Source organism: Taudactylus pleione, unplaced genomic scaffold (genome assembly GCF_031769625.1).
Source record: "Taudactylus pleione unplaced genomic scaffold, aTauple2 ptg000162l, whole genome shotgun sequence".
In the NCBI taxonomy this organism is placed as follows: Eukaryota; Metazoa; Chordata; class Amphibia; order Anura; family Myobatrachidae; genus Taudactylus; species Taudactylus pleione.
Window position 1 is genome coordinate 5913805 of NW_028284564.1, and position 144179 is coordinate 6057983.

At 39.4% G+C, this 144179-nt stretch overlaps 1 protein-coding gene across 4 annotated transcripts; it reads right to left on the minus strand.

Annotated features, from left to right (window-relative positions):
* Window positions 1–8791: 8791 nt before the first annotated feature.
* Window positions 8792–107560, minus strand: ZNF608 (zinc finger protein 608). Of its 4 annotated transcripts, none has more exons than XM_088475100.1 (11): window positions 107401–107560; window positions 105423–105684; window positions 103813–104900; window positions 67349–67604; window positions 21085–21172; window positions 18454–20881; window positions 15909–16320; window positions 14501–14676; window positions 13126–13279; window positions 11910–11991; window positions 8792–9944 (listed from the first exon to the last, which is right to left on the minus strand). In XM_088475100.1, the coding sequence occupies exons 3-11, from the start codon at window positions 104677–104679 to the stop codon at window positions 9938–9940; spliced, it is 4470 nt and encodes a 1489-aa protein (XP_088331226.1). In that variant the 5' UTR covers window positions 104680–104900; window positions 105423–105684; window positions 107401–107560; the 3' UTR covers window positions 8792–9937. The 4 variants fall into 4 exon arrangements, with proteins under 4 accessions (XP_088331226.1, XP_088331225.1, XP_088331229.1 ...); XM_088475099.1 differs by lacking the exon at window positions 107401–107560 and adding an exon at window positions 107279–107374; XM_088475103.1 differs by lacking the exons at window positions 11910–11991; window positions 107401–107560 and having other exon boundaries at window positions 105423–105937.
* Window positions 107561–144179: the final 36619 nt, after the last annotated feature.

Here is a 144179-nt window from a genome sequence, read left to right on the forward strand (position 1 = left end):
AAACATTTCACAGTATATAATATCGTTATATATTAAATGAATGTATTCTTAAAAGGATGAATACTTATATTTCCATCAATATTTGATATGAATAAGTGAGGTCTGTGATTGATGAACGTTTTTTGTTCTTTCTGAGAAATCATTTGTGGATACTTAGAGGGAACTAAAAAAGGCATACATGGTAACCAGTGTGCAAATTATATGGGTACTTAATGTATGTATGCTTCATATATGTATGAGAACATCCTTGTGATCTTAGATTAAGATAGGAATAATATACAGATTGGTGATACATTTACACATAGAACACGCATATCTGGGTGTATTGAATTATTTTTAACATACTTTGAGGGTCTAGATTTGAAAAGAAGTTAATGTTCTTATGGAAACAGGGTCTTGCAAACTTGTAAGGAATTTTATATCTGCAATATAAGAAATTAGTATTAAGAGATGGACATTGGGATCTATAATATTGGTTTCAAGCAATGTAGAATATAGGGATTTAGGCCCTGATTCAGAGCCGGTTGCTATTTGCGCTCGCTCGTCCAGAAAATAGGGGTGGCTATTCAAATGAACCGTTCGCTGTTTGCGGTCTGTTCATGCCTCTAGGTCTGAACGAGCGAACAAAACTTGCGGTCGTTTTTTGGGAAACTACGCCCCCTGGCCGCTCGCATCCGACGTCATGTCCGCTATTTATTAGATTAATCGAGTACATCGAACAGGGTATGAACTGCTCGCTATTCTTGTGGTTGGTTTTTGCTACCACAATTTTGCGAGCAGTTCTGGCTAAAAAAAACCCAGTGACGTGGTCAATGACGCTGCTGTTTTAAATATGCACACCCATAAAACGCCCGTTTTGACCTTTAAGCATGCCTGCGTTCTGATTTCCACTCCCCGTTTTCAAGCACCATCCCCTGTTACCACCCACATACGCCTCATCCTGTCACTCAAATTAGCAGGCATTCGCTATTTTGCGAGCACATGAATTTCGGCTGCACTGACTGGTTCGCGCATGCGTATAACAATCCATACGCATGCGCAGTTTGGCAAACATCGCTCGGAGCGAACGAGCTGCTTACGAGTGGCTCTGAATGAGGGCCTTAGTTTTGCAGAATGTGGTATTCTAATACAGTTGTAACATCTATTAGAGGGTAATTGTCATGACCATGGCTGTGAGGGGTCGGGGTCAGTGGCACTTACCTGTCTGGATGCTCTGGCGGGGTCCTTCTGATGGGGGTGCAGGCACATGGAGGTCCGCGCTGCATGCTACAGGGGTCTGGAGGCATAGTGTCCTGGCTACTAGTGTGAGTATTGCACACCTTGGCAGTGCTGCAGCACGAAATGGGCGCTGCCATCTTGGATGTGGTCAGGTGACTCCTTTCAGCCAAAGCAGTCGGAGCATTCCTGGGAGTCCCTAGCAACCAATCCTGCACTTCCGCTGGGTATTTAAGGGCTGATCTGCAGTCCTTTCATTGCCAGTGCAATGTTGTTCCCAGCCTAGCTGGGTGTTAGTTCTCTGAGCTCCCTGCTATTCCTTGTTCCTGCTCAGTCTCACATACACTATACTGCTCCAGGTTCCAGCCTCCCAGACACTCTGCATACCAGCGGTACTACTTCCTACTACCAGCACCAGAGAGAGCCTTGCTTACGCTATCCTGACAGTCTGTGATCCTCCTGGACATCCCAGTTACTTGTTGGGTGTATCCGCAGTCCGCTCTGGGTGAATCTCGACTCCAGCATCCATTCTTCATCAGTGGGCCATTCATGAGCAACACACATCTCAGACCAGCTTCCTTTCAATATCAGACGTCTGCTCCTATAAACTACCCTGAACCAACCCCGGGTTCACCTCTACAAGTAGTTAACCCTCTTGTGACAGTTATAACATAGATGACAAACACTTTGTGTATAGGTAGAAAAATGAAGAATAAAATAAATGTGTGAACCTCGAATAGAATCATCATTATATGAACATCTCATCATGATTATTACTTATATTCACTGTAATCGTATTGACCAAAAGCAGACTAGTAAGTTTAGAGCAGGATTAATTTATTGTAAAGATCTAATGAATGCCCCTAGTTAGGATTAGTAAGGAGGTTCATATTTAGGGGATAGAAAGATTGGTCACCTCCATGGAGTGGGGTTTGAACAGCTATTAAGAGATTTAAGGGTTGGAGGTTCAATTCCCAGTTGGGAAAGTACTGCTACATATTTATATTTTTAAATACCGTAGATGTCTATGTGAAATAGTACTTACACTTATATATATATATATATATAGCCTAATAAATTGCACATAGGTCAATAAATAAATAGGGTGTATGGTAAATATAACTCCATAAATACTCCAACCCAAAAGAAATTCAGAAACTCTCTTATCCAAAATAAACAGTTGGGGCAAAAGTTTACAAAGATATTTCCTGCCACAGGGTGTTAGCAGGCCAAGTAATATTGCAAATATAGCACATAATACTCATGTGTGTCATTGTGTCCACAAGCACACCACAAAAATAATAATACTTAGGTGCCTTCCTGGAATCCAGTGGTCCAAAATATATCAAGCAGAGAAGGCAGCACTCCCTGAATTTTACAAATATAAGTTAGTCCATACAGTTGTTCCAAATTCCAAATGTTTCAGATGCAATATATATATATATATATATATATATATACATACATACATACACACAGGTTGAGTCTCCCATATTCAAAATGCTTGGGACCAAGGGTATTCTGGATATCGGAGTATTCCATATTTTGGAATAATTGAATACCATAGTGAATTGTTTTTGGAAAAGGGCCCCAATCTAAACACAGAATGCATTTGTGATTCATATACGCCTTATACACACAGCCTGAAGTTAATTTTATATATTTTCAATCATTTTGTGGCTCAAAGTTTGTGTAGATACATTAAATTAATTTATATGTAATATACACCTTATACACACTGCATATAGGTCATTTTATACTTTATTTTTCAATAATGTGTCTTAAACAAAGTTTGTGTACATTGAACCATCAAAAATCAAAGGTTTCACTATCTCAGTCATGATAAAAATATTAAGTATTCCAGAATATTTGGATATGGGAAACTCAACCTATGTGTGTATATATATATATATATATATATATATATATATATATATATAAATATAAATATACACACACACATATATACATACATACACACACATACATATATATGTACAGTTTCAGCCCGGCACCCCCCTCCAATATCCACAGACAGCTTGCTCCTGGTGCCCTCCACTGGGGTACAAATCCCCCACAATATAGAAATTAAGAAATGGCGGCACTCAGATTTTGAAGAAGTAGTGAAAAAATTAGTGCTTTTAATCATATATATATATATTTTTTTTTTGAGAGAGAGAGAGAACTACTTTGGCAACTTCAACAGTCTCTATTCTTCTGGTGAAAATTTCCCCTAGATTGTGGAACGTGGCTATTGGGGTTAGCTTCCATTAAGCCACAAGAGCATAAGGTTAGGCACCGATGTTGGCCAAAAAGGAGTGGTTCATAGTTGGCATTCTGATTAACTTCAAAGATGTTCAATAGCATTTATGTCAGGGCATTGTACAGAACAGCAAAGTTCTTCCACGCTATACAGTACCATTTCTGATTGACCTCACTTTGTGTGTATAGGGAATTGTTATATTGAAACAGTAAGGTGTTTTCCCTGCATTATTACTAAAAAGTTGGAGGCACAAAATTCTCAAGTTCACTGAACAAGAGAGACAAAGCACCTTCAAAATTTGGAGGTAGCATTCTGTGAAGTTGTGTGGCTTACGCTTTATGACTGAGCTACTGTTGTACCTAGATGCTGTCACTTCACAACAGCTCTGGAAGGGAAACATTTTGATGAACTGTGTTGTTGGGAAGGTTACATACTATCAGAGTGCCACATTGTTTATCACAGAGCTCTTCAGTATGACTCGTTCTACTGCTATGCTTTCATATCAATAGGATTTGGGGCCAATGAAAGCGCAGTATAAAATCTCACTTATATGAGCTCCACAAACCACCTTCAGTTTCATGAATAGAAAGCTTATTGGAGCGTACACACGGTCAGATTTGTCAGACTTGTCAGATTAACGACTGAACGATTAAACGATTTGGACGATTTGACCAAAGTTTTGAACGATTTGAACGATTGAACGATTTTTGACTGCATTAAAATGAATGGAATCGTCCAAGTCTGACTGCAAACCCATCAGATGTCAGATATCGTTATCTGACAAACGGGAACGCGCATCGTTGATCGTCCATCGTTCAGGCATGTCAGATATGAACGATTTTCCTTCAGATATGAACGACTGAACGATTTTTAAATCGTTATCGTCCATATCTGAAGAAAAAATCTGATCGTGTGTATGCACCATATGAGAAAGGCTCTTGAAAATTCCACTGGCTGAGCCTGCAATCAGTGGTTGAGTTCTCCTACTCAGACTGTTATACTTATTGTGGCATTTGCCTGATCTGGGGAGTACAGCGAGTGAAATTTCCTTCTGCAATTTATCTGATACACTTTGACCCAAAACTAGATTAATTTTGGGTACCATTAACTTTTAAAAGCGGAGAGCATTTTTTTTAGTTTTCCATGTCTTTTTATATGTATGGGAATTATAGACTGATTAATGCTGTGAATGGTAGTTAATTTGGTCCTTTCTGTTTTTCTGTGGAGTGTAGTATAGAGTGGTTGTAAAATTTTTAGGAATCCTTTAGAACTTTTTGTATTTCTGAGTAAATGTGACCTTCAATATGTTCAGATCTTCATCTAAGTCATACTTATTTGTATCCAATAATTCAAAGAAGACACAAAATATTTTTTTTTCATTTAGTGATGCAAATGATCAACATAAAATGTATTCATCATAGCTCTGTTGGTGTGTGAAGGCGACTTGTGCAAATGCACAGGAACATGATCCTGCACACACGCACAATTTGACAAGCAGACCAGGCTTTTAGAGAATTAATCGGCTGCAGCCCCTAGAAGCTGTATAGGTTTGCCACTATAGCAGACGAGGAGCTTCCCATTGGAAGAGCTCTTTCTGCTAAATGCAGTCTGGACTAAAAGTCCTAGGGGGAGAAAACACCTCCCATGGGACTGCCTGTCTGGCTGTGATTAGCAGGAAGCTCTTCCAATGGGAATTCCCTGCCACTGCTGGGAAGTTCCTGTGGGTGGTGGGTATCACTGGGGGGTTGCTGTCCTTGATAATATTTCCCACTGATTATTACTGTCCTCCAGAGTGGCCATCCAACAAAAATCACTCCAAGAGCTTGGTATATAATATTACAAATACATCACAAAGAACCCCAGGGTAATGGAAAAAATATTTACATGGCATTCATGTAGTGGCTAATGCCATTGTTCATGAGTCCACCATCAGCTAAAAACTGAATAGATAATAGTGTACATGGGAAGATAGCAAGGAGAAAGCCACTACTCTCTAGGTAGAATATTAATGCAGAAGTTTGCCCCAGACTATGTGAATGAGCCAAAATGCTACGGGAAGAATGTTCGGTGGATGGAGAAATCTGAAAACATATTTGTTATCTTAAATAGGAAATATTATGTTTGAAAAAAAACAAACTCTGCATTCCAACAGAGGAACATCATACACACCATAAACACAGTGATAACAGGATCATGGTTTGGGGCCGTTTTCCTGCCACAGGATGAGGATGGCTTGCTATCATTGCTAAAACTATGACTTCTGGATTGTACTAATAAATTCTACAGGAGAATATCAGAAAATCTGTACGTGAATTTAATCTCAACAGAATTGGTACACAGAAGTCAATCTAAAAAAAGTGGTTAACGAATTCTTGTGGAACGGCTCTGTCAAAAACTTTGATCCAATAGGAATGTTCAGGAAGGGAAAGCAAGAAAGCACACCAACATCTATGAGTTGAAGAAGTTCCAAAATGAGGAATGAGACATATGTCAAAGCTTATGTATGGAATTAATCAACTATTATGGTAAATGTTTGATTGAAATCATTGCTGCTCAAAAGGATAACAGTAGTTACTGAATCCTAGAGGCTCATGTACTATGTTCTGACAAATAAATGTAATGTTGGATCATTTTGATCAATGAACAAATACACAGAAGGATATACTATTAATTTATTGGGTTCTCTTTACCTAGATATCGGACTTACTGTAGATGAAGATCTTAACACTTAACATCACATTAATGCTCAAAATTATATAAAAACTAATGGATTCATAAACTTTTTATAAGCACTGTAGGTCTCCAATACCCAATATACAGTAAATAGTCAAATGAAGAGTCAAAATAAAGAGAATGCAGTGTACATATGACAAATTCAATGGAAAAGGTCAGTTGCTAAATCTCCAAAATTTTAATGTTTTCTCAACTGCACTGTAAACATTCACAAATTGTAGCCACTTTCTCGAATTCATCACCTCACAATTCAACAAGTTAAATAAATGTAAGAATTTCTAGCCTATTTAACTAAAATTCAAATGATACAATCATTTTAATACTACATTCAACTAAATCTACTTGAATTTATATATCATAATAAGACTGCAAGCACAACATTATTAATGGTTTAAACTGTTTATAATGCAGTAAAGCGTTACGATTGGTAATAACAGAGTTAATATCACCAGTCACATGATGAAAAGGTTTTAAAAGCTTGGTATGTTAAAGCAATATATAACAATTATAATACTTAATGACAGGACAAGATTCATTATTTTTTTTTTTTTTTTTAGAAATACTTTTTGATTTACACAGCCATAGCAAGCAAAACCTGTAAAACAAATCATTAATGATTGATTCATTGACATGTGTGTCTCAAATCAGAAAAAGCTAGGTGTTAAAAGGCTATAAACCTTTATATCTTGCAGACAGCTAGTGTAAGTTTGGCAACGTCCTTTATCCATTATTAATTTTATCTGTGCACAGTTTAACCTTCAAAGCCACTCTGACATTCTCAGATCCTGAAAACGAAATTGTTGTTAAAAATAGTGAAAACAGAGGACCTGATTATCCAGGGATGTAACAAAGGAAAGATATCAACTCTCACTCAAAAGTGAAAAAAAAAGTTAGGAATATTCTGATGCAAATAGCACTTGGCTTGCATTGTATATTGTGAGAAAGGAGACCATGTTGAGGAGCACTAATAAAAGAGTGAATTGCTAAAACATGCATATAGTTAAAGTGCGTGTAAGGCTTGCAAAATTAACTCTCCAATATACAACTGACATAACAAATGTGTTTTTTTTTATTAAAGAGGATCAAGATTCTGTGTAATCTACTGCCCACAGAACTGAGAGGCATTTGTGGTGCTCCTTTAAATTAAACCAGTGCAAAGCCAGAGCTTGTGAGATTGGCTTTCAAGCCTCCAAGGTTACAAAAATAACCTGCAAAAGGCTAGAGATTATTGGATTTATAGGCAGGGTCTAGGCATTGTTGTAAAAAGCAGCCTGAGGAATTGTGTCATGCAATTTAACTTTATTTTTCCCTTTAGTAGATTGAACAGTGTGATGGGAGTTGTTGCTTTAACCATCAGTAATTGAGGGTGCAGGAATTGCTTAACCCCACATAAATTGTTAACAAAGCCGCAGTGGATTGTCCAGTGGAAGCTGGATACACACCTACACAATCCTCGGCCCGATCAATATCGGGTGATCTGGCCGGTGATTGTAGAGGTGTGTAAGCTGTATCTTTGGAGGAGCTCAACAGCCGGTCGCATCTTATGTGCCGTACACACTGAGCCAGAGGTTCCCAAACGCAGTCCTCAAGGCATCCCAATGCTTCAGGTTTTAGAGATTTCCATGGTTGAGTACAGGTGGTTAAATCAAATTGACTGAGGTACTAATTAAGTCACCTGTGGTCAAGCATGGATATCCTTAAAACCTGGACTGGTAGGGTGCCTTGAGGACTGAGTTTGGGATACTCTGCACTGTGCTAGGTCAGCACAGCATGTACAGTGCTCTGTGGCAGCTAACAAGGGGTCACCCTGGGAACACATTGCACGGCTGTTTGGGAGAGTTTAACCTGATCTGCAGCTGATCGAAAAGGTGTGTACCAAGCATAAGAGGGAACCCTGCCTTTTCTTACATAGGCAACTTTAGTTTTTGGGTTCAGTTCTTTACTGGTGAATTATTGTATTACAGTGGTTAATTAGCATAGTAGAGTAGTTTCAAATTAACCTGGTTAAGTGACTCATCAGAAGTTGTGTATACTTGCAATAAACCATGCAATGTGATAGCCATTAGGTTAAGTTAGGAAAATTATAATAAAATATAAATAAATTAAAAAGAAAAAAATATATTATATTATATTTTATATATATATATATATATATATATATATGTTTAGACATAAATGAGAGCAGTGCGTTCTTATTGCTAACATGCTGCATCAGAGCAGGTCTAATGAATTATACAATTGAAATCTTGATACTAGCCTCTTTTATACCTGTGTGAAGATCAACGTGATCCACTTCCAGATCAGTCACAGAGGAGTTAAGCAGTAATAAGTATTTAGTCAGAGGTAAGGGCACAGCTGGCATTCTCATTACACAAATATTTTATCCATAACTATGGCAAACAGACGTATGAATTAGGTCTGCTAAGTGCAGGAGTTCCAGGGACAAATGGAGCAGCCTTTGGATTTGGAGATTATGCGAATGTGTACATCATTCTGTCATGCGGTATAAATATTTACTAGCACAGAAAACTAAAGACTGTAGCAACAATTAAAGTAACAAAACCACAATGGACAAGAACATACAAAAACAACTTCTTTTATTCTGATCCAAATGATTTAAGGCAGGTATAAAAAGAAAGCATTCAATATACATTTTACATAAAATAAACTAGATTACAGCATAAAACAAGTAACCAGGCAATGGCATTATATTCTCTTTTCTAAAACTGGATAATTGTAAACATTAAAAAAGACTGCAGGACTATTCAAGTAATAGAACAATCACAGATGCCTTGTGGTATGCAGGTTTTCAGGTTATTTGTCATTCAAGATTAAAAGACACATTTTATTATTCACAGATGTTCATTATTTACTTATTTTTAAATTTATACACTATGTACAGTAGTTTCATTTTATTTATTTACTTTTTACTGTGGTACTGGCAACCCTATGCCTTCCATATGTATATTGTCACAATACACAATTACAATAAAACAATTATTACAGTAACATTTTACACTGATGCATCATAATGGGAGCCACCAAATAGACATCTACGTTGTACCAAAGTGTCGTCAATACAGCCTGCCTCTTATAGCCTATGGCAAATATGATTAGTTTCTGCAAATTTCAGGCACATGGATACATAAGATTATTTACATTTTTAGGGGAAAAAAATCAACAGCCATTTGTAGTAAACACTATTCAACATGACAAATACATTTTAAATGGGTGGGGTGCAGATTAGCAGCAGACCCTACAAGTATGCGAGCCTGGTTACCGATACAAAAAAGTAAAGAATATATATATATATTTAAATATATATTTGTGTGCATGTTAATATACAAACATAAAGATGTGTACAGCTATATATATATATATATATATATTATACATATATATCTATGTATATAATATATATATATATATATATATATATATATACACACACAGTATATATATATATATATAAATATATACACACAGTATATATATGCACAAATATATACATACACAAAGGCGCTGTACTTGCACACATACATCTAATTACAGGTACATGTTACTCTGTTATTTAAAAAAATCTGGAATTTACAAAGAAAAAAGCTAATGAAATGACTTTGCCTGCCACTTAGGCATTCTTATATAAACACCATGGAACTGATGTCTGTAATAAATCACTCTCCCATGTGATCCAGTCACATGATTTAATGTACATTTTCAATGTATTCATTCCCTGAAAAAAAAAAAAAAAATCAACTTTAGTTACATTAAAATCTTAGACTCAATACACATTTGCAACATAGCGTATATAAAATATACTACTGAATCTGTAGAAAGCTTTATAGCCACATCACAAAGTCTTTATCAACAGCCCATAACTTGAGTTAAATTATACAGAAAGTATTTGAAGGTTGAAAAATACATTATCTGCAGTCTAATGGATGCTCTTTACCCAGTCATAGCTGCAGGCAGATAAAGTTCCACGGTTGGAACTGTTCCCACCCTATACACAATGTGTGCAGTGTAACCTGTCATTTCTTGTAAATCCAAGTGACAATGTTCTAAGACCGTACGGGATCAAACAGTTCAGGGGAGTTCAAATTGTTTCATCCGTCATTTCAGAAGACAAAGTCAGTGATGGTTTTAAGTTATCAAGGGAACGTTCTTTTTCCAATGCTATTATAGCATTTGAATAAACCCTAAAAGTGTGAACTTATTTGGCATATGGCACTGCCCTTCTGTATTGATCTATACTGATTCACATATAATTTGATACACGTGTGTAACACTATAAAGCAAGTTATGAGATTATTCTGTGTTTTTCCCTATAGGACCCAGTTCAAATCAGGTCTGTGCTACATTAAAGGGTTGATATCCTTATTCATCTCACTCAACCCATGCAGACCCTTTCAGCTAGAGAGTCTCATATAGGACTTGTGTTACTTGCTGGACTTCTCTTCTGCTAGAATCGTACAGCATGGAGAGATGAGAGCTACAAATGCAAGTGAATTTAGATTACCCTAGCTGTTAAAAGAGCTAGGGTGGAAGTATGCAGTAAACGTAAATCCTGAATTAACTTTTCATGGGTCATTAATTAGAAGCCACATTCAAATAAACCTTTTGACTCTCACACCAACTAGTGACATCTCTATATTCTTCACATTGTCAGATGGCTGGACATAAGGACGGAACTTAACCAAATAGATGGGGTGCTAGTCTGATAGTGGACAACTTCTATAAACAGGGTAAAATTCTGCCCTGTTCTAGCCCCACCACTTAACCTGCTAGGTCATGACGAAGGGGTGGGACCAGGAAGAAGGTGGGTTCCCAAAGCATCCTAAGGACTTTTCAGGTGGCTCTCTAGGCTGCAAAGTGCCAATTCAGGCCCCGATCAAGCCAAATGCCGTTGCCTTGAGGAAATGAGAGTGCTGCAACCTAGGCCCTGGGTGGTGGCTAGTCCATGCCCAGTCATGGCCTTGTCTGTAACCTTTATTGTCCTCTAATCTCCAATACCATTAATTTATGTTGCAGAGTGGAGGGGAGTCTCAGTGTAAGGTTCTGCATTATTTTTGCATAGTACTCTAATTGCATTTTTCTCTAGACAATGCTCATTACTACAGTTATGATTAAACCAGTTTACAATATACTGAGCAAAACACCATCATTCTGTACATTTGTGATCTTACAAGTGTTCACAAACTACAGTTAGGGAACTTTTAAGCATTTCTTTCCACCATATCTAAAATTACTACAGCAGAAAATATTTTTGTTTCAAATGAAATAAAAATAATAAAAGGCTTAGAATGGTCTCCTTTTATTAGTTAAGTAGCTGCAGAGCAACATAAAAAGATGTCCTTGAAAGGGATCACTGGTTATGTTTTACTTGACAAAGCTCACTGCTGCTGAATAAAAGCTTACATTGGTATTCCAAAAAAGGAAAGAGTTTGATCTTAGGAAAAAAAAAATCTAATCAATTGTGCTCATTTGCATTTCTTCTGTGTCTGGATGTCTACAGTTGACTTTAAAAAAATATAGAGGACAAGCAGCCTCACTGGAGATTTTCTCTTTTGGTTTGTAAAATAACCAATACTGAAAAGTTCCACTACCCCATCAGAAATCTGTGTGTAGATAGAAGAAAGAGAGAGAAAGAGGGAGAGAGAGAAACACAGTACCATTTACTAAGATACACTCTATTTACCTTCTTTGTGTAGGAAACATACCGGATGCAGATGCCTGAGCAGCCACCTGCTGAGTGGCAACAAGGGTAGCAGAGGTCAACCCTAGAGGAAAAGCCCCGTGTGAGTACATTCACTTGAATGCAGTGCACATGCATCACAAACTCTGTTCCCTTAACTTTCTACATATAATAGTCACACAATCAACAAAAGTATTGAGTTTTATGGGGCTGGTGAGGGAATTCACAGATGCAATGTACAACTATTTCCTGGGGATGTGACATTTACTTTTTTATCACTGACAGAAAAATTAAAGTGCGGGTAAGTGTTCTTTATAATATAAATAAATTGTAGTCTATAATTGAAATCTTTTTTTATAATCCTAGAATTTTTTGCGAAGACTTCCATAAAGATTATAAGACTAGCGATTTATCTTATACTCACATTATTTGTTTTCTCTGAAGCAGTAAATGGACATAATATTTTTAAATTACTTCCAATGTATGAATAATCTTTCAGGATGAAAAGACTGAAAAACTGAAAAGTAGACGACGTTCTGAGTACTATGTGTTGTGTCACCAGGTACTCCAGTTTCCTACCACTATTCAAACAGATATTGACGGTTTGGCTTTTGACAAAACATGTATGTGGTAGGGAATTTAGAGTATAAATTCCAACCGGTAAGGAGGACTAATGGCAAATGATTCATTCTTCTCTTGAAAGTATAAGAATATGTACTCTTCAAAAGTCTATTGTGTGTCAGTGATGGAATTAATGCATATTTTAATTTGCTGTACTAGTTATCATGTGCCGCACAGTATTTGAAGGTTTCTTTGTGAACAAAGAAAGGCATTGCTAAATTATGTCTTAAAACCATAAATATCACACAGCCAAGATAATGCAGTACAGATGCTGCTGGATGTCCCCAAGTCATTAAACTGGCAATTTACTCTGTTTTGTGCACTATTGCTGACATGCATACAAATGATTAGACGTTCTATAAGCTTGCTTTGTCTTGCGAATAAACAATAAGAAAGCGATAACCTTTCAGAATGGAGCAAATATCAGCTTGTTGCATTCAAAGAGATGATTCAGAAATCACTCAGTATTAGATTCTGGTCAAATAAAGCACTAAGCAGAAATAATTGCAATACTGAATCATTAAAAATAGTTAACCAACCAGTACCTAAAAGCAATGATCTGTGCATAAATACATTCAGTAGAAAATAGAATACTAACCTTGAAATGGGTCATACTGTCCAGGTATCAGAGGATATCCCATCCCAACATGAGTATGGTGATGTGTATGCAGATGTCGCTGGCTAAACGGGGAGTGACGATCTCGCTCTCTTTCAGTTTCTCGCTCACGTTCAGTTGTAGCTTTTTCTGCCAGCTATAAATCCAATACAATAAATATTTTACCATAAAAGTTAGTATTCTCAGAGAAACCTCAAAAAGCTCCCCCTTACATAAAGTCTAGGGTCTTATCTCAAACATGTTGAAAAACAACACAAATATTTTACGCACAGCTAATATTAAATAGTCGTTATGGCGGAGAGCTAGGCTATTTCATATACTCATAGAATGACCCTGTGATAAATGCATAACTTTTACAGATATCAAATTGTGGCATTGTGAAAATGAATTACTATAGTTTAATAAATTTGTTAATGGAAATTATTGACAAAATATAGTTCAATGAGCTGTTGGAGAAGTTCTTCAAGCTGTGTTCCATTTAAATAACTATTTTAAATTTTTTTATTTTAAATAGTGTTTAAAATAACAAAGTATATCACCACTTTTTAAATTTAGGGGTGATAGACAAGTAATAGTGATAACAGTAAATAATGGGTGATTATCTCATTTCACTACAGTAAACAGTTCCTTCAGGAAATTTTAAAAACTCTGTGTGATGCGCGTGCATCACACAGTGATTTAAAAATTCCAGAAGGAACAGTTTATTGTTGTGAATTTTTTTTTCCATAGATTTCATAGTCTAATTAATTCAGTAATCACTCAAAAAATTTATCAAGTTGTTAAAAAAAATACACAGTGAAGAATATGGAGATTCCAGACCCATTTAGAAAGCAGAAATTATCAGCTCCCTGGTGCTTTTAGACTAGAGAGTAAGGTGTCAAAAAAATGCATGCTTTGTAAATGGCAATGGGTTTTCCTAGTTCACCAGTGCTATTTATTTACTTAATATTTGTACAAATCATTCATGAATAGCATATCTGTTTGCTGAAGGAGAATTTTTGAAGTTCAGACAAATTTCAGAGTCTAAAAAAATCGATTCACTCATGAAATACATACTGTCATAGTTCAAATTTTAGTACAAGGCAAAAATAATTTTTTTACAGAATGCAAAGATGGAAAAATAGATATTTGTGTATATTATGTTTTATGTTTCCAAAGAAAAACCTTCAAGGACATCTGTTAAAGTGTCAAGCCAAAGATTCACCGCACATTCCCATTAAAGAGGAAATGCAATTGAGGAAGATTCCATTGAAAACTGATACTCAAATAAATTACAAAAATTTGTCAGTGCTAAGGGGACAACACAAACTTTATCGACATCACAAAGTAGTAAAACAGAAAAAAAAAGAAAACTCACAGCAGGAGACTTGGTGCGGTACTGATTGGCATGTTGTTGCAGTAAATCTAGTGCTTTAGATTCAGAAGATGATTTTGAATTAATGCTGGGGCTTGTGCTGGCTTTCTCAGATTCATCTCTTCCGGACACCTTTCCATAAACAGAGTAATGAGGAAAGCCTGGAGATAGGTAAGCTCCTATTCCCACCCCAAAAAAAAAAAAAAAAAAAAAAAATGAAGTTTATTCTTTACAATAGTATATTTACAATAGAATTAAACGAGTTTAACTTTTATAGCTCAGCTACTCAAACAATTCACAGTGATGGTTTTATTTGTCAAAATTGTCCTACATGATAAAGGTGTGGAAGTTATTTGTGACTCCATGGCAACCACGATATCCATGAAAAGAATAATATAAAAAAAATAACTAAACAAGGAAACAATATGTTATATTCAAGAAATTTGCATACAGTGATGTTACAGCAGCAATCCCACATGTAATTTTTCTTTAAGTAGCAAGATAAATACCTTTTAAGCTTGTATGTGATAGTTATTTTTATTAGCTATTCTCCTACACATCTATCTCTTCTTCATTGTCTTTCAGGAGGGAAAACAAGTTTGGCTAGCAAAGAGTCACAGCTTTAAGCATGTGGTGACAGGTGGTGGGACAATAAAGGAAAGGATGTCACAGCTGTGAGTGGCATGCCAAAGGTTCTCTGCTCACTACTACATTATGTGCCCGGTGACTGTTGTTGCCACAGTAGTCGCTGACTGTATAAAATCTGAAGAATTATTGATTTTTAATAGTAGTCTGAAGACACAAACAAAGAGAAAAAGGTAATTACCAAGCTGCTTCTTATAGCCTGCCATTTTTTTCATGGGATTGTTGCTTTGAATGCAATTTTTTTCTTAATACATATATTGACTGATGAAAAAAACACATCAGTCTAGACAAATATTGTTGTAATGTTCTACCCAACGGCCCATTTATTTTAATCTGGAAGGTCACTAGGTCATTTTGGTATTTTTAGCTTGTTAAACCACATATGCTGTAACCAAAAACAACACTAGCTGTGGTGCAAAATAAAACTCAGCTGCGCTAAGTTATGATTTAAAATCCCAAACTATTTTTATACATGGATATATAACATTATTTTACACTAGATTAATACGTATTCTTCAAACGTTTTTGCTAAATAGGTTGTACATTGTATAAATCACTGATCATTTTAGATATTTTGATTTTTAAGAAATATAATTGATAGCAAACATTATAAGCAAAGAAAAAATCTACCTTACAATTGGTCTTGTTTGGGAATAGAACGCTCTATTTTTCTAAAATATAGCCCCTCCCGCTACTACTATCATTACAATGGGATTCAGTTACGTCACAGATGTATAAAAGTTAGGCTAAGCCTATAAAGCCTCACCTGGATAACTATGCATTAATACTGGAGACACAGCCCGATATGCTGGATGATTTGGGTCATACATCTGTGTATACGGGTAGGCATGCAAATATTGAATATATGATTGATGCTGACTCATAGGTGAGGAAACTGCAACTCTTGCATTCCTTGAATCCTTCCAATTTACAGGTGTTTTCCGGTCATCATTTTTATTCTTGTTTTCTTCTACTAACTGAGTGTCTGTGCGCTTGATGACCTCTTTGGCCTCCTCTTTGGTGACAGATAATGCAACTGGTAATACAGTCTCTTTATTAGGAGTTTTCCTTGAGCTTTCCTCTTTCACTTTTTTCTCTCTATCCATTTCTTCTGATTTTTGCTGCTCAAGATACTTGGACTGGTAAATATATTGATGCCATGATCGTGAATCAGAGTCCTTAAAAAGAGAAGATGTGTTTAAATTAGACTGGATATCCACTGTAGATTAGTATGCAGCATATAGTATATGGCACACACCCCTGAGGGCAATATATGAAACTTCAAAATATATACAGTTCTGGTCAACATTATTGGCATCCTAAAATTTTAAGTGCATGATGTACAGTACAATATTTCCTGAACAAAAACAAAGCAGTGAAAAATCTTTAGTCTATAGTCACTCATGTTTGGCACAGTCGGCTACAGCTAATGGTAAAGCAATAGCAAAATGAAAAAGCAATAGAAGAAAAAAACTATAGGAATTGAAAGATTGCCATGACACAATTATTGGTACCGTTTTGAGCAATTCAAATCAATTTGGAAACAAAAAAGAGCTATGGTAGATTAGACTCAAGTGTGATAAATTAGAAATTAGACTCATCTGTGATAAATTGCCAGTGCTCACATGACTTGAGTTAACCAATGATTGGTAATTTTAATGTTTAAAAAGGCCTTTTTTATTCCCTGTTACTTTGTCACAATGGTGAAGACAAAAGAGCTGCCCGAGAGCTTCAGAAGTGCTATTATCACCAAAACAATCCATTTCAACAGTGCAATGTTATTAAGACATTTGCTACACATGGAACTGTGAAGAACCTCCCTGGACATGTGGGAAAGAGGAACCTGATGACAGAAGTTACTGAAGGTTGATATGAACTGTGGAAATACACCACGTAAACCACCAAAGAGCTGAAGGTTCTGGAGTGATAATTTCAATTTGTACCATATGCCACACACTAAACCAAGAAAGGCTTTATGGGCACAGGCCTAGGAGTTTACCACTACTGAAAAAAATACATAAAAAAGGAATGACTGATTTTTGCCAAAACATACCATAGGCAAACTACGATCCTGCTGGGCAAATGTTCTGTTGACAGTTAAATCCAAAACCAAAATAGAACTCTTTGGAAATGCAGACCAGCAGTTTGTTTAAAAATGGTAAAATAAAGCTATTCAGAAGAACACCCTACTTAAGGTTAAACATGATTATGATCCATAATGTTATGGGGAAGCCTTGCTGTCTCTGGTACTGGAGGTCTTCACGTATTGAAGGAATTATGAAATCAGAGGATTAGCATGGAGTTAAATATGCTACAAAGTGTAAGAAAACGAAGTCTGGATCAAAATCATGGGTCCTCCAGCATGATAAAGACCCAAAACACACACCCAAAAGCACAAAAGAATGGTTGAAAAAAAAGAAGCGTTTTAAACTGACCAGTAATGAGTCCTGGGGCAAAATTTATTAAGCGACGGGTTATAAAACCCCGGTGGTTTGGTGGTGGTTTTGCTAACCGCAGATTTACTAAGGCCAAAACCGCCATCAAAAATAATTTTAGAATTGTTCTAAATTAGAAACCGCCGCCAAACCCCTGGGGTTTAGAACCCGCCGCTTAGTAAATTGAATATTTTTGAAAAGGGCTGAAATCTGCCATTGGGAAAATGAATCCTGCAAACATTCAAGAGCTTGCAGTGGAAGAATGGGTGAAACTACCAGCAGACCGCTGCAAGAAGCATATGGATGACTACAAGAAACTTTTGGAGGCAGCCATTATTGCCAAAGGGTGTGCAACCAAAGCCTTAAATACTGTCAATGTCATATTTTTTTATTTTGTCTTTGACATTATTACATGCAAGTTGAAAAGGATTTTTTTTGGTCATAACTTTGGATATATAATTAAAATAATCTGATACAGTATTGGTACTTTTCCATTTATTTCTGAAGATATTGTAAATATTGTACTTACAATTCAAAGCTGTCAAGTACTGAACTTTTTACTTCACGTTACTATTACAGAAGACATAGTTCAGTGGTTAAGTGGACTGAATAAGTACTATAGACTTGCTTCAAGTCACACTATCTTCTAAGTTTACACGTGAACATACTGTATAGTTGCAACAAAAACTTATTTATGCGCTGATAACAACACTTTTTTATAGTTAAAAAAAATAAAAAAAGCAGAAAAAGGTTTACACTTTAGTCAACCTCAATATGTCCAGCATACACAATGCATCATAAAAGACAGCAAGAGTGTTAATGTTTAACACTGCTTTATACACAATCATCTTAATAATTCTCACATTTCCATCTTACCTGTTTAAATCTTGCAGTGGGATCCACTCCAGTCTGTTTCATTGAGTCCATTACTGATTTCATTTCCACAGCCTCTTTTATTAACTGATGATTCTCCATTTGTTTTGCCGTAAAGCTATCACACTGCACTTGCTGATGATTCGGCAACAGCTGGGTTTTCACCGTATCTTCTGTTTTATTGACAATACCCATTTTCGTATTCATCTTACTTGGCTCTGGAGTGGATGGTGCTTTTGAAATTGTGGCGGTTGGTATATTTTTAAGTTTGCTATCTTCTTTCCCTAGTTCCTTCATTGAATTGTCCAATTTCCTTTCACATTCTCTTCCAGTTTGTGCCATTTTTTGCTCAGCTACTTTCTGGTCTTCATAATACTTCTCATACTGTTGTCTGTAGGCAGGGTTTGAGGCAATTAAAGACTTTTGATCCATATAGAGACCATATGTATACTGTCCATAGTAAAGTGACTGGGCTAGTGCAGGATGTCGCTGAGTGATAACAGATTGATGTTGAGCTGGAAAACTATTGGAGTTTACTTCATTCTTTTTACAATCCAAATTTTCAGTTTTATCTTTCTTCTCTAATTCTTCCTCGGCTTCTTTTTTGCTTTTCCCACCCTGTGAGGTGTTACCATTACAATTTACAGGAGTGTTGATCTGTCCAGGGTTCACATAGGTTGGTGAATAATAAGGGTCATAACCATGGTAATATGGAGAATGAGATTCTTTCACTTGAGATGATTGTGACATGGGTGTAGAGTGGCCCTTTACAATATTGTCTTTATTACATATAATATCTGAGGGAGAGCTAGCCTTTGACCTCATACCCTCTGATCTGCTGTCAGAGCCTCCGTCATCAGCAGCATCTGAAATATCAGAGTATGCTGGACTGTTTGTTTTAGTAGCAGAAGTCTCTCCACCATTGTGTGTCAAAACATGCAATGGTGAAATAGAAGATTGTCCATTTATCACAGTGCTGCATTCAACCCTAGAGGCACTTCCTATAGATGGGCTTGGTGCATTGTCTGTAAATGTATATACCTTATCTGCCTCAGCTTTGATACTAGCCATTCTGCTTTCTGGCGTTTCTGACAGTCCATTAGTTAATGATTCACACTTAAGATTGTCTTTTAAAAAATGCCCAGCTAAATCCTTCCCAGACCCTTTTAAATCCTCTACTTTACACCCTTTGTCTGCTTTAGGGCTTACATCGTCTTTACTTTCCTTCTCCTTTAACTTCCTTTTCTCCTTTTTCTTTTTGTCCTTGAGTGATGTGAGAGAAGGATTTACAGTGCTTGGCTCTCCCATAATTGTAGGCTTTGGTTGAATAGGTTTTAAAGGGGGGCTCTTTGGTGTTGACTGACCAATAGTAGTTGTTAAAGAGGGTAATCCTGATATTGTGCCTGTTGTAGTGTTTGTAAAAGCTGCACTAGGTATAGCTATTAACTGAGGTGGGGTGGGAGCTGGAGCTGGAGCAATTGGCCGAGTGGCTTTGAGTTTAGAAAGATTTTTATCAACCTTACAGTTGTTCATTTTTTTACCCTTTTCATTTTTCTTATCAATTATACCTTCTGCTTCCAGTTTTGGCATTTCTACTGTTAGACTACCATCTAATACTGCACAGTTGTCCAGTGTAACTGACATGTTAGAAATCACAGGAAGGCTATTAAGTTCCACATTCAGATTTTTCTTTTTTCCAGAAGTTTTGCCAGTTTTTGAATTAATAAGTTGATTTGGACAACTGTTTACCAATTCTCTTTTCCCCTTTGGCGTCCCAGGGGTACTCTGTGAACCAGGAGACATGGGGGCTTTCATTTGATCCGAACTTGTGCTTGATTCATTGCATTCAAGTGCTACATTGCTTAGTGCTTCCTCACAGTCCGAAACTTTGTCCTCGCTGTCTTGTTCAAAATCCAGTTTGTTTTCTGAATCCAAATGTGCGTGTGCCTGGTGATACCGTAGTCCATTGATGTGCTTGTACTTTTTGTTGCAGTTTGGATGTGGACAGTCTATTAAGACTGGAGAAGAGCAGCCTTGGTCCAAAAAAGCACCATCGTTTTTTCCCTGTGGGGTTGTTGGCATGCTTCGAGAGTTAGTTCGAACTCTTTTCCCTGATTTAATGTCCTCTGAGCTGGAGTTCAGATCTAGCTCCATTGGTGGCCTATTTTTTCTTTTACCAACAGGTGAAGGACTTGCTTTAACATCCTCCATGGCACAGTTTGGTGGTGTACGGCGCCCACTTGAGTTAATATTTCCACGTCTTCCTTTCCCATTTGCCCCACCTCTGTTTTTGTTTTGAAGTCCTCTTAATTCTGTAAAATTTGTATCACTGCCTGGAGCAACTGCTGTTGCTGTTCCTGTTGACCTTGCCCTCTTTCCTCTGCCACGACCGCCACGCATTTCAAGGTCACTTGTAGGTGAATCACAAAACCTGTGCAAAAAAGTCAGTATTTTAGTAATGCAGTGACCTTTATTCTGTATAAGATAATATTGAACAGAAATTGCATAGTGCAACGGAATATGCTGGTAATAAATAAATTGTTGGTAACAGAAAATAAAAATAAAATAATAATAAGTTTTAGTATAGTTAGCACTTTATTTCTGGGCTACTAAGCATTTACTGGATTAGCTTACCTTGGGGGAGCCCAGTCATGTTTTGTGCAATCCAATAAAGTACCAACGTATGTTTTATTTCGCCATGTGACATTCACAACCAAGACACCTGCAAGCAGAAGAAAAATTCTATTTAGTTTTTGTATTTTTGGCAGTTTATGAGCACATACAGAGATTCAGTTGCATATATTCTTAATAGCTGTGGTTGGCTTGCTTCCTTTATTTTTGGTTTTAGTGGCCTCCCACAGGAAATTGTGTATATGTATGCACAATCAAGATAAAAATGACAGCAGGAAATTGTTTTTGCCATATCCTACTGTTGAATACTACCTTTTAACATTACTATTATTATGCATAATTGCTTTCACTTTACAGCCAAACAGCAAAATGTAAGTACCAGCATAAATAGGAAAAAAAACATGATCTCTTGCTCTTAGCACAGAAGGGGGAAGGATTTTTTTTTGTTAGGGTATTTTAGCCCACACAGAAATCAAATTGCTCTCTTGATACACTATAATGGGTGTGTGATTAAATTACATCATTGCGCAAAAAGGATATAAACACTTACTTGCATTTCTTTCTAAACTTGTAACAAAAGTAAAAAGTGTTATGCTCTTAATGCATGTTACAAGGAGATTCTTTCCCCATACATTTGAAAAATGGTAAAATGTTTCTCTTGTGGACACAAGTCCCCTTTTTTCATTTTCATGCTCTAATTCTTCTGAAGTTCTTAACAAATATTGATCAAGTTCTGTACTGGCCCTTATAAATATTTTGTATTGTTGTAACTAGGGATGAGTGGGATCAGAGAACCAAACCCACCCGAATTTCAGGGATCCGGGCCAAGCTCGATAACCCTGCCTGCCCCTCACCCGAGGCGAAACCTCACGATCCCGCTGTTGGGTCGCAAGGTTTTGTATTGAGCAGGCTTAACACTGATTGGCTGAGAGAGCTGTCTGTCACGGCTCTCAGCCGATCAGCGTTAAGCCCATTTAATATGCACACAGGAAGCAAAAAGAAGATGGCGCCCGCCATCCCTCGCTGCCTGACACCGCCAACACTCTCGCTGCCGTCACCCCCACTGGCAGCATCCCCAGGTGCTGAGGACACAGTCAGCAACCCCACAATGCCGACACTCCCACACTGAGAACAATACCAGCACCTCTGCAGTGCCGACACTGTCAGCACACATGCACTGAGGACACCGCAGGCACCCTGCATTCTGCCGACACCCTGCATAGAGAACACCACTGCACTGCCAACACAGTCAGCAAACCTGCACTAAAGACACCACTGGCACTGCCGACATCGCCGGTACCCTTCACTCAGGACACTGCCAGCACTGCTGCACTGTCATTCCATGTACTGAGGATACCGTCAGCAACCCCTGCGCTGCCGACACAGACAGCAAACCTGCACTGAAGACACAGCTGGCACCTCCCCTCTGCTGACACAGTAAGTGCACTATTGGTGTATCCAACCCACACTGTATAACACACTATATCCATATTGGAAATTGGAAGCTGAACTGCCACATGTTAGGGCCGCCCACTGTATCACTTAGCTTAGTCAGCCAGCTAGCTGGATGCAACCTTTTGGCCTTAACTAGATAAAAAAAATAATATAGTGAGGTGGTCAAAATTGATTGGAAATGACTGGAAATAAATGTTATTGAGATTAATATTGCTGTAGGAACAAAAACAAGCCCATTTTATGCGATTTTAGTTGTTTTTATGATATTTTAAGAAAAAATCCAGATCAAAAACCAAAAAACAAAACACCAAGGAAAAAAATGCAAAACCGGATTCAGATCCAAAACCAGGGGAGGTCCAGATCCAAAACCAAAACACGAGGGTCGGCGCACATCTCTAGTTGTAACTAGTTTTTTATTATTTGGAAGATTTTATTTTTTAAATGAATTTATGTTTAGCTATATGCCCACATCTTAGCACATGTTGCTTAAGGATATAGGACCTCATTCAGAGTTGGTCGAAGCGGCCGCACGGTCGTACGCCACCGATGTTTGCTATACTACGCATGCGTAAAGTTCGCAATGCGCGTGCGCTAACTAGCCGCTACGATCAGAAATTTCTCTCTCCTTGAACACAGCCAGGTCGGTAGTTTGAGTGACAGATTGAGGCGTTTGTGGGTGGTAACAGGGGAAGGTGCTTGAAAATGGGGGAGTGGAGATCCGAACGCAGGCGTGCCTGATTATGCGAACGGCGTTTTATGGGAGTGCATACGGATTATGGGAGTGCATAATTAACAAAGTAGCGTCATGGCACATGTGACCTGGGAGGTTTTTACACTGACATGATCGTAGAGCTTAAGAGAGGGTATGGTCAACATTAAACTCCCGATGGTCTCGATTAATCCTTATATGCCCGGAGATGACGTGCAATGCGTACGAGAAGGGGGCGTATTTTTTTGTCTTCCGACCGCTTCCTCCCCTTGGTCGGCCAACTACCGATCTGAACTTAGGGACGCAACTTGCGAGGGAATCATTTGCATATCCGGCCCCTTTTTCCGTACGACTGTGCGGCCGCTTCGACCGACTCTGAATGAGGTCCATAGTTAGGAAGCATGTTTACACATGAATTTTTATCTTTCTTTTCTAATTTGGCTGAATGAGTTGGTTTTACCTTTAAACTAATTGCCATCCTAAATCTAGTAACTCTCGTCGGAATCATGTGGGCTCCCACAATTGCAGGCTATTACATTTGGACCAGAGTATGTGTTTTCGTTAAAGTGTCCTCATTCACCTAGCATGTTTGCACCATATGGCACAAGACAATGGATGTGACTTAGACGCTCAGCCACGGTTGCAGGGGCGTATCTATGGGTGCAGGGTGTGCGGGACACATGGGTCCCTGGGTCCATGGGGGTCCCGCACCGCACACCCTGCACCAATACTATTACTTACCTTTCCGGAGTCCCACGTTGGCGCTGTAAAAACGGCTGGAAAGTGGCCACCGCGGCCATTTTCTCGTCATTTACGCAAGCGCAGTACAGGGAAAATGTCCGCCGCGCCCATTTTCCATGTGACCTGCGCATACTCTATATACTCTGGGCGCACTCTAGTGCACTCTGGGTGCACACAGCTCAGTGCGCTGCTGGACAGAGAGGAGGGGGCACGTGTCGGAGGTTGCACACGGGCCCCTTCCTCTCTAGAAACGCCCCTGCATGGTTGGTAGCGTTTCATACTTTTTCCGAATTTTGTGTTATATTCTCGTCATCACTCACAGTGTGATAGGGAAACTAGATTAGTACCTTTGTCACAAAAAAAAAAACAGGATTTTGGTACTTACCGATAAATCCCTTTATCCGATTCCACAGGGGACACTGGAGGACTTCAAGACAGTGGGGTATAGACGGTACTGAGTGGAGCTAGCACTTTAAATTTAAATGAAGTGTGACTAGCTCTTCCCCTCCATACCCCCCTATAGGCCAGTATTAGAACAGAGCCCGAGGAGAGCAGAGAAAAAAGATTGACAGAAGAGGAGGAGGCGAAAGTACACATAACAACTGAAAGGTGAAAACAAAGCAAAATAGAAAGAAACAAGAGACGACAAACATGTCTCTAACATTCATAACATCACCCTAGAAAACAAACATGTCGCCAACAGGCAGAAACAGGTGTGGCAGGAAGAACAGCGCAGGGTGGGCGTCCAGTGTTCCCTGTGGAATCGGAGAAAGGGATTTATCGGTAAGTACCAAAATCCTGTTTTCTCCTTCATCCACTAGGGGACACTGGAGGACTTCAAGACAGTGGGGACGTCCCAGAGCTCCCATCACGGGTGGGAAAGCGCTGAGAACCCTGCAAAACAGACCGACCATATTGCGCTGCAGAAGTCGCAAAGGTATCAAATCTGTAAAACCGAACAAAAGTATGCCATCCTGACCAAGTAGCTGCCCGGCATAGAGATTCCATAGAAACGCCTCGAGCAGCCGCCCACGAGGCACCCACTGAGCGAGTGGAAGGTGCGGTAATGGAAGATGGAGGTTCTCTAGACGAGGCCAAATACGCCTGTCATATGGTCAGACGAATCCATCGAGCCAGTGTCTGTTTGGAAGCTGGCCAACCCGGACGAGCAGCATCATACAAACAAAGAGTATCTGTCTTGCGAACGGCTGCCATCCTGTCTACATATATGCGAAGAGCTCTAACCACATCCAAGGATCTAGAAGAAGGAGAATCCTGTGGAAGAACCGGAACCACAATAGGTTGATTGATGTGGACAGCTGAAACCACCTTAGGCAGAAAATCCATTCTGGTGCGTAGCTCAGCTCTATCCTCATGTAATACCAAATATGGTGGACGACATGATAAAGCTCCCAGCTCCGACACCCTCCTGGCGGAAGCTAGAGCCAGCAGAAGTATCATCTTCCATGAAAGATACTTCAATTCCACCGACTCCAAAGGCTCAAACAGCGAAGACTGCAAGAAAGACAGGACGAAGTCCAAGTCCCATGGAGCAGTAGGAGGAACAAAGGGCGGTTGTAATCTAACCACACCCTGCAGAAAAGTTTGCACGTCTGGTAATAAGGCCAATTTCTTTCGGAAGAAAACCGAGAGTGCTGAAATTTGTACCTTCAGAGATCCCAACCGAAGGCCTGCTGAGAAACCTGCTTGCAGAAAAAAGCAGAAATCTGGGAAGACTGAACTCCGTAGAAGGCAGAACTCTACGTTCGCACCAGGTTACATATGCCTTCCAAATTCGATGGTAGAGCCAGGAAGGAAGTTACTTCCAAGCATTAAGCATCATAGGAATCACCTTGGAAGGTATCCCTTTACTTCTTAAGATGGCCCTTTCAACAACCAGGCCATCAAACGTAGCTGCCTTAAGTTTGGATAAAGTAAAGGACCCTGAAGGAGCAGATCCTCTCTGAGTGGTAAGGGCCACGGATTGTCTACCAACAGGAGCTGAATGTTGGAGTACCAAGCTCTGCGAGGCCAGTCCGGAGCTATCAGCAGGACCTTGGCCTGTTCCCTCTTGATGCGTTGAAGGATTCGAGGGAGAAGGGGAAATGGAGGAAACAGATAAATGAATTGGAACCGCCATGGTGTTGACAGTGCATCCACAGCCACCGCTTGTGGATCCCTTGTTCAAGAGCAATAAAGGGGCAGTTGATAGTTCTGCCTGGATGCCATGCGGTTGACCTGCGGAAGACCCCACCGCTGGACCAGCTGCTGAAACACCTGTGGATGTAGAGCCCATTCCCCTGGATGTACATCCTGATGACTGAGGTAATCTGCCTCCCAATTTTTGACGCCCGGAACGAAGATTGCCGAAATCGACCTTGCGTAGCTTTCCGCCCAGATCAGAATCCTGCTGACTTCCTTCATGGCCGCACGACTTCTGGTGCCTCCTTGTCTGTTTATGTATGCCACTGCTGTGGCATTGTCGGACTGGACCCTGACTGCTCGGACCCTCAGAAAGTGAGCTGCTGTGTGTAATGCATAGAAAACTGCTCTTAACTCCAATATGTTGATTGGAAGACTCGATTCCTGTGCTGTCCAGCATCCCTGGAAGTGATGCTCCAGAATTACTGCCCCCCAGCCTCTTAGACTCGCATCCGTGGTAAGAAGCGTCCAATCCCACTCTCCGAATCTCTTTCCCTCCGCAAGGTGAACTGAGTTTAGCCACCACAGTAGGGAAATCCGAGTCTTGGGTTGTAACCTGACTCTTTTGTGAAGGAACAGGTGGGATCCCGACCATTGTGATAGGAGATCTAGCTGAAAAGGTCTGGAGTGAAAACGACCGTACTGGACAGCCTCGGAGGCTGCCATCATCTTCCCCAGAAGTCGGATACATGCATGAACCGAAACCTGCCGACGTCGAAGGACCAACCTCCAGTAGCCTGAGATATCCATTTATCTAGTTCTGCCCCGAATAGTACATGTCCAGTGAAAGGAAGTGCTTCCACAGCCTTTTTGGATTCCGCGTCAGCCTGCCAAGTTTTGCGCCACAGCGCCCGCCGTGCTGAAATTGCCAGAGCTGAAGTTTTGGAGGCAATAGAACAAACATCCTTAGACGCTTCTCCAAGGTAAGCTGCCACTTCACCTATATGTTCTGCTAATGGAATAAGTTCCTCCATAGGTAGCTGATCTTTCATTCCATCCGCCAATTGCTTAGCCCAAATTTCGATAGCCTTGTTAGTCCAGCAGCTAACTATCGCTGGACGAAGAGTCACCCCTGCAGCGGTGTAAATGGACTTAAGAGTGCTCTCCAGTCTCCAATCGGACATGTCCTTTAAAGATGTGACTCCAGGAACAGGGAGCGTAGTCTTTTTTGACAATCGCGATACAGATGAATCTACCATAGGGGGAGTTTCACAAGCCTTTCTGCTGGAAAAGGGTAAAAAGATAATAAACGCCGGGACATCTGAAACTTTTTATCTGGATGTTCCCAGGCTGTCGTTAGAATGGAATCCAGCTCTTCCGATATAGGGAAAGCCGTAGCTTGTCTTTGTTTCTTAAGAAAGAAAGACTGTTTTGCCGGACCTGAGTCCTCTTCCTGTATGTGCAATACCTGTCGTATTGCAGCAATCAAGGCTTCTATACCCTCTGATACCTGTTCAGGATCAGACTCCAGAGGCTCTTTAGGTGAATCTGGGGCATATTCACCCTCTTCTAATTCGGGCATATCCTCCTCCTCCTCTGGTCCATCCCAATGGAGAACTGAGGGTAAGTGTCTTTTTTTAGAGACCTGCGGAGTGGACGCCATTGTCATGGCTTTGGAAATCTCCTCCATAGTAACAGCTAGGGATCTCGCCCAAGCTGGTTCCTCTGTAGCAGCTGACCTGTAAGCCTCTCTTTCTCTGCGAGAAGCCTCCAGTTCAGCCGAGAGAGAGGACATAATGGATGTAACCTGCGTCCAAGACGGTGGTTCTGACATCTCTGCAGATTGCTGATCCCTATAACAACCGTCACACAATCTGGAGGTAGATGACTGTCCCTGTGTAAATTTTACTACACACTTTTTGCAGGTAAATAACTTTTGCGAAGCCTTAGACCTGCCAGTCATGCTACATACAGACCCCACACAAACCACAAGAGGTTAAGTGACAGGGTAAGAAAAACAGAATATACTGGGGTACAGAGAGTTTGGAGAAAGTCACACTTGTCCACAACAGCACTCCTAGCAGAGCCAGAATGTGAGGCAAAGGCTTAATTATTATTATGCTCCAAAATGCTCACTTTACATCAGCCTAAACCCCTGCTGTGATACATACAGGTCCGTAGGCTGTCCAGCGCTGCCGCTCCCTGTAATGGACCCAAGCCAGCAGTCTACAGAGAAATGCTGGGGCTGATGGGAGGCAGGAGAGGGAAGTCGGAGCTAAGCTCCGCCCCCTGCATTCTAGCTCCGTACTGTAAACGGGCGTTTAACCCAGTACATTATTTATATATACTGCCTCTGCAGTATTATGCTGAGCTGCCTAATGCAGGGACAATGCCGGCTACCCTGCTTGTCAGTGAGCCGGAGCGCACAGGAAGCCACCTCATAGTCTTAAGCTGGCTGCCCTGCTAATCAGGGAGCCAGCTGTTCATAGACCGAGAGAGAGAGAGAGACGCGCTGGCTGTACTGCCGTCGGCGCGCTCTCTGGTGGTCTGTGATGCTGCCTGTTACCCATAAGCTGGCTTCCCGGCTAATCAGGGAGCCAGCTGTACATAGAGAGACGTGCTGGCGGCTGAGCTACCGTCGGCGCGCTCTGTGGGGGGTCTGAGAAGCCGCCTCTGACCGCTAAGCTGGCTTCCCTGCTAATCAGGGAGCCATCTGTACTTGGAGAGAGAGACGCGATGGCTGTACTGCCGTCGGCGCGCTCTCTGGGAGGTCCTGTGAGCCCGCCTCTGTCAGCGCTAAGCTGGCTGCCCTGCTAATCAGGGAGCCAGCTGTACTTATAAATAACACGCTGGTGGCTGTGCCGCCGGCACGGATCTGACTGTGGGGCTGCCTAATGCATCAATAAGCTGGCTGTCCTGCTAATCAGGGAGCCAGCTGTACTCACAGGGAGACATGCTGAGGAGGTTCCTGCTGCTGCCGGTGCGGCTCTGACTGTGGGGGGTCCGCGATGCGCGCTGCATGCAGCGACATGTGGCCCCCCCTGAAGACTGAGGTCTCAGGTGTCGGGGACCCCAGGCGAAGTGCATGCACTTGCGAGTGGGTCCCCTCTGGCAGCGTCCTGCATAGCAGACAGGCAGTTGCAGCTACTGCCTGTCTGTCCTCAGTTTGACAAGAGGTTAAGTGACTATTATTAAAAACTATCCTAGCCCTAAGAGCAGGAGAGATCTTTTCAGTGACCTGCTCCCACTCGGGCACAAACTAATACCAATACTGGCCTATAGGGGGGTATAGAGGGGAGGAGCTAGTCACACTTCATTTAAATTTAAAGTGCCAGCTCCACTCAGCACCATCTATACCCCACTGTCTTGAAGTCCTCCAGTGTCCCCTAGTGGATGAAGGAGAAATTGGTAGAACATATCAGATTAAACATAATGATATGCAACATGAGCAATAGCAGAACTAGTTTCGGAGACCCCCTGCGCATACTTCCGGAGTGTGCACCCAAAAAAGGGAACATGGCCTCGCAGTGAAGGATCGTGGTCTCATGACCCCGATGTTTCATCACTTTGGGGGCATGCCCAGCACTTCCAGAGATGCCGGTGTGCCCCATAGATACTTCCTCAGTAACCCATATTTGCAACTTTGTTGCACACAGAAGTATATGTAATGGCAGTCCCAGTAGTCAGTGTTCACTTGCATTGTACTTTTGTTGCTTTAGTGATGTGAATAAGAAGCATATATAAAAAACAAGACTTTTGGCGTGGCTAAGTCACAAAGTGTGTGTGGCATCAAACAAGGCTATGTGGAGTGATTTGAGCAAAGCTGTATGCAGACACATCTGTATCCATTGTGCTTCAATGCAGAAAGTAGTAAAGCAACTTAAATAACTAAAATGCCATACGGTATAATGGCTATGCTGAAAAAAAATTAGAGAGAAATCACTGACAGAACAGAAATCTTTTTTTTTTTTTTAAATATACAAGGTGTCATTAATATAAACAATATATCAATATGTACACAAACCTTCTAAACAGCTATAAATTATGTAAAAGGAATTTTGCAAATAAACCCTCATCCTCTGTTATCCCTTACCAGAAATGTGTGTGAATTCATCTACTGAAGCCTTATTCTAGTTAATGTAGAGACCAATAAGAAATCAGGCCTGCACGAAAGAGGACAAAATCTGGAATTGGCTGCAAACCGCCCCATATTTACCACATCTCCAACATAGGGCTGTTATCATGCCGATCCAGGATACCAATGCAATGCACCTTGTAGCTCAGAATGTCAGAAAGCCACAGTAATGTGGAGGCAAGGACAGAAGTAGTGTCTGTTAGCAGCTGACTCCTAATCGAGTTCTTTTTTGTGGGACAACAAAATTATTTGGGGGCATCTGCAGTGCAGAAGGTGGTGGTGGCCCCAGGGGAAGTATTTCTGTAGTTACAGTATTGGTTAGCAACAAACTATGTCATGCAAAATGGACGTATCCATTAGCATCTCTCCCCTAACTGAAAAGTGGTGATAAAAGATCTGGAACATTTACTTCCCAAGCAAGTAAGTCAACGCCCCTTTTCCGGCTTCTCGTTCCTACAATCCCTTCATATTTATAGCACAAGAATACAGTTTATTCATTTTAACTATAGATACAGTAAACTGTATTTCTGTGTTACAAAGCCTCTGATCTAGCACATATGTATAATGAAAATGGCATGAAAGAAAACATAAAAGACACAAGCACACCATTCAAAGACTAATAAAAACCAGAAAGCTTGCAGAAATACTTAAACTGAATCCTCAGTTAAAGGCTTTTATTATTTCCTTTTCCCTGAGGGCTCAACATTCTCAACATAAGCAAATGAGAGATTGGTCAATGATTGCTGCAAACAATTCATTGCGACTTGTTGGATTGAGATCTGTAGTTAAAGTCACAACAACAAAATTGCACAAGTGTATAATATATTATATATTTATATACACAGTTTTGTATGTAAAAACGTATAGATTTTCTTATTTATAATGTAAAGTGTTGCAGAATATGGAAGCGCTATATAAACAGCATTTCATTGAGTATGATTCTTCCATAATGTATTCAGATAAAAATGATGAAGACAAGACAAACTGAGTGTATTATATAAAATAGATTGTTAGTAGGAGCTTGTGTATTTTAAATGACACATATTTGGAAGCATGTCGTCTCAATGGGGGCGATTCAATTCAGCGGGAGTTGAATAGCGCCAGGAAGTTGGTCCTGGAGGAAGTTGGTCCCGGAGCTATTCAATTCAGCGCGCTGCTTAGTCCGATACTTAAAAGTTAAGTCGGAGAGTGCTGGTTCTCGCGACTTAACCTGGGTGTTTAGTCGCGAGAACCGTCATTCTTCAACTAAAGTGCCGGCCGCAAGGCTGTTAGCGCCGTGCTAAGCCGGATAACAGCCTTGTGGCTGGCACTTTAGTTGGATTTTTCCTCGCACTCTCAGGACAGTGTTCGAAGTAATCATTTAGTCGCCCTAACAGCATGGTCAATTGAATAACTTTGGGAGCTCCCTCCCGGCGCTATTCAACTCCACCTGGATTAAATCGCCCCCCAAGGAAAAGCCAAAGATCGGGGAAAAGATATATATGAATGCTTTTGTTGCTAAAGGGTCATTAAACCTATATAATAACAGTTCCTTTATATGTTCACAAATACAGTTGTTGAAGTGAATGGTCATCCACGATAGAAAATGCTTCTTGCAATAAAGTCTAGTTAGCTTTGGGTATGTGGTGAATCTTTAATTTTCCACCTCCTGAACAGGCATATGTATATAGATATATAGTGAAAGCAGATTTTTTATTTTATTTTATCATGGGTTGGGAAATGTTACATGATGCCTTTTTCCATTGGATAAACTCGTATTCTAGGGCTTAGAGGCCCTTAAAAACCGTGGAGAAGAACAACAAAGGAAACTTGGGTGTGAAAAACTATAAAAGCATATCTATGTCACACAGGAGCGGCCAAAACAATGATGATTGCTTGACTAATACTTCCCTACTTTGTAAATCAAACACTGTGCTGCTTGCATTAACAAAGCTCTGCAGAGAGGTGAAACGCCTGCAATTTAAATGATTCCCTACAGTGCTGTTCAAATACCAATCTAAATACATTCACAATTTAGTTACCCTTTAGAAAAATCTAAACACATTTGTTTGTACAAATTGCTCCTATTCCCTGGACTGACTTTTCTGGTTACATATTTTGCAAAATACTAAATCTAGAATTTAACAATAATCCTGCTTTATTTCAGTAATAGGAAACAAAGCACACTACAGAACCCAGTCAAATGTAGATATAAGAAAACAATACATTTATTAAGTGCATAAATGCTGGCAATGTTTTACAAGAATGTTTTACATTCTCCAACGCTGTAACACAAGATTGTAAATTGAGTATTTCTTCACAGACATATTTTTTTAAGACCATCATCCCAGGCTGATAATCTTTATTGTAATGAAGATAACAGATATAAATCACAAACAAATTAAACCAAATATCCTTCCTCTTCCGCAACTGCATGTGATTCTATTTCATTCTCTATTGCACAAACAAAATTCAGAGTCTCAGTTTCTACAAAAAATAATAAATAACTGAGCAAAAGAGGAGGAGGGGTAATGTTTGATCAATAGCAAACCTGGCTGGCAAATACATCAGATTAACCTTTTCTCCCTTCAAAGGCACTCTGCCAATGTAATTTATTGTTACATAGAGATCATAGCACATATCAAATGCTGCACAATGAACCATTTTCAATACTAATGAAGATTAAATAATTATACACTTTTGAGATCAAGAAACTAGGTTTTAAGTTTTAAATAACACGTGATTAGTTCTAAAAACAAATATCTGTATTACAATACTACATAGCATTCCTCTGTTGAGTGTGACCCAATAAATGGTAACCATTATTTCTACTTTTAAGCACTCGCTGCTATATAAAATTACATTTTAGAAATTGCCGGAATTCCTGTAACCACATAAAAGAACAAAGCTGTGGGTGCTTTTACATGGTGCAGAAATCCAAGGGGCTTCGAATAAAAGAAGGGTCTATTCTTTATAAAGCACAAGCTGACGACAACAGATATTATATAGATATTTAAAGGAAATTATACACATTAATATCTTTAGGGTATTATAAGTCAATATTTGCCATATCAGGACACAAGCATATACTGTTATAGCAACTAAAACATCACCTCTAATTAAATGATAACTGAAATAAAAAAAGGTTTTAAGAGGTGACTGAAACACCAAGTTAAAGGGAAACAAAATACTAAATATGCCAGGTGACCTGAAAGTGTAATAAGTTTTTTTTTTTTTTTCCAAGAGCCCTACTGCTGAGCCAAATGTTTGAAGAGTCATTTTAACCACATCCTGTAATCAAACCATCTGGAACTCAGTGCTGCGATTAGTCACCCCGAACATTGGGCTTTATCTGAACAAATAATGACTGCAACGGAGCTCAGGAGATAGGGCAGAGCTGACAAAGAGAAGTATAATGACACACTTTATGCCCTAGTGAGCTGCTGCTACTATAGTCATAAACCTTTGAGACACATTGCTCTGGTGTTAATGTACTAAAGCACAGAGGGGCTTAGGGCTAGAAATTGCTGGTTTAGATAGATTTCCACTGTAGGTGGCTGGGGAGAATAGACTTTTCTGCGACATTTATTAATTACATCTCGTTAAGCAATGAATAGGCTAAACCATATAATTCTCCATATTATTGTAAATAGCTATTTATAATAACATAAAAGGGCAGGCAATGAGGTGTTTAGTGTATTGCACTTACTGTACAATAAGACACTTAGGCTCATATGTAGCAAGTAAGGAAGCTAAATCTGCATTGGTTTTATATAATGAGAAAAATAAGAATAATAAAAAGAAAACCTTCCCAGCCTTTATGCATCCTTTACACACACAAAAAAAAAAAACCTACAAGATCTTTGAGGACCTCCTCTGAAAGCAACACACAGAGAAGGCAATGAAAAGCATAACACAGACTTAGCTTTCCCCTGGGTCTGCCTGCTTTTAAACACAAAAGAACCTATCACCACCTCAATCACTGTCGCATCCCCCGCAGCCTTTGTTCTGAAGCCTGATGAGCTGTATTGATTTGGGAAAATCGTTCAGCTTCTTGGAAAACTAGACTCAAGCTTATTCACTACCATCTATTTCTTCCTCATGAAAAGACAGTTGGTCAATATCCAGTTGACTGGTCAGCTAAAAGCATCTCTCGCTGCTTTCCTTTTTCCCTGCTTCCATAGTAACAGTATCCCTTCCACACATGTAATGAATTACAGTGTGTCAATAGGGAATGTGGTCTGGTGGCTACAGAACAGTGCACTATACATCTTGCTCAATATTGCAGGAATTAAAGGGAAGACTGCAGTCTGTCTAAATTAATAAAACATACTTTTAATGGAAATTATAGATAAAGCATAATGTGCTGGTTTTTATATGGTCATCAGTGGGGTTGTTAAAAATGTAGCAAGTAAGAGGCATCACAATGACAAATCTTATGCACCTAAACAATAATATTGTGTATTTGTTTTTATTTAAAGTGTGAAAGGTTTATCCATTGCTGAAAAGTGTTTTGTCTAATTATCTCTGTACAAAGTAGTGTTATTAGTATTTGGCAATAGCTTTTTTGCCTTTGTAGTCTGGCAGTACTGCTTGACTGTAATCTGTACATAAATGACTATCTCTGAAATGAATGGTTATAAGTCAATGTTAAAGTGAGACGAGTTACAAAATCCAATGCACATCTAGCACATACAGTTCAGCAGATGCCTGATACTTAAACTATGACGTAATGAAGATTCGAGACAGAACAAAGCAATATCCATCCTAGGAGCTGGTTTCCCTGCTGCAGTGCTGGGAAACACATGGTTTGAAGCTTTTTGCTGCAGGAAAGAAAAAACACACACAGCACACAATGTTTCCTCCAGAGTCCGGGTCCCTCAAGTCTGTTAAGACAAGCAATATAATGCAGACCCATCAGCTTATCTGTCAGACTAGCTTCCTGTACTCTGCATTAATTACAGGATCTTTATGGGCAGATATTTCTCTATCAGAGAACATCCTTCTTATAAAAGGAAAATGGAAGAAAAAAAAAAGGAAATTGATTTTCAGTTTCACTTGTATGGAAAACTTCCCATAAACTGAAATATCACTTTGTAGTTAAGTCACTAGTCACCTGGTAAACTCAAAACGCCACACTTACGCGGGGTTACAGAAGTCGGAGCCTTAGATCACTGTACATTGGTTTTCAAGAAATAATATAAATGGATACATTCATTTTACTTTACCAAATTATTGCAAGTTAGCTTTCATTTTAATCTACAGTAATTTGACCTGTATCTATATATCTGGTGATAACATAAAATAAACATTTCATCTTCTGCCTTGGGCAAAATATATACAATCTTGTCACTCCTACCTATTGGTGAATTTAATTTAGTTACAGCTTTTTCTATAGCATCTACATATTATTCAGGGAATATTTGTAATCATTCACATGAGACCAGGATCATGTAAAGTTTAAAATCTACCTACCACATGTACATGTACACACACAGATAAGATAAATTGGTCAGAATGCAAATAACCCACCAGTAGTGGACTGTTGATGGAAACTGTAGTACCCAAAGGATACCTACAAAAATAAATGGGACATACAACCTTCACACAGAAAGATCCCTGGTTGGAATCGAACCCCATGTCCCAAGCGTTGTGAAGCAGCAATACTAACCACTGTACCAATGTGATTTTAATTAGTATTACAACTTCATTTACTTTTCTAGCCTAGCAAACAGGTATTCCATATATAGGATGGATTGACATTTTGAAATGTTTTACCTTATGAACCATTATAGGGAATGCTTCTAAGTATTACTGGTGATTTACAAGAAGTTAATTATTATACTCTGCAAACAAAAAATACCACCACCATGGCACTCTATAGAAGTAAAACTTTATTGGGCAGATTAAATCCCCCTGATAAAGCTCAGTCCTGAGCTGTTCAATCAGTGTCGCTACCCCATGTGGTAAGCCCCAGAGCATGCACTTAATGCAGATATTTCCTCGCGACCTCTGGAACTCCAAGTACAAAAGAATCTGTGTTAAATGCACCACCTGGAGATTACTGCACAGAGTAACTCATGGATTTTGGGGCCACTTAACCCAAAAGCTATGAGTTAACGCGTTTTACTTAATAATTGAATAGCTCTGGGAGTTAAACCTAGAACTTTAGCAGCTCAGTAAATTCCTCAGCTAATTAAATCTGCCCCTATATTGGTGTTAAGCTGGGTACACACTTGTAGATTTAGAATTTGCTCGAACAACGAACAATACATCGGTAGCGGATAGGCGGGTGTGTACAGCTGATATGTCTGAACGACGTCATTCACATACATCAGGTCGGCCCTGCAGCACATCCAATGCAGATATATTGGTATGTCTGGCTGTGAGTAAGGGCGACCCTCCACCCACTCGTATATTGGCTGCAGGGGCCACCAACACTGACATCATAACTGGGGGGCAAATATAAATGCTGACTCTGGACAGACAAATTAAGTAGCCGTTTGGTAAGTAGTGATAACTTATTAAATGGGCCGTAAAGCTTACCAAATCAACCGTTCTCCTATTTGCTCTCGTGTGTACCTAGCATTAGAATATAATGAAAGAAGCAAGGTATACCAACTCTTAAAAATAGGAATGACCATCAGAGGGAGGTACAATCAGTAACAAAATGTGTTAGAATCACCCACAGGTTGTCATCAACTGCTGGAGCCATACTACATCTACTCCATATCCGATTTACTATCACCCTCTACAGATCCTAAAGAGCCGCACTTCTCGGTCATTAAGCAGCAAGTTGCATCTGACTGGATCTTTGCTATCAGACAGTTGTGCTGGAACAATTTGTTTGGTTTATAGCTTTATTCTGTACATGCACAAGTGACTCAGTTGTTGGAATACAAATTTCCAGTTTGTAATCACCTAATAATGAGACAAATGTGTAGGTGGAAGGAAGAATAAATAAAACACTGGATAACAGAGACATAGAGGGGGGACAGAAATGAATATAAAGGGGGGGGGGGCAGATGCACTATAGATGCCCAAATGTGAGCAATGCGAAGGTTGTATCGGAGCATATAAAGCTAACCAACCAAGTACTGTATTAATGGTCACACAGCAATTTACTGGTTTATTTAGGGGACGAGGAGACTTATTTTGATGGCCTGAATGAATGTTAAAAGGGCGAATGTTCCTGCAGTGGGACTATTATTTCTTCTTTGTGCTCAGCTCCCCCTTCCTTTTCAGCCTCTCTTTTGTAACCCTAATAAAAGAAATGTTTTATCAATCAAGAAGACATTGAAAACAATACCAGACTGCACATAATTTGAGGCCTGCATACACAACTTACAGCAATTATGGGTAACGCAGAGTTGTATGCATCTCCACTTGCGGCTGAGTGGGTGGAACTGAAAAGCAACTGGACAATTATTCTATGGGCTTTCAGGAATTGCAGCCATTCACTGAGCATGTGCATTGATCTGCCTGACTGTACATGGAGCTATAGGGCTGGTGAAAATGCATGCTGATGACTGCATTCCCTGCAGTATGGATGTGGGGGATGCAGTCAACTCTGAATACAAGCAGAGATCTGCATTTATTTCCAAACATGTAAAGCAGATACAATTGCCTAATGTGTCAATTAGGACACTTTATTATTATTCGCTGAATAGTTGATCATTGATTTTTCTTTCAAAGTCAGGTCTATTTGAAATCTACATAAAGCAGTTTGTTGATTTGTGTTTTGATGGTTGAATGCCATTACTGAATAGTTTTTCCATTCCTCCAACAAACAATATTTAACTATTATACGTCACATTTCTATTCACTCCTTAAAGCCTAAATACTATGGAAGAGTAATCCAGTCTAGATCAGAAAATACTGACCACACACACACTGCTGTGTGTGTGGCCCAGAACAACTGCAGTGCAGATAATGATCTAATCGGAATAACCGGATCATTACTGGGCATTTTAGTAAATAGAATGTGAACGTTAAATGTATTGGCCTATGAGTACGTTCACCTTCCAACCACACTAACAGGTCCGTGATAACACGGGAAGTGATCTCAAGAGGGAAGATGGCTTTACACATGATATGGTAAGATTGTACGACTTAGGCTATATAATTTATATATGCCCAATGCACTAAAAGCTAATTTTACAAACAGGTTTATTATTAAGTTATATAATCCTCTCCAAGCTTCTACATGGACTCAGCTTATGAAACTCTACAGAGCAGGAGCAATGTATTTAAGGACCTCCTGCTAAATTGTCTACCTCTCCAACTCCACTGTACAAAAAAAAAATTCTAGCTATCAAACATTCAATGTTCACGTTGGAAAAGAAAGCCATTTGGAGCGCAGTATAAAAAGGTCATATTGAAAAGCTACAGATATTCTGTGCTAAAGCTGTTATCTATTCACGCTGTGCTGGAGAGTGTGAAAGCAGTCTCATAAATTATGATGTTTTAGTTAAAGTCAAAGCATTTATTTGCTTTTTTTGCCAGCTCTGGGTCCTTTTCATCTTTTTCTACCAGGCCTTAGAGAACACATTCCTAAACCTCTGCTGGCAGCCAGCTGAGATCTCACTAAATCATGAAGGTTCCTAATAAGCAACTCTTTAAAGAGCTGCAACTGCATTTACTAAAAATGATCATTCTCCATTAGGTCTTTAGGTGAAATTCAGAGCGATGGAAACATTGTGTTGGCAAGAAAAGAAGCTTTATTTGTCCCTCACAAAAGAGAAAACTGCTTTGTGAAATAGGAATAAAAGGTACAGGAAAAAAAGAAAAAAACTATACCACCACTATGGCATGGGGAACATTGTTGGTGATTAAGCTCAGACTGTTTGATAGAGCATTAGTCTCTGAGGTCAGTAAATCCAGTTTTATGTAAAAGCTCTGTGACCATCTTACTTGCCTACTTTTTGAACACCCCCTTTGGGAGATCCTAGGGGGGCAGTTCAAAAGGGCAATTGTTATTTGAATGATCAAAATCTCATCTTCCACTGCGCTGTTACGGAAATTGTGTCATCAAAGCCACACCTCTTTACAAGTAAGAGAGGCAGGATTCTGAAGGGCAGCCTATTCTCTTGCAAGTACTGTTAGGAGAACTGTCTGAAATGTAGACGAGTCCAGGATGTTCCAGAAGAGTAGTCATATATAAACCGTAGTTACGGATCACCCACCAATGGGGCAGCTAAAATTCTCTGAACCCTTTGTACAAATTCCCCCCAGTGATGTCAAGGCACCAGCATGGCCTTTTTAGTAGATGTGATTCCTAATTAGGATTCACGGGTGATGTCAATGCACAGTCCTTCCAAATTTGAAAGCCCTGTATCCTATTCTATCCTATAGATTGTAAGCTTGCGAGCAGGGCCTTCCTACCTATATATCTGTCTGTTATTACCCAGTTTTGTTCTATCAATGTTGACAATTGTAAAGCGCAACGGAATATGCTGCGCTATATAAGAAACTGTTAATAAATAATAAATAATATAAATATTCCCAACCACTTTCAGCCATTTACTTCACATTATACAAGGAAATTCTTATGCAAGGTGTATGTTTTCAAGCATCAAAGATTAACCAAACTAGGGGAAAATGGGGGCTATCTACAGACACTCAGCACAACAGAAAAGGTGGCTGCTCACAATACAATAAAATAGTAGGAAGTAGCACCAATTACACATAATGTGGCTGATTCTGGCCTTGGAGCAAAGCAAAAATAAAGAGTAACTATGCGCCTGACCAAACCATGATAGAAAATTTAGTTTTGTACCCCTTAAACTGTGTTTTTTTCTTTTTACATGCAGGGTAAATATTCACTGCTTTTGCATGTACCGCACAACTGCTGGACAGCTTTATTTTTGCACTGTAATGTAGATTTGAGCTAGGACACACCATCTGCTGGTACATACCTTTGCGATCACTCTTTTGATTTGATTGTTCGATCGACTTCACTCCTGATTGGAAGTCCCGACAACAGTGCTGATACATGCGTACACCCTTATACAATTATGCTTGCGACAGTCGATCCCCGACTGCCAAAATATTGTAATAAAATTATTGTACCACCCACAGAGGCGGTGCTGCTACTGCTGTAGAATTGCAATAACCATGGAAGGTGCATACATGCTGCACTTTTGGTCTGATATGGCCTAGTCGAATCAGATAAATATAAACAGCACATAATGTGATCCTTAGATTCGACTAGTTTTCTTCCGACAAAACATGATCGAAGGTGCGTACAAACCCACATGAACAGGTCAAAAACTAAAAACGGCGCAATGATTGTATAGGTGTGTACCCAGCTTAAGTCTGTCCCACCTGCAGTGCAGGATGGTTTTAGCAAGATGAAAAGATACCCATTTTTCAGATTCATCCCTTATGAGTGAATACGTACATTTGAATTCATATACTAAATATCCTTTAATGAAAAAAAAAATAAAAACCTATTATTTGCTAGTATTCAAACAGCCAGACAATGGTACTGGGTCTTAAAGAAGACTTAATGGAATAAGCAGCGTAATCCCTCTGGGGCAGAATGTAAACCCTTTGTATATAAACAGAAGAGGTCATCATTAACCGTAAATATTCTACACGATACAGCATTTGTTCTCGTCTATTTAAATAATTACAAGACTGTTTGACAACACTACTAATCAAAACTGCTAATCTGGTGTCAGTGGTTCGGCTACACATTATTACCGTAAGTAATACTGGACAACAGCACTTTCCAAAAAATGGTTGCAGAACCACATTCATTGGCAAATAAATAAGCTTAAAAAAAAAAAAAATAGGACTAACCTGTAATCATGAAAAAAAAATACAAACTGTCTTTTTAAAAATAAAACTTTAAAAAGTTTTGCAAAATAATCCAATTTTTATTACATTTTTTTTTTTGTCAATGGTAAACTAAATTCTGAGCACAATAGATAATCAGGAGCTAATGGTTTAAGAATGGTGGAAATGTGAAGTGTGCTGCTGGATTGCGGAGAAGGTATTTTAGGCTTGCAGTTAAACAAGTTTATGCTTATTATATATCAGGTGTTCTTCATGAACAGAATGTACATTTGTGATTGAATAGAAATGGTGTTGTTTTCCCAATGATATTATCACCTCTTTACTCCGTGGGTTATTTTTCTTTGAGAGGGGTGGGGGGTGGGGGGAATGGGGATAAGACAAATCTGTACTTTTTAAATATACATGAAAACAGACAGGCTTGATGAGCCAATTGATTCCTTTGTTGCAATGAATTTAATGTTTTTGCCTAACAGACCCTGTGATTTATGACTTGGTCATTACTGACTCACCCAGTCCCCAAAGGCTGCACTGCTAGCAAAATTCACAAGCATTATCTCTCTCTTTAATATTTTGATTCGTTGTAATTCATAGGCCCTTAAGCAATACATCCCCTCCCTTACTCTTTGCTTTGAGTCTACTTATTAATGCAATAACCAATGCTATCTCAACTTCATATTTAGGGCAATTTGGTATGTAACACGTTACTGAGAAATATGAACTGCTCAGTCATTGCGTGAGAATGTTTTTTTTTTTTTTTTTTTTATAGCCCTATCTATTTAAATTCCTCCCAGCCAACAGCTGGGTTGTTCTGTAGGGACAGATTTGTGGCATGTGTTGAGTTTAAGAAAGCAGGAAGATAAAATACAGGATGAATACAGAATCAAGAAAATAAGGCCCCTACTCTTTCATATTGACATTAAGACGTATGCATTTCTCCATATGTTACCAATATCATAAGTGTACCATAAATTTACTTTATCTTCAAAATTCATTTTGAAACATGTATTCCCTCTTGAAATATTGGCCTCTAACAAACATCCCCTATTACAGATCTAATAATCTCTAAAAGATAAACAGCAACAGAGACTAGTTCAACTCTGTAAACAGTGCTAATGAAGTGTGACTAATTGTGGTCACCTGAAGCATAAACAGATGAAACTATTTACCGAAAATTAGTATTTGTCCTAAAGGTGGGTACACCTAGCAGATATATCTGCACATCGAGTGATTTGCAGATATATCTGTAGATGATGGTCATTCATATACACTGAACGACCATCATCTTCCAGGCAGCCGCGGGTTCCCCGCAGACTGCTCGTACAGACTTGCCAATGGACAGATATATCTGTCCATCGGCTGTGCAGCACAGCCGACGCGATATGGATGTGAACGACGTCGTTCACAGACATATCGCGGGTACACACTAGTCGACGGGCACCAGATGAAGAGGCCAATCTTTTGGTCGGCCAATAAATTTGTCAGTGTGTACCCGGGTTTATACATCTAGCCTCAATATACCATGTGGCGCAAGACGCCTGGTGTGAGTCAGGCGCCCGGTCCTGTACTAATCTGAATGCGTCAAGCATTTTTTTCCGTCAGAATATCTGTGAGACTGAATCTGTACATGAAGCACAACGAAACTTGGCGAGGAAAAAAAGCTGTGGCTGCTGCAACATAGACATCCGTAACAAAATGGATATAATTAATTTAACTAAAGAGGTCAATGTAATTAGGGGTAATGTGCCGCCATACAGCTATTTGCTCATTGTGGTACCCAGTACATCACCTATTTACACAATGTTTCGGAACAGTACATCACGGTCAACTTCCCTAACAGACTCAAACCCATAGACTCCAATACAACAGTGGACTAAATATTATATATCATGTCGGAATTGGCTTTAGGATGTACTTTTTCTTGTAATAAATAATCTTTCAATATGTTTTTCATTAGAAGAAAAACAAATATAATATTTGAGGATTCTAATATCAAAAACCATTCTCCTACCTTAGGAATGTGTCTTTCTTATGTGAACACAGTTTCTTAAGTTTATTTTACAATGGTCCAATTTTGCAATATCACTTCTATTAAATCAATGAGGTGTTCTATCAGTTGTAAAGATGCAATCACAACAAATAGCTACTTTATGTATCATTCTGCACATGTAGTGTTCTTTATAAATATTGTTTACACATTAACAGTAGTCAAGAGTATATTCTCAGGCAACAATGCTGGTGCAGCAGATTCAGTTGGAGAAAGAACATTACAGATTGCAGATGGAAGACCGCAGATAAACTCACTGGTTTATCTTTTAAATATATACAATGAATTTCACAGTGATTAACATGCCATTTCCTTAATCAGCACAATCTTGGGAAGTGGATTCAGCTAGATACTTATGCACAGCACTAATGTGAAGGCTTTCAGCTTTACGTTCATGCTATAACATGCCTATTTAAATGCTGAATAAAAACAATAAAGATATGGAAAAAAGAAATAAATCAAACCCAACAACAGTCAGCAGCTTTTAGGCACAGCCAGTCTATGTATTACAATTTGCTCATCTTTATGGGGAAATATCATATACTGCTTTACTGGAAATATGGGATGTTAAAAACAAGTAGATTTACAGTTTTTTACTTTGGTATTACACACATGACTGACTGAGGACAGGGTGGCAGGGAAATAAAACTTGTCGGAAACATATATTGGGTCATGGTAACTTCAGTAAGTAGAGGTGCTGGCACCAAAAGCATAAAAAAAAAAAAAATAATAAAAAAAAAAATCTTGTGGGTTTTTTAGACTGTATACAAGTAATACTAACTCTTCTGACAGATGCACTCCAAGCACTTACTGTAGATAACAGTGCATTATGGGTAGTAATTTAGACTGAAATATCGGCTTTTCCAGCAGATAATCTGTAACACTGAGTGGCACATGAAATCCTCTCAGAAAGAAAACAAGAGCATTATTGCTTTACTCTGGGGACTGCAGAGTAGACGCCAATCAATCAAACCCTTTGACAGTTTTTAAAGCCTTGTCCTATTAGGCCTAACTTAAACTGCAGGGTTTCTACTCAGATTATTTCTCAGTTTCTTGGATGAAGTTAAGGCAAGTGCAAATCTTCAATAAGGGAAAAAAAGATCTGCCAATGTAATCCGCTTACTCTGCACTGATTTAGCCCCAGAGCCATAGGTCTTCTATCGAGTCATCCAATGACAACATGTAACAGTTACAGGGACAATTAAAACATATGGTTCATAGCTTTCATTTGCTGTGAAAATCATACTGGACAAAGAAAAGTTTCTGCTGTATTGATACTCATGGAAATAGTTAATATAGTTCAATTAAGCAAAATGCAGCATGTATAGGCATTCGATTATGTTTCATGAATGCTTAGGTTGTTGCTATAGTTTAAGTGGCTTTGGTATATTTCAAAAAGAAACAGTTACAGAAAACAGGTAACATATAGTCAGTACACTGATACTTCTTTTCCACCAAAAACCTGGGTCCGACCTGGGTTTTCAGACATGGTTCCAACCCAGGTCAGACACCGTTTACACAGCACCATCAATCTGGGTTATTCTCAGATCTGCCCTGTTCATACTGAACCCGGGTCTGCCCTGCTACTTGTGAGGTCATAAAAAGTGGGAGGTGACTGCTCCACAACCACCAATCAGTTAATTTTAGGAATGATCTAGGTCGAATAACCTGGGTTGCGCGGTTTACACTGCACCATTACCCAGGTCCATCCTGTGTCTGACCTTGGTAGCTACCTGGGCTGGATTGCCGGGTCACTTGACCTGGGTTATTTTTCAGGGACCCTTTTACACTGAGCTGCGACCTGGGTAAACCCAGCAATAACCCGGTTTTTAGCTCTGGTGTAAAAGAGGTATTATATATACAGTAATATATATGCTAGAAAAGATTCAAATTAGAATTTTACACCTTTTGGTGTATATACACTAAGTCACAAAACACTAACTAAAAAACTGAAAGCAAAAGTAACTGATAGGAAAGTATATGAACATAGCCACTGTTTGCAGCTGAAAGGCACAGAAGCACCTGAAAACATTTTAAAAATAGTATAAATGAATTCTGATAGCTACATTTCCAATTCTAGAGCACCACAAGACATATCTCCTGCTTAAGGTGCACTTCCAGGATGACAGACTGTATTGGTAAAATTCCATGGAAAAAGCATCAAAATCCTATCACTATATTCAATGTGCATTTATTTTTGCAAGTGATGAGATTATTAAAATGTATACTTCAACACAAAGCCACATATACTTCATTGTACTGCAAACAATTAAATTATATTAGACAGGGTAAATATATACAGCATATCAAGAGATACCCAATAGTCTAAGTGTGTGTGTGGGGGAGGGGGGGTGAGGAAGTGTTGTCAATGTCCCTTGAAAAGGAGAATAGTTGAAAGGTATGGGGATATGCTAATGCTTTATAAATAAAGGCTATTATTAAACATTGTTTAAATATACCGTGTAATTATAGGCTTCCAGCCATTAAATTTCCTCTGCTTTCCCCTACAGATGCGGCATTAACTGAGCACTTTTCTTTCTAGTATAGGAATTGGCAGTCTTTCAAAGGGTTCTGAAATTGGAAAGTGCCAAGAGAGATAAAGTCTCCTTTAATGTTTCCGGAAACCAAAACTATTCCTTTCAGCCATCATTCATCACGTGATTCCAGTAAAAAGAGGATCAACTAAACCTTACAGCGGAGTATGTCCTTCAAATATTAAACACCATGACAACAGTATAAGATCAAAATGATACACTCACTAGCAGTGCCTATAAGATTTAATGTTATCCTACATGATAAGTGCTTCTGAATATTTTTCCCACGGTAAGTCTTGTTTCATTGCTCTGCTTTCATTTCAAAATGAATAAGACATGATTTTAAAAACAATATCCTTCCTTATTCAATCAATTGAGGATTAGTGCAGCTGCATGCATGCCAGCATATTTCTCAGCTAAACAAGTTTTTGTAAAACAAATGACAAAAAAAGCTTAAAGTAATAAGAAAGCTTTTGTTTTCCAAATTAAACACATGAATACGGAGCTGGTTAATACACTTACTCAGGGGTAGGCAATCTTTTGCCATGTGTGCTGGGTAAAATTTAGTTAAGAACAGTGTCCTAGTTCTACATACACAGGTAAGTAGATATAGAGATAGGTCTCAGACCGCTCCACATGCCCCTATATGCCATCAGTCCACTACACATGCCCTTTATAAGACTACAGTCAAATTAAAGCCACATCCAGTGTTCTGTTTGCCCTAAACTAGAGACATTCAACTCCCTTCAGTTGTCCAAGTGGAACTTTGACAATCACTGTAATTGCTCCTGCTGTGTATGCCTAGAGTGCAACAGTGTTGCACTCTGGGCACACACAGCAGGAGCAATTACAGTGATTGACACATTGAATCCTTCCCCTCTGGATCTTTACTCCTCTCATATGTCAGGCAAGAAGAATGTGGTTGTGGGGAAAGTCAAGCTAGGTGCCAAAACTCAAAAAGAAAAAACCCCATCTCTGCTGCCACTAAAATGTTGCCATCTAGGACAAAGTCCCTCAATCACGAGAATAGAAGAACAGCCCTGGTACACACATGCAGGTTTGTTGTTTGTGGCCATACTGGCCAACCATTGACCACATTGTGGTCCTATTCTAAAAGGATCAAATTCAGATCTCATCTGGTGGCACAGAAAACCAATACAGATGATAAATCTAAACTGTGAGTGCAAGTTTATCACATCATCATGAGGAATACATCAGTACACAACATGATGTGTACAAACATAGAATTAAAATAGTTCACAAAGAAAGAAGAGTATCAGAGTATAGTTTGTATTTTTGTAGATCCCAATCAGGTATTATGGCTAGTGCTATGCTAACGTAGACCAATCACTAATTTTATTCATGTATACACACACATTAACATATAACAACAGCTTGTATGCCACAGCATGGGTTTGAAGAATACTGTTAGAAAGCCCACTTGTAAACAGATGTCTCGATCTATTAGGTGTAGTCTGTGTGAGTAGGTTTCGGTTTTTGGAGCCTGTGTCTACCATGCTAACATTTAAAAAACAAAAATACCTTGTACAGGAGATCCTGCAGGTACAAGAGGAGGAGGGGGTGGGGGGGGGGGACAAAAAAACAACTAAATTATGCACATACAGCCCCATTAAATAAGGTATATCCTCCAAATCTATGGTATATCCTCTAAATCTGGGTTTTCCCATATCAGGACAGAATGATCCAGCAACTATTCTCCCTTAATTGATACAGAACAGATATTACGGTCATTTTACAAATAAAAATAAGCCAGCATGTCAAAAAGTATACTCCCTGATTCAGTAGCTTGAACCTCCTTGGGCAGCAAAAACTTGAAGTAATCATTTCCTCTAAGAGTTTATCAGTCTCTTAATAATGTTTGAGGAATTATGGTTCTCTCATTCTTATAGCACTGCTTCATTCTATTCTTGTTTAAGGGCTTTAATTTCTCCATAGCTCTTTTAAGGTTTCACTACAGTATCTCAATGAGACTGAGATGTGGACGTTGAGTTGGCCAAGCTAAATCCTGAATTATTTGCTTTTTCAATCGTGCTGTTGTATACTTGCTGATGCTTGGCTGGGTGAACCAATGTTAGCCAAGCTAAAAGCAAACAGATGGCCTCACATTTTCCTCTAGAATACTCTGGTTTAGAAAGGATAGTTTAAGTCTTTCAAGTGCTTTGACATCAAAAGTTCTCCGAATCACCACTCTTCCACCTCCACTGTGATTGTCGGTTAATACAAGTTTCTTACACCAATAAACTGTGTTTGGTTTTCACCAAACACGGTGTTGTGTAATAAAATGAAAGAACTCTGCTTAGAACAATATTTCCTGAAAAGACAAGGTCAATGAATTCAATTTGAAGGCTAATTTACAAACCAATGACATACTTAATCAGACTTTTTCAAATGATAGACTCATGAACTTTAACAGAGGAGGCCTGTAGATCGCCGAATGTAATATGTGGGAGATTTGTGATTTCTGGGAGCATTATATGGTCTGATCTTTGGGAATACTGCTCTATATTTGTAAATAAACTTCATCACTGTAAACTGTGGACTTCAAAATTGTTTGGCAATAGCCTTTCCAGACTGACAACTAGCAGCTATTGATTGTAGATAATTACACTGCACGCAGAAAAGACATCAGCAGTTAACAAAAACCTGTATGTTCCAGACCAAACTGCCAAAGGCTATGCTATTATATGGAGGCGTTAGCAGTTCCTGATAATCAAATAATGAAGTACACTTTATTAGCTATATCTGGCTCAAATGACCTTCTTTATTGATGAGGAAGCTGTAAAGGTGTACTTACTTTTTCTCATCTGGCACTATACAGTGTCCCAAACTAAATTGAGCTTATATACAGTCAGTGCTATTTTTCAGCGGAACTCAGTTTGTGAACTCCTCATTAACTATGATGCAATAGAATGCGTTTCCATAAGATAAGTTGTAGTTTAAAGTAGCTCCTTCCCTAGTTTCTGAGCCTATTTTTCCAGGACAATAGCCCTGTATACAGCTCCAATTCTCTGAAATTTTAGGGGGTGTAGTTGGAATCCCGGCATCAGAATCCTGGCACCAGAATCCTGACCACTGGTATCCCGATGGTAAGTTAGGGTTAGCGGGAGAGTTAGGCTTAGGGATTAGGCGGAGTATTAGGGTTAGCATACGTACCATCAAGGTGTCCGGATTGTGACTGTCGGTATTCTGATTGCCGACATCCCAGGAAGGGTAAGTAATGTTAAATACCAACAACATATTACTTCGTATCACTGCAATACTAAATGAAATACTCAGCTGGTAGTAAGGTTTGTTGATAAATGGGGCCCTTAGTGTTTTTAAAATTTAGACAAGAAAGCTAACTTTAGAAGCAGAAGGTTAATGTATTTTTTGCCCATAAAAGTCTGGTCTTTGGTATATTAAATTATTTTTTATAAATTCTTGCAACAATATGTTTGCTGTCACCAACACTCACTACTTACAATACAACATGCACAGAAATAATGAAAATGTGAACTAATCGTGCAACACAAGGTATCTGTTTAGCATGATTGATGATTTAAACAGTAAAAGGTTAAGAGCTTGTACATTAAACAGTAAAGCTGTTTAAAGCTTCTAAAAATGATGTTCACAATTCTGCGATTTTCCTGACCATGCTGCATAAATCTATATAGAGATACAGATCAATAGATAATCATATCTATCATCAGCTTTCTCTATGGATAAAACCTTGTGTGCGCTAGGGAATTTAGACTGTAAGCTCAGGCAGGGACTGATTTCAATGATAAAATATTCTCTGTAAAGCGCTGCTTAATAAGTAGTCAATAAGGCGGGGGCTTATTTATAATGGGTGCAGGGTGTGCGGTCCAGGGGAGGCCGGCACCGAGCACAATGCACCCATACTTGTTTTTTGTAGCACTTCTCTGTGAGACTTTGGAGAGTTAAGTATAAAAAAAAGTCTGGAAAATGGCCATTGCGGCAATTTTCTCAGCGTTTTGTGCATGCGCAGGAGGAAATCACTAGGGAAATGGCCGTTGTGCCATTTTCCCGTTGACTAGTGCCCGGAGTCTACTGCTGCTGTCAGATCGCTGACGGCAGCCAGGGAGAGAGGAGGGGGCTCCGGACGGGGAGTGAACATGGGCCCCCTCAATACGCCATTGCAATAAGGGCCTGAGTCTAAGTCGGACCTAGCTCCTTTCATGGCTGCAAATAGTGAGTTTTAGCAACCTACACATGCACAGAAGCAAATGTGCAAATCTCTGTGTCACTCAAAGTTGAACGGATCTTGGCCAAATCTCTCAGCGTGTAACCGGCGTTTCTGGATCTTTGACACCTAGCATGGGGCTGGTGTATCTGCCAATACTAATGATGACAGTTGTGGCTGTGGATGGAAAACAGTGGGCCCTGTGATTTCCCCGCTTGAAGCCATAAAGATTCTTGCATTAGCCCTACGGAAACTCGCATTAGCATGAGGTAGTAAATCTGGCTTCTGCAGCATGACGCAAACTCTGCCACTTTGCACTCGATTCAGAATCAGGATGTTTATAAATAGTGGTTTACACAAAAAACACCATTTAAAATAACGGCTCCTTTTCACTGTTTTACAAAGCAAATTGTTGAGTTATATGGGTATATTATAAGCTTCATAACTTATATAGCACAAGCATACTCTATACCGCTTGACAACAATCAACATCATAATCTTATTGCATCATTGGCTAAAGTAAAAAAACAGCAATCACCCACAATAATAGAACACTCATTTTGCTTCAGAAAGCAATAACTGATAAAATATCTCATAGACCAGGGTGTACAAATGTTCTATTCAACAAGAAACGGTATCTAAAACAATGTTTTTAAAGATAGGTTTCATTAAAATGTTCCATCAGCGAACCCTAGCATGTCTTATGGCACACGGATATTGTATTTGTACAGTATGAGTACATAGGTCAACTCGCTTTCATTTCTGAGGATAGAGCCCATGGCTTGAAGAATGTCTCTAAGATTTTATTTTTTTTCTGCTCAACCCTCCCCCCAGTACTAAAGGCATGAATATTAATAGTGACAGAATGCACATTGCATCTCATCTTGTTCAGTAAAGATGCTTTGCGTAATTCTCAGTATCTGTTTTATGTAATGTGAGTTATTTAAAGAAAGAGTGGAAATATGTTATAGTCCTATCAAGTGTTTATACTATGTTGGGAAGGTTAGTAGGACATGTCTAACAAGAATGCACCATTGGTAATTTGAATAACTGCATGTGTTCAACAGCGACGTCCCTAGATATTGTATTCAATTGTTGGCAACCATATAAATAGCTATAGCATTAGTAATAAAATCAGCAACTTTGTAAATAATCACATCATCACAACCTAGGCTACTTACAAATGTCAATGTCAGGCATTTAATAACAATTATCAAAGTATTCAGCTTCTTAAACTGTCAGTTACATTACTCTACATTTATTTATTTATGTTCAATTATTAATTTTTTTCCTTATAAATATTAAACTTAAAGACAAGCCACACTAAAAAATATACAAGAATGTTATTTAATATAATGCCAAACAATGGGATTTGGTCTTTCTTTCTACACTACAAAATCTGAACAAAAATGTATTTTACATTTTATTCTCCCTCACTGTCATGTCATTGTACAATTTGAATGTATTCTATAAAACCAGCATAATACATACTCATATTTGAAATATATATCATTTCCAGCTATAATTTTGTCAGTTTGTAGATATAATCTCAATACTTCACATGAGGAAGTGGCAGTTTACCAAGGCAGTTTGCAGTTCACTTTACCAGGGATGACTGACAGCCACAGATTAAAACCACAAAGCTTTAACTAAAAATATCAACACCATTTTCTTACACTCAACTGTTACACAGACAACAAATCTTTTGGCTGAGGAAAAGTTATGTTTTTTTTTAGTCAACCCTTCAACTCTCATACTTCAGTCTTTAGATAGCATTATATACCAACTCACAGAAGTCTAAAGAAATGAAAATTTCGAGAACACACTTCTTTAAAGGTAAGTCAAGGTAGTATTACAGATTACTTTAACAGAAGTCCATAATGGCTTCCTGTTTTATATTATTTCCCTTATTTCCCTTCTTCATTTAAATCAGGGGTCGGGAACCTTTTTTCTGCCGAGGGCCATTTTGATATATATATAACATTATTCGCTGGCCTGGTGCAGGCCACGCCCCCTCCTTTTGATATCACACAGGGGTGGGGCCACAATCGCCGGTGATTACAGCAAAGCCCGAAGCATACTCAGGATGCTCCGGGGAGCTGTTAGGGCAGCGGTCAGACCCTCTGAAGCGTCCAAAGGATGCACCAGGCGGCACTGCTGCATAGATTTTGGCTACAGGGTGCTATTCTAGGCACCCTGCTAGCCAGATGAGGCTAGCAGAAAAAAGCTCCAAGGACCAGACCAAATGATTCCAGGGGCCTTATACGGCCCCCGGGCCTGAGGTTCCCCATCCCTGATGTAAATGGTACTTGCTCCATTTGTTATTTATTTTTACAGTGCACCATACTGAAGAGAGTTGCACATTATTTTCTTTATTCGCAGGGGGGTGGGGGGACTGTTTCATATATCTTTATAGAATGTGCTTCACTCTATTTCCAACTCGGGCAGCATCCACTCCCAAGTGACAAAATAAATATCCCTTACAGATTATGTTTACTATGCAGATAGAAACAACATTTTTAATTAATTTACTTAACAGGTTTTCATATTTATTAGAATTAATATGAACACTATGTATAGCTTCAAGAGTCTGTCATTGTTACAGAGTACTGTGGGTACATCTCCATAGTAGGCAGTCTAATCCTACATAGAAAAAAACAGTGTTCAGCAAGCTGTGTAACTCAATGTTGGCGTACTACAAATGGAAAGCAATGACATGTAGAAAGGGTTCCAGTCATGAGGTCGACATTAAGAATGTCAACACCAAAAAGTCAACAGTGTTAAAATGTCGACACCTGGACATGAGCAAAATGTCTACATGTGAAATGTCAAATTTGCATTAGTGTTATCGTTACCATTTGTGATATACTGACATTAGAAACACAGCGCTGACATTCTAACCATGTCGACATTTCATCAGTGTCAACATGCTGAATGTCCACATGGTCAATGTCAACATAACAGCCATGTTGACATTATGAATGTCGACATAATATTCTGAAGGGTTGGGTACGTGATCACAGCGCACAAAATGCCGGCAGTCGGAATCCTGATGGTTGAAATACAGATGCCTGAAGTGAAGTAATTTTACCCTTCCCCTAACTGTAACCCACATTTCCCACAGCCTAGCCCCAAACCTCTGCTCTTGCAACTTAACCTTAATCCCCCCGCAGCCTAACCCTAACCATCCCGTTAGTGCCTAACCCTAAAACATACCTTTGGGATTGCAGCCGCCGGGATTGTCAGGCCGATATTCTAGCACAGGGTTTGTGAGCGCCGGCATTGTGTGCCCGGATGCCAACTACATCCAATTCTGAACCCTGTACACAGCCTTAGGGGCCTATTAATCTATTTTTGCTAAATGTTTTCATTAACCAATTTCTTATTGCCCTATACCATAGTAGTAAGAAGTTAATTTTAGTTCCCATTTTTGAATAAAACACTTGCCAGGATAGCAGTTCCAATAAGATCTTCAGTTTAACTGTGAAGAATGTACTATATAATAAAATGTAAAAAAAAAAATACTATTGCCTCTCTGTTACTATATGCATCCCTGTATCTTCTCCCAGTGTTTGCCGTGCAGTTGACAACTGCTGATCAGAGAGCATAGCGGAACTCCCACACCCGACAGCTGGAGAGAGGAGCAGCCACCACGAAAATGTAAATCAAGAAGCCCTTAGCCCCCAGTGTATACCTGGCGGCTGCACAGAGAGGAGCAGCCATCAGGGAAATGTATAGTCGCAGTGTTACGATTACCAATGTTTCCATATATCGGTAGTCAGTGTTTTTACAATATTGATATTAAATGTTATGTGTTTTGAAAAAAAGATAAAAATATAATCATGTTGGATAACTTTTAAATGGATGTTCTTGACCCAAATAATTAATTAAAAAAAACTATTTTTGAGCTGTTTTAAGGAAAAAACAAAAGCTAGTTAAGTGTTTAACAATGTTCAATGGTAGGTGGTGTCTAACGTTGCTAAGCAACAGTATGGCATATTCTTTGTTTGTTTTTTAAAATAAGTGACAACTAAATACGGAGTGCTTTATTTAAATTTTAATAAACCATGTGAGTGCACCCATGTAATTTTAGGTCCACTTAACAGGTCTGTCTAATGGTGCATACACACGGCCAGATTTGTCAGATGAACGATTTTATCAATGATTTGAACGATTTTAGACTGTATTAATATTAATGGAATCGTCCAAATCTGACTGCAAACACATCAGATGTCAGATATCGTTATCTGACAAGCAGGAACGCGCATCGTTTATCGTTGCAGGCTCACATGTCAGAATTTCTTTCAGATATGAATGATTGAACGATTTTTAAAATAGTTATCGTTCAGATCTGACAGAAAATCTGACCGTGTGTATGCACCATAAGAGTTTACAGTAAAGTAGTAGCTGAAAAGACTAATATTATATATTACCAGTTGTAGACATATTTTCAGTAAACAAGATCTAGATTAAAACATTAGCCAGGGGTCTTAGACAATATTTACAACCATATTTATTTTTAAATGCACCTCCTACAATGAATTAACATATTTTGGCATAATAGTATAAAAAAAAAAACTATCTATGTGTCATAATTGCTGTTTAAAGTTAAATGCCTTAATTTTAAAATATATTTTGGATTATTATAATTATTATTTTGACTTATCTATTGAAATGGAAAACATGCAAATGATTCTGTTAGTGTTGATGGGATAGGAGGAAAGGTCAACAATTACGATATTTAATATAGATCTAGAACTCATAATAACCCACTAGGTAGAAAAAAAATCAGATGGTCAGTCTTACTGTATGCTATAACATCCCTATAATAGTAAGTAGACTACTGTTCCAAGTTGAGGGAATTTACACTAAAACTGACAACCAAGGTGTTCAGTTTAGAAATGCAATCAATCATTCACAGTAGGTATAGCAGTGTTTTATGGCAACATATGTCTCATATTTTCAACATTATTTTTACAGTAAGGAATAATAAATAAGAAATGGAGAAACGCATCTGTGTGTTTAAAAATAAAACTGCGTAATACATTTAAGTTGTAGTTCAGATGCATAGCAGAGGCTTTACAGAACAATACTACTAATCCATCAAACCCTTATCAACTCTTAAGTAATTTGGGCTCTATTTACAATTTTGCTTCAGATACTTTTCCACTTAAACCTTCCTCCTCCTTTATCTGCCTGGAAAATGTGGTTACCATAGTTTCTGTGTCATGCTGAGACTTGATCTGTAGAGCTGCTATTAAGCTGCTGATAACAGTGTTTCTGTTGCAATTTATGAAAAATGTCAGTTGAAGGCACAGAGAATTGTACACACTATATTTTCCCAGCTGGAGAGATCTATGAATGGAAAGGGAAAACATGAATACACATGTTCTGTAGGTTAGAAAAGGCAGCAACCTACATTTGCTGGGTGGTTGATTGTACAACTGGTGGTGAATAGATTTAGGAGTATTTCATTTGTGTCAAATTAACTGTGGTTAGTTACCCACTATATCCATTGGTTTCAAATAACATATCTATGGTGTATTATTATTATTTAAATTTTTTTCTTTTTAAACCAAATCACATTTTTTTAATTATTTCTGCATAAATATTTATGACACATGCAAATAGCTATATATATATATATATATATATATATATATATATATATATATTATATTTATTTTTTTCTGGTGTAATATAAAAGCTTAACATACAGGATAAAATATATTCAATTTATAACTCAAGTCAAATAAATAAAAATGTTGATACTAAATCATATATCTATTGTATATCAACATTTTATGTTGGCTACACATTGAGCACTTTATTTTATTAGTTTAAGATATGAAAATTGACCAAATCAATGTAGCATTGGATTACTGCAAGAGGACAATCCATAACCAAGACCAAATTGGCCACAGGATTGCACAATGTTTGTAGAACAATATATGAGATGTCTAAAGCAATGTTAACCATCCACTTATTGTCCTGTCCCTACACAAACAGCCTACTATCCAGCTCTGCTTTATTGCCTTAAGTATATATTACCCCAAGAGACTGTCTCAGTGGAGTGGGGGGAGGGGGCTGGCATGTTCTTCTAGTTCCCCCCAATCTCCTTCCTGAAGTTGGATATTCTCTTTTATATTTAAAGCAGGATAAATCAAATAACCTATTCAGTTTTTTGGTGCTCTACAGTATCTTGTACAGACTTAATATATTTTGTAAATCATATATGTATAAATATTATTATACATGTACCCAAAATAACAGCCAATTCATCCTCTATGACATAAGCCACTTCTCGTTAAACTAATCTCAAATCAACAAACATATTGTAAGAGTGATTTGAAAGTGTTATTTACTAATTAGTGAAGACCAAATAGCATAATTTATAAAATATGCTGTCATTTGAAGTCTGCCATTTCCTAGAATTATATAGAAAGAATTACAAATCTGTGCAGCCCATTGAGCTCACTGATGTCATACACTTCCCCATTTCAGGGTCAACACAGCGTACTGAAGCAACAGCTATTAACAAGCACACATTTTACAGGAAACCAAGGATTAGCTTTCCTGCAAACCTTACAGGAAAGCTCTTGCAAACAGGGAAAAGGAGAATGGTTACTTATCCGTACAAATCAAAACACACTAAATGGTGGCAGGCAGCCAGAAAAATCAGTTCTGATTTCTTATCCCATCTGGTTGGCTTGTAAGTCATTGAAATATACATGCTAAAGTCTACTTTAGAAACAAATACTCACTGGGACTAATAAAAGTCTTGGTGTGTGCGTTTATTATGACTGCAGAGCTTGTGATCCATAGAGAACAGTCTTCCGGCAGTTGTGGGGATCCTGAGAGTTAGCCAAAGTACCTCAGAAACAGAACAAGTATAGATGCCTTGACTTTCCCATGGCCAAAAGCCAAGAAACTCTCATGGATAAAGCAACAAGTATTACATTTTCAACATTCTGTTAGCAAACCAAACCTCACTCTCAAGTCCTGTGGTCTTAGTATATTGTAATTGAGTGCAGACTGTTCATTTATATATATGGGTCATAGTTTTGGCAGACTTTTCATGCCACAATGCAATGTCAACAGCTGCTTAAAATCAATTACGCTGGCTTTAATATATAACATTTCTTTTAATTATTATTTTTTTACTTTAATAAAAAAATAATAAAATTATGTTTAGTTTTGTCAGACCAGTCAGAAATACTGCTGAATCCCAAAACCATTATCAAACACTGCAGCCAGCTCACTGCATCCATATTTCATTTATTATCTGCAATCTGCATAAAACAATATCCAGCTAGACTGAGGAGACCAATAGCATCCTCAGAGGCTACTAAGGCTTTATTTACTCACTTGTCACATCAATATACACATCAAAGAACTCAATTACACACCTCTCAACTGTGACTATTTTGGTGGGATAGACTTGATTCATGGACCGCGAAGAGTAGCATTTATATTCAAAACATGCATGGATTGTTGGTGATTCTTGCTTTTCCCTGTCTGTTGTAAAGTTGATCATAACTGCATATCTCCCAAAATTTAGACAAAGTGATTGTTTTGGATCCTTCAGGGACAAGTTAATATTTAAAACAATGGAATTTTTTCTTAAAAATATAATGTGTGTAAATCAATGGCTAGATGGCAATTTAACTAAGCACTCATACTTAGGGCCAAATTCAATTAACTGTGAGCTAATGCAGTGGGTGGGGCTATACAATTGTAAGAAAATGGCTTCTAGTTTAATAGCCTCTGGCATTAAATTCTGACGCTACCAGCGCTTTTCCGCGCACAGTTAATTGAATTCAGCCACTTAATGGAATACTTATTTTTGTCCTTTTGTTATATTGCCACCATGTTTTGAAAATGTTTAATATCCTGTGTTTTCGAGGCCTTATTATTATTTATCTAACAACTATCAATCTTTATGGGCACAAAAGAATCTGAAGAAACAACGTTTGAAATATTTTGGGACCTTGATAAGCAGAACAACTGCATATTATTAACATAAATTTTAAGGGGACGGCAGTGTGCTCTGTTTCTGCCAATAATGTAGATGTCTACAATATCTCTGGCATTAAAAATTTGATATATACTGTAGGAAAAATACTTCATTTTGAGAAAATAAAGTAGAAACTGCTGTTAACAGGGGTTAAAATGTTGATAAATAGGTCCCTTAATTACAAATCAAGGACAAAATACTACAATATGTAATCGTTCTTTAAAATGTGTCACTATTGCCTTGTAAAGAGAAAATATCACGGTCAAAACACATGAAACTCCTCTAGATGCAAAAAACTCCCCTACAGTACTGTATACCAGTGCATAAAATTGTCCTGTCTACAATAGAGATATAAATGAAATAAAGTGGCCCAGGCACTAAGGAAAACTAGATGACACATTTATAGCATAGAATAGTAGGCTTAGAATAATGATGTTCTGCTTCAGCAGTTTTGCATTAGGGAACAGAGAAACACTTCTAGTGATGTCACATGTATGATTCTGCTGACTGGAAGAATATTGTTTATATAATAAATATACCAAAACATAGACAAAAAAAAGGTAACAATGGAATATGGACTTGTTTTGCAGATGGATTAATATATTACAGACTTGCCTACTTTTATGCCAGGAGAGGATGACTCTCCATGAAATCAGATCAGATGGAACTTGATGCAATTTGCACAAAACTGCTCCACCCCCTGTGAAACAATTAACATAATCATGTTCTACAAACTGCAACAAATAAATTACTTTAGTGATAAAATAGGTGTATATTGAAACAAATAATGACTTGTTTTGTTAATATAATTAACTGCTTGCCTGAGGTTATCATGTGGGATGCGAGTGCAGGCAGGTTGGTTTTCCCTGATGTGGTCGCATCCCATGCAACCTCAAGCTACCCTCCTTCCCCTGAATTTTTGTCAGTCTTCAAAAGTGTCAGAGGAAATAAATTTACTCTTCCTTAAAGGGACTGGGCTGTGACAGCAGACATCATGTGTCATTTAAGCACCTCCATTCTGCTACTGGCAGTTCAAGTACAAAACTGCTTGGAGGTGAACTGAAATGATTATCAGCCCCTCCGAGTGCTACTTCCTGCTCAGTCAGGACTGATTGGTCCGCTCTGAGCTGCATGTCACATGCTCCACTGCACTTTGCATATGGGAAGGGGTTGGCAAATAGTGAGATCTATGACCAATGGTATGGCAGTATATTGTCACTTAGGGATCTATGGCAACTAGTATGACGTGGAATAATTCTACAGGGGGTCTACAAGGGTGATTGCAAAACGCTACATGGGTGAGGGGATACTAGTACAGAGGTCTGCTAGACACACCAATTAGAAGACATTACAAACTCCCTAAGCTGATATTTTTTGCAAAAAAAGTATTAATATTTTAAATAAATACAATCCCTAATATGTCATTGTAAAAATATTTGCCAGTTAAGTACAAAAAATTCACACAACTTTCAATCAATATTAAATTGAATGAAAACAATATAAAAAAAACCCTCAGAAGCTAATCAGTCTAGCGGAAAGTATGTCTCTACATTTTTCCTTTTTTACGATGAGCCAAACATAATGGCAAATCCTCATCAGCACGATAGGACAGATGAAGCTAGAGGTTCTACAGCCAAAGTCCCACTGAAACATAGAGCCCTGTGCAGTGGTACATTCCAAAAGCTTGCTCTATATACTACCTATGACCACAGCATTCTATGCTACAGTAAGTGCTTCCATGTTAATTTTATTATCAGGCCCTCCAGAACTCCTAAAGTGTCTCCAAATTAAAAAAAAAAAAGACAAAATGAAGGGCAACCAAAAATTGCCAAAATGGGTCCAAGCCAATATATGTCACCTCCCACTCCCAGCCCTATCCAAACATACTTCCACCTATAGAATTTGTGTACTGTACAAGAGGGTAAAAAACTAATTCAAAACAAATCTCTATAACCCCAAAACATATCCCTATGCAGGTATTTACTCTGGAGAACTAGCTTGTTACAGTGTCATATAAACATTTTGTGTAAGACTGAAAAGCAAACAACAGTAGTAGAATGTAGAAAAGGTAAAATGCTCTTAAAATAAAGATATTTTTTATACAATTCTATCATAAGGAAATCCCATCCATTACAAAATAAAACACAATATAAATTTAACTTGAGTATCTTAAGATATACAAGTAAAAGGCATTTTCTGTGGAACGTGCACAAGTGAATATTGGCCTGGTCACAAATGGATGGGGAACCACACAGCTCTGACGTGGTTAATGTTGCATGCATATTTCTTTTTAGTCCAAACATTATACAAATTATTTATTATTATAAAAATAGAAGCAAAGTTGGGGTCACTGGCCCTGATGTTTCCAACCACACAACAACATTTTATACCAACTATACACCTTTTATGTAAAACACATAAGTTTGGAACTTGAGCTATTGTGCCCTTTTGGCCTAAGAGAATGTAACATTGTCTCAGCTTGTGGCAAAATGGACATAAAAACACTTGATACTTTTTTTTGCTCTCCTTCCTCTAACGCCAATAACAGTAACAGGTTGAGCTGAGAAAAGGAGACTGTCAGTCCCTGTATGTGAGAAGTGTGTGGCATGCTGACAGCTTGTTCAGCACACAAAAGCTGCAAAGTGAAAAATGGCCGCCTGCTGAACAGTCTTCAAACGCACAAATTACCAGACATACTAAAATTCAATCTGAGCCAGAGAGCAGCTCAAGTCATTGGTTGGATGTTTGCAGTCATAATATTTTCTATTGCAGGAAAACAAAACCAACTACTCTTTCATGTCTGTCTTATAAATATACTTCCCTTTAGAATTTGTAAACTTACTGTACCAAACATTCTATTCAGGAAAATAACTCACAGATGCCTGTAAAGCTGGCCACACACATAGCGATATTTTACACGATTTGGCCGATTTCGACAAATCGTGACAACAAATCGTGTAAAATATGCCAAAATCGTGAGTAAATCGTGAGTCCCCACTCACGATCACGATGTGATGCGCGTCCCCGCTGGTCGCACATCGCATCGTCAGATCTGCCGTGCTTTAGGGCAGATCTAGGAAAGCGATGCACTGTGAAAGTCTGGATGCAGGAGAGATCGTATGAAGATTGGACACCAAATCGTGTGCAGAACGTATGGAGATCGTGCTGATCGTGTGCAGATCGTGTGCAGAGCTGCCGGGGAGAGTTTCAAGGGAAATCGTACATATCGGCTGATCGTGAGGACATCGCTATGTGTGTAGGCATCTTTAGATTTTCAGTACTCTTTACTCTGAACCTATAAAACAAATCTAGATATAAATACTAAGGGGTATATTTACTGCCAGTTTTTAGAAGTGGAGTTGTTGCCCATAGAAACCAATCAGATTCTACTTAACATTTATGTATAGAGAATAGCTAGAATCTGATTGGTTGCTATAGGCAACATCTCCATTTCTAAAAACCTGCACTTTTGTAAATATACCCCTAAGCATTTGCAAAATTATTATTATATTATCCTCCTTTATTTTGTATGGTGCCACAAGGGTTCCGCAGCGCCTCACAAAAGTAGAAAGCATAAAATATTCCTAACCTTGAAAAAACAACATGACAATGTAACACATCCTCTCTCAAGTAGCTGAAATACAGAGGGCTGAGGACTCATGACATATGCAAAATATTTACCCCCTCCCTACACCGCTAGTCAAGTCTCAGCTTAAAGGTCAAGTCTGAAAATCAAGTAGTCACAACTCACAACTGTTATGACGAGAGCTCTGATTGGACAGCTCACCACCCTAACAGTGTTGAACAATAAAAATTACTTGTGGGTGAAAGGGCTAGAATTTTAATCTTTTCATATCCTCTTTGGCATGAGAATTTGGAGAAAGTGATTAGTATTTTAAAAATAAGTGTCCCTTTACACCAACCTCCATAGTTCGGGGAGATGGTATTATAGATCCTTGATGATATTTATCCACTGAAAAAAAAAAAAAGAAGAGGTTTTTAACTACTAGTGTTAACAAACAGCAAGCGTGCACCAAGGCTGATAATTAAATGATTCAGTTGGACAGCCTTGCCATTTACTCACAGAAGTGGTTTTAATTGCTCGATATATTTCCACTAAACACCACTACGATTCAGCAATATGCAGATCTCCAATGACAGAAAAGCTCTTTGCTAGATAACATCTTAACAACATCTCAAAGCAATTTCTGCCACTAGGATGTGGGGTGAAAAAAGTTTAAGACGGCTAAGTTATGTTGATTTTGTAATATGCATTTCTAAATAATATACTCTGATTCCAATTACCCAGCACATTCTGAAAATGTTTTTCATATGTAATTGTATAGGCAGAAAATCTAAACCACTAGTTATAACAAAGTCCTGACTACACTAAAGAAAACCAACTAAACACAACACAGAGATGGAGGGATTACTGCAGCGACCAAAGAGTAACACACACACCACAAAAAACACATCATGTAGCATTCACATACTCGTTGATTTTAGATTGGATATGAAATAAAGCAAACAATACAGTACAGTGACCCTGATATTTTACTTTATGTATCCTTTCTACAAGCTTTTCAGCAGTGAATTAGCCATGTGTGTGTTGAATGTGTCTAGAAATATTTCCATGCCACAACAAAATTAACGATGGTTAAACTTCAGCAATTTAATGTTTTGGAAGGCACTTTGTTAGCTTTTTGAAGGAGGAAAGTGCAAACTTTTTTACACGTCCTTTAAGAAAACACACCCGCCTATACCAATTTATAATGCATTGCTATTGTGTAGACATTGTTCTTCGAAAAATAAGCCGCTGTAACTCTAAACTTATGCTGCTTTATCTCCCTGAGGGAAAATGAGAAATACAACAGTGTGTGACAAGCTGAGTAACAGGTCTCATTTAATAGGAAAAAACCTCCAGAGTATTAAATTCCCAGGTCCAAGTCTCTGACAAAAGCAGGCACTGGATTTAGTGCAGGTCAGAGAACCCTCAAAATGCTGTGTTTTATTTTAGAACATCATTCTTGAAGTTGAACAATTCCATGTCCCCAGTAACTAAACAGGCAACTGAATCACAGCTCTGAGCAATCATATGGTTTAGGATCCCCTTGGCCCAGATACAGACGCATTTTAATTAGCAGTAAACAACTCATTTACATAACTTCAAACAGTGCAATTGGTTTTGCACAGATGAAGAGAAATAGGCACAACAGCAGTTAACATCTATGGTGATCAGAGCTCATATAACCAATTCAGTGCTCAAAGGCTTGCAGAAAGAGGAGATAAAACAGAAGGGTTTGTTAATAACAGCACAACTGCTGGATTGTATTGTTTAATTTTAGATTGAATAGTAAACCAATGAGCTTAAAAACTATCAACAAGACTAGAGAATGTATTAGAGGAAAAATGTGCATAGCATGAACAGCCAGTACCAGGAAAACGGACTACACATCTTTCTACAATGCCATGTGTGCTTCAAATGTAACAGCGCAAATGTTATGGAAATTCTTCCGTGCATCTGTAAGCAATTTTACACGATATTTTCTCGTGCCAATGAGCTTTTAAAACAGAATAGATCAAAAACGCTGAAAATTCAAAACATCCTCAGACAATTTCTGTATACAGGCTAAAGGATTACAATTTCTTCCAAGTTAGATTTTTGTTCTCTCTCAAGAGCAACATGAATTACAGAGACGTTTGCAACAACTAGTTACATTCTGACACGGCAACAATTTATTTGTCTTTTAAGAACCAGTTTTACTTAGATCCTATAATCATTCTTTGCAGTGGAAAGCTTAGAGTATTTAAATAGATTGTGGTGGGATAAAAAAGTAATTGAAGCTCTCCACCGTATGGTAAATACATCACAGATGGAGCTTGAAATTGGCATCATTGATCTCTGTGCCAAATAGATAGTTCTTCCGCCAGGTGTTAGAGGAAATACATGACAAAGCACCAATGCAACCTGCACTATTATCTTACCACACAATTTTGTATATAGACCATTCATTCACTACCACGACATTAACATATTCGACTTTAAACTCTACATGTAAACAGAACATAGCCCAGACACATTGGACTATTTATATGTCACAGTTGATATATAAAAATGCTCACCAAATGTACAGTCAGCAGCTTTTTTTGGCATCACATTATACCCAAAAACATGGACTATTCCATCAAAAACAGGTTATTGCAGAGGTTCCCAAACTCCGCCATTAAATCCAGGTTTTAAGGATATCCATGCTTGAGTCCAGATGTTTAAATCAAATTGATTGAGGTACTCATTAAGTCAACTATGCTCAAGCTTGGATATACTTAAAACCTGGACTGTAATGGCGGAGTTTGGAAACCTCTGGGTTTTATGGTCGTCTTAAAGTTAACAAGATTTCTGTGTGAAAAATTACAAATCAGACCAGCCAGGACCTTAGATCTTTGGAGTATGTATGTTCTTCCGAGGTATGCACATGGGTTTTGTCCGGGTGCACCGGTTTCCACTCATAGTCCAAAAACATACTAGTAGGTTAAATGGCTTCTGAGAAAAAAATAACCCTAATGTGTATGTGATAGGGAATATAGATTTTAAACTCCACTGGGACAGGGACTGATGTGAATAACAATAATCTATTTAAAGCACTGTGTAACATATGTGCACTATATAAATATCTTAATAAAGACATAAATATACATCATGGCAGCCCAATTTTATTTACTAAAGTGCATGTTATTAGAAGTAGAGATATTGCCCATAGCAACCAATCAGATTCTACTTATAATTCATTTGGCACCTTCTAGAAGACAATCGCAAGAATCTGATTGTTCGTATGGGCAACAACTCCACTTCTAAAAACCTGCACTTTAGTAAATATACCTCATAGGTTCTACACCAAGAATCATGCTGGCCTCATCTCACTGCTAAATGAAGCACTCTGATTGCAGCAAATGTGAAATTCTTCTGGTCTCTCGGATGATTCAATATTATTAAATTGCAGACTACAAAGCACAGCGAGTATTTGCTTCTGGCACATCTGTAAATAGAAATGGTCCAGCAAACAAGCACTTTTTAATTCAATAAAGGTCAGAACCGTTTAGTTTATTCGACTGGAACAACCCCTCCAATAGCTAATCTGTTTTTTCTCACAATAGTAAACAACTGCTTATCACAACACTGATTAGCATAAGACAACAGACAAAGCAGAAAGGTCAAACCACTATTTTATTAGTTTCTATGTTATAATGATAAATTAAATGTAGTTTCCCAGTACTGGGGTATAAATAGTATAGTATTTGATCTAAACATGAATATTTGCAATTGTCATTCTTTTAATTGAAAACATGAAAAATAAGGATTGGAAAACATGCTTACAGAATACTGCGTCTTGTCATAAATTATTTCTGAACACAAATATGTCTGTTTTCTTTTTAGCTCAGATATTCTTAATAAACTTCACTGTAGAAATTCGAAAAATTGTAGGAAAATATTGTACAAATGCAGCTTTCAGGCATAATGGGCCATACAATCACTGACTTACAATTCTGTTTGGCCAGTAAACACTCTATTTCTAATTTGCATTTTATGGAATTTATAGTGTACAGAGAGCTGGGAAAATTACGCTAAATTTATCTGGCTCTTTTGTGCGGTTGGCGTAGGGCTGGGAACACACAGAGAAATTCTGCCGATGAAATGTGCAATATATTGTGGCAAACATTAAACAAGGAAAATATATTACCTACAGTTTCGAAAATTTTGCTTATCACTCAACCTACTCCTACAATGCTTAATAAATCTAATTTAGTCGATGTCTACAGATTATGGTAAACAGACAATACAACTAAATTGACCAACCAAAATTGCAGTGTTCGTGAATATCTTAAACATTTCAGAAAGTGTTTTAAAAGGGGAAAAGAGCATATTGATCATACACCTGCCATTTTATAATATTCAAAAACAATATGTAAAAAAGTGACCAGGATTTAACTAAACTTTCATAATACGTTGCTACACATAAAATGCATCAACCAAACTCTCAGGTGAAGCATCATCTGAATCAAAGGTGTAATGTCAGAGGACTGGAGTTGGTAGCTCCACCAATCACACACCAAGGTGTGAGAGGATACGGTTACAATGTAAGCTTAGAAAACACATATCTTTAACACCATAAGACACATAAGCCACTGTCAGCTAACTCACAGACTAGACTTTTTTTAGTCTGAAGCAATATTTGTGAGAAAACAACATACTAATTCACTAGGTACAAGAGAGACATCATTGAAGCATTCATGACCAATATTCATGAGATATGACCAAACTTCATTAGCTGACTGCTTCATTCTCATGAATATTGTTTAAGTCTATAATAGGACTACTTGATAGTGTGTCGGTAACAGATGCTTTATAATTACGCCCATCTACTAAATTTGCAAAAAAAAAAAAAAAATCAACTTATTCTGAAATATTAAGTTTACACTCATGTCAAAATCAAGCAATCTGTATAACGCCTAGGATAAATATCAAACCGTAAATGTACAAATGGCATCTTAAAATATTCAATATACAAATGAAACTACAAGCAAAATTATGCAATTTAAGATTCAATTCTGGGACTTGCCCTAACTTCAAATCATTTTGTTTAATTGTTATAAAACACTAAGGAGTATATTTACTAAAGTGCAGGTTTTTATAAGTGGAGATGTTGCCCATCTACTTAACATTTATCTAGCACCTTCTAGAACGGGGTGAGGAACCTCAGGCCCAGGGGCGGTATTAGGCCCACGGAATCATTTGGTCTTTTCTTTTTTGCTAGCCTCATCTGGCTAGCAGGGTGCCTAGAATGGCACCCTGCAGCCAGAATATATGCAGCCATGCCGCCTGGAGCGTCCTTAGGATGCTTCAGATAGTAATACTTAAGCCCTTACAGCTCCCGGAGCACCCTCAGGATGCTTCTGGCATCTCTGTAATCAGCTGCAATTGTGGCCCCGCCCCCATGTGCCATCACACGGAGGGGGCGTGGCCTGCACTGGACCAAGCAAATAATGTTATATCTATCAAAATGGCCCCTGGCAGAAAAAAGGTTCCCCACCCATGTTCTAGAAGATAATACCTAGAATCTGATTGGTTGCTATGGGCAACATCTCCATTTCTAAACTCCTGCACTTTAGTAAATATAACCCCTAAATATGCACAACTGTATGCTGCTAACCAAAGTCTCAATAACGTCATTTGTGAACACTTTAAAAATTAAAGATAAAAAGAAAATTAAGCAAAGATCACTTAAGACTGTTTAATGCCACAAAAACTCAAATCATGTCTAAATGTACATTCAGCAAAACTACATTTTCATAAACTAAAGAGGGTTCTCAAAATCAAACTAACATCAGTGGTTGAATAGAATATATTCAAAGTTCCTGAAGGAGCTGAAATATTTTGAATGAGAATTAGTCATCACTTCATGCACTTTAATAGACTTTTTGAAATAATTCACAACAGGTTAAGCATACCTTCTTCAGTTTCATGCCAGACAATCCCTTCCAAGTTGACACTGGTGCCAGGTTCACAAGGTCCAAGGCATTCAGGTTCAGTTACTACTCCAACATCACATGTGTTTACACCAACTGATCGAGTCCGTACTAGAAGCTGCTCTACTGGTGCAGCGATAGTTGAAGATGGTGAAAAGTAGGATGGCAGAATCGGAGATGGGATGCTGCAAGAAACTGGTGGTGGCGGAGGGGCAGGCACTGTAAACAGGGGGTCAACCTGGAGAAACAAAAAATACACATGTTGTTTGCAGCATTTACTTATTACATACATATATAAACAATACATCAAAATTATAGGGAAAAAATGTACAACATTCTTCACAAATACATTGTAATGTTGTAAAGCTAAAGTTACAAGTTTTGCTTGTGTTCTGTTGGCAAAGAATACCATGTGGTTTATTTTCCGAAATGCACTTTGATGAAGGTAGCATTCATTCTACCACATTTACCAGACCTTTTGAATTGGAAGTCATGGACAAAACATTAAACAGAAAAAAAAAAAAAAATACCACTCATTCATATTGAAGAAAAAGAAACAAATGTTAAAAGATGCATCACTCTTTGTACAAAACAATGTGTGATTTAATGGACAATTACTGAGAGCAAATGTAGGAAACCTGGCTCCTAGGCACACTTCTGTAACCGAAGGCTTTCATTAACAGCCTGGATCCCAGTAGGGCAGGGGGGGAGGAAGGGACTGCATGCTATTCATTCAGAACACAGACATATACGCTATTACTGAAAGACCCAGAGCCACTAGATGTGGATTTAACATGGGGTGAATGGGAAGTGGTTATGTATATAATAGTCGTCACTTCTTTAAATAAAAGAAATAAACACATTTGAAGTTATTACACCCCCTGGGGTGCAAGCATAAAACATTGTTTTTTTTTATTTATTTCTTTTTTTAGACAGTTAATGCACAAATGTTGAATTTAACAGATTTCAAACACAGGGGCGATTCAATTGTTTTAGGAACCGCGATATTTAATAGACAGCCAATGTAGTAAATCAATTGTTCTGGGCGCCCATTAATTATCCCACTTGTCACGCCCAAGTAGACAGGGTTTAGTTGCATATAGTGGCTAAACCCTTCTAAAGTCCTGGTTAGGGCGCCCAAAGTACTGTATGGGTGCCCAAACCACGTACTCTTTGCACATTTCGGCTTGCCTTTTCAGGATGGGGCAAGCAAAAATGCTGGTGCCAGCGGCAGTTCACACCTGAACGGAGCAATAATTGAATTGCTCCATCGGGTGCCCGGCCACCAGCGCTAACAATTAAATTGCCCCTTAATGTGATATCCAAAACAATTTGGGCACCCTAACAGTTGATAATAAGTAACACCAAACAGTTCTCGGAGCCAGAGTCTTTCAATTCTCTTAGGACATCTTATTTTCAATGCGTGTTTGAGATCAACCCACATATTGTCCATTATTTAAGGTTATGGACTGTGAAGCCCATTCCAAAAACTTAAGCTGTATATCCATTAGCCGATTTTAATGAGCGATTGAACGATTACATCGTAATCTTGTCGTTTCCGACATCAATCATCGCCTGAACATGCCAGTCATTCTGCAGATAACGACAGATTGGTCATGTTCAGTGTAGGCACTACAGGGGATCAGGAATGACTGTATGATTAGTCTTTCCATAGTCGGCAAGTGGATACAAAGCTTTAGTCTTTTGTTCCTGCAAGTACTTTAATGTTGACTTTCATTCAATCATTATCTTTCTGAGACGTCCAATTCCTCTCCAGCTTCCATTTATTGAATATTAGGTGCTAGAATTTGTTACTATTTACTCTGATCATTTTTTCACATGGACAATATTTCCTGTACCACTGGCAGCCACCTAGTTCTAAAGCATAATAGACTCATACCCATGAATAGCATTGGCAAAATATTGTATTCTGTAAACAATGTACTTTTAAGACACCGCCACATTAAGAAGAAAAACAATTTTATATAATTTCATTACCAAACTGTACTTGATTTCAAAACAGTTTATGGCCTATTGAAGTATTGTCTTGCAAACTTCAGATACTGACTTTTGCAACATGTTTGTGGGAACTATTTTCTTCCTCCACAACCGTCATTTTTGCATTGGCTACACCATATTGTAACATGTAGCCACTACTACTCTCCGTTTGACCTTTTTGCAGCTTCTCGGCAGAAAGACGTAGGTTCTGATTTGCATTTCTGACCAAAATGTGGACAGATTATGAACAAATTATTTGGTCAGCCAGGAGTTTGAACACTACAATGAGTTGAATGAATGCAATTACATATTGAACACTTTACAAAGTAGATGACTCTGGGCCTGATTCAGAGCGGAACGCTCTGACCAGAGCGCTCGCTATGAATCAAGTCCAGGAATGATGATGTTCGTCCATGCAAGATGACGTTTTGCCTCTTTCTGAGTTCCGTTTTTTTGGAGGGAAAAATCCGAACTCAACGTGCAAACTCGAACCTATCCGAGCCTGCACATCCCTAGTTGATACATTGACTCTGGGGCGCACCATAGACTTTCCTAGTGACAGGTCTTGACTGTGGTCTTATGATCCATATTAGGAATATTGACACACATATGTGTGGTATCCACTAAGTCTATCTTAGGTATGTTCAAGAGATATTAACTCAATCTACTCAATTAATCCTGCAGGATTTTTTCAGTGCGGCTCCAGTATACAACTCTCTGCACTGTAATATAGTCATGAACCAATGAAATCACAGCAACACATTTATAAGTGCATTTGAAATGGTCTATGATTACATGCCCTAATAAGAATCATTGTGTGGACATGTAGCTATTTGACTGTAAGCACAGATCTAATGGCATATCAATTAGGTATTGATAAGATGTTCAGTGTCTTTGTCTTCACTAGTTGCATTTTCATTAAATGTCACGTCAAATTAAAAATAGCATACTACATAAACCGCTAGGAGGAGTATCTTCTGAGGGTAAGGAAACCGCAGAATAAAATGCATGCAAACCACTTTTAGATATCTGGTGCTATCGCTAGTTTGGAAATGGGAAAGAGGATGAGCAGAGGAAGGCAGCTATTAAAAGTGGAAAAATACACAACAGTCTAACAGCTGCCAATGGTAAGGGGACAAACCAAGCCAAGAAAAAAAAAAAAAAAAGTCTTTATAGTCTGTCACTGTTATTTTTACTGCCAGGTGTTGATGCACACAGAGCAGTAGCCGAATGATCTATCAAAGAATTGTCAACATACAAAGTATATACACATTATTATTATCATCATTTATTTATATGGGGTCACAAGTGTTCCGCAGTGCCTTACAAAGTATAATGTAGGTGTTCACTGAATATTTAAAGATGGACAGGTCACTTACAGCACAAAATATCCTAAATGAACGTTCTGGAAAAAAAAATACTGGAAAACAATTAACGTTAGCTATCATCGGTTTCATGATGTATGTATGTATGTATGTATGTATGTATGTATATATATATATATATATATTTCCAATAAGGCCCGCACTCACTGCAGCAATACCGTCCATTACGGGTGCAACCTCAATGACACAAATCAGAAAAAATCTGAAGGTCCACAAACTGTGAGGGCACTCACCATTGCAGAAAAACATCATTTTAATTACATACCACCAGTGTTATATGAAAGGCTCGATCCGACGTTTCGGTCCCATGAGAGACCTTTGTCAAGGTTCAGAATTGTCACAATGTTCAAGCCATCAAGACAGGAGTGTAACACAGACAGCTAACACCATTTCATAAATAGCAGAGGTAATACATAGCAGGTGAGAGCCTAGTAATCAAGATCTCCATACTAACACCATGCTGACACGTCTGGCCACACCCCCTTAGGCAGAGACAAAACCAAGTCTCATATTGAACAACAAATCTCTGCAGGGCTGCATCTCAACATTATAAGGTAACCTAGGACAACTACCCACTATGTTACCATACATGCCAGGGCGCGCAACCACGCCACAGGAATCAGCGTCAGATGTTGCCTAGCAACATATAAACATTGCTGTGTGTCACAAAAAGTACACTAGCCCTCTAATCATGCAGCTGTCTGCACTATGTGATTGCCCTATTAACAATATGAACCAAGAAAAATTGTAAATACATTTCTCATTAGATCAATACAGGGCTCTCACCCGCAGGTATACCAATGCACATGCATAACAATATACATACACAGATTTAATAAAAAATTAACAGACTAATTGAATACCTATATGGACAATTAAATTGACTACCACCTGTGATTATTTGCACTTGAGATTTTATATACTAACTGAGTGAGTTTAAGGGATTACATACAGTGTAATATCTACAAGGCTCAGTCATCAACTGGAATTTATGTGGAGACTTCTGAATGTCAGAAGATACTCTTAAGTATTAGGTCATTAGGTCATCTTCTATTTTAAGATGAGCAGAAAATTGCTTTTAAATAAATAAACTGGCAACCGGAACTTGCAGACATCAATATTTGATCATTATATATATATATTTATTTAATTTATTTATTAACAGTTTCTTATATAGCGCAGCATATTCCGTTGCGCTTTACAATTGGAAACATTGATAGAACAAAACAGGGTAATAACAGACAGACATAGAGGTAAGAGGGCCCTGCTTGCAAGCTTACAATCTATATATCTATATATATATATATATATATATACATACACACACACAGCCTGATTAAGGTGGAGGCACAGGGGGCGAGCTCCCCTAAGCCCCCATCTCTCAAGGTGTTCCCCTGGCCAGAGCTGCTCTGGCGTCATTATCTGGGGACTATTCTGCTCATCTCCAGCCTCCACTGCCAGCAGCAGCTCTCCCAGCAACAGTTGCCGTGCAGCTGCTGGTGGTAGAGGCTGGAGATGAACAGAATCGGTCCCTGCGTTGCCCGAGAGGGGGCTCTGGAGTCTGACCCCACTGTAGAAGTGTAGATAGGTCCTGCACTGCCTCAGAGGTACGGGGGGAGAAGACACACAAAGCGGGCACAATCAGGGTCCCATTACTTTTGGCCCCTTAAAAAGTGGGAGGCACATATAGAAACCGTTGTAATTCCTGCACCATTCAAATGATTTGGATGTAATTACCCTCAAATTAAATCTGAAAGTCTGCAGTAAAAGCACATCTTGTTTGTTTCATTTCAAAGCCATTGTGGTGGTGAATAGAGGCCAAAATATGAAAATTCTGTCCATGTCCCAATATTTATGCACCTGACTGTATATGAGGAGGGCTCATGAGTATGTCAGTGGTAACAATCCAATAGCACTCAGAATACCAAGTGTTAGGCAACAAGTGTGACAAATTGGTAAATTATATTATTTTTATATAGGACATACAATATTATGCAGTGCTTAGGACCAAGTTACACAGACATTGTGTTTTTTGCCATCTAGCTTCTGGTGCCTACTATAAAGTAAAAAGAAATGGCCATTCCCAATGCCAAATGGAGATAATGACAAAATTTGAAGTTGGTGTACACAAAGTTTGTCAATGTCCTTGGTATTTGGTCAACATTTCTATCCCATTCATCAATCCAAAGGAAACATAATTGTATGTGTAGCAGCCACTCAGTGATGTAACTAGTGTTTAATATGCTGAACTGTAGAGGAAGAATAATAATACATAGATTTTCAGTAGAAAAACAAGTTATTATACATCTATAATATGAAAGAACAGGTAATTAAATGGCAGAAATATTACAAGGCAATGAAGGCATTATGATTTGAAAAAGCATGTGGAACAAACTGTTTCTAAGCCACATTTGTCAGGGGATATGCTAATTATTTTATCATACAAGCTGCAAGGAGAAATGTATAACAAATCATATTGGTTTCCAGAAAAGGATAAAAATGCAGCTAATCCATAATGACAGACTCATGAACTGCCTCTGGCTTTTATTTTCCTTAACGTATAGATTTTCTTTAAAAAAAACAAAAAACAAAAACCTATAAACTATACAGAAGGCATGATACAATAGTTGATCAAGTAAAATTTATGAGCAGCACAGATTTAGCTGCAGGATAACACTGCTGTCTAATTATGAGTCAGACAACAGCTACGTGAACACATCAATTATGGGCTACAGCCAAAAGCCCTTGAGATCTGGGAGATTAGCGTCCAATCCTCGGCTTTAAAAGCTTGCATCATAAAGAATATTAATAAGGGGAGGGCTGAACTGAATACTTGCCACAGTATTACAGCCACTGAAATAAGACATCCTACTACTATGCCTAAAGTAGTCTAAACAACGGACTTGCATCATTTATGAATTTGGGAAATTGAAGTAGATCTGAAAAGGCTTTTTCAAGTCTATGAGATACAAAACCTAAAAGGTCTTATACACGTCACAATAGTGACTAGGCAGAATAGTAACAATAACTTTAGCGCTTAAAGCTTGTGTACCCATCTCGATGTCATGTGCGGCAGGACCCAGCAAAGGTGTAGGGATCGGCAAGTGCATACACAATTGCTAATGCCCGAAGCGACAGCAGGGGCCATGCTGATGATGCGTGCCCATTGTCATGCAGTTCCAATGAGCGCGCATCGTCAGCAGCATAATGTGTACACATTGGCCAATATATTGTCTAGTGCACAGGTTCTCAAACTCTATCCTCAGGACCCCAAACAGTGCATATATTCCAGGTCTCCTCACAGAATCACAAGTGAGCTATTAGGTCCACTTGTGGATCTTTTAAAATGTGTCAGTGAGTAATGAGTACACCAGTGCACCTGCTGGGTGACCTGCAAAATGTGACCTGTGTGGGGTCCTTAGGACAGAGTTTGAGAACCACTGGTCTAGTGTGTACCAGGCATTAGAGTAACCGGGAAAAACTGTTCAAGATATCTTTTTCCCCAAAACCAGCAATTAAATAGGAGCAAACATTTACTGGGTTAACAATGAGGATCTGTAGGATGATAACCTTTGTTATTTATAGTTAATAAAAATTCAGGTATTTGAAATTACAATACAATACATTTAATTATCTATTTATATAATGCACAGTCAGAGGCAGACCATTTCTCCCCCTACTAATGCATGCCCCCTATTAGACGGATGAGAAAGGGTTAGTGGCAGAGAGACGCCTGGAAAAGGAGGATAGAGATTATGGTGAGGAGAAGAAATAAAAAACAAACAGCAGCTATGGACACACCAGGTAGCGACCCTAATACTAGTTTCATATAGTTCTCCACAGTGGTGTGTATTACTATATTACAAGTTATTTATAAAGTGCACACATATTCCGCAGCACTTTTCAGGAGAATATTTGGCCATTCACATCTGTCCCTGCGCCAGAGGAGCTGACAATCTAGATTTGCTACCGCATGTACATGCACATATTTACACATTAGAATCATTTTTTTGTTGGGAACCAATTAACCTACCAGTATACTTTGGGATTGTGGGAGGAACCGGAGCACCCGGAACAGAATATTTACAGCATGTTGCTGTATGTGGCCTGAAAACCACCACATATTATCGGTCATGTTAAGAAAGAAAATGTCAGATTACCAAAGTAGATCACACACACACACATCAATAGCAGTCACCTGCCAATCACACCAAGTACCAATCATGCCAAACACAAAAAAAAACGAATGGCAGGATCACGTCCCGTTGTTCACCTACATATATGACTAAATTGGGTGTTGATTTTCTCGCCAAGCATTTGTACCAAGGAACCGGCCTGCTACTGCGTGGCCCAGCTTTAATGTCAGAAGTGCAGCAAATTATATTCTACTATAAAAAGTTATCATTGTGGAATAATTGTATTAAATATGGCTGACCTCCCCAGAATCTAGTTGCAATCATCAGTATTAATTGCTTTTGTAACATTATGCTAAGACTAGAAAAGCAGCATATTCAGTTTACATTTTGCTAATGTTATTAAGGAAGATGAAATATGTATACTAAAACTAAACAAAACAAAAAAACATCCTCTAATAACAATAAACAATACAAAGAGCACGTAAGGACACAACTAAACATTAATACTTTACAGAGTCTCTATCGGCTACACTTCTGTAATAGAACCTCTATGTTACAAAGCCCTTTGCTGCAAGCCAAGAGGGAAAAAGCTTCTTTATTTTTGATGGAATGAGAAATAAGCGGCAGATGGGGGTCAGGGCACAAAACTCTAATTCTTCAAAGGAAGAAAAAAACTCGCCTGCTTTCCAGGGAATACAAAAATGTTTTTGAAACCTATTCAGTTGAGATTTTACAGTTATCTCATCAGATATTTAGGGCAACATTCAATAGGGAGCGTTAACCCGTTTACGTGGATAAATGCAACTTACATGGCCGGGCGCAAACTTTTCCCTATTCAAATAGTCGCATACATTAAATCCCATTACTGCTCTATAAGAATTAACACAGCTTTTTGTTCACAGACCCTGAGCATGTGTTGGGGAAAATCCCTATTTTAAAAAGGTAAAAAAGTAGGGACCTCGGGCTTGATCCCATATGCAGCAGCTGTGTGAAAATATGAAAAATGTTGCAGCCACCAGGATTTGTATTGAGACGCTCACTTGCGGCGTCTCAAGTTCGACGCTTGAGTACAAATACGCAACTATCGGACGTACGTCGTCAATCATCAAACATCTTAGTAACCCCATGGCCATGCAGAATGGCTAAACAGAACAAAGACGCCTTAACAACTGCATACAGATTCGCAGACGCAGGCATAACGGTTGGGACAGGCCTGCATTTGAGTCGTCACACCTGTTACCCCCACATACAGTCCTAAACTGTCAATCCGTTGATAGACCATTGCGGCACAAGCACAGTGCGATTCAGATGCATGTGCAGAAGAAAAAACATCAACCATTTGTGAAAACATTGGCTGTGTGTCCATCTCTGACTCAGGCCATTGGTTCAGAACCCATGGGACTCAAACTACTTATAAGAATTAAATAGCATACTTTGGCCAATATTGACATGTCATTTTTGAGGCAATATCCTGCAAAATCCAAAATAGTGGATTAAATGATGTGAAAAAGGTATATGGGGGTGCTGTATTGATGTGACAGGTGTTTTTAAGCTTGTAGGTGGGAGTTATAGGTTTTTGTTTTATTTTTAATTAAAAGTGGCCTAAAATGGCACAAAAACCAACTCATAGGTATTTGAACCACAAATTCATTTACAACATTAATTTGCTGAAAAACACTTACTTTCTATAATTTCTTTGCGGTTATTAAAAAATGCAAAAAAATCAGCCATTTTACACCTTTAAGGCCTCCAAATATGTTGCTTTTGGCAACTAATAGACTCCTATACTGTTATCCAACATTAGTTTGCACTTTTTTGGGGTACAGACTGATTTACCCAGTTTCATTCTTTATGGCGGCTAACATCATAAAGAAATACTGCGCGACAGCAGGGATAAGCTTTTCACAATTAAATTGCGCATTACATAGGAACGCAATGCTGAGGTATGCAAAATTACCATGCGTTATACGTGCTAAATCAAGCTGCCGAAACCAAGATTTTACCATTTACAATTCAATTTGCCCCTTAATCATTGGCTTGGAGGTAATGGGGTGTGTATAATGCCATTTGAAAATACTTATGATATACAGTACTTTTTAAGAGAGCTTTAGTGGAAGTCAAATCAGAGCTGAAAAATAATCTCTGTGTAGCCTGCATATACCATATAAACGTTATAAATTATTTTAAAATAAAAATGGATTAATTGTAAATGGTCCAATTTAGCAGAAGTTGAAGTTGTATATTCAACCATACAGCCTGCAGGGGTTTTTTTTTTGTTTTTTTTAAATGTTAGAACTTGCCATTGAGCTTTATTGCTGTAATCTACAATCTGTAACTGTAGACGTTGCAAACTGGTACATAGTTATCTTTACTCTTCAGCCTTGTAAAAAATAAAACAGTATGTAGCCAAACAGACATTTTATTCTCCAACATATTATAGATGAACATACATTATGGATATGTTTTTTTGTGTATTGCATAGTCTCTGTTCAGAGTGCGGTAACCTAGAGACAAAGACAAAAAATTAGATTTTATATTATTTACACATGTACATATATGTGACAGGCATATTGTAGGAGCCAGTATGAGCTATCTGATAGAAGGGAACAGCTGTCACTTCATAGACCACACAATCCCTTTAGGGCCTTTACATCCGGAAACTAATGGGGAAGACATGAAAGACCACTAACCCTTGTGCAGATGCTTTACATTTTTAGTAAATTATTTTTTAATGTTCTGCATTCACAATTATCTGTTTTCTTCTCTTAGCAGGAATATTTTCTCCCCAAAAATGACATCACCAAAGGTAACGCTCAACTCACCTCTACTCGCCCATCATTGCTTTTGAAGTCCATAAAAGAACGCCTTACTACACTGGTAAATTCCATACATTTATGAGAAAATGAGTTGCATAATTTTCTCGGTAAAGTCACCGTTACGTACATAAAAGCACATACAGATGTGTCCTCATACATCTAACCTCAATAAGCCATGCAGTGCGACTTGCCAGGCGTGAGTGAGCCGCCAGATCCCGTGCTACTCTGCTATCATGATGCGACTCAGACGCAGCAGCCTACTGTGCTGATTAATTTGTTATGCAATACTTGTATATCTGTTTATGCACCTGAGAAGCACAAAGAGACTTGGGATGAAAAAAGCTGCGGCCACTACATTTTAGTACTTCATGAACAGATTCAGAGACTCAGTTGCACACAAATATACAAGTGTCGCATTTAAATTGAATAAGCACAGTCTGTTGGTGAGTCCTTTTTTCCATTTTGGCAAAAAGACGACAGGCTGTAGCAGAGTCTCACGCGACGTGGTGCGCCAAGAGGGGCTATCTGCGTGACTGCAGCAAAGATGTGTAAGGACACATTCTATTGCAATTATCGTGTTCTGGCACTTGAAATCAAAGTTCCTATCAAAGCATGACTTCCACATAACAATTAAACCAGAGCCGGCCCTAGGCATAGACAAACTAAGCAGATGCCTAGGGCATTTGGAATGCCTAGGGGCATTCAAGTCTGCCTAGGGCCAGTGGAGGTTTGGTGCAGGCAAGGCCGGGGGACCTGCTGTCGGCTGGGCAGAGACTCTGGCAATGGCTACTGTCGCTGCACAGCATCCATGATCGGAGCTCAGCTGACAGCTGCGATCGGGCCTGGCTGCAGCAAACAGTGAGCAGGCAGCGGCAGAACAGCCGGTGGCAGTTTGCGGGGGTTGAGCACATGGATGGGGGCTAGTGGTTAGCGCCGAGCCGTCTCTGAGGCGTCACACAATCAGCATGAGCTTCTGCACATGGGCAGTGACTTATTCAGGACTTTAAGTAATGTCCACGGAAGTGCTGTTGCACCATGGGCCTTTGCGGAGCTTGGAATAATGAGTCACACCTCACGACTCTGGGCTCCACCTCCAGCAATCATCACACACAGCTGCCAATCTGAGACGGGAAAAGCGGGTCTACTGCCCGCGGCTTCCTGTACCTCGCGTCAGACAGCTCTGCAGGCTGAGCTCAATAAAGTAAGTTTGGAACTGGGAGAGGGCTGGGGTGCTGTGGTGCTTACTGCTGGGAGAGGAGTGTTCTGCTGGGATGGGGGTGGTGGGTGAGGAAGGGTGCTGATACTGTGCTGTGCTGGAATAGTGGGATACTATGGTGGGCGAGAGCCCCTTCCGTGGGGCCACACCCCTCTTCAGGATCCCACGGGCAGGGGGGTGGAAACCACCCAAAATCTTGCGTAGGGCACTAATTTGGCTAGGGCCGGCTCTGAAGTAAACACTATTATAGCAGGGAAGGTATCAAACTATGGGCCGTTTTCAATTAGTTTTGTCTCCGTGAAAAAGTTCCGCCTACCCGACTTTTCGCCTACATCTCATGTTTTGGACGCGAAAACTAATCGTGCGCGTCCCCGCTTTTCGCCCTATTCAATTACTAACCAGGTGAAAACGGCAAGCGGCAAGTGCAGAACAGGCGAAGAGTACCACCAGAATAGGGGAAATCAGTCTGAACCCCCCAAAAAGATGCACTAACATTGGGGATCAATATAGAAGTGTTCCAATAGCCCTAATTCAACTAATTGGGGTACTGAAGTTGTTTTAAATCCTTGTTATTAGCGTCCTTGTAAAAGTGGTGAAGAATGGCATTAAGCTGTATTTTTTGGTGAAAATAAGTAGTCCAGTCAAATTTGGGGTACTTGAAAATGGGTGCTAGTATCTTTTAAATTGTCTAAGGTGAAGTTTAAAGAAACGTGAAAAATCGCACTTGTTGCATGCACCTGAAATCCCCAAAACACCTGACCCATCCTTGCAGACCCCTAAGAAGGCTATTTTTTATGCTTGTACCCCCACTTTGTACTTTTTTGGGGTGCTCTTAAGTTTTTCCCCTTAATTTTTTGACAGTTGTCCTTTGGGGGCTGTCCCAAGGGTGCTGAGTGGTTTCCCCACGTTTGCACGCCAAAATAAAAATGTTGCACTTATTTTCTCCTGCTATTCTTAGGCAAATCTTTTCCACCTATTACATTGCATTGACTTTCCGTGTAGGCGAAAATCATCTGGAATTGAATTTGGAGATATGTTCCGACCACACGAATAGCCCCGATCGGCGAAATTTCTCAGCGGAAAACTGCTTTTCGCTTCTAATTGAATACGGCCCTATGTGTGTGTGTCCTGCTCAAACAGCCTAGATTTTAATTTAGTTACAATAGACTCATTGTCTGTAAAGAAATAACAATTAAAGATACATTATTTAAAAAGTAACAATAGGAAGGGGACGGAGATTAATTATTTACAATGTAGGCTCAAGAACTACATGACTAGCTCAGCAGATTTGCAGTTCAGATGCAAACTGCAGTGAAGTAACGACCATGAGAAATGACAGTTGGGGTACAGACCGGAGTGTTGTATCTCAAACAGATTTAATTTGGAAACTGGATGAGACACAGAATAGACACTAGTCACACATTACACAGTGCTGTCTGAAAGTCCAATCGCTTCTACAAATAAATCCATACAGTTTGGCTCCAGTCCAAACGCCCTGCATGGTTATATTCCACCCACCATCACAGAGTGCTGACAAATGACAATCTCTCCCACAGATTATCAGAGTGCTGTGTACGCTCTATTCATTCTGAGAAAACTGAACACACTCGTTAGAAAATCTGTGGGGTATCTATCACGATAACCTAGATCAAACACTTTGTACAGTTACTGTACTGGAGTACATATAATCATTAGTGGGGTTTTCAGATCTAACTTTACACACATGCTTTTTATATGCTTAATGATGCCAAGTAATTGAAAAAAAAATATTGGGTGTATATTTTGCATTTGTTTTCTTTTCAGTGATAGTAGCCACAAAGATTTTAAAAGGAAATTAAAGCACCCTAGGCGAAACTGAGACACGCCAGTTTGCACAGTTCTTCTTGTCCATGCCTCCGTGAGCAGACAAGATTGCAATACTTAGAGAGACTATTGTGTTTGTTCAAATTCACAAGCATTCTCCTTTCTCACTTTTTTTTGTCTTAATTCAGACAGTTTAACAAAAGAAGCCGGCCACCCTGCCAATAACTGGAGTGCAATTGCTGGGAGTAGTCTGGCTTATCTGGTTCCAGTCAGACAGCATAAACAAACCAACACATTTCCCTGCCCCCCAACCTCTGTTATTTTAAGAGACACAGAAGGCTTAGAAGTAGTGTCCTCACAATTCATTACCCTTGTGAAAATCCAGGGAGCAATACCACAACAGTGACACAATCTATAGTCAGACATTCATTTCCTGTACCTCAGCACCTTATTCTTAACTTCTTTGTCCGTAGCAGTTGGCTACCAACTAGGTTTTAATCTGTAAACAAATGATTTGCTCTACAATTAAACTATTCATCTCCCCCCCCCTCTACTTGTAGGTGGTTGGCAGTGCTCCAATCTGAAGGCTCACACTCATGATGGTTAAAAGGCAATAAGCTCATTTAGAGTTTATAAAACTGTAAGCCGTCAACAAAGACATGTAATGCTTCTCAGAAGCACTGTGGCTTTTGCCTGCAGAATTAATAATGTAAAAAGAGAAAAACCTACTTATACTGTCAAAGTGCTTGGAGTCACTGTTAATTATTGCAGATAGCAAATCCAACAGTCTGCCTAAACTGTAAAACATATTTTTGTTATTATTCAAAAGCAGAGAGCGATGATACCTTAGAAGTGGGGGGGGGGGGGGGATTTCAAATAGGAAGCTCAATAGTTTTGAATGGCAAATTTTAATATGCAAAAGACGTGCACACAAAGAAAACAAAACAAATTATTAATGCAATGCATTATTGAATGCACCTGTTTGGTCATATTGAAATACATACTTTTTTTCTCTAGAGATATCCCGTCTGTTACGGTGAGGGAGGGGAAACTATACAGTTGAAAAGTTGACTAGGCTAGGTCGGAGGTACTCAACTCCAGTCCTCAAGTACCACCAACAGGTCATGTTTTGTGGCTTTCATTAATCATACACAGGTAAGTTAACCTATTTTGCTGGGTCAGTAATTATCCCATCTGCTTCCACAGACAGAAATCCTCAAAACATCACCTGTTAAATAAAAACCTGAGAGGGCTGAGGTTGAGATCCACTGGGCTAGATCAACATGGAGCTTGCTCAGGTGTTTGGTAGACAGGAACATGGAAATTATGTATAGGTTGAGTCTCCCATATCCAAAATACTAAAATATGGAATATTACATAACACTTTTTTTTTAACACGACTGAGATAGTGCACCTTTGCTTTCTGATGGTTCAATGTAAACAAAACTTTGTTTAATGCACAAAATTATTAAAAATATCGTATAAAATCATCTTCAGGCTGTGGGGACTATGTATCAAAGCTGGGAGAGAGATAAAATTGAGACAGATAGAGTACTAACCAATCAGCTTCCAATTTACATTTTGCAGACTGTGTTTAAAAAATGATAGTTAGTACTTTATCTCTCACAATTTTATTACTTGCATAGCTTTGATACATAGGCCCCTGTGTGTATAATGTGCACATGAAACAAATAAGTATACTTGGTGTAAACTTGGGTCACATTCCTAAAATCTCTCATTATGGTATGCAAATATTCCTAAATATGGAAAAATTCGAAATCCAAAATACTTCTGGTCCCAAGCATTTTGGATATGTGAAACTCAATGTGTATATTTGATTTATGTGCTTCTTTCTGTTTCAATGTGGTCAGCACTTACACACAAACAAAATAAAAGGTTGTGTCGATGTAGCCTTAATACAAATTTTTTTATTTTTCTTTCCTTGCTCCCAATGTACCCGGAAAGGCATTATTTGTAACATTTACTACTCAGCTTGATTTTACAGTACATCCTAAGGCAAGTGCATCTTAAAAGAAACACTTGCACACTAAACACTGATAACCTTTGTTATCTCGCCCTTTTATTTACTTAGCAGGCCATGAACCCTTCTGTGCCTGGGTTGCATGGAGCCAACTAGAGTAAAAAACATGCTGTAGGGTAATTTACAAAAGAGTACTATACTCATTTTCACAGACAGACAATCAGCATAAATAGCTGCTAGATGGGATAAAAAGTATCTGGTTATTTGTACTTGATTTTGTGGAATATAAAGGTTATAATTTAACCTGCTCTTAGGAAGGAAGTACCCTTGCATTCCAGACACACGCTCTGTATGAAGAGGGAATCATAGAAATACAACAGAAAAGAACTTCCGTTAGCGTGGGTGCTCTGTGGACCCTATGGACCTCGAAGAAAAAATTAACAAAGGTATGTTATACCAGAACTCTTATTTTCTTCTTCGGATTCCATAGGGTCCACAGAAATTACCTTGTGATGTCCCAAAGCAGTTCCTCCTAGGGGTGGGGAAGCATCCTGAGAGGCAAATGTGTCAAATGCATAAAATTTTACAAAAGTGTGGATGGAAGACCACGTGGCTGCCCTGCATATCTGTTCAGCAGAGGCACCCCGTCGCACCGCCCACGATGGTCCCACAGATCTTGTAGAATGTGCTGTAACCGTGTCTGAAACAATAAGATCAGCTTGTGTGTAAGCTTGAGAAATTGTCATATGCAACCATCTGGCCAAAGTCTGTTTATTAGCTGGCCAGCCTTGCTTATGACAGCCATACAACACAAATAAAGAATCTGTCTTTCTAACGGAGCTAGTGCTGTCTACATAGATATGTAGAGCCCGCACAACATCCAATGATGCTTCATTAGCCGAAAGGGCAGAAGCTTGCAAAGCCAGAACCACAATTTCTTCATTCATATGAAACAGAGATACCACCTTAGGAAGGTAGCCGGCCCTGGCACGAAGAACAGCTCTATCCTGATGAAATATTAAAAAAGGAGAGCGAAAAGATAAAAATCAGAGACCCTGCGGGCCAAAGCGATAGCTAGAAGTAAAACGGTCTTCGCTGTCAACCACTTCAGGTCTACTGATTTCAGGGGTTCAAATGGGGGAGCCTGTAAAACCCCGAGTACCAATGTCAAATCCCACGGGGCTAATGGGGGAACAAAGGGAGGCTGAACCCTCAGAACACCCTGAAAAAAATATTCTTACATCTCTGAAATCAAACCGACAGTGCCAAGGCCTGCACCTTCAGAGTAGCCAGACGGAGACCTCTGTCCAACCCGGCCTGAAGAAAAGAAAGCACCCTAAACACCTTAGTGTCATACTTCCTCAGTTCACATCACTGAAAAAATGAGTGCCAAATTCTGTAATAAATGCGGGCAGAGGAAGGTTTCCGTGCCCTCAACATTGTCTGTATTACAGAATCAGAAAAAACTTGTTTGGGGACTGCTCCTGAAGTCCCACTGACCGCATGGTCCTCGTGCACCAAACAGCAAAAAACTGACTTCCTGTAGCCAGGGGCGGAGTATGTATGGAGGAGGACCCAGTGCATCCTGGGAGCTAAATCTTGTTGACTGTTTGGTGCCTGGATCACTCCAACTACATCCCAAGGTAATTTATGTGGACCCTATGGAACCCGAAGAAGAAAGGATACTACTTTATTTTCAGCGACAGTGTAAAATGTTCCGTCAATGCACCAACACCAGTGTGTGGAATTTATCACAATCTCTCTGTATATGAGTTATTACAACTGTTATCAGTCTTAAACTGTTAAGCTTCACTACAGGAATTCCAATTGTCGAGTTTCAGAGGCAACCACTTTCAGCCCAGGGAAAACTACACAACAACTGTGGACATATTTTCACACACTATAGTTGTATAACAACTAGTCATGCATGGTGTGATTGAGGCATTTCAGTTGCACTATAGATCCAAAAGCTACTTTTAAAAACTGCATGTTTATTATTGCCACGAAAATATTATATATATACACACACACGCACAGTATATATAGACATGTCATGCCAAAATACTCAAATGTTACAGATTGCTTTTTGTACTGTGTTTCTCTAGATTTTATTCTTCATGGCACCACCTGTTCTGTGCTGTTGTAGTTACAATATACTTTTGAATATATTCAATTATTTTAACGTGGCAGCAGCTCCCACCTAAAGTGACGCAAGCTATTAATTTGTTTGTACCACTGAGTTATTGCGATAGACTGCCATTATTTTTGCTCACACCCTCCAAACTCATTGCGCATAGTAACTTTACATGGCTAATCCCGATGCATTTGGGGAGCAAAATGCACATTAAATAACAATTGAATATCGCTTGTTGAGCACCCATTACTTATGGACACCCAAAAACAATTGAATCCCCCCCCATAATGTTGGACAACATTCACCATATTGCACTATGGGCCCAATTCAGATTTTAAATAAACACAAAAATTGACTGTGCTTTCAAACAACACTGACAGGTCCACAGAAGTAAAGAAAAACAGAATTATTTATTTCTAAAAAGAGATATATATATATATATATATATATATATTTAACAAACGGCAAGCAGTGGCACTCGGAGTCATCCAACGATTTGTAAAAAAGTATTTACTGTGAAAAGGTCACATTACCACGTACCAACGTTTCGGGACACACAAGCCCCTTTGTCAAGGTGAGTCAAACAGTGTATGAAAAAGAACCTTACCTTAAATAGAGGAAGCAGAAAGACACCCGCCCTGTGCTGACGGCTGGATGCTGTCCGGGACCGGCCGCGTGAACGCCCAGTCCCGCAGAGATGACGTCAGAGTGTCAGGCGTCAATTGGTAGTCATGACCACCAAGACACCCGACCCGACGCGGCCCTGAGATCCGGCCGCTAAAAGTGTGGAAAAAGAGATTCAAGTGGCAGATAAAAGGAACATATGATGGAGAAAAAAAAGTGCACCGACAGTGTGCAGTGTAAAAGTGAAACATGGAGCGGAGAGATACATGCAATAATAATCTTATATCTCTAATCCACAAAATGTTAAAAAGACTAAATAGACTAAAGGCAATACATAAGCCTGCCATAGAAAAAAACAACTGTACCGTTGCCATTTAAAACATAGAAGGAAGCTGTGATTCCTCAAACCCCTAAAGAATATGAGAGAAACACTCTAATATCGAGAAGCAGTGGGTGTAGAAAACAGTGACTGATCATGCTAAGAACACTGTATGCGGACTGTCCTTCACGGATTGATGCTTGATGTTAGACGAAATCCAGAGGGTAGATGTCATAATAGATTAATCCTGACATTTAGATGTAGAACTAATTAAAGACATTCCACGAGATTATCTAATTTAAACCGTGCGGGCTGGTGGTGTTAGGATTTAAAATCCACCAAGCTTCCTTCTGCAGGAGGTCTCCTGCTCGGTCTCCACCCCTAATGGACTTCGGAATGTGGTCAATAACCATATGCCTTAACGTGGAGAGGGAATGTTTGTTGTCAGCAAAATGTCTGGCCACTGGTTGGTCCGATGGTTTGCCAGACAGAGCCGCTTTAATGGCTGACCGATGGAGGGCCATACGTTCCATCATGTTTCTTGTGGTTTTGCCTATATAATAAAGGCTGCATGGGCACATGATCAAATAAACTATAAAAGTGGAAATGCATGACTAAACGAATTTAATATTAAATGTGCGATCCGTATGCAGATGTTTGAATTTGTTACCGACCACCATGTTGCGACAAGTGGTACAACCAAGGCACTTGTAACACCCCGGGGATCTAGACAAAAATGTGGAAGAAACAGGGGGGTCCTTCTTGACTGAAAAGTTGGTGATGTCCGTGTGGACCACCCAGTCCTTAATATTCCTGCTTCTCGTGAAGCACGCCATGGGTCTCTTGTTCTTGAAGCAAGTTAAGCTTTTGTTCGTCGCTACTATGGGCCATAAGGCCCTGGTTGCTCTCTGGATAACTCCACTAGAGGTCGAATATGGACTCTTCCATGGAATTATTTCCTTGGTGTTTCTCTGCTTAGGATGGAGTAACAGCTCTCGGGACATGGACATGACCTCTCCCTTCTGGAACTGCAATAAAGAGGAATCATATCCTCTTTGCTGGAATTTTTCTATAACGGTATCTAATTCCGATGCCAGTATTGAACTATCGTTGGTAATTCTTGCCACCCTAATCATTTGGGACTTCGGTAAGCCTCTTTTGAGGGCTTCTGGGTGGTGGCTGTTGGCCTTCAAAAGAGTATTCTTGTCAGTTGGTTTGGTGTAAACTCTGGTTCGGATAGTGCCGTTGCAGAGAGATACCTGTACATCTAAAAAGTTCAAGGTATCTGGGCTATATTGAAACGTGAACTTGATTGGTGAATCGCGTGCGTTCAAATTGTCCATCAACTTGAGGAATGCAGTGGCCCCGCCTGACCAGAGCATAAACAGGTCATCGATGTAACGAGCAAATGTTACAATATGTTGGGCAATGTCCAAGTCAGAGAAGAACATCAGGTGCTCTTCTCTGAACATGAACACATTGGCGTAGGAAGGCGCCACATTACTTCCCATGGCATATCCGTTCCTCTATAAGAAGAGGAAATAATTCCTGGTAAGAGTGAGTTCGAGAAGGTGAAGGAACAGCTGATGATCGAGGGATGACATATCCATAGCTTGTAGAAACTGTTTCATAGCTTCTAAACCTTCCTTGTGTGGGATGCTGGTGTAAAGGCTACACACATCCATGACACAGGGATATAATCGATCTTCTCAAGTAATAGGAGGAAACTTGTCGTGTCCTTGATGTAAGTAGGTTGGATGGTAATAAGAGGTTGCAAAATGCTGTCCAGAAATTGTGACACTGGTTGGTAAATTGAGTTTCTGGCCAAAATGATCGGACAGCCTGGCGGCATATTGATGCACTTGTGGATCTTGGGTACTGTAAACAAAATAGGAACCACGGGGTGTTTCTGTATGAGAGCCTTGAGCAATTGCTCGGTGATGAGATTTTCTTGTTCAGCCTTAATAAGTAAGGCGGCCAGTTCCTGTTTAAAATCGGCAGTGGGATCAGTCGTGAGTCTCTGATATGTATTCTCATTGGCCAATTGGCGGTAGATTTCATCCCTGTAGTCGGTGAGATCCTGAATCACGATGCCGCCCCCCTTGTCGGCGGGGCGGATCACCACATCCCTGTAATCACCGATCGCTTTCAAAGTGCGCCACTCCTCCATGTTTAAATTATAGTGTCTAACTTGGGACGCTTGCCTATATCTGGTGATAAGAGTCATCTAAAAGACGTGTGAAGGATTTTAAGGAAGGGTTCAGAGAGGTGGGATCAAATGAAGATTTAGACCTCTTCTTAATAAACTCGTGATTTAGAGGTGAGAGATGTATTAAATCTTTGTGTTGAAAAAATTCTTGTAATCGAAGCTTGCGGCTGAAGCGATGTAAGGCTATCTGCCATGCTAAGTCGTTATGATGATTAGTGGGAATGAATGAAAGACCCTTGTTGAGGACCCCTATATCTACAGGAGAGAAGGGTCTCGAGGACAGGTTGTATACTAAGCTTTCTTCTTGCATGTTTGCCCTGTAAATCCTCGAGTGTTGACCCCCCCTGCGGGTGGGCGTCCACGGTTTTTTGGCTGCTTGGGTACTGCTCCTTGTGTCGCTGCAGAGGTGGTGGGTCCTTCTAAATGATCCTCACATTCTGTGATTGCCGCTTCTGAATCACTGTTGGAAGTTATCACCTCCCGACTGAAACCTTCCCTCCTCCTCCTCCAGTTCTGCCTCTGTCTGAATGGTTTAGAGGATTGTGAAAAACTGTCTCCCCCCCATGAGCCAACGATATACCCTGTTGTCATCATAGTCACTTCTAATGGTGGTTTGTTTGTTCCTCTTGAATCTAATCAGATCTCTACGGTAGTTGTCACATTGCGCCTGTAATTTATGGCACCAATCCTGTGTCACATCCTGCTGAAAAGTTTGCTTATACTCCTGTTCGCATGATGCAATCCTTTCTCTAGTCAATTTAAGTTCGCGTCCCGACTCCTCTATAACTAAGAGCATGAGGTCCATGCTACCTTATTTAGGATGCCAATCCACTTTTTACAGAATTCGGGGTTGTACCTTCCGATGGTGGGTATGTTCTTTACCCTAAATCCACGTAGTATCATTTTCTCTCTGTGGTAATCAGAGAGAGAGATGCCATGCATGAGGAAGTCAATCTCCCTCTTCTTCAACTTCAACAGCTGATGATAGGCATCCTCACAGCCATGTTGTCTATCTGCATGGGAAAGATGTTCCTTTAAACGGAGGCGGTCTGCGTCGTCATCCGTAAAACTGTAAGTTTCCCCTCTAGAGATGGAAATCCCTCTACATCCAAGTGTTTCGTCCTGTGAAGAGCCTGTATCTGCCGTTTCCATGTTAAATGGCACCACTGTGTGAAAAAGACAATGCGGGTGCTACACCTCGAGGTAATACAAAATGAGTGAAAGTCCTGGTGCCTCGTCTCAAGCTGGACTGAACGTCCAAATGGATACAAATGACAATAAAAAACTGGCACTCTGTGAAGATATGTCCACTTGCTCCGGTGCCCTCTGAATAAACAAATTCCAACAAACGGCAAGCAGTGGCACTCGGAGTCATCCAATGATTTGCAAAAAAGTATTTACTGTGAAAAGGTCACATTACCACGTACCAACGTTTCGGGACACACAAGCCCCTTTGTCAAGGTGAGTCAAACAGTGTATGAAAAAGAACCTTACCTTAAATAGGGGAAGCAGAAAGACACCCGCCCTGTGCTGACAGCTGGACGCTGTCCGGGACCGGCCGCGTGAACGCCGAGTCCCGCAGAGATGACGTCAGAGTGTCAGGCGTCAATTGGTGGTCATGACCACCAAGACGCCCGACCGCGTCTCGCAAGGAACATGACATGAGAAAGATAAATAACATAGTGAAGTATTCTTGACTGAGATCTAAAAAAAAGTGATAAGGAATCGAAATCCCCCTCGAGATTATGCTTACAAAATGTATTCTTGTATCAGAGTATATATATATATATATATATATATATATATATATATATATATATATTATATATACACATACAGGTTGGGATCTTTGGGCATGCAGTGCAGGTAGATTCAGCTCCAAATGGGAAACAGAAACAGCAATAAGCAATATGGTGAATTATCTTTTACAAACATAAAAGTAGGTCTTTGCTGCTTTAATCAATTTGCAGGAAAAGTTGTTAATTTATAAAAATAATAATAAATTACATTATCTGGCCACATTTCAAATGTGATAAGAAGAAAATGGTGAAGTCCTTTAAAATGCATTGGAATATATTTCATGTAATACTTAAAGGTAAAACACAAATGCATTTAATAGACTAAAACTGAGCTGATCATCTTCCCACCCTCTTCCACTACATCACTTCCCACAATTTCATTACCTATTGATGGCACAACTATCTCCTCTAGCCCCAAAGTGTGCTGTCATGGAGTTATCCAAGACTCCTCCCTCTCCTTTAAACCACACATTCAGCACCTCTCGCAGTCCTGCCGTTTCCACCTAAAAAATATCTCCAGGATTAGACCCTTTCTCACCCAGGATGCCACTAAAACCCTCATCCACTCACTGGTCATCTCCAGATTGGACTACTGTAACCTTCTCCTAGCTGGCCTCCCAGTCTCTCACCTCTCTCCACTACAATCAGTTCTCAATGCTGCTGCTCGGCTTATCTTCCTCTCCAGAAGTTCGACATTTGCTTCCCCCTCTCCTTCAAGCCCTACACTGGCTCCCCTTCAGATGCCAATTTAAGGTTCTTACACTCGTCCACATACATTTCTGACCTTCTCTCCCTTCACACTCCCACCTGTCCACTTCGCTCAACAAATGCATGCCACCTCTCTTGCCAACTGATTACTTCCTCCCACTCCCGCATCCAAGATTCTGCCCCGTGCTGCTCCCCACCTTTGCAATGCTCTCCCTCTCCGACTCTCCACCTCTCTACAAATCTCCAAAAGGGCTCTCAAGACCCACTACGTCATCAAGGCCTTCCAACTCTCATCCTAACCAACTTCATCCTCTTTCTTCCCTACCGTCCACTTCAATGTCACGCCTGTCTGTCTGCCCCTGCCCTTTAGAAAGTAATGCTTCTCATTACATTTTCTTCTACTATTTACTCCCCATAAGGGCACCTAACACGTGACTGCCAACTCCCGGCTGCTTATGGTGAACGCTTTAATCGCTATTGCAGCAATGTATATAAATTGTGTCCTTGTCCTGCACTGTAATGTACTGTAAGTTACTTGTTTCTTGTTCACTTATTAGTTCTATGTACGGCGCTGCGGAACACTTGTGGTGCGTTATAAATAAAGGATAATAATAATAATAATAATAATAATAATAATAATAATAAGTTACCTCCTCGAAAGGTCAGAGATCTGAAGAGGACAGTTGAAAGAATGCCTTCAGAAGATCTACCCATAATATTTGGCAAAATATCTGGGCAATAAATCAAAAGGATTCCTATGTCTTTCAGGCAAGAATACTTAAGATTCTCAAATGCTGCACAATGATTTACACTTGAATTCTGAATTGATTACACAATTTAATAATCTTAGTGATAGAAAAAGCTTTGCTAGTACAAAGCCTTTTAATACTTGTCAACACCCTAGAGCTGATGAAACATCAGAGATGGAAACTGTTAGTCACTTAAAAAGCAGCTGGTGAATTTCATGGAAAAAAAAAAAATTGACTGTTCCCAAATAAATAATAAAAAAAAAATTCCAAAATATTTTTCTTATTTTTTGGTCGAGTGCTTACAAGTAAAAACTGTGGTTAGAATGTGAAAATTTCAGTCACATTTTGCAACTAATTGGAAGCAGATTAGGATTCTGCCTCGGGGGAATGTTGTCAAACTAGGAACTGGAGCAAATGAAGAAAGAGGTGAAAGTATTGTGAAGAGCTGACAGATTTACAGTGCTCAAGGCAATAAACGGGTACTAGATGAAAATGAATATGCTTTACTATAATGCATGCAGTTCTGTCAGTCACATCTAAGTAATAACAGCATAAAACTGTGAAACAATGACTTTTAGCTTATAAAAAAAGGAGGAGGGGAAAGGGCAAAGAGAAGACACTGACCTGCATGTTAAGCAAAGTAAATTGTAATGCAATACTGTGTATAAACAAAAAAAACAATTTTTTTAAATATATATATATATATATATATATATATATACACACACATATACATATACACACACACACACACACACACACATATATACACACCCCGTGTTTCCCCGATAATAAGACCTACCCCGAAAATAAGCCCTACCCTTACTTTTGAAAAATGGTCCAAAATAAGCCCTACCCCGAAAATAAGCCCTAACAAAAAAGAGGAAAAAAAATAATGGTAAGTAAAGAATTGTAAAGCAGGACTGAGGCCATGATGGGGATAAAAGCAGGTCTGAGTGCATGATGCTGTCAATGTTAATAAAAATAAGCCCTACCCCGAAAATAAGCCCTATGGAGTTTTTTTGACCCAAAAAAAATATGAGTGTCTTATTATCGGGGAAACATGGTATACATATATATATATATATATATATATATATATATATATATATACATACATATCATATATACACACACTATAGAGACACCTCTATGTATTGACTACAGGGAAAATACCAAACCAATTGAAAAAAATTGTGCACAAAATGTACTATGATACTTCACATGAAATATGTGTAAAATGTTTACAGTAGTGAAACATTTAAGCATGATGGGAGTTAAGTGGAACCATTACCTGCTTACTTTACTGTATAAAGGAAGTATAAATATGGGTTGTTACTGGACAGCAAATAAACAGACTAGTCATCTGCACATTAAATGTATGAAGCATTGTTTGTTTGTCAGATATTTACCTATTATTTTTTTTTTTTTTTTTTTTACTTACTAGTAGTTAAGGACCTGGCATCTGACAGGTCAATCTCTCCAGTCCCCATCTCAACCACCCCCTTCCCTCTCACTTTCCCCCCTCCCATCCTGTTGTTAATACTACTTCCCATTCCCGGTCCTATTCTCTTGAGGAGCATGGATGCACGCTACACCTAATGTGCACGGCGCGCAGTGATGCACAAGCATAGGTTAGGTTTGTGCATGATATCCGAATTTAAATCAGGCTCCAATTTTATTACAATAGATTAGGTGTTGCAAGGGTTCCTCAGCTCTGAAGAGGGGCAATACAACCGACAAAACCAACTGGTTACAAGTTTCACATAAATACATATCTTACAGTGTGCAGTAAGCAGAATTATATAGGTTAGCTTAAAATCTAAAGAGGATATGGGTGGGCAAATAGGAAGAAACGGGCATAGTAAAACAGGGCAGAGACTGCAGAGTAAAGTAGAATGTTGGTAGGCTAGAATGAAACAATTAGATTTAAGGGCACGTAAAAGGGTCAGAGGGCAGTCCAATCATTATCAGAGCAAAGACAGCGTGAGGGAGGTAAAATATTGAGACATCCAGGAATAGATGACTGAAATACAGTGACATGGGAGATAGAGAATGGAGTAAAAAAGTAAAATATTTGTGTATCATCTTCATAGAGATGATATCAGAGGACAAAAGTAAGCTCACAGAGAGAAATGCAGAGACAGAAGAGGAAGGGTCCAAGATAGATTCTTGGGAGACCCTGACCATAAGGGGAAGTAGAGGGGATTTAGAGGTTGTAGGGGAGGGGGGGGAGGGGGGTGGAGTTATTGACTACCTGGGCTTGTTGGAGTGGCCCAAATCAGCTGCTGCTTAGTGCTGCTGAGGTCCCACTTTGCAGCACGTGGTGCCACATAGTACTTTTTATTTTGGAGGGGGCATGGCCTCCCAGATTTGCCCCCCCCCCTCTCCCTTACATTCCCAATACAGAGGACCCACTCAGCTTTCGGCAGCCCTGGGTGTGGATACGGAAAAAGCAGTTGAACAAGTAAGAAGTGAACCAGGAGAGAATGGATATTAATTTCATACATATGCATATTGTTTAGTTAAAGGATCAATGTTCTGGACAGTTGCAAAATATTAATGAGCAACGAGTGTGTAAACATCTAAAACACTGGCATGACCATCTTTTTTTAGTCTCACCAAATGACATGTAAAGTGGGCGAATCAATACTCAGCGCCGGCAGCTGTCAGTGCTGGGCGCCCGACGGAGCAATTTAATTGTTGCCCGGTTTGGGTGCAAATAGCCGCCGGTGAGCAGAAATGTGCTAATAGTCAATAGTTTGGGCATCTAAACAGTAGTTTTGGCGCCCTAAGCAGGACTTTAGACGGGTTTAGCCATTTACGCGGCTCTACACTCAATATAATTGGACGCGACAAGCACAATAATGAATTGGCACCCAAAAACAAATGAATTGCTACATTAATTAACGTGCCTCAAAAAGCAACTGAATTGCCCCAAAGACTCTGGCTAGCTCACTGCAACTGTGTCAATACAAGTTTCAAAGCCCCCAATAAAGCCCACACCAATATAAATTATTACAGCTTTTTTTCTTTAAGCAAATATAAGAAAATCTAAATAAGGCTACACTTTTCAGCTGATTTTCTCTATAATGGTAAGCACAAGTAACTACAGTGCCACCGGTAGTCACTTTTAACGTTAGATTTATTTATTTTTGACGTTTTTTAAACCTACAGCGGATTTTCAACCTAGCAGATGCCTGCAAAACACAACTTTGCAATGTAGTGTTAAATAACATGTAAAAATGTCCTTCATGCCTTCCACTTATAATCCTTTAAAAAGCAGCAACAGTTTTAAGTGCTCATTTTATTTACATCAGAGATAGAGCTGGCACGAAAATTAATCCCAGGCAGAACACACAACAAGAAAAGTGCTTCTACACTGCAGTTATAAGCCTATAATAAAGACCAGATTTGATAGCATTATCCATGTAGTGCGGTGAACCACACACAAACAGTTCTGTATGAAGAATGAGAACTGAAAGACCAAACCCTTCCAATTCAAACATCATTATTGCTTTTAAACATGAGCCATCCAAAATTACCCAGCCAAAGAGGTAAAAGGAAATCCAAAAATAATTAATTTGGTCTGGCTGTATATTTTGAAAAATGAAACTGCAGGTTGCTAAAAAGAACCCAACACATAGTTAACCCATTTACAGGTTTATAACATGCCCTATAAATGTCCTCTCAGGGAGCAAGAGTTCATGGGTCCTAAACACTGCTAATACCTTTTCATCATAATGCACTTCTATAGCTACAGTATTAAGCTGGAAAATGTCATAATATTTACAGAAACTCAGCATTCAAAGACCAAACCTAATATTTTAATATGTGCCTATTCCTTTTTGTGCATATAAACATTACATCTGTATTCTAAGTTTAGGCTTGAAGAGAAAGTGGTTTCAAAGGTTTTTGAAATGATTTTCTTTGATGGGAAGCTATTTGATGGTTGAAAGGACATTTTTCAGAAAGAGACCTGGAGATCATTATGAAAGGTTAAAGTGTTCTGAAATCATACACTGTATGATATTCAGTAAAACATTTTTTTTCATTGCGTTCAATAGAAAGTTAAGCTTCAGTCCTATTTAGACCAGGTTAATGTCCATTTATAGGATTCAGAAAAAAAAAAGAAGGAAATAGATGTTTTACACATTTAAATTCATAATTAAATATTTGAGAAAAATAAAATATTTTTTTCTATTATAAAGGAATTATTGACTGATCTAACCAGGCTTTAGAAGTCTGAAATCATTCAATGTTGGTGCTACAAGTCATGTAACATCTGCCTTAGGTTGTCCTTATATTTTATGATCAGACAACCACCAATCCAGAATACCTCCCCTGATCAATATAAATCACAGATGTCAATCAGAACAAAGGTACCACATAGCCAGACAATGATTGCAAATGCAGTGTTATGCCTTTACTAAACACTAATTAGTCCCCATAGGATCACATGCCTTGTGACACAGGCCACCGATTCAATAGCTTAGACGAGCAGCTGGAGTTGCCAGTGAATGAGCACCTTGAGCGCTGATTTACACATTTAACAGTTATTTATATAGCGCACAAATATTACGCAGAGCTTTACAGAGAATAGTCACACACATCAGTCCTGCCCCAATGGAGTTTACATTCTAAATTCCCTATAACACGGACACACAAGGGTAATATTTTGTCAAAAAGCACTTAAACTACCAGCATGTTTTGAGGAAATCGGAAAATTCAGTGGAAACAGATGTTTGCCTGGGGAGAACATACAAATTCCAAACAGACAAAGCCAAATTCAATTAGCCGCGCTAAGTACCGCAGGCTTGTAGCAGTGCCTGGGGCTATTTAATTGCAGTCAACATGCTGCACTTAATGTGGATTTCTGAAACTCAAACTGAAATCCGCGATAAGTAGGACTTTCTGCCCTTACAGCTACCACGTTAACCCATAGCTCCGGGCGCTTTCCGCGGAAACTATTGCATGATGCGCGTTAGCCACAGACTTACCATGTGAGGAAAAGGGTTTAGAGCATTAAAGTCTGAGGCTACTAGCCCGCAGTAAGTATCCTGGCTAATTGAGTCCGGGCCTTAGTTTGAAATTGAACTAATGACCTCAGTGCTTCGAGGCAACAATGCAAACCACTACATTAGCGAGCTATCTACAAGGATGTGTGTGTATTATAGAATATAACTTGGTCTGATCCCATAATTCCCCTGTGCTTGGCTTCACAGTGTAACAAAAGGATTTATACCTGCAAAAAATTGTGTTCCTGTTTTCAAAGATGAAAACTCATCATTTCAATTATATTGACTGCGAAGTGAGTATGGGTGAAATCAGCCTTTTTATCCTCTAAATCAGTAGTTCCCAAACTGGGTGCCGTGGCACCCTGGGGTACCTCAGGGCACTTGCAGGGTGGCCTCAGGTTGATGTTCCAGTACCAACTAAAATTATTTTTAGACAGTGTGATTGGCACTGGTTTTGTGGATCAAAAAAATATAGACAAAAAGAGGCGCAGCCCTGAACCTAAGGGTGACATACTGTATAAGCACAATATACTTCATTACATTTAAGCTGAATTTCTCAGTTAGAAACTTTTGGCCCAGGGGTGCTATGGAAAAAAATGCTGCTACTCTAGGGCGCCGTGATTCGAAAAAGTTTGGGAACCAATGCCCTAAATCAATCATTCACAATAAAGGAATGTACATAACACTGCTGGAGGTAAAAGTTTCTGCATATCAAGCTAGATCAGCTAACCAACAGTGGAATGTATTCCCATATGACAAAATTGCACACTTCACTAAACATTCAAACACAAATTAGAGTTTGCATCGATATTTAAGTGGTAATCATTCAATCCAGTTAAATAAATTGCTTAAGAATGTATTGGCTTAAATCTCTTACTAAACCTGGCACAGCTCTTGGCAATTTGTTGAGCTAACTGTTCTATTTAGATCCAATTCCACCAAAACTGACACGTGTATTTTCATCAACCACAGGTCAAAAACTAAAAATATGATTACATTTTAATTTTTAGTTGCCTCAAGGAACATATACACCATACACAGTCGAAAAACTGAAGTCAGCGTCAGTTAAATTAGTGACAAACACTGTAACAATACTTTTTAGCCATTTTAAAATACGCTACATAAGAACATAGCAAAGAACGATAAACCACTTTGGCAGATATTAAACCGCCGTGGCAATATACAGTGAGCAAAACACTTGGCATTATTTTAATCGTTCAAAATGTTTAATCACATAGTGGCCACTAAGCAATAAATGTGATGAGTGAACAAGGGGCTGGATATGGGATCCAGACGATATGGGATCCAGACGGTAGGAATCCTGACAGCGGCATCCCGATGGTCAAAATTCAGATGGATTTTGGCCCTAATTCTCTCCCTAGCCCTAACTCACCCCTCCACAACCAAAACCTAACTGTCCCATTTCGCAGCCTAAACTCAACCCTCCCACAGCCTAATCCTACCCCTACCCCTAGGGCCTAACTCTAATACTTACCATCAGGATCTGTTGGGATTGTGACCGTCGGGATGCCGCTGTCAGTATTGTGGCCGTCGATATTGTGACCGTCGGCATTCTGACTACATCCCGTCTAGAAGGTTTTCTGTACATGAGTAATGTATTGAAACTTTCAAAATAATGGTTTCAAATAAAGAATACTGTTGCCATATAAATCACCAATAATTATTAGTAGCATTAGAATGGACTGCAAACAGTAAACTTATTAAAGAAGAGGGGGGGGGGGAGAAAGGGTAAAAACAACTTGTTTAAAAACACTAGATAGACACTAAGGGGGCGATAAAATGTTTTTTTTAGTCGTGCTAATTAATGAGGGCCAGTTTGCTATTCAATTGTTCTGGGCGCTCATTAATTATCGCCCTCTTTGCCGCCTAAAATATGTGGTTTAGCCATCTAAAAACGGCTCAACCCGTCTTAATTTCTGGCTAGGGCGCGCTATCTGCAGTTAGCGCGCCCTAACCAGGGTGTTTCAGACACATTTCTGCTCGTGGGTGATTGTAGAAATGCCGGCGCCGGCGGCTATCGTGCCCTGACAGAGCAACAATTGAATTGCTGTCGGGCGTCGTAAAAAAAAAAAAAAAAAGCCACCGGCAGAACAATTGAATTCCCCCCTCTGTTAGCCATATTAGATTAAATGTAAATAACCATATTAAAATCTCAGACATTACAAAACACATTAATTGGACCATTGGAAAATATTGTTGTGTGTACATATAGTTTATATATAAACAGGTCTACAACTATTTTACATTTGTACACAATAAAAAAAGAAATAAAATCCAATTATAGCTCTGTCAAACGATCTGTGTTTTCCCTTTTGTTATAGCTATGACAAACCCTCCCTGCAGCTTCACCATTAACATGTCTGTTGCCTGTCAGACCACTCAAAGATAATGTCATTTATCTCAGGGTGGCACAAGACCAGTCATTAGCCTCAATAAAAGACCTCAAACAAAGGCCAGATGATGTTTTCCTTTTCAGGGCTTGTATGCTGGCAGGTCACAGTTGTAATGGATGAATGACTAAAATTTGAGTCTACCGAAAAACTCAACCTCAACAGGAGGAAAAAAAAAAAAAAAGTGTGGGGAGACTTAACATTTTTATTAGGTGATTTGCCACTTACAAGACCACAAACCTAAAACATTAATTTTCCCATTGAAAAACTAACAGTACATATACCACATATTTATTGTTGTAAAGAAAGGGGGGGAATCACAACATACTATACAGAAATTAATGAAACGGGAAGCCCAATTCTATAGTTTTCACTCACTGATGTAGTCCCCTTTTTTGTGATACTAAAATCAAAATAGAACTTAGGACATAATAAAAGCCCTATGTGGTTTCCAACACAAATTAAGAGCAGATGGATCTTGTGTATAAGAATAACATTAACCATCACTAAATGTAGATGCCCTTTGTGTTTATAAAAGACATTTATATACAAATGGAACCACATTGTTCAGTGAATCCGTTGTAGAATTCACAACACTTTTTAAATCAGGGAAGACAAGCAGTGGATCATAGAACCTCTATCTTCAGGACACAAAACATCCCAAGGAAATTGAGCGTACACATATTTGCCCATCTCAGTTGAGGTAGTTCCATTGAGACGGGATGTAGTCGGCATCACGGCGCCCTCGGGATGCCGGTGGTAAGAATCACGGTGCCGGGATCCCGGCTCCAGAATCCCATATGCCGACATCCTGAATGGTAAGTATTATGGTTAGTGGGAAGGGTTAGGTTTAGGGGTTATGATTAGGCAATAGGGGAAAAGGCTGCAGGGGAGAGGGCTAGGGTTAGGGGCTAACTCCTTACCTGCATGCATCAGTATTCTGTTGGGATGCCGCAGTGGGTATTCTGACCGCCAGCATCCTGACCCAAACAATCGAGACCTAGGGGTCTATTTCCTAAGGAGTGTTAGGAGATAAAGTGAACAGTGAAAAGGTACCAGCCAAATAGCTCCTAACTGCCATGTCACAGGCTGTGTTTAAAAAAATGGCAGAGGAGATGATTGGCTGGTACCTTATCACCGTTCACTTTATCTCCTAACACAGCTTAGTAAATAGACCCCTTAGAGCCATATTTGAATATCATTTTTCATTGACATCTGTGCTGAGATGTCCGTGAAAGATGACGATTTTTCTCGTTACGAGAACTGAACTTCCAAGTCAAAACCAAACCACTCATCTCAAATTGAAATCACTAAAAGATGCACTAGGTGAAAATGATAATCCGAAGTAAGATAAAGACTATAACTCAATGGAGTGAATGAGCAAGGCAATTCCCACATTGATTAACAAGACATTATTAGTTATTTATCAGCTCTCTCAATTGAGTAATTTATTGTTTTGCTTATATCAGTTCTTCTAAAAAACACATTAGCAGTGAAGCTAAAGCAAAATGTTGCTGGATTGGTATGCATTTTAATTTCTAATTAGTCAATGACAGAAGTGGAACAAAAAATTATTTTGATGGCAATAGCTTTGATCATCTACCAACACACAGCCACCAAATTATTAAACACTTTCAGAATGAAACAACCTACTAAGATCTTGAGCTGGGCTTATTGTTAGACACCCATATTTAGCAGTGCATTTAACTGCTAAATCCCTTATGTAGATTTAAGAACTAGCAGCTGTGAAGCCTCAATAGACTTTGTATTTCATTTATAGTCACTGACCTTTTTGACCCATTGCTTTAGTCTGAATAAACTACACCTTATGTGCAAGGAATTTAAAAGACAGGCCACAATGAAGACCATCAACTCATTAATTAAGCTGGAGTTGGGAACTCTAGAAATGTAAAATGATTATTAGTGGGCTAATGAAACATTATATTAGGCTGGATGAAAAATCTGAAGTGTTTTGCAATTAAAATCTAATAATTTAGACAAAAGAGTATCAATTTTTATTCACAGCAAGAACTGTAGTAAGCATTGCATAATGTAGTCATTTACCTTCATTATTTATACGGTGTTATAAAATACTGGAAGAAAAGTAAATTCAGTATGACAGCTACAGATATAATATTCACTGAACTTTGTAACATAACACTTGACAAACATTGCTCGGTCATTAAGATATATATGGAATCACAGGACTATTAAGCGTCCATATAACTTCATTGCAAACTACATGTGTGTGTTTATGAAATACTTTATAAGGTTCAGTGTTTATTTTGCTTTTGAAGCAGAGTGAAGTGTTTTTCTTAGTACAATGAAATTATAACCTGCCATCATTACTTCGTTTTTAGAAATTAAATGACCTACTTTTTCATGAAAGTCTAAATACATGGCCCATGTAATTTTCCTATACACACACTTTACAAAACAGCAAGCAGGCACTTGGACCGATTGTGTCAAATAATAGCCTAGAGGAAATCTAGGTTTCCTAAATGGTTTTTTTCTTCTGAATCTCTAGCCTTGATTTAGTATTCTCTGCTATATATTTTCGATTTGCAAAAACCTATTAACTAACCAGCAAGGGCAGTCTACAGTTAGCAGGTTATATATAAAAACATATGTTATAAAAAAAAATCAATTTATGTTTGCCTATTTATCTGCCCATGCAGCTAGCTTAAATGGTCATTTAAAAAGGAAAAATGATCATTGCGCTTCTACGAAATAACAATATACTCCATAAAAAAATATAATAATGGCAAAGTCTAAAGTAGAAAATATGTTTGGAATGGTTCTTTTTGACCTCTATACTGAGATTATCAAAGTATTTTGGCATACATATTATCTTCATCACTGCAAGCAGTACAGTTACATCATGTAAAAAATGACATCTGCTCACAATTTGCTACACTGTTGCCATGAAATGGAGATCCATAAAAAATAAACAAATAAATATAATAAATAACATTTATTTTATTCCCCCAGACTGTATGTAAAAATTGATTTTTGGGAATAAACAAAAAACAGATTTCCCCTGCTCATCCACATAGCTCATTCCATTATAATTGGTTGGTCAGTTCCTAATTATTATGAAGAGTCAGATGGACAAGATAAGAGATCACACAAATCAGACAAGTTTAAAAGGAAATATTTGCTTAAGGCAGGCAAGGAGGGGGTGGGCTGAGGCAAAGAGGGCAGGGGGGGGTATTTTGATGTAAAACATGACTTTACCCTTTCAGTGCCAAATAACATTTCAGTGACTGCCTGGTAATTGAATTTACTGTGGAGTTAATAGCTGAAGCCATAAAAAACACAACAATGGATAAAAATATGATTCTCACACACATTTTATCTCTGAAGGAGCGTTGTGAAAAGAATTATTAAGAGAAGCAGGGAAACCACAGCATAGCATGCTAATCTTTGTTGCCATGACAGCAGCTTTTGAGATACTGAAATGTACAGATTGCCAGCTAAACAAAATTGTTGATTGTGAACATTTGGCTGAAAGATTAAAAGGCTAAAGGGGATATAAAAGGGCAGTACCTCCCACATTCCAGGAAGCCACTAAATCCAATCGAAAAGACCTGACTCCTTAACCAGTGCTATTATAATCACTGGATTAGGGCAATTTATCTAGACTGTTAAGGCTGATTAAGAAACTGCACATTACAAATTATTGACAGGCAAAATACCTACGGTAAAGAAGCTGAAGTATAAACAATAGGTTAGAAACGTATTCAGCACATAGATTTCTGCTGTAAAATTTAATTTTCTAAATCTCCCCAGAAACACTGATTGTGACACACTTAATGTGCTATTTGTTAATACATCAAGAAGGGACATGACATAACCATGTGAGTCATATTTCAAGTACTGAAAGCAGTAGCAAAATATTAACAGAAGTGAAAAAATGTATTACTCAAATAAGCTAAGAAAATAAATTGCTATTATAAAATCATGTGCCTATTTTTTTCTTATATAATTAAACTGCAATTCTAATATTTTATATGTCATTGTATAAATAAATAATTCTGATTAAAGTCTAGTTTATTAGCTGACTTCTTTATGTGCAAAAAGATTAAAACAATTGAATTATACAGAATGCATAATTGCCACAGTACTTAATTCATGAAGGAGAGAATAAGGAAAAAAAAAAAACAATCACACAAGGGTTCAGCCTGTAGAATGCATTTGACCCTTAATTATCAATCAACAAAAGCACTGGTTCCCCAGAGAAACCTTACGCCCTCTGGATAACTGCTAGTAAATAACCTGCCTCAATGAGCAGCAAGAATAGCCATTCTCTATAACCAGTCCTAACATTTGATTTGCTCATGTGCTTTCAAGCTACTTAGCATTCACACAGTTCAAGACAGACTGGTTGAAATCAAAGGAGTGCCTGAAACACTACAGTCTTGCATTTCTTGAAATAGCTCTCTAGTTACACCCTTAGAAAAAAAAAAAAAAAGATTAAATAAAAGAGATTTTTCGCAGTGCAATATTATCTACTACAGCTCTGCCAGTACAAGAGGATACACTATACACATCCCCCACCCCATGGGCAAACACAGCAGATTATTGTAACCATGTCATCTCTCACTGGTTGTTTATACTCTAGCCTGTTGTGCAAATAGAGCTGGCTGCTACAGGCAATAAAGATTATGGGGGAGGGGCACAATAGTAGCTACATTAACACCAGATAAACACAGGAAACAATACAAAAAAAAAGGACTGCCTTGTTAAATACAAATCAATGAATGTAAATAATTAAGAAATAGTTTGTAGACACAAGTTTAAAGGTGAGAACCTGCTTGCTTAACAGTCAGGACGTCAGTGGATGGAAAAACATAAGAAATAGTAGCCACAAACTATAAATAAAGTCAGACATAAAAGGAAAAAAAAAAAGGCAATATTTTTCCAACCAGAGCACGTGCCTTACATTTAGTTTTCCTATATCTCACAGGAAACGTGGGAGGCTTCACAGGTTAAAGTTTAACACACTTCTACTCCATTAAATATAAGGGCAACAAAAAGTAATCACTCCATAGCAGAAATTAAACATGTAATACAATAAGAGGTGTCAATAAGATTAAAAAAAAAAGAAAAAATCCAATTCATCAATTTTTTTTTTTACCTTTTCTGTTTTCAACTTCTTGCTCCGCCTGTGGCATTCCTCTTCTTCATCTTCTTTTCTAGCCAATACAGAGTTCACCATAATCCCTGAATCAACTGCACACTTAGCCAATTCCCCTACAAGGCTATTGCCACAGTGAAAAGGACTGCCATTCCCAGGGGCCTTTCCAGCTCCAAATCCATACAAATGCACAACTGCTTGGTTATTCACCCCAGTGTTGGAATGCCCAAGGTCATACAATTTATTACTGTTGTCCTTTCTAGACTTTCCGGAATCCTTATCCCTCTTTGAGCCCCTGGTGCTTTGGCTTTTGCTTCCAGTTCTTTCCTCTTTTACATTTTTTCCACAAGTAGTAGTTGCAGTAAGGCCAACTCCATTAGTGTTGTGGCCCAGTGCTGCACTCATGACAGCTGAAGCTGTGACCTCCCCAAGACGCCCTGTCTCCTGCTGTCTTTTGCCAGTGCCACTGCTTATCTCCGGAATCCCATATAAAGATGCAGAAGGCAATGACTTATTAACATCCTTAGAAGTTTTACTCCTTTTCACTTTTGATTTGCTAGTCTCTTTGTGGCTGCTCCCTTGGGGGCCAGATGGCTGCTGCACAGAAGCAAATTTGAGGCTGTCAGCTAATCTAGAGGAGGTAGAGTTAACTGGTCCACTGGATGCCAAGCAATGTCCACTGTCCTTGGAAGCACAGTTGCTGTTTGTCGGGTTGCTCATCTCAAATTTCTGTCTGTCCTTTTCTAAATCAGCATCCAAATCAATAATCAAATTTCCCACACCAATTTCCCAGTCATCACCACTGTCATAGGCATCAACCGCACTTGGATCCACACCTTTCGCTATAGTTGAAGTGCTCAATGACATCCTGAAGATAAAATGGGTGGTATTACATTCCCATGAACTTGTTTTTGGAGAAAAGTGGACATTCGTTTATTTATGTGGGTTGGTGTCCCAATTTTTTTAGTTGAAAAAAATAAGATAAAAAAATTCTAAAGCAAATCCAATTAATTAACCCGGAAAAGTTAAGTCTTTTGTCCTAGGTATTCCAATAACTGTCCAAATGTGACTTTAGTGAATTTCACCTCCTGTGGGGGGAGGGGAAGATGATCAGGGTTATACAACTGCTCAAGTGAGGCTGAGATATAGTTAAGCTTTAGGCATTGGATATATTTCACAACATGATAAATTACATATACATCTTACAGAGCACAACATGTTCACTTGCAGTAATGTAAAAAAAACATGTAAAATACAACAAAAAAATGTAAACCACACTGAAAACACTGAATGAAACAGAATATTATGTTTAATCTAATGTGTCAACTTAATTGCTATATTGTCTTTTTTTAATACATAACTGGTATGAGGGGAGGAAAGCAAATTGCGGTGTGATCAGGCAGCAGAGAATCGCTAAGTGTGTTAAATATAGTATTACTGACTGCACAGGAAACTGATTAAGACATACACTTTAAGTGATCTGCACCAAGGTGGCCCCAGTGACCGCAAATGAGGCAGTGTTTGACAAAGATGAGTTAAAGGGATTTTTGCAGGGACAAACGTTATGCCAACATGAGAGTGACTATAACAAATAGAGACAAATGACTTACCTTTTTACTCCCTTTTTGTCATTTTTCAGCTAATAAGGCCACCAAGATAGAATCCGACAAACCAGGCAATCTGTACCAGCTCGATCCCTCATTTTACTTAAATGCCAGGAATGATGAAGGAAGAAGCAAGTCATGTATCCCAACCAAAAGGTAATCCTGTACTTTACAATATTCCTTGTTAGCAGAAAAACATCGAAATGTTTCCACTTTTTCCCTTTCTCGACAGTCTTCCCTCCTCTCAGTTTTACATCTGGGATTCACACTGAAGACAAAAAAACCACAAGGAGGAATTGTTTCACAATTTCATCCATGGGAAGAAAAAAAATGCCAAAAATGGATGGGGGGCTGGGAAATTGTAGGTTTTATTTCATTGCCACTACTTCAATCACGTCTTTCCTTTAAACATAGAATTCACAGCCATCCTGATCAGTTAAGTAATGATCCCTATGCACAAAACCTACAGGCGTCCGGTTGTAACAAGACAGAATGTGCTAACATCGAGATAAATTAGTGAAAGGGAGAGAGAGAGGGGGGGGTGAAGAAAGAGAGAGAGGGAGAGAGGAGAAAAAAAAAAAAGAGGGACTGAAACTGTGGTCTGGATTCAGCTCTCTGCTTCTCAGGAAGTGGCATTCCCCACACCCTCCCCCCAACCACTAGTTTTCCTGACAAATCTGCTTTCTTGAACAACACATGAAGAAAAAGGGAGGAGGGGGGACAGTGATGGATCTGTGATCTGATAAACCTATTATCAAAATATTTTTAAGTGTGATGCTCAATCTTCAGAGGGATGTTCACCTTATTCCCTGCACACTGTAATTTGTTTGTGCTGCCTCAGCAAGTCATTGTGGGCTTTAACTGTTTATAGGCATGTAAAATACAATGACCACACTGACAAAGATATTACATTACTGCTTACAGGGGATATAAAAAAAGGGAACTGTGGATTTTTATGTTGATGTCAGTCAACACTACATTTTAATTTTTCTTGATGTATATTTTCTTTCCTGTGCCAGTGAAATGATCTCAGTGCCTGCTTAGTATTTTTAATTAGCTGACATTCCCAGTTAAAAAGCTGTAATGAATTGTTGATGGATTGGAAGTTTAGAGTGGTTTGTTAGAAATAGAAGAGGAGGGGGAATGGGGGGAGGGCAGTCATCTGAAAGCAGCTATTTTGTTGCAGCTCAGGCTTTTACATCACGTGAAGATCAAGAGCTCAACTGCTTGTCGCGACGTGAGAACACAGGACGGGTGACAGGCAATAACACAAGCAAACCCTCTTAGGTTCTGCTCTCCCTTCCTCCCCTAGCATAACTCCAACTGGTGAATGGGAAACAGTTCTTTCTGCAGCTGTACATCTGTGTCAGGGAATAAATGATCAGGCAACGTGCTATGCATACATATGATATGGGGTGTGTATGTATAGGTGTTGGATAGTAATATAGACATCGCATTTCTCAAAGCCAAACGTTTAGTGTCTCTTAAATGTGTTAGAAAAACACCCTTTAGGAGAGACAGCAGTTAATCCTTGTAATTAAAAAAAAAAAAAATACTTAAAAAAAATAGCCTTTGAAATATTAATTGCTGATAAGCTCCATACATTACATATATGGATTGTATTAATAAAGCAGTTATTTGATTATATATTTTTTTTAATGTATGGAAATCTCACTACTAGTGTGAATGCACTAAGCTTGTAGCATAGACAAAGTGTGAGCGACACCCTGACGTCCTGTCTTGCGGATCACACACTGTATTATATTTAGGGCTATATTATAGGTGTGGAGGTTTTTGCTACAACCCCAGGGTTGCCTGCATTAAATACCCTGAGTGTTACGTGTGAGGAGCTGCACACTCACCATGTTTTCATTCCTCAGAGCTCTGTGTGATATAAGAAAAAAAGCTTCTTGGTTCTTTTACTGGACAAGTTAACAGTGCAGAATAAATCACTTGACACGGCGTTGCACACATCTGTACTTACGATCTGAATAGGATCGACCTTTGCTTCTAATTGCATCAATGTTTTATGCTGCTGCCGAGTAGATTTTATACACATTTTTGTCATGTGTCCTCCTGTTTGTACAGTCTAAAAAGTACATAGAGTTCTACAATAGCTTCTACCTAATGATCAATAATACAGCTCACTAGGCGAGCAGCAGAAATAGGAGAAAGCATAAGAACTGGGAAAGAGAGAAGAGAACTGAGCAGCGTCTCTACCTGATAGGACTTCTCTTTGTTCCTAATGCCTTTTCTCATCTGGCCAATCAGAGGTGAGCATTTGTGGAACTCGGCTTCATGATTGGCTGCGTGTTTCTTCAGCTAGAGTGGGGGAGGCTGAAGAGAGCATTCTGTGTACACACACAACAAACACTCATGTGAGAGGAGCAGCCAGCAAGCACTTAAATTACCCTGGCAATAAACACATGTTCCTAACTGAATTATGAGCAGTGTAAAATACAAACCTGCTCAGCACAAAGGGATTGTCTGTCAGAATACAGCTCTGAGCACAACTCTGACTGTGGAATAGAAATATGCCAAGAAAAAAAAAAACATCCATCTACTGTACTGTATATATTTGGTATCTAAATAAAACAAGAAGTTGATGCATGTTTACTCAGTTGGAATTGCAAAAGGACAGTAAATATATAAGTTTAAACATAAAAATGGTCTACATAAGATTGTAATACATGCAGAACGTATGTAAAGTTGTCAAAAAACATATAACGACAGCTACGTATAGCGTTATTAAAAGTATCTAGTTGCTCAATTTTCTAGGTTTTATAATTTAAGGGCCTTTTTATGAAGCCCATTTTTCATAAAGGTATGCAGAAACATAATTTTTAGTATTCCCACTATGTACTAACGGCCTAATGTAGGAGATTTCACACAGAAGGCTGTCCCACTGATCAATGGGGTCTATGGTCTGACTTCTATGTACTAAACTCCCAAAAGCATAATGTATGGAGGCATTCTTACCTCTATTTTCTTGCACAAAGCTGGGACAAAGTAAAACAGTGTATTGTGAGACAGATTGTTAATAAACGCTGCACTGCATGTATAGGTCCCTTAGAGTTCTGTTTATTACTGGTGGTAGTGGGGGTTGTTGCTAGATCCAAGTTGGAGAAAGGACCTCTGAGGTCACAACCACGTGACTGCTGCATCAGGGCCAGTCCACGACCAGTGTTACTATCCACATGGGCATAGAGGGGGAATATAAACTTGAGCCCGATTTGTGGCGAGCGGACACTTTTGGCCACCTGTTCTGTACCTTGCCCCTCCCTCTTGTCATGTGGTTGTAGTATCAGAGGTCCAGTACACCACTTCGTTCTAGACCTAACCACCCTTTTACTCCCTTTACTCTCCTTTGTGTGTGATAACCTGCGTCTTTCTCTTCTGTACTTACCCCCTGCACCTCTAACTCCCTGCTACCTTTTCAGCCCCTGCTTCCATTTCACCCCCTGCACATTTGACCTCTCTCACCCCCCACACTTTTCACTGCCCGCTTCCCTCTTTCACCCCCTGCCCCTCTATCTACTGATTCCATCTCACTCTCACCCCCTGCACCACTACCTGATATTGTAATGTAAGCTATGTTATTTAGATCTCTTCATTATTATGTATTTAAGGAGACATGCATCTTGCATGTGCATTTTGGGAACTTTTTAGAATAGTATACAAATAACAATAATATGTATATTGGAAAAATTGCACCCTGCTCAGTGACTCTGTGCAGCACATGGACTGGCACCAGTGATCAGACATGTACGAAAGTGCCATGTTGCCATTACATGGCTCATATGCCCCAGCCTAGATGCACCCAGCTACCACAGCCCATGCATCCTGACCGTGTCATGCTGCTTCACACAGGCAGGATGGGACCAGCCTGCACATGAGTCCTAGCATACAATGGGATGTCTTAGACTCTTTACATCTCAGACAGGTCCCAGGGGGAAATTTTTTGTGCAGGGGCTGCAGAAGCTGGCCGGGGGTCTATTGATGGTCCCACACCTTCCCATTGGCTGGCGGGGGCAGTCCACGAGCCATGATTGGCTCGCAGCCAGCTCCAGATACAAAAAGCTAACCCCTCTTTTAATTGACAGCCGGTCCGCGAGCCAGGATTGGCTGGCGGCCGGTGCTCTGCTAAATGCAGTATAGATCCCCTCTTCAGGCTAGCCTCGCGCCGCTGCAGTGCCGATTGCCGAATGAGATGTGTCCCCAGTGGGAATGCTTAGTTCCTCAATTGGCTCTTCCCTCCTCTGCCTCCCTCCCATGTGGCGCTCTAGTCAAACCCTGCCCTGTAACTCTGCCTCCTCCCCACTTCCTCCCCAGTGCTGCTGCTTCTATTATACAGCCTGCTTGTGTGCGAAACACAGCGCAGCCGGGCCAGGTTCTCTTCAGGGATGGATTTCAGGGGGGCCCGGCCACGGGCCCTAGGTGGCCTCTTTGGTTGCCTAGCTGTAACTCTGCACCTGGGGCTGATTCATTACGGATCGCAACTGCGAATGCAATAGCGATTACGCACAGAGTTCTACTGCGATAGTATGCTAAGTCATTGCGTTCGCATTGCCGCCGCCGCCGCAGCATAACATAAAAACGCCCACTTTACCTTACACACATACGCAATGTTTAGCAACACTGCGAAAGCATTGGTACCATCGCAGCCTCACGTACACTTGCACAAGCTCTGACCTTGAGCAGAAATTGCTAACTTCAGTGCACGGTATCAGGCCTCAGGCTGCGTAGGGCATGGCAGTAGATAATGTATGCATGCCCTTGCAACTGTGTTCAAACGCACTAGAATGCCTGCGTTTCCTCGACCGCCCCCCCGTCACCAACCACAAACGGCACTTCCTGTCAATCACTGTGCGATGGGTCTGCGTAGTCTCTGCGATCACAGTCCCAATCACAATGGCTAGTTTGTGCATGTGCACTGCGATGCATATGCATGCTCAGTACACAACAATCGGCCGATTGCGTGCTTATTAGCAACTGCGTTCCTAGCTGAGTCAGGCCCAATATCCGCATACAGTACATGGAGATGCAGTATTCTCTAATTATATAAATAAAGCAGGTCATATCTTCGATACCTCCTGCATTGCACAGATGATAACTAGACATAATAGAAAAATAATGCAGGAACTGCTGTTTCCACATGATATTGGGGACAGATTAGCAAAATAAAATTGTCCCTTAGTACAGGTACTTATACCTGTTTGGCATTGTTATCTTGAACACGGTTTGCTCAATATGTTATTTGCAATGGATATAGTAGTAATAATAAAACTGCAATAAAGAAAAGTTTGGGTACGTACATGCATGGTCAGATTGTACCTATCCTGTGTAGCTCTGGCTCTATTAGGTGAACCCAGGCTAGTGTGCAGAATTTAGGGGGCAACTGATTGTGACAATGTCATACATTCCGTATTATTAATGTCCTTAATGTGCTTCCTCACTTCTTCCCAGACATTGACATGGAGAGGCAGTAGCTGGCAGGTTTTTGCCTACCATTCTTTGCTCCTCAATATCTGTGATGATCTAAGAGTGTGGCACTAAACTACAATGACAAAGCTTGCTTGAACGCTCCCAGCTCGAGGACAAAAATATTTCACCCCCCCTCTCCTACCTATTAAAGTAAGAAGAGATTAAGGGGGTCTATGTACTAATAATCACAGACCAGCCACAATTATTCTCTATCCATATTGCCGGAAATATATATATTTTTAATGAAAATATCCTTGTTATGTACCAAGGGGAACTTGCAGGGACAGCAAAAATAACATTATAATGCAATCATGTGTGGCTAAATAATGAATTCCCACCACCTTATTTTCTGTTATATCCAACCAAACCCAATCCAGTCAGGTCAGATTTATATTGTTCATAGTAGGTGCTTTGAATCCTACACATTCTACAATGGTCGACAGACTTCATGAAAAATCACCAAGCTGACCAAGCAAATCACACCATCTGTGACCAGCTTTATCTCTGCTAAATAGGATTCAGACACTGGTAACACATTTATAGGTGTTTAGAAACAGTTTGAAGAGACATATTTCCAGATAAAATTCTTCCTAATTATGATTACTGTTTTAAAATAAAATCTGCAACATTAAGTAAATGTATCCCAACGTATTGATCATATGCACATCATGGTTTATTAATCAGTCAAACAATTTTGATAGCTGAATTTTTCTTCATCTATTTTTCCTCTTAATATCTCTACAGGTCTTAGGTTTTGTTTTTCTGGTTCAACTTCTGACTAAAATTACTTTACCAGGCTTTGTCTTACATAGACAACTGTATACTTTGAAGCTGGGTACACACTACACTGACCCAGCGGCTGACCAGCCAACCGTGCTGCCGATTTGGTAAGCTATACACACTCATCCTCTCGATATGTATGGCCGCTTGATATGTCTGGTCAGACATCACCATTGGACGGGCATTCACATTTTTCCGCCCAGTTGTAATGTCAGTGTCGTCAGTCCCTGCAGCCAGTGTACGGCTGGTCGGGAGGTCGACCATACACACATGCAGATGCACCAATATACAGTATATTGAAATTATATATCACCATCAGCTGTGCTGCAGGGCCAAACTAATATGTCTGTGAATGACATAATTCACAGATATATCAGGTGTACACACCTGCCAATGCACTACCGATATATTGTTTGTAGTTTGATCGAAAGATATATCTAGAAGTGTGTACCCAGCTTAAAAATTATGATACTGTAATTTGTTTAATTGTAGCTAGTTACTAGGTGTAGGTGGGGCTTGGTAAAGAATAATTTGCTTCATAGCTGCAAAAATAAAATTTCTTAAGAGAATGATGTTGGCATCTGAGCAGAAAATGGGGCCACTTTCAGTCTGTGAGACCTGTCATTGGGAGGGTAACGGGCAATCCCATATGACTACTTTTGATTAGTCGATATATAATCCAATACTACATACAAATGAAATGACTATGCTTGTCTAGTTTGTAAGTTAAAAGAAATCAAAGGACTTTAATTGGGTGATTCAGTTGTTTTATCGCACCCGATCACCCACTATCGGGGTGTGATATTTAATTGGTTTTGGGCACCCGTGCCTTATCCCTCATGTTGCATCTAATTAGAACGTGTTTAGCTGCATAAAACAGCCAAACCTGTCTAAAGTCCTGGTTAGTGCTCCCAAACCACAGATTCATAGGACATTTCTACTTGGCACCTCAGGAGAGAGCAAGCAGAACTGTGTGTTCCCACTGCTATTCGCACACATGTGGGGCAATAATTGAATTACTTCGTCGGGCGCCCATTACACCAGAGCCACACTAAAATCAATTGAATCACCCCCTACGTATGCAGGTTGTCTTCGTGAACAAATTATTATCCTAGGTACATGAACTTGAACCTAGACTTTTTATCACCTGTACATATTGATTATTAGTGCACACACTTAAATGGAGGTTAATCAAACTTTTGAGAGTGATAAAGTGGAGAGGTTTAATATAGCAAACAATCGGCTTCTATCATTTATCTAGCTCAGTCTATGAAGTGACAGTTAGAATCTGATTGGTTGCTTTGTTCAACTTTTCCACTATATCTCTCTCAAAGGTTTGATACATCTCCCCCTTACAGCTAAAGAGACATTATGGCAGTTAAGTTCTCATTTTATGGTGTATAAATAATCACTTGTATAAAGCGAGAGTGCTCTCAAATCTGTGAATGACTAAATTGAAACGATATAATTTGGGAAATTGCAACCAGCCAGTGGTACCTGTTCAGGGTTCCCTAACTCAGCACTGACAGTGGGCCTGATTCAGACCTGTTCACGAGCGATGAGCGCTCACAAGCGGGTCGATGGTGACCTAGTGCTCATGCGCATGACGGAGGGAGCTCCCTTTGGTGGGCGTGCCGGGGGCGTTGCTGCCCAGACAGAGGCGTTCCCATGGGAACGCCTACCGTCTGGGGCCGGCCCCACTGACATCACTAATGATGTCAGTGGGAGTGCTTTTGGTTCTGATAGAGCCAAAAGCACTCCTGGGCTTGTGGCAGAGAGACCCTACTGCAGGGTCTCGTCACAAGCCCGATGGTCTTGACCATCGCGACCATCTTTTTGGCCACTCGCATAAGCTGTGGGTGGTCACCCACAGCTATGCGAGCGGCCAGGAGGCCGCTCCAATTTTAGGTAGAAGGGCCCTGATTCAAAGCGAGCGCTCTTGTCAGAGCGTCCGGCTCTGAATCAGGCCCTGTGTCACAATGTAAAGAAAATGGGGTGGGAGGGCCACAGTGAATTAGAGGAGCCATAGTGAACTGAGAGGTGGAGTCAAACCTGCCTGGTACATTATAGAAAATCCAGAATCCAGACGCACTTCTCAGCATGTTTACTAAAATTGCAAATAGTGATCCTATTGATGTTTAGAGTTATTGTGGTCATTTTGAAGATACCTGATCAGTGATATTTCTCCAATTGCCTGTGATATCACAATATGTGTTACTAGCATTAAGCAAAAGAGACTATGTTCTGCAATGGCCGATTCAGAGTAACAGGAGAGTCGGCAGTAATTACACATTGCGTGTATGTGTGGCTTCATAGCCGTCATCTTTATCATTACTCACTTACACTAGCCCTATAATGGTGCTGGAGATCTGTCTGGAAACAGACGGATCTCTGTGTACACACAACACTGTCCAGCCTACAATTCTTGGGGTTGGGTACGGGATGCCGGCAATTAAAATTCAGATGCTGGCATCCCGACTGGGTCACAATCCCGACAGATGGAGGTAAGTATATTACCCTACTCCTACCACTAACCTTCCCATAGCCTAAACCTAGCCCGCGATATAGTCATAATCCTGACACACAGCGGGATGCTGGCGCTCAGAAAGCTGGCGCCGGAATCCCACAACAATCAGAATCCCGACACTGGAATCCCGACCGCTGACATCCCAACGGTAAGTAGTGGGGTTAGGGGGAGGGTTGGTTTAGGCTGCGGGGGAGGTTAGGTTTATAGTGCAGGGAGGGAGGGTTAGGGGTGGGGTTAGGATACATAACTACAGGTGTCTGTATCCTAACCCTGCCGGGATGCCTGCATCAGGATTCTTACTGCCGGGATTACGATCATCGGCACCCTGTACTAAACCCCCTAACCCACCCCACAGCCTAAACATCCCCCCTTAGTGCCTAACTCTAACCCCCTCCGTAGTGCCTAACCCTCCCCCTAACTTCAATACTTACTGTCAGAATGCCTGCGCTAGGAATGCCGGCTCTGGGATTCTGACCCATGTTGGGATACCAGCACCGGCATTCTCATTTAATAACTACAGCCCCTTCCAGACAACCTCCCGGAAATCAGCTGCAAGTGGAGATGCAACTGAGCTGCACATCACTCTGAACTGTCCGTAGATGCTTCTAAACGGCTACAGAGCATGCGTAGCACTAATACAGGCAAGATCCATTAGCAAAACTGACTTGCATGCAGCTCTGCATGGATCTCCCAATATCTATCCTGCTGCTCAGAAGTGGCAGGAGAACTACTGACAGGCAAATAACCTGTTTTACAAATCCTGTTAGGTATATTTGTGGAATGCCAGTAAAAGTATTATTGTTTCCATTAATATCTTTGTCTATTTGAAATATTGGGGCAGATGTATGAATCTCTGGAAAGTGATAAAGTGCAGAGTGATAAACGACCAGCCAATCAGCTCCTAACTGTCATGTTACAGGCTGTGGTTGAAAAATGACAGTTGGGAGCTGGGGCGATATCTTCAGTTATATGCATTAAATTTCAGATATTCATCTGGTAGAAATTTTTGCTATACCTTTGTTTAGCGTTCATTGTTGTTCTCACCATTATTATGTTAATACATATATTGAAAACAATATATACTTTGTTATCAGATGCAATTGTAAAAGATGTCTCAATTCTGTGAGAGTAAATCGGTTACTTAAATAAATGCATCAATGAAACATGAATGCATGACATATTTTCTTATTTGCCTAGATCAAAAGCACATTGAAATGCAACCATATTACAAAGCCCAGTTTCCACTGGCAACCAAAGTGTTTGACTAAAACAGCATACTAATTAGATATGCTATTCACATTTATTACAGGAGACACTTTTCTTATTTAAGAGTTTGTAATGTTAAGACACCATGTTATTACAGTGAAATAGAAATTAATTATATACATATATCAATTCAAAAATATGACCTCTCATCAAATCTTAAACATTTTAAAAACTGTAGGAGTTGCCAGGAAATTTTCGCCCAATGGGCACGCTATAGTGCAGTAGTGACCCGAATACACAAGAGCAACGTAACTAGTTAAAAAGGTCAGCCAATGAACATAGCAGAGTCAAACAGTACAGGTCACACTTAGAGGGAGACTAGAGCATAGATCTGCTAAGTATGAGTAACAGTCCCAAAGTCAAAGTGGAGAGGAATGGACAGCTAAAGAGGTCAAGTTCAGTAACAGAACAGAATGTAATAAAACCTATATACAGTAGGACAGAACTATAATTGTGTATAGAAGTAAGATAAACTAGTCAAAGGAAGGTGAGATCATCATCATGCTAGATTGTATTACACCATGTAGCAAAGTGGATAAATATATGATGCAATCCTGCAGCGATTTATACACAAACAGCAGGCTTACAAAGCAGAAGTCTGTTAAATATTCAAATACGCCTTGGAAGTTTGCATATATTTGTTCTCACACTCTTCACCTATAGCAGTCCCTTTCCATTGAAACAAGTTGTGTGTAATCAGTTACCCCAGGATATACAGCAGGGGCTGGGGAACCTTTTATTTGCCGAGGGCCATTTTGATATATATATATATATAACATTTTTCGCAGGCCCGATGCAGGCCATGCCTCTCCATGTGATGTCACATGGGGCGGGTTCACAATTGCAGGTGAGCAAGTGATTACAGCAATGCCCGGAGCATCCTGAGGATGCTCCGGGGGGAGCTGTAAGGGCAGGGTTATGACCATCTGTAGCGCCCTAAGGATGCTCCAGGCGGCACTGCTGCATAGATTCTGATTGCGAGGTGCCATTCTATCCACCCTGCTAGCCAGATGAGGCTAGCAGAAAAAAGCTCCAAGGGCCAGACCAAATGATTCCACGGGTCTTATACGCCTGAGATTCCCCAACCCTGATATACAGGGAATTAGACCTAGTAAAGCATAGGGATAAAGTAGGATCGACAGATTAGGAGCGGTTATTATCAGACAAGTTATAGCAACAGTCAGGCAGATAGAATACAAGAACATCGTTCATGAGATGCATCTAATTTCAAAGGTCACCCAAGAATCAAGCAAAATCAAGCACTAGGCATGGCAAAACCACTGCAAGTAACCGAGCACCCAGAAATCAAATGAAACTTTCACACCTTTTAGATTTATAGGTGTATGGTAAAGATGTTCTAAAATCAGCCATTAGACTCCAACAGCGAGCCTTTAGAACTAACAGTCTGTGATCTTTGCCTATAGCAGCCCTCTTACACAGAGCTTAATAGGCTCACCAGTACTCGTTTGCCCCAGGTCTGGTATGTGTGGTAGCAGAGGCTTACCATACAGACATGGAAAGTATAGAAGGCTAAGATCCAGGCACATGTAGTGTTGTTGGTAGATGGTGATTAAGGGATATTCATACAAAGAAAATTGAGTCACAAGAAAAGTGCAGGGCAGGTGAAAAACAAGGACAATCAACTGAACTGCATGACAGGTGGCAGAGAATTATAATCAGGACACAGGCAAGGTAAAAATCAGCATCATAAGACAAGATTACAGAGCAATGTAAACCAGCCTAGCAATGCTATAACAGACAACAAGTATTAAACTGTCTGCATTATAGAGGTGCAGGCAAGCAATAAACAGCCATCCTGTAGTTGGAGCCTCCAAGCAGCTGATGTGTATAGCTGTAACCAGTACACCAGGGCTCACCTTAAGCCCGACCATTTTGAAGCGTCATGACAACTGAATGACTGTATGAGAAATTGCATGGGACAGAGAAGCATGCCTGCATCAAATCCTTCTGACAGATATCATTCATTACTATGCAGACTTTTACACCAATTCCTCCTGCACCAAAATCCCCCTTCACATTTGAGGTTGCGGAGGTCAGTGCTACTGTTTTTTTGAGCAGCATTTTATCTAACTACAGTAGTATATGGACCTATATACCTCTTTCCCTCAAAACTAGTCGATATATTGTTCAGGGAATTAATTATTTATGGTAGAGGTTTGAATCAAGGAAAACAATGAGTGATACAGTACAAGTTCCAGTTTACAATTTCATTAGTGGTCCATCGGACAAATGGATTGTCGTGTTACCTAAAGAATTGGAGTATGACTGGGAAATTATTGATTAGTTGTCAAATCAAAGAATATTTGTTCATGATACAAGCAGCCTACAGTCAATTAGGTTTAATTGTTGCCATATTGAGGAGCAAGTCACAATTAGAGGCAGGGGGTAAAGTCTCGTCAGTAACTACAGTAGACTTATACATTTGTCTGTTGCTTCATAATCTCAGAAAGCTCATGTAGACATAACCGTTTAATCAGAGGAAGTGATAGGTAAAAAATGTTTAGAAATTAAAGTGGAAGTTTTCAAGTTTCTTAACACAACCCCATAATTCATATACATTATGAAAATTACATTGGGTCATCTAAATCAAGAGTAGTTTTGATTTGAGAAAAAATTATTACTGAAATATGCTTGAAAACCGCTATTGGAGTAGTAATGTTAAGTGGGAATATACTATATAGAAGATACTGCGTGCGTCCGCATGATATAAAATCAAAGTTATATACAACTGGAACAGAATTAATCCAATGGAGTGGAAATAACAGGTCAACCAGTGACCCCCATCGATAAGTGTGTTAAATGTCAGATATTTAAGGGGCGGAGACTGCAGGCTAATATCAGGTCACACAGGGTAGTCCCTGAAGCATCTGATTATATGTGGCTTGGCATAACATGTAGCAATTGCAATATGTATTTGACATATTTAGTATCCTCTTTTTAACCCTCTTAGATTATGTGATCAATTTTAGTTAAATAAATTAAGCCATTGAGGAAGCTCAATTTAGAAATATGAACACTACTACTGTAACTATGGTCAACCAAGGCTGAAAGGCATCTTTGGCCTTCTCCATGAGTAAGCCAAACTGTAGTTTTATTTTTCTATCAGCAAAAAAAACAAACTGAGGGATTAAGAAAGTGATGAATGTCTTCTGAATCTACCAGTCTCCATTGTCTTAGGTAGAACACCATGACCATGAGCGAATATACCATAGAGTGAATAACTGTATTGGATTTGATTAATGAGGTTTTGGTCATTTACTTCTAGCAGAATCTATCAGAATATATTGAGGATGAATTGCATCTTCTAAGATCATGAAAACCCTTGATGATTTTATCATCATATGTAACAAGATAGCCTTTATATCTTATTTGTTTCCTATTTTTCATCAGTCTTTTGCTTCCTTATCTTGACTTTCTGAGGAGGAGCAAACTTATAAGTAGACTTTGTGTTTATGCCTCTAGCATGAAAATCAGGGTCACTTTGTAAACCAGTGTCCATTGAAGATAGCAAAGTTGGATTTTGAATTAACATGGTCATGCCTGATGAATATAAATCATCTCTAGTTAGTGTAACTTTCCCCCATATCTGAATATATAAAAAAAGTTTGTGTAAAAGGTTTCATTCAAAGATCCACCTTCTGTGTTGATGGAGGTTTATTCTACCCATAATATTTATGATCCATTCTAGTCACATAGCACTGAAACAGCCCTGTTATGTGTGCTTGATGATCTTCTGATGGGCAAGAGACAGAGGTGATTGTTCAATCTCAATCCTTCTGGATCTATCTCTAGCATTTGATACCGTGGACCACAGGATTCTAATTGAGCGCCTTAAAAATGTCTGTGAACCGAAGTGGACAGTCTTTAGCTGATTCAAATCATTTCTGACTGGCAGGTCACAGAGAGTTTCTTCTGGAGTAAACTCTTCATCACCAGTGTCACTTCCATGCGGTGTCCCACAGGGTTCTATACTATCTCTCATGGTTTTTGCAGTATACATGCTACCATTGGGTAAAATAATCAGACGTCATGGCCTGGTCTACCACTGCTATGCAGATGATACACAACTGTACCTGTCCTTTACTCCAGGTACAAAGGACCCAATAACAACCCTAAATGGCTGCCTAGCTGAGCTTCAGGAGTGGATGAGTGCCAGTTGGCTGCGACTGAACCCTGATAAAACAGGGGTCCCTATGATAGGTCATAGGACAAGGCTACAGCATATCCAACCAACAGGACTTACGCTTGGGGGTTCAGAATTACAAAACCCTGAACATGTGCGGAATCTTGGTGTTGTCCTGGATAGTGACTTGACACTTAAACTTCAGGTATCAGCCACAATCAAATCCTCATTATTACATCTGAGGAACATAGCCAGAATCAAGCACTTAATTCCCTAAGAATATCTGACTAAAGTCATAAATGCATTTATATCAATGCTAGACTACTGCAACACCCTCTATCTTGGTCTCCCAGAAAAAGAATTGCAACGCTTGCAAATGGAACAAAATCCAGCTGCCAGGATATCAACCAACCAGCCCTGTTCCAGCCATATAACGCACATTCTCTACTCCCTTCACTGTCTGCCTGTCAGATGGCAAATTGTTTTCAAGATTAGCTTACTAACTTTCAAAGGCCTATATGACCAGGGCCCAAAGTACCTGAAGCAGCTTCTGATCCCTTACTGCCCCACTCGATTACTGCGATCGGTTGATGAAGGACTAGTATCAGTACCTAGAATCTCCCGGAATTTGTCTGGGGGTTGAGCTTTCAGCTTTGTGGCACCGTCTTTATGGAACTCACTTCCCCGCACAGTTTGAAAGGCCTCCATTCTAGAATCCTTCAAAAATAGACTCAAGACTCACCTATTCAGCCAAGCTTTTCACTAATTTCACTAATGTCCCTTGTTAAGCTTGTTTTGTATTGTGTACTGTAAAACCAAATGTAAAGCACTTTGAATCCTTTAGGAGAAAAGTGCTATATAAATAACATTATTATTATTATTATTATTATTATTATTATTATTATTAATAATAGAAAATGATTTATTGATTAGAAATGCCTCAGTAACATTACAAATTATAATTACTTTATTCTCCTTTGATATCAGAGTTGTTTGAAACTTAAGCTGGGTACACACTGACAGAAACATTGACCGATCAATTGATCGACCAATATATCTGCTGCACATCGGCCAGTGTGTACCCTCGATATGTCGGTGAACATCGTCGTTCACCAACATATCGCATTGGCTGTCCAACGGCAGGTGTGTACGGGCGGTCAGCAGACCACCCGTACACACACAGCGGCAGCCGTGAGGAGGGGTGTGGGACACACCCCCGACCCGCCCACCGGCCACCAGGTCCAGCCCATCGGGCGCCGGGACCCGAGGGCACAAGCAGTTGATGTCCGTTCAGTGTGTATGAACGACCATCATCTGCAGATATATCTGCAGATCACTCGATCTGCAGATATATCTGTCAGGTGTGTACCCACCTTTAGAGTATCAGTGATTACAAATCTCAATGTTTATGGAGCTTATAACTGATTAAATGGGCCTTTCTGCATTGCATTGCTTTTACCTGCATTACTGCAGCACAATGAATTTTTTTTTGTGATTGTCCAGTTTTCACTATGCTGTAATAAATATGACCTCAATTTCAATAAAATGTATTCTCTTTGATTTATATGAATAATAAAAAATAAATACATTTATGAAACTATTTGTTTCTTTGTTACTTTATTTGCAATAGCAAACTATAGATAGCAATCCCTGACTAGCTCACTGATGTATCTGAAACCCAAGCAAAAACAAACAAACAAACCACTGTTGTAACTACGAAACCTTGTGATAAAACAGTGTGTGTAATCAAAGTTTATATGCAAATCCTGACACAAAAGTATCTGGAGGATGAAGAGTTGAACATGTGGGAACAAAAGTGTGCATTCATGTGTTGTTGGAGTTTCGTCTGATCCCTGCATTAGGCCCTTTAGACACCTCATAATTAACAATTTCACACAACCTTCATAGGTTTGCAAAGCAGGTTAAATGGTCCTTACAATTAAGCTCCATTGTGATTGTGGGAATACTACACAGTGGCTAGATCCCAAAAAATGTGCTGATAGACTTGTATTCATTGTGAGGGTTTTCACTGACATATTCACCGAAAGTCTTTGTGCACAGCTTAATGCAAATCTGCAGCTAGACAAGTTTAGACATATGGATCCTCTAAGACATAAAATATAGGATAATGTATACATTATACACTATATATATGAATAATGGAAACCAGATTTTAAGAAGACAACAGAAATAATGTTTAATGTGAGTTTTGTCTTAAGACAAATTTCTGATTACGTATGTGTGTGTATATATATATATATATATATATATATATAATGTTTTTTATTTTTCTTGCTAAAGCAATACCCTTACCTCAGAATGGTGTAGTTCTATAGTTAGGAGAAAATGTAGGATTATGTTTAATAATCTGTAAGGGTTTGAAAAAAGTTCTCTAAATATTTCTGTGGTTAGCTAGTCAAAACATTTTAGGATATGCACAAAATGTTTCAGATTTTTTTGTAGATTAAGCATGTAATCACTCATGCACTCATAGTAACAATGCTTCCTTTACACTGCTGATGATCTGGTTTGTGTATTTTTAAAATAAATACATGTTAAGTCTTGGGAAGAGTTTATATGAGTGTAATAAGATCCAGCTTGCCCGTGTCATATCCCCCCCCCCATATACTATTACTACAATAGACATATGGTATAAATCATGTCCTAATTCATTTTATCTAATAGACATGATATAATTAAATGCATTGCTAGTTTTCATCTATACCAATTCACCTTCAAAGGATATGTTATGCATTTTTATGTTTGGGTGTTGATGCAGAGTGAGACCTATGCAGTTTGCATGGCAAAAAGTATCTGTAATTTCCCTGTGCATACCACGAATACAAGTTGCATGCATATGCAGGGCTGTAGAGAGCAGGTCCGGGCGTGGGTGCTGGAGGCATAATCATAGCCACGCCCCCCCCCCCAAAATCTACTGTTTCACATAACAAGGCTGCACGCTGTCCAGGGGGGCGTTAGGCACCTCTCAGTCAAGGACAGATCCAGGGAGGGTGGGGGGTGCAATCAGTGTGATTACTCCACCTTGCACAGCAGGCAGAGAGAGACTGCTGTTGCTTCTCAGTGGCAGCAGCCTCCCTGGACCCTCTGCAGCCTAGCACACAGTAGCTTGTGCTGGGCTGGGGAGAGAGGCTGCTTCTGTTGACATGAGGTAAGAAGTATTGCCGAGGAGGGGGAAGGCGGGCTTGAGCCCCTCCAAAAAGCCTAGGTAATTAGTACCCACTCCCCTCTCCCTTTCAGCAACCCTCTGCATATGCACCCATTCAGATTTGTTTGGTCCTGAGTCCTGACAAGCCAGGTTACACCTGGAGAAGCAGAATGGGGAAAGGAAGGGGAAGACTAACATGAGCCAACTAAAATAATTGCTTGTTATTTGCCAACAAATGCAGATGATACACAGTAATTATGCAGTATAACTGACCGGCTCTACTGCACTTGCAGCAGGATTTGTCCATCAGAACAGCCAGGCACAAGCCTGGAGCTGGCAGTGTAGATCACCGACTGAAAGTATAGAAAGAGAGCTGCTTGTAGTGTATATGCAGCAAGTGTCATCAGCAGGGGGATCTGTATATGTACCCTGCACAGGCAGCTTAACTCACCAGCAAGGGTACTTGAGGTGCGCTGGTAACACCTGTGTCGGGAGCCGGTGGCTGTGTTCAGAGCTGTCATCAGAAATTGTGGGGCAGATAGCTGTGTGTGTTAAATAAAAGAGTATGTGACTGAAGGTGCTTGGGAAGGCGGCGGGGAGCAGATAGGGGTGGCCAGAAGATACCGGGGATAAAAGAAGATAAAGCTAAGTGAGAATGATTATAAATTAAAAATGGACAGGCCCATACAACCCCCCCCCCCACCATATCCGGTGGTGCCCTGTGCCATGGCACACGTCGCACCACCCTAGTTATGGCCCTGCTGATGCATCTGCAGTACAAAATGGATTTGCCAAGGAGCAATTTTGCTCTTTGCTTTGCTCCCAACCTGGAATCAGCTCCTCTGAGTGGACATTACATTTGACTTGAAGGCTTTAAGTTGTAGCACTTCACTTTTCAAACTAGAGAAAATTTGACTGTAGTGATAACAATAAAGCATGAAAACTATTGTGCATGAATTTGTTGTTTCTACTATATCAATAAATTGATTCGCTGAACAATGAAATATGTGACCAATTTGACCACAGATAGATAAACCAAATTTTAAATAATCTAATTTTTTTTTACCTGGAAACAGTTAACCTACAGATACCATAATTTATACTGCCATTGTAAAATATAAATGATTGCGCTCATCTGAATCTGCCGATTATAAAACACAATGTGCATTTTGGTCAGCTGAAGATATGATCTGTGCAATTACTTACTTTGGAACAGTAACTACCTTATCTGGGCAGGACCTTTCCAGCAGTTTGTCTACTGTTACGGATTTACATGCAGGCTAAGCAGAGCCCATCTCTTCTCAGATCCAGGCTCTTCGTTGCCTTACTCCCAATTCAGAATCAGGCCCACAATGTGCATGTGCACAAATTGTGGTCCCAATATGGCCTTGGCAGTGCTGTCAACCAGCATCGTCAGCTGCCTGAACACTGTCTAAAGGGTCAATTATCCATTATTCAGCTATCTTACACTCCTGTCTGAAATTCTGTATTACTGCAACATCATGGATTTCCTAACTTTGTCCTTGACTGTGCGACTCTGGGTAACTGATTGCCTACTATGTACCGAACTTCAGCTATGATCAGGGTCATAACAGGAGTGTACAAGTGGTGCCGCTACACAGAGTGCAGGGCTCTGGGGGCGGAACCATCACTGCCCCACAGTCCCTGCCTTTGGCTAGCAGGGTGCCTGGAATGGCACCCTGCATCCTGTACGGCTGCTGAGTGCTGAAGTCCTTTGGATGCCCCAGACATGCACACTGCAGCCTATAGTACCTGTACAGCCTCCTGGAGCACGATGTCATGCGCTCAGGGGGCGTGGCCAGCACAGGGTGCCGTAAAACTTTGCTATAGAGCTGGCTGTGATTTATTACATCTCCAGTATTCTGACCACTCATGTCATACTGAACTTTGGTTGTGACTGACAATACTCCTGTTTGATATCTGGATTTCTTTACCATGTAGCAAACTTCATGTTATCCTTATTATCCTACAAATCGTCCTCTGAATTCCCAAACTACTGTTCAGGGCCAGATTAAGGCTTATTGGGGCCCCGGGACTACTAAATCATTATTCAGATTGCCACAGCCTCACACAGTGACTTCTGTGCCCCTTACCTAGTGTCTGGACTCTCCACTGACCCGGCATGTCCGCGACAATGCCGGGAACTGACTGCTGGCAGCATAGCGGACATTATCTAATACACTGCCAGGGTCAAACGCAGGATTTTGAGTGGGGAGATATATATAGATATATAAATTTATATATATATATACAGCTTTATTTATAGATCTAGATAGAGATATAGAGCTATAAATAGATATATAGATATATACATATAAAGATAGGGGGGAGAGAGGGAAGAAGACAGTGGGAGAGAGGGAAGGGAAAGAGAGAGGGAGGTAAGGACAGGAAGGGAGAGAGGGGAGGAGAAAGGGAGAGAGAGAAGGGAAGGGAGTAAGACAGAGAGGGAGTGGGGAGGGAGACAGAGAGCAAGATAGAGAAGGAGAGAGAGGTCAGGAGAAAGGGAGGAAGGGACAGAGAGGGAGGATGGAGGAGGGAAGGGAGAGAGGAAGGAAGGGACTGAGAGAGCGTGCACACACTACCTGTTGCAGCTGCAGCATCAGCTTTCTGATGGGGGTGAGCACTTCACTGCATTAGGCCCTGCCTACTACCCATACACCCGTGAATTGCAGCATTATGTCAGCATGGGGGCGGGGCTTCCATAGTTGTCAGCCACAGTTGGGTCCATCAGTGAGTGTTCTCTGTGCTGTGTAATGCTGCCGGGAGCCAGCCAGGGAGAGTCCAGAGTGTCCAGGTTCCAGCCAATATTTGCAGCATTGTGGGGGCCCCCAAAGTGTGGGGGGCCCTGGGTGACCGCCCCATCCGCCCCGCCTATAATCTGACCCTGCTACTGTTGTTTCCAGCTATGGTCATAGTTGACACCTAAATCCCACTTCTGTGTAATAGATATGTACCTACTTTGATCTTCTTGACAATTTTGCAGCCAATGTTGGGGCAATTTTATAGGTACATGGTATCAAAATTAATCAGTTCATCATCATCATTGGTAAATGTGGTTGGAAGATGATCATCATTGGCCTCTAGGCATTGTCATCTTCTTACTTCACTAACTTTAAATGTTGTTGGAAGTGAGTCAGTAACTTGGACCAAAGGGCCAATCATCTGTATCTTGTCCAATTTAATCAACTACAAATCAGAATTTGATCCTGATCGTATGTGACCATACTGAAGTTCCCATCCTAGCCGTCACTGGAGAAAAAATGATAATGACATTTTGTGCTATAATGTGCTGTACCAACGCGACAAAATCTATCACGTAACATTGAACCTAAGCTGTATATGGTACATATATTAAATGGTTTAAATTATAATTTTTACTTTTTTCCAACTTCCATATGAATATCATGGAACATTTATACAGATTTGGTAGTATAAAATACTATAACTTAAGTAATGTTTTTTTACTTCACTTTCACAGAAATAAAGACATTTGGGTTTCATTTAGCAGAAATGTCTATTGCAAGTTAAACAGCATTATACAGTATATCCATATTCAGCACATAAACTTATATTTATAGGTTAGATTTTAACTTATAAGGTTATGTTTGTCCATCCATATATATTTCAATTTGCTTTTCTTTAACATTCTACCTATTCTAAGTTTCACACAACTAAACCTAAGTCCCCTTTTTTCCAATTTGATCTGAAAGAGGACATAAATCCTTCCTGACTCTATATTGTCAATCACACTACTTCTTGGATAAACACACTGTCACATGTGTTTATTAATTAATGGCAGTTGTTCTCAGGGCCGCTTTAAAACATCAGTGGCCCCATGGCAAAGATAACATAAGAGTGCCAAGTTTTCTCATGAGATGAGTACTACAAAGAAATATGCCTTTACTTTTCTACTTGTGCAAATGGTGTGAGGATTTCATTTATTTTTATAACATGAATCATAGTCAGAGCTCTTTTAGGACTTGTTTTAGATTTTGAGCTTGGTTTATGTTTATGATTACCATAAATTTAAGGTTTGTGCTTAGGCAGACTCAATATATAATAATATCAAGGTGACAAAATTATTAGGATTAAGACTATTTTTATAACACTAAAATTAGGTGTTTTTTTATCATCTACCTAGGACATGTTAGAATTCCCAAGTTTAGCAGGACCATTTGAAAGAGTTATTCTCCTTTTTGAAACAAGGCTTTTTTGTTTGTTTTTAACTCCAGGGAGTTAAGATGGAAGATCTTTTTGGCTGTTCCTACCCAGATTCTAATAGTTAAAAATCTATTGGTGGACCTTTTGTTATTTGGACCACCCATTTATCCCATTTGGTAAAGGGCAAAATATTTGCTTTATTTATTAAACTGGTCCTGAAGACCCTGTGTTTTTCTGTTTTGCTTTGAAAATGTCTAATAAGTCATGAATCTACATTATTTGCAAAAAACGAGTCAACTTATATTTTCTTCAGAGACCTGAGATTAAGCAGATTGTATTTAGTAGGACCAAAAATTAATTTATATTAATTTTTGTAATAAATTCACTTGTCTTGGGCAGATTTTTTTTCCCCATAGTTTTTATATACTGTATGATATGCAGAATTTTATTCCTAGCTATTTTAGTGTTCGGTTATTGGGAGCCTATACTGTTACCCTTAGATAGTCAATGTGTGTTGGCTGCAATTCAGTGTTGGATGTTTAGTTAGTATTAATGTGTTTATTCTAATAATTAGCTTGTTACATGTATGTGCATGTGTGTATTCAGATTTATACCATATAGCATAATTCAGAGTTTATCTGAATGCAATGTAGATGCAAAGAAGAAAACACTTTACCTCCAGACACTATTACAAGATGAGAACATTCAACACCCAGCTGTCAGGCCTTTTTTTCAGAAAGAACTACCACTAGGAGAAGAAATAGCTTCCGAGATGATATCCATGCGCATGCTCAGCTGATATTCCTGTACTCCACCCTTATTCCGGCTGTCCCTGTTTCTCAATAATTATTCTACTATTTAAAGACCCAACCTGGCCACATTCACTACTTTGTTATTCATAACACAGATGGCACTTGTAATCAATATTAAATAAACAAGGTTTTTATTGTCCAGGTAGTTATGGGTCTATCACAGTGGCTGGTTACTAAACAAAACAGGTCATCTGGAGAGGCTGATGTGTGGTCAGGGTAGCCAGGAGAGGCAGAGCCTCCCCTATCGTACTCCCTGTCATGCTACAGAATTTTGATATGAAAAATGTGTTTTTATACATGTGTGCCTCCCCAGCCATTGACCTCACCACACATCACTGGGCTGAGGCACAGGAGACAGTGAAAATGAGTCACAGGCTTGAGGAGAAATGGGGATGCAAATATACAGCCAAATGTAATATGGTGCAGGATTCTGAAACTTCAAAGCAGCAATGTTTAGTAATGTGATACCAACCCGGTTTTGCCTTACTAAACATTGCTGCTTTAAACTTGAGGCTGAAATTGAGGTTTGTAGCATTGATTCATCTTGTAGTTTTAAAAGTATTGGTCAGAGTTGTCAATGATTGTTCGGCTATAACAAGCTTCCCAATTGTAAATATACTGCATTGTTTCTGCAAGCCATTTCTTCTTTTTGCAGGATGACACCAACACTCTCCTTTGAGTATACAGTATGTAACACTCCACCTCATGCACCTCAGTATTCCTTACTGAACTTCTTATTTCCTAAATTCCCTTCAACCAATACAAGCTACTTCCATCACATTCACTCTAAAATGGACTAATTTTATGTAACCACAGTTTACTAATAACTTTGACACTTGCTCTCAATTACCACTTACTCCCTTTGCCACTGTTGCATAGCATTCTTTTTATTGTCAACCTTCCCTCCTGTGCCTGCATTGGCTGATTCAGTGAACCATAACTGATTAAATTAGCCATTCACAGTTTCACTGTGCTGGCTGTGTATACCTACACATTCATGGCTCATTTTTTGAGACTAACATATGCTGCAGAAAGTACACTATGTAGAAAAAAGTGATTGGACACCCCTGCGATTGCACATGAGTTCCAAATGGCCACTAATGTGGCAGTTTCGCCAAGAACCCTTGGTAGGGAGGCCCATGCACTTGCAGTTCTCTGGAAACAATGAATGCTTTTATCAGGATGAAAATACCACCTTTCATGTTTCTTGGGTGATGCTGGACTGGTATAATTTGGTAACCCAGGTGGACTGTTAAGCTCAGAGTCCAGATTTTAACCCAATTGTGTACCACTGGAATGAATTGGAGTGACGGTTGTGGTCTAGGCCGACTCGACCTTCTTCAGTGTTACAGTTGGTCACTGTACTAAAGCCGGAATGGCAAAACTTACCACCTGCTGTTGTCCAGGAACTTGTGGACAGTTTGCCAAGAAGGGTGTCTGCAGTGATCACTGCATGTGGTGGACCTACAAAGTACTGACATTAATAAAATCTAATTTATCTATTTGCTGTGAGTGTCCAATCACTTTTGTCTACCAAGTGTATAAACCAAGTAGCTCTGAGGTGGACTGTTTTCTCTCTAAACCATAGTGGTGGCCCAAGGAGGATGAGCCTCCTATATCATCTCTCTAATATCAAATGTCTTTTTTCTCTCACACAACCCCTTAAAAGCATGACCTTTTCTACCTCTTCCTAGTTACCTCCACCCCCCTTTCTCTATAGCATCGCTATTATAATCTCTACCCCTGTATGTAGCTTGTAATTCCCCCAGCACCTTCATCACTGCCTATCCTACACTGACTGCAACTACCCTCTTACCCACATATCTCCCTTCCTGGTCCTCTTTCTCACCCACTTCCTCCTCCTGGGTGCTGCTGATATATGCCCCAGCCATAGACTCTGGACAATCTCAACTATCTGTTCCTGGCCAGTCTGTCTGATGTTTTAAAGGGGCAACCATTTAAAAGGGATAACCATTTGGTGTTGCCTTTCAAATGACTGCCCCTGTAAAACATTGTGCAGACTGGCCAATGTCTGCATCATGCAGACTATTACATTTACCTCTATATGTTTACTTTCCTCCTTCCACTACAAAATTTCCGACCCACCATATATCTCCAACCCTTTCAATCTCCTTCACTCCTTTCAAAATTCCAACCTTCCCTTTTCCTGGAATGCTTTGTAAATCAGCAACAAAATCCATTTATAACCTTTTCCCCTCTCAATGTATCAGACATTGCTTTTTCTGTTGCTCTCTACTCTGGTGGTCTCTCATGCCACACTCCTTCATCAGGTCACCTACAAGGTAGTGAAGTAGGCTTCTTGCTATTCCCTGGTTGTACCTTTCATGTCATCCCTACCATGTCCTTTTTTTTTCTTAAGCCGGGTACACACTAGATGATATGTCATCCAATCTGGCGGATCGGATGACATATCGCCCGCATCGTTAGCGACATTGTCCATCAGACCTGCATGCAGGTCTGATGGCCGATATTGTTCGCGGTGGCCTCTGCCATTGCTCCATCACTCCCAGCATCGGCAAGTATGTATGCACTTGCCGATACCTGGAACCCTGCAGGGCCCTGTTGCAAAAGAGATTGTGCTGATACACATCGTTTAGTGTGTACCCAGCATTACTTTGACTCCATAACTTTGAATCCACACCATACATCTCTTTTCCCCACTCAATCTAACAAGGGGAAATTATTTGGCAACTTCATCACTGGGCTTTAATTCTTCCTTTCAACTGACCTTCAACACTTTTCATACAGGATTTTAAATTTGGCAACCTTACTGCCACAGTTACATTTAAACTCCTCATGATTACTTCCTACTTATTTCTTCCAGCAGACATCATCTCTCCCTACTGCAATGGACACTTACTGGATCACCTGTTCTCTCATCTCTGTGAAAATTTCAGCTTCTTGAACTCCCCACTCTCTAATTACAACCTCCTTTTATTTTACCTCGCTTTACCTCATGCGCGCCCGTCTGCACCCAAATCTGTGCCCACTTGCCACTCTGATTTCTACCCTGTTCTTCTCTAATGCTTCTGTTCCAATCTACAATGCTACACTCACTGTAGCCTTAGACCAGGCATCTCCAGCTACCACATGTCATCTTGATAATCCAAATTTTGGCACTCCAGGCAGACTTGCTACCTAGAAATGTGCTTCCATATAGTTAAGACCCATAGCACATATCTTGTTCTAAGGCTGACTTTTCTAATTAAATGTATCCTCTCCATTTACTACATTTATTCTTCTCTTGATAAACAAATACATAATATCCATCAAGTCAACATCTCCAGTCTCATTTATGGCATTATTAATTTGCATCTCTGTCCACACCATCACTCTCCCATTCATTCCTCACTTATTATAACTTCAGTAACTACTACAAAGGTAAAATCAACACCATCCATCCCGAGTTTCCTTTGCCCAGGCACATTTGAACCCTGTTACGGCACTGTCCTTGTTTATACTGCTTCTCACACTGCTCCTTCTCATGGCTGCTGGTGGCATCTCACTCATGTCACATACAATCCAACTAGTTGCTCATGCTCATCATACCACCCCTAAACTTCCCATCCACTTATTTTGTTCTTATCTTTCTGCAGCTTACTGCTGAATTACGTTGTTATTACCCTTCTTGTTCATAGTTAGTATGAAAAACTGATAATGCTTTGGGTTTCTTGTTTTTCAAATGTCACTTAGGTGTACTGTATTTTGTATCCAATTTTTTGTATGCCCCATCCATGTATTGCTCAATCACTATTGTAACCTACAGGTGTGTTGGAATGATTTTATGTGAGGGAGCAATATATAATTAAATTTGGTGCCCCCCCTCTGCAGTCCCCCCTCTGCTTCCCTCCCTACCCCACCCACCCTCTACCTCTCTCGCTTCGTCCAATTTACCTGTTGCTAGCATATGTTGCCAGAGCAGCAGGAGGCAGGGACTGGAGCGGCAGCCGCAGATGGATAGGGGCTGTGCTTTATAGCAATAGGCTGCATGGCCCCTGCACTGCACAGAGGAGGAGGTGTAGTGTGCGGTCATTTAACTTAAAGACCGCATATTACACCTCCTCCGTGCAGTGCAGGGGCCGTGCAGACTATTGCTATAAAGCAAAGCACCTGACCGAACAGGGTCGCCGCTCCACTGGAGCCTTTTAAATGTTTTGGGGAGCGAGCCATCTCCTTGACTGTCCTTCCTGTTCCAAAGCCTATGGTAACCTATGTATTGCACCTAAGATGACTGTTTCACCTGGATTGCTTGTGGGTAGGATAAACAATCCATGGATTTGATGATTATGTGGGTATTGGTGTATCATATCTCCATTCATTGCACATCCTGCCCACTGAAACCTATGTAGTGTGCGAAAGATGGCTGCCTTGTCAGGTACACTTGTAGATAAGATTAACAATCTCTGGATTTGATGATTTTGAGGATGTCAGTTTTTATTATCTCACCTTTTGCATTTGTAAGGTCCCCAATGTGCACCACATCTTTAGATATTGCTTATTCTGCCCTCCATGGCCCATGTAGTGCACCCAAGATGGCTACCGTGGCAGATATTTTTGTTGGTGGGATGAACAGTCTTTGAAATAAATGATTCTGTGACTATTGTATTGTTCATGTATTGTACAGTATTTCATAGTTTTTCACATATTGCTTAACCTACCCATTGTAACCTATATAGTGTGTGTAAGATGGCTGGTGCTCTCATGTGTATGATGAACAATCCACAGAACTGATGACTCTGGGGGCAGCTTGTATCTTTTGCTTGAATTTCATATTCTGTTTATAATCATGGTAACCACGATACTGCTTTCTTTATAATGTCTTATTTTACTGCAAATGTAAAGCTCTTTGACTCATTTTGGAAACACATCTTATAAATAAACATTATTAACACTTAGTATTATTATTTCTAATTTCTGTAGCCTTATCCACAAATTTCCACTACCCTCTCTTGCCTTTTCCTGTGCACTGTGACAAACTCGCATTCATCCATCAACCTCCTTGCCATTACAGAACCTGGCTTACCTCCTCTGACACTACATACCCTGCAGCTCTTTCCTATGGCCATCTCTTCTTCAGTCACACTCCCAGATACAGAGAAGGTGTTGGAGTAATTATTGTACTTTCTCCAAGCTACATCTACCCCCCAGAACCCTCCCTCTCTTTCTATTCTTTTCAAGTCCACACTATCTATTTTGTCCTTTGTACCTTAGTGTTGCTGTCATTCATCACCTCCCATGTACAGGTTTCCAATTCCTTCACAACTTTGCTTGGCTCATTTATTTCTTATCTTCGACCTGTCTACTCTCATACTTGGGGATTTCAACATTTTTATTGACAACCCCCGATGTATTTGCTGCTTATTTCCCACCCACTGTGATGGACATTCCCTTGACCTTGACTTCTCTTGCTTCTGCTCCATCTCTAGTTTCTCCAACTTGATCTTTCCACTATCTAAGCTATACCTACATTCCTTCAGCCTCACTTTACCTTATGTTCCATCCTTGCAAATATAGTAAGTCCACTTGCACACAGCAACACCTAAATATTTTTGCCCCAATATTCTTTTCATTTTCACAAAAACAACAACCACTTCCAATTTCTCCTATGATTTTCCTAACCTGCCCTAATCAAGCTGCTTCTTTCTACAGCAAAATTCTAATTTCAACAATAAAAAAATGCAGTTCCACACACCAAATATAATCTATGACAATGCAAACCTCAACTATGGCACACACTACCTGCAATAGTACATTGCTGAGCACCACTGAAGGAGATTTCAATCTTATTCTTGCCCTATGCATTATAAATTCATTCCATCATCTTTAAACACTGCCCAGTCACTTTCCAAGCACTTTTGTGAAAGAGGCTGGCTTTCATCCACCACTGCTTCTTTGCGATCATAAAATTACTTCTCTCCCACCTACACCTCATTCCTTCGACAACATTTGATGACATATGCCAAATCCTGTATATTCCACCATGCACCATTGCCTGTCGTGATGCAATTCTTTCCTGGTTCACGTCCTACCTATCAAACCTTTCTGTTAGTGTCTCTATCTCGGACACATCATTCCACCACTCCCACTACCTGTTGTGTCCAACAAGACTCTGCTTTTTTCACTTCGTATCTTGTTTTGGGGTATTTATTTATTAATTTAGCTTCAAATATAGATCGCCTACCTTGATCTTCTGTACTACTTTGTGTAGCCAACTGACACTCTACTATTTCATTATGAATGTACCAATGCTACTTAAAGATCAGAATGTCCAAAAAGAGTTTCTTATTTTTCCTCCTCTCTGAGTCACTGTCAATAATGCCAAAGTTTCCTCTGTCTCCCAAGCCATTAGCCTTGGTGTTACACTAGTCTCCGGCTTTTGCTTTATCCCTCATATTCATTCTCTCTACAGTCCAGTTGCCTCCACCTTAAAAATATTGCCAGGCTGTGATCCCTTTTTTTACCCAAGTTGTTAACATAACTCATCCATTCTCTCATCATCTCCTGCTATGACTATTTTAGCCTCCTGATATATGGAATTTCACTCACACATCTATCCATACCTCATTCCATCTTAAATGCAACAGAAAGACTGATCGTCAACTCTTGTCACACCACACCTGTTGCACCACTCTGCAAGATTGTTTCCTGGTATTCCAGTGTCCTTCCAAATCCAATTCATAGTACATCCTTCACAGGAGATCTCTTATCTTCCACTGTGGCACCAAGTTGAAATTTCCTGCATGGTCTCTCTCCTGCTGCAGCAACTTTCTCACTTCATGCAGACACTCATTGTCTCCAGCTGCAATCTCCTTATTTCTGCAGCACTACGTCTAAATTTTCCCTGTGGATATTTATTATACTGGGGCTCTCCACTATCAGGTCCTCCCCTATTACATATTGTGCAAACTTAAACTTGTAGGGGTCCCTTCTGGTACATAGGCTTCCCCTTCTCATGTGGGGGTATTGTAAAGGGGCCTCTCTCTTACAGGGGCTTTCCCCTTCCGTTAATGTGGGGGTGACTACAATAGAACTCCTGGCTTAGTGGGGCTGCCCTTTGTCTGCAGCTCCACTGCAGCACTGTGGTAATGGACGACTCCCCTTCTTGTCTGTACCGAGGGGCTTACAGCTGTGAATCCCTTTGTGGTATAGGGGTGTTCCCACTTTATATTTTGTGCCCTTGTTGCTAGGGCCGCGCAGCTCCAAATTCCAGGGCACTGCTTAAAATGGTCGACCTTCTAATTGACGACTCCGAGACATGAGTTTTTATAGACTCAGGTCCCGACATCACACACTACAGCCGTGGACTCTCATAAACACTTGCTTTTGTTTTTAATGTCTACATTTATTTTTTTCTACCTTGTTGGTTGGTAAGGTTACAACACATTTTGCTATTTGCCATTGCTATTGCTATTTGCCTATTTGTCATTTTATTAAGTATGTGTTTAGGTGTGTGGGGTTTTTTTTGGTAAACCACACCTAGAATGGAACTTATGACAAGGCCACATAACAATAAGATATACAGACTGTCTTCCTTCCAATTAATCCTTAATTAAGAAACATGTTACATGAACAATGCAGAAATTCTTACTTCTCACTACATACATATTAAGACTGTTTTCTATAATCAAGCAGACATTTATCATAGCTATTACACAGTAATTGTATTTGTATTGATCCAATCAGTTCATGTCATCATAATACTGCTATAAAGTAACCCACTAAACCTCTAGTATGTTTATATGAGGTATACTGAATATAGAAAATTGTTTGCTATGCCAGAATGCCACTGTGTTTGATTGACCCTTTGACAATTTTCTCACTTAAAATTATTTACCAGAGGCAAATATTACATAAATACACATTTATAGAATACAGTGTTTCATTGGACCGGGATTTCCCACACATGTTCAGTTTCATTACCAGTTCACATTTATTAGAGCAAATTTACTAAACTTTTTAAGTTTAAATATGGTATCAATATAATTGAAAGAGAAAATCATGATAATGTAAAAAGACAGAGAATATTGGATCAGTGATTCTCAGAATGGCAGTTGCTCAATCAGTTTATTGGGCCATCACAGGTGCAAGGGAAGGGCTAATCTAGACAAGAAAAATATCGGATGCAAAAGAAAATACCAAATAAAATACCAAAACAAAAATATAGGGGAAGCAAAAGGTAACAAATGATCTAACATTCTTTAAAAGCTAAGTAATAGAGACAAGGGTGATTCTACACAGGACTAGAACATTATAATAAATTATATACAATAACCAACTTATTCTGTATATTTATTGGGGACATAAATCCCTATTTTGAAGTGCACACAGTTGGTGGTGCTCCCATGGAGTGATATAACAGGGATTTACCATGTGATGAAGCAGGATAGAAAGAATAACAAACTACTTTTAGGGACAAACATGAAAAATTTGTTAAGATACTACTTTTATAATACATGTAAAAATAATAACAAATTAGTTTTTTCTTGCTATCATGCTTTAAAAGCTGTTAACAAACCTTTAATGTTCACACATTGTTTTATGCTAGAGTCATGGCAGGAACACAAAGCCAGTAATGGTCAGATTATTAAATAATTATTATTAAACCTTATTTGTATAGTGCCAACATATTATGTAGTGCCTTACAGATAATGTTCAACCAATCATATCAGTCCCTTAACCAGTAAAGGTTGCAGTCTTAAGGGCCCCATACAACAGGCAGCCATTTCCCCGAGTCCCCGATCCAACTGGGACCACTAATCCGATCCGGCGGGGAATCAGAGAAATTCTTTATGTTCAAAAACCCCATATTTTGGTTGGGTTTGGCAAATCAGGGAAATACAACATGTTGGATGTCAGTGATGCCCCGTCCCTGGCGTCTGGTGATCAGGGAATTGTTTCAGTCTGTCGCTGATGTATGAGGGCCTTAACTCTATACCACACAATTAATTTTATGCCTTTGGACTGTGGCTGAAGCCAGGCCACCTGGGAAAAAAACACAGAGAGAACATAAAACATCCTCACAGACAGTGCCCTGTTAGGAAGAGTGCCTATGGCATCAATGCTGTGTGCTAACAATGCTGTGTCACAGTGCTACAATGCTACCCTGCTTTCAACATACTATAACACTGTATGGCACAGTGGCAGCTATGACACTGTAACTTAGATTCTAACCAGGTTGATGCTCTGTGCACCACTGAATTTTTTTCAGGTACTCAGGATTTCTTCCACGGTCCAAAGACATCTTGCTTGGTTAGTTAACTTTGATAAACTTGTCCCTAGTTTATGTGCTACTCAAGCTATAACAGAGTAGATAGGAATCTACGTGCTTGAATACAGTTCTCAAGTGGTACAGTCCTGTATTATATGATTGTGCTATATAAATAAAGACAGTCATAATTATACTGTAACAGAGACTATTAAGAAAATTGTTCTGTCTTATGTTTCGCTACTTATTGGAAGAGCTCGATTCATATGGAAAATTCATATGAAAAATGATGTATGAAGAATTTACTGCCCTATAGTCTAAACATATTTTTCAGAATTAGAAATCTAGCTGAATTTTTCTTTATTTTTGGTCTGCTTCTTCAGTGGAAGTTGACCATCAGTCCTACCTTAACACCACTACATAGAAAGCTCATTTGCCAAACTCTATTCATAGACTATAAATTCCACAAAATACAGCAATTGCAAATATTGTTGGAAATTACATTATGCAGAATGGTAGAGCAAAGAAGGAATTTGAAGATTGTTTTGCTGGAACGTTGAACCTCTCTGAAAACTAGAGATGTGCAGGCTTGGATTAGTTTGGATCTTCCAGCCAAATTCAGATTTTTCTCGCCAAAAATCAGATCTCGGAAAGAGGCAAAACGTCACCTTTCATGGACAAACATCATCTTTCATGGACTTTTGTCCAGGAATGATGATGTTTGTTCATGAAAGATGATGTTTTGCCTCTTTCTGAGACCCCATTTTTGGCGGGAAAAATCTGAATTTGGCGGGAAAATCTGAACTAATCCGAGCCTGCACATCCCTACTGAAAACACCTGCTAAATTTAATATGTGCTAACTTTTGCCACAATTTTGTTCCTCCCTACTCATAAGGAAATTATCTAGGTTGTTGACACAGCCACTGCTCCTGTAAATGTCAGTATTTGAAACTGAAATAGCTGAGAAAATCCCAAATACAGAGTAGCACTCAAAAGTTGATTCTTAATACAGCTCTCTAGAGTGGAGTCCTAATTAGGCTATTCTTTAAAACTCAATTTTATTTTCTGATTTCTTAGCTAGACAGAACACTGGATAACATTTGAATAAATAAGTAGCTTTGATAGTATTCTATAAAACACAATAAACAGAAAGCACTCATGTTTTATTATGCTACTATTATTAGTGCTATTTTTATGTTGTGCTACTCAAGCTTGTTATACATAAAACAATGCATGTTTTCTCAACCCCCATAATTTATATTTGCAACTAATGTATCTATCTGTGAAGTGTTTTAAGGTACTTTTCTGCTTTCACAAAATCAATTTAGAGTTATGTACATGTTCCTTGAAATGTTTTTTTTTCCCCCATTCAGTAAGGAAATGTTAAGGCTCCTTCCTTGCAATTATCGCATAATGATGGTAAACACTGCAATTTTAGTCCTGTGAACCAATCATCATGATGTTTAATGTATCTCTTCTTCCACATTACATTTGCATTCAGCTCTGAACACTGATGCAAATTAACTTTACCCACTGAGTCATTGTATTCCAGCTGATTAGAATTTTGCTGCTATGGATTCTAACATATTTTGCATTTTCTTTTATCTCCTCCATAGCCTGATAATGTGTTGCTAGCTGAAAGCGCCTTTGGAACAGCAGACTCCTAACACAGATTCTATCCTACAAGGGATAAATTAATGCAGATTTCAACAGATGCAAATGAGCTATCTTTCCTATAAAGAAAATTTTAAAAATTGAAAAGAGGATAATTTTGCTCATTTTGAGTAGGAGGTATAATGTCTTTATAAAGTAATAATTAAGAGGAAAAACAATTACATGGGTCTTATCTGGACCTTGCAGCTGCACTTTTTTTTTTTTCAGCTTTAACAGCCTAGATTCTAAGGTTATGACAAAACCATGGAAATAACATCTTAAGAGGAGTTTTATTCCCTTTTATATGATTTGTTTGTAATAGCCGGCTCTGTTTTGTGTATATATAATTAGACAGTAAACTAGGCTTTGAAGGCAGATTTCCATTTGGTATGTTAGTCACGCAAACAGCAGCCTTCATTCAGCAGCCAAAGACTGATCTTTTAAATGCCTCAACTCGCTAAGCATGCTTTGTAAATGCTGCATGTTTAAAAAGGATAGAAATAACATTGAGTCTATTGTTATTTTATGTTACTTTCCAGTCCACGTAGCAAGCAAGTGGATAAAGCAATCTTTGTAGATCTCAACTAACAGAAAATTGTTTATACAGTCATTTTTCTTTCCTTTTTCTAAATTGTTTTCAAAGAAGTGAATATTGCACCAGACCAGAACATGTTTAATCCCTTCTATTAGAAGGGGAAAAAAAAGAAAATTATGATAATGTGATAATAAAACAGCAGTCAATGACTTTAGTATGAATCACCACTCAGCTGTCTTTTGGCAAAAGCACTGATATCCCTTTGCTTGTTTTCCCTTTCAAATATATGTGTTCTCATTTTAAAACAGCAACAAAGGAAGGAATTGAAGGAATGTGATCACATCCTCTAAAGATCGCCTTCCTTCCATTAGTTGCTTTAGTTTTCAGAAGAGAGTCAATAATACATTCATACTCGTATACGTGTTATATCACAATATACATGTTTTGCAGTTATGGTTTCCCATTATTGTTTTCCATTTCTCTGCTGTCTGCTTTATCTTGTGTTTCCAGTTATACAATTGATACAAGGACAACTGCGATGACCTGACAGTGACTTCCAAATCAGTGAAGATATTTCCAGAGGTCTATTTTTCTCATTTTCATTCATAGCACACAGTTGTCAACATTTTTTAAAAATTCCAAGAACACTTTGCTGCTGAGTCGGTGTATCTAAGCATGCCAGGCATACCATGTAGCATTTCAGTCTCAGCGGACCTTGGAGCACTGCAGTCTCTCAATGTTTTGCATTTTAAATGCTCGTCTTTAATAAATATTAACATATGATGCCCACAAGATGAGAATAACGCTGTAAAATTCAGAAAAATTTGTTGCTGAACAATATTGAAAAAATAGGGAGATTTCTAGGGATATATTTTTAAAACCTGGGATGGTCTCTGGAAATTAGGGGCAGCTATGATAGACATGGCTCTAGGTAAAACAATAAAACAACATATAATTTTATTTAATGGAAATTATGTAGTGTCACGTGGATGTAATCTTTCCTTATGAATAATAATACATATTTTGCCCCATTTATATTATTATTAACCTTTATTTATATGGTGCAACAAGTGTTCTGCAGCACCTTACAAAGTACAAATGAGCACACAGGAAAACAGTTATTAACAGTACAAAACAATGTAGGACAAGGACATGGTTTGTAAACATTGCTGCAGTAGCAATCATAGAACTTAAATAAGCAGCAGGGCGTCAACAAACCAAGGGTTAGGTGCCATTGTGGGGAGTTTGGAGTAAATGATAGAATAAGTAAGGGAGGTAGAAGCACGTGTGGGAAGAGGGCTCTGCTCGTGAGAGCTTACATTCTTAACGGGAGAGGCAGACAAACCTCAGATGGGGTAGACTCGAGCATGGAGCAGTGGGTTAGAAACATAGAATTTGATGGCAGATAAGAACCACTTGGCCCATCTAGTCTGCCCCATCTAGTCTGCTCTCATCTCATTTAGGATGAGAGCTGGAAGGCTTTGATGAAGAAGTGAGTCTTAGGAGCTCGTTTGAATTTCAGTAAAAAGGTGGAGTATCTGATAGAGAGGGGGAGAGAATTCTGGGGATGGGCAGCACCGGCAAAATCTTGGAGACAGAAGTGGGAGGAAGTAATCAGTCGGCAGGAGAAGTGACATGCAGTTGTCCATGTGGTGTTTGTCTATATATATATATATATATATATATACATATACAGTGCACAAGACAGTGGCTGAGTAATTTGAATATTTAATAAGTCCACTGCATTCAGTATTGCAGTCGCGACAGTGCTTACGTCCATCTTTGAATCAGACACTATGGATGTGGTGACAATATTCTTCTACATCTTCAAGTAAAGTAGTAACTGGTGGCATTTGAGTTATAAAAATAATAATAATTCTATTTATACAGCGCTTTTTTCTAGCAGGACTCAAAGGCGATTTACAAACATTAAATACATAGCTCATACATAATTAAACATTAAATACATAGCTCAGAGAGTATTACAGAAAGAAGAAACCAAAGTAACAATGAACATAATGGGCATAATATACATATTGCGGGTTGGTGCAGCCATTTTGGGTAATAACGTTCATGCATTATATATCTCACCCCCAAAAGGCCCCCAGACGAGACAGCCATTTTAGGCATGCTACATAGGTTACTCTGAAGTAATAAACATAAACAATGCCTAGAAGAGATGACACAAAATGGGGAAGTGTTGGCATACTAAAGCTTGGAGCAGGCCCTCTATATAACCAGCAGATCCATGTATTTTTCATCCCATCCATGAGCGTACCAGATGAGTCAGCCATCTTGGGCACACTACAAAGGTAACAGTGTGAGGTAAGCCATACAAGTAACTAAGGCATATATGGGTAACTAAAACATATGTAATATGATACGCACTGCAGGCAGAGATCCAAGTGTTGTTCATCCAGCCCAGAAGAAACCATCTAGGGCACACTGCGTAAGTTACATCCGGCATGATGTGCAATTGATAGAAGTATAACATCCAGGTGGAGGGGAAAAAAATGAAAGACGAAAAGCTCAATACAGAGGCATAAAAATGAATCAATGTTGTCCTGTGTATAAATATAAACTGACTGTATCAGAAAAATCTGTTAAATTCTTATTGTGCACATTTTTCTAAACAGGTACTATCTATAATAGATAATGATTATAACAAAAAAAGTAGACACCAAGACAAAACATACAGTAATAAATTCAGGAGCAACATTGAGCTTGGGGTTTACGCTATTTACTGCAATATTCTAAAGACCTGATTCTGTGACATACACAATGCTGAAGTTCATGGAGTTGAGATATTTTGTGCTACAGCGTGTGTGCAAAAATCCCTTAAATTTAGTATGGCGCAAGCTTTACACAGTGTGTAGGCACAATGGCACAGTTATGATTATTAATACACATGTTATCAGAAATGTTTGGAAAGTACAAGATGTTCCTGGGGGGGACTGGGAGGTGGCTATTAAGGCATGCAAAAATGGCCAATCCATGGGCCTGTAATGGGAGTGTCCCGTCGTGTCAGTGAAATCGGATGCACAGCCGCTTACACAAGAGGCCATATTTAGATGGATAATCTGCAGCTGCCAAAGAGCTGGTGCAAGTTTTGATGGTGTGACCGATGGGTGAGCATCTTAGGCCTTGCACATTCGGATGCATGGATGTAGAGAAGGGAACGGCTTTGTAGCAGCATTTGCATAAAGTCGCAGATGTGTGACTGCCAAAAGACGCAGCCTCCGCTGCAGCTGCATCTGACTCAGAATCAGGCCCTATATATCATATATAGATGTAATGGATTTAAGAAGTTATCAAACTTTGTTAACAAGCAAAAAATTAAGTAGAATTGAAATATTTGCTCTGCTTGAAAATTACAGAAGAGTCGGAGGTTACACACTTATTCTGATTACATAAGTGTAGTGTTTCATAAATTTATAATGATTTTATACATTTTACAGAGTTCAAGGAATAAATTAAAGTGAATCAGTGCATTAATATAAATGCAACCTTGGGCATAGATAGTATGGTTTGAAAAACTGGCATGAGATTGAAGAGATTGTAGCTATAGCCCTTGGCGTATTCCCTTTAATTTTACATTATAATAAAATATGTAAGATTCTATTTTACAAAGATTATGTGATGCTTAGTTTTCTCACTTATCTATTTCCATCAAGACACTAGTCTGTGGCTTTGATACATATGTATCACCCTAATCATTTTTACCAGAGTGTAGAATTGTGCTATGTCCAGACATGCTGGATGAGCTTTGCTGTTCGCTAACTAATAAGTTAGTGCCAAACGATGTGTATTAGCATGCTGTAGTTTGATACTTGCAACTGGAGTAAAGGGTCAATTAAAAAAAAAATCTATTCGCTTAAATTTGTGTAGCACATATGGTGTAAGGATTAGCATTACTGCCTCACAGCACTGAGGTTGTGGGTTCGATTCCCACTCCAGCCCTTGCTGTGTGGAGTTTGTATATTCTCCCTGTGCTTGCGTGGGTTTCCTCCAGGTACTCCGGTTTTCTCCCATACTCCAAAAATATATTGATAGACTAATTTGCTCCCAACAAAATTAACCATAGTGTGTATGTGCATGTGATAGGGAATATAGATTGTAAGCTCCACTGGGGCAGGGATTGTGTTATACAGTAGCCTTCAACTCTTGGACAATCTAAATATCAAGACAAAAGCATGTCCCTAGCCCAAAAGACTTAAAAACTTTGGGACAAATACCTTTTTGTTACATGATTCATATACATATTAAGATATATTAAAAAAGCCCTAAAGATTTTAACTAATTATATTAATATGTATTTATTATCAGTTATTTATATAGCACACACATATTCTACAGAAAATATTTGGCCATTCACATCAGTCCCTACCCCACCCCAGTGGAACTTGCTGTCTATGGCCCTGATTCAGAGCCGGACGCTCTGACAGAGCGCTCGCTCTGAATCAGGGCCATTTTTTTTTTTTTAGAATGGCCTCCTGGCCGTTTGCATAGCGAGCGGCCAGGAATATGGTCTCAATGGTCAAGACCATCGCGACCATTGGGCTTGCGACGAGACCCTTGTGGTAGGGTCTCATTGCCACAAGCCCCAGAGAGATTTCGGCTCTAACAGAGCTGGAGTCTCTCCCACTGACATCACTCATGATGTCAGTGGGGCCGCCCCCAAAAGGAGGCGTTCACATGGGAACGCCTCCATCTGGGCAGCCACCCCCCCGGCCCGCCCACCAAAGGGGGTGTGCTGTCACTCAACATCGACAGCACGCCCCCTTTGGTGTGAAACCCGGAGCGACGGCTTGCCTGTTGCTATCCAGGTCTCGCGCATGTGCACAAAGGAGCCGTCTCCGTTGTGCGCATGCGCTCTGGGCCACCATCGACCCGGTTGCGAGCGCTCAGCGCTTGCGACCGGGTCTGAATCAGGCCCTATATTCCCTACCACATGAACTTACACATTAATATTTGCAGGGAGCCAATT

Excerpts from the sequence above, each read along its gene's own strand:
- ZNF608 (XM_088475100.1), bottom strand. The coding sequence starts at position 104,679 with ATGTCATTGAGCACTTCAACTATAGCGAAAGGTGTGGATCCAAGTGCG. Across the intron at positions 13,280-14,500 it reads ACCGCACCAAGTCTCCTGCT|CTGGCAGAAAAAGCTACAAC; the intron begins GTGAGTTTTCTT and ends TTGGATTTATAG. Across the intron at positions 11,992-13,125 it reads ACAGTATGACCCATTTCAAG|GGTTGACCTCTGCTACCCTT; the intron begins GTTAGTATTCTA and ends CTTTTCCTCTAG.